The sequence below is a fragment of the Sebastes fasciatus genome, chromosome 22 (assembly GCF_043250625.1).
Source record: "Sebastes fasciatus isolate fSebFas1 chromosome 22, fSebFas1.pri, whole genome shotgun sequence".
Taxonomy (NCBI): Eukaryota; Metazoa; Chordata; class Actinopteri; order Perciformes; family Sebastidae; genus Sebastes; species Sebastes fasciatus.
Window position 1 is genome coordinate 1,246,801 of NC_133816.1, and position 105,700 is coordinate 1,352,500.

The following is a 105,700-nucleotide window of genomic DNA, read 5'->3' on the forward strand; positions in this document are numbered from 1 at the left end:
TGCCACGACTCCAGGACTATCCACCTTGTGTTCTGGCTACACTGTTTGCTGCTGCTGTTCTGGCTACATTCCCTGCGGCTGCTGCGGTCCGAGGCTGGGAGCCTCCTCCACGGATTGCGGCTCCAGGATTTAGCCGGCGCTCCACTGCTGCAAACATGGTGTTCATCAAATACTCAACAACGCAACTCCTGGACCTCTTCTGTCACTTCATTCCAAACTGCATCGCTGACATTAAATCCCTCGGACTCCTACGCCGCCCCCGTTATGTCCATAGAGCCTCCAGGTACAAGTTTGTTTACGCTGGTCATGGTATTCCCTCAGTACTGTCTGACAGGCGCTCCAACACGCAGCTACGACGTCATCACAACAAACCACACGTGTGCACCCTGAACAATCTGAGGTCCCTGGTCTGTGTTGACAGTGTCGTTTCCTCCACACCGCCTGCCCCAGCATTCACAAACAACAGTGCAACATTTATGCTGCAGAATGCTCGCTCAATCAACAATAAAGCTCTACTCATCCATGATATTATCACTGACAGGAAAATTGACTTTCTCTGTCTAACTGTGACTTGGCAAAATCAGCAGAATTTCATGGCACTTAATCAAGCCACTCCCCCTGGATATGTCTACATACAAAAGCCTCGCTCCATGGGTCGTGGTGGCGGGCTGGCTGTTATACATCGAGCTGACATCCTGGTCAAAGACCTTCCAGTACCCAATGTCACCTCGTTTGAGTGTGTCATTTTCTCCCTGGTTGGGTCTACACAGCTCCAGGTTGTCCTCATCTACCGCCCCCCTAAAACCTCCACCACCTTCATGTCTGAGCTGTCTGAGCTTCTCACCTCTGTCTGCTCCATGTCTCCATCTACACTCCTGCTCGGTGACTTCAATATTCATGTGGACTCCACCAGCTGCTCGTTTGCCACTGAATTCCTGTCACTGTTGGACTGTTTCAACTTTACACAGCACGTTAAAAGTCCCACCCACACTAAAGGCCACACGCTGGATCTGGTGTGCTCCACTGGCACAACTCCCTCCCATCTGCAGTGCCTGGACCTCGCGGTCTCAGACCATCTCGCTGTTCTCTGCACTGTTCCTGTCACCCTGCCCAGGCAGCGCACAAAACGTACCATCCAATACAGGATCATCAAGACAGTGAGTACACCAGCTCTGAACGACCTGATAGCGACCCATCTGGCCTCAGATCCACACGACAGCTCTGCTGATGGGCTGGTTGCCCACTACAACGCCACTTTATCCGGCAGCCTTGACTCCCTTGCCCCCCTCAAAACCCGGACTGTCTCCTATACCCGTCCCGCCCCCTGGTTCACCACTGAACTCCGCACCCAGAAGTCCACCGGCCGTCAACTGGAGAGGCGCTGCAAAAGATCTGGCCTCACTGTCCACCTTGAGGCTTATAAAGAGCATGTGAGGGCCTACAAAGTAGCTCTCTCCCAGGCCAAAACACAGTACTACTCCACCCTCATTACCAACCAACAAAACCACCCCAGACTGCTGTTCTCCACCATCAACCGGCTCCTTCGCCCCCTCGACCCCCCCCTCCCCTCAGGTGCCCCCGACCTCTGCACTAAGTTCCTGGACTTTTTCCAGGACAAAGTCGAGTCCATCCATCAGCAGCTCCTGGTGCCTGCCCACCTCCCTCCACACACACCTCAGCCACTGGGCGTGGCTCCCTTGGATGTTCGCCTGCCTCAGTGCTCCCTCTCCTTCTTCTCCCCTGTATGTGCTCCTCAGGTTGCAAAGTTGGTCACTAAGGCCAAAGCCTCCACCTGTTCTCTGGACCCCATGCCCACAGCCTTGGTCAAGGCGTGCCTACCTGCCCTGTGCCCCATTATGGTGAACATCATCAACTCCTCCTTGGCATCTGGTCTTGTACCCGACAGCCTCAAGATGGCATCAGTCACTCCCATCCTCAAAAAGCCAGGTCTGGACCGGGATGACAGCAACAACTACCGACCGATCTCCAACCTTCCTTTCCTGAGCAAAATTCTGGAAAGAGCAGTGGCCGCCCAACTCCATCAACATATGGCCAACCATGAGCTCTACGAAACGTTTCAATCTGGCTTCAGACCACACCACAGCACAGAGACCACCCTCATCAAAATCACAAATGACCTCCTCATCGCTGCAGATTCTGGTCACATCAGCATCCTCATCCTCCTGGACCTCTCAGCTGCCTTCGACACAGTCTCCCACACCATCCTCCTCACCCGCCTATCTGACTACCTTGGCCTCACCGGTTCAGCTCTCTCTCGGTTTCAGTCCTACCTCACAAACAGAAAACAGTTTGTCACCATCAGAGACTCCAGTTCCACCCCGGCCCCAGTCAACCATGGCGTACCTCAAGGCTCTGTGCTGGGACCCCTCCTCTTCACCATCTACATGCTCCCCCTTGGTCAGATCATCCGCCACCACGGTCTCAGCTTTCATTCATATGCTGACGACACACAACTATATCTCAGCACCAAACCATCCACCCAGCTACCCCCACAGTCACTTGTAAACTGCCTACATGCAATAAAAATCTGGATGTCATCCAACTTCTTAAAACTCAACAGCAACAAAACCGAGCTCATGGTTGTGGCTCCCAAAGCCCTGCTCCGGAAGGTTGGAGATCTCCACCTGGATGTTGATGGCTGTTCCTTCTCCCCATCCTCGGAAGTCCGCAACCTGGGTGTCATCCTGGACCCAACACTATCATTCCAATCTCATATCAGGTTCATCACCAAATCCGCCTTCTTCCACCTCAAAAACATCTCACGTCTCCGGCAATCACTCTCTGACTCTGTGGCAGAAACCCTCATCCACGCTTTCGTCACCTCCCGTTTGGACTACTGCAATGGAGTTCTGTCCGGGGTTCCCAGCAAAGCCCTGGACAGGCTCCAGTATGTGCAAAACTCGGCTGCCAGGGTTCTCACCCGCACCAAGCCCTGGCAGCACATCACCCCCACCCTCATCCACCTCCACTGGCTCCCGGTCAAGTCCCGCATCACCTACAAAATCCTCCTCCTCACCTACAAATCCCTCAACGCCCTGGCTCCTCAGTACCTATCTGACCTCCTCCACCCTTACACACAGCCCCGGAACCTTAGATCCTCAGGCACGGGTCAGCTCTCCGTCCCTCACACAAGAATGAGAACTTTTGGGGACAGAGCCTTCAGTGTGACAGCCCCCACACTTTGGAACTCTCTCCCCATAGAGCTCCGCAACGCACCATCTCTGGACACCTTCAAAAGACTCCTCAAAACCCACCTCTTCACCAAGGCCTATGGCCTCTAGCTACTGTTACATTTGTTGTATTTATTTATGTCTTTGTTAAGCGTCCTTGGGTTTCATGAAAGGCGCTATATAAATCCAAGATATTATTATTATTATTATTATTAATAATCAATACTTATATTGTCAATACAATGAATAAAGACTATATTTTTTAATATTAAATGCAATGAAACCTAACAGCCATCACATATTTTTTGAGTATCACTGTCAAGAAATAACTTTTATAAATACAACTCTGACAAAGGATGAAATTGCATTGTAAATGTTGCCCTATACCGCTTTCTAACCGAGTATGATTCTGGGAAGTTATTGGGTTATTTCCCCTTGTAACAGTCCTAAAACTCTTTATAGATCCAGTGATTCATTCGTCCCCTGGACTGAGCTCAATAGTGCCATTTGGGATGAAGTCTGGCTCCAAAGATACAAGTTTTCATACTCACTTACTTACTGAGATCAGATCCAAGAGAAGAGGGAGCGGGTGCTTGACCAAATGTGATGTGATCCTGCAGAAGAAGACAGAAAAAAACTTGTTTTTCTTCTCTCACTTTTCTTCTTTTATTAAATAAAGTTTGCCACTGAAATAAAACAGTCGGAAAATGCCAAATTCAATGAAAGACAAGCTTAAGTGAACCTTGAAAGTCTGGAATAAAGACTTTTATTGTTCTTAGTAATCCATTATTGCACACACACACACACACACACACACACACACACACACACACACACACACACACACACACACACACTTCTTAGACTGAAGAGAATGGGTTTACAATCCAAGTCTACACAGAGCATTTACAGTACATGCAAACACAAAAGCACCTTTCTCTCTCTCTCCAACACAGATGGGATGAGTGGGAGAAAAAACAAAGTCAGATGTTCATTAATAGGAGTGCTTGTTATCGGTGACAACTTAATCTGGGTGGGACACAAATGGAGTTTCAGCACAAACTAACATATATAAAGGCTCCCATACTTTGACTTACAACTCAATACCTGTAAAACCAACAGCATTCCCATCAGCCTCAGCTGTATTTTGTGTTTGGTATTAATTAGCAAATGTTAGCATTAGGGCTGCCGATTGTGATTAATCACAAATTAATCACACATTTTTCTATCTGTTCAAAATGAACCTTAAAGGGAGATTTGTATATATCTATATATATATTTGTATATAGTATTTAATCCTCTTATCAACATGGGAGTGGACAAATACGCTGCTTTATGCAAATGTATGCATGTATTTATTATAGGTACTAGTGAGACAATGAAATACGTTCCAGGAAGTTCAGTGAGGATCCATGAATCTCAAGGCTTCTTAGACCCCAAAACACTGCACAGTGGTTTATAATACTCAGAGACTGGATTTTACAACTCTGGAAACTCATCATGTTGGCAGTTGTGATTGCAAGCTAAACAGTAGAAATGCCTTTGCATTGATTCAACCTTAATCATTGGCACCCTGCTGCACCCCTGGACTGGTCTCATTGAAATTAATTTTCATGCAGAGCTTAAGTCGGTCTGAACTTGGCCTAAGTTGATGGACATGGTAAACACAGTGGGCTACCTCCAGGTCTGAGAAGTAAAGCCAATGCTTAAGTACCTTAAAGGTCCCATATTGTAAAAAGTGAGATTTTCATGTCTTTTATATTATAAAGCAGATTTAAGTGCTTTATAAATACTGTTAAACTATCTACACGCTCAATATACGGAGAAACACGCACAGCCCGTATTCAGAAATTGTGCATTTGAAACAAGCCATCAGGATTTCTGTCCATGTGTGATGTCACAAATATACAATATTTTACAATATTACACGGTTTTAAACGTAAACATTCTAAATGTGTCCCAGTTTTTTTCCTGTTGCAGTGTATGTAAATAACATCAGCTGACAGGAAGTAAACATGGACCCAAACTGTAAACATGGACCCAAACATGGACCCAAATTCCATTGCAATTCCATTGCAATTCCATTGCAATTCCATTAAAATGCACTAAAACGGAGCGTTTCAGACAGAGGGTGAATACAGGTATATTCAGGCATATGAGGAAAAACTTTTTTTTTCTTGAACATCAAAGCATGTAAACATGTTCTAGTCGAAACCTAAAATACAAGTATGAACCTGAAAATGAGCAGGATATGGGACCTTTAAACCTGCATTATCTCTACCAGCCAGCAGGGGGCGACTCCTCTGGTTGTATAGAAATCTATGAGAAAATGAGTCTACTTCTCTCTTGATTTATTACCTCAGTAAACATTGTAAACATGAGTTTATGGTCTCAATCTCTAGTTTCAAGTCTTCTTCAATACAGCATGATGTTCATTTAGTAAATGATGGTCCCATTTAGAGTCAGATAGACCATAAAGCAGGGGATGCTTTAGGGCGGGGCTACCTTGTGATTGACAGGTCGCTACCACGGCGTTGTCCGGTCTGGGAGTTGTTAGCGTGGCTATTGACTCTTAGCCTGGTTAATATTTAGGCTGAAATCAAAAAAAGTCTTTTACAGGTAAAAATAGCAATAGAGAAATCTTACAAATTTCCCTCTAAATCTAAAACTGCTGTTTTTTTTTACAGATTTTTGGAGCTAAATGCCACAAAAAAGCAGTTAATTTGAACCACATAAGCACACAAACACAACACATACACACACACACACACACACACTGACCTGGCAGCAGTGTGTCCCTGGGCTCTGATACATAATATGTCATGGAATGCTTAGTCTGAACTTTTAACTCCCACCGCTGATCACCATTATGTTTTCTCACCACGGGACGCTAACCGACTGACACGCTCACGCACATAGTCACACACGTGCACACAGATAAGCTGTAGGGCTGGGTGGACAGCTGTGGCGTCAGAGGGGACACACACACACACACACACACACACACACACACACACAAACACACATCTGGAGAAATGCTTGTTGTGTTGTCAGGTGGTTGGCTGCCAGAAAGAGAGGGAGACCGAGGGAGGAGGCATGATGACACACAGAGGATGTATAGCAGGAGGGTTTCTATATATATATATATATATGTATATATATATATATATATATACTTTAATGGGAAATAAATGGCAGATGTACTTCATCTCTTTGTCTGCTCTAGTGGAGGGTAAACACTTAAATTCAATGTATTCACATGAAGTGAAGTAGTGCTTATCCACCAGATGTAAAGAGTATATCTAAATTAACACCATACATCCACCATTACATCACCACAATAAATATTTCTCATGGAGTTGGGGAGAACTTAAAGGATAACTTTGGTATTCTCCAACCTGGACCCCATTTTCTAATGTTCTTGTGTCTAAGTGACTAATGGGGACAACACTTTTTAAATTGGTTCAGTATTGAGGGAGAACGCTGCAGACGGCTGATCAAAATTTTTGCACATCCTGCACAAAACTGTACTGCTCTCCCATTCTAAAACAGTAAGACTGTACATATTTGTTATACTATCTTTATCATGTTTTTATTAGGGCTGTCAATCGATTAAAATATTTAATCTCGATTAATCACGATTATCCATAGTTAATTGCGATTACTCGCAAATTAATCACATATTTTTTATCTGTTCAAAATGTACCTTAAAGGGAGATTTGTCAAGTATTTAATCCTCTTGTCAACATGGGAGTGGACAAATATGCTGCTTTATGCGAATATATGTATATATTTATGATTGGAAATCAATCAACAACACAAAACAATGACAGATATTGTCCAGAAACCCTCACAGGTACTGCATTTAGCATAAAACAATATGCTCCAATCATAACATGACAAACTGCAGCCCAACAGGCAACAACAGCTGTCAGTGTGTTAGTGTGTTGACTTGACTATGACTTGCCCCAAACTGCATGTGATTATCATAAAGTGGGCATGTCTGTAAAGGGGAGACTCGTGGGTACCCATAGAACCCATTTACATTCACTGATCTGGAGGTCAGAGGTCAAGGAACCCTTTTGAAAATGGCCATGACAGTTTTTCCTCTCCAAAATTAAACACAAATTTGGAGCGTTATTTAGCCTCCTTCATGACAAGCTAGTATGACATGGTTGGTACCGATGGATTCTTTAGGCTTTCTACCTCCGAAAGATTTATTGCGTTAACGCATTGAAGAAATTAGTGGCGCTAAAACAAATTTGCGTTAACACGTTATCACGTTAACTTTGACAGCCCTAGGTTTTTTTTTTATTTTTTATTCTTTACTCATGTTTTTGACTTTTGCAGTAGGCCCTCAAAAAAAAACAAAAAAACTTGGCAATAAACCTTATTCTGATTCAGGATGTGGTCTTGGAGTAGCAGTAGTCTTAAGGTTAAAGTAATCTCGAAGATTTTCCTTTCGATAAATGTCAGCTACTATCTATTGCCGAATAAGGTAACACAATAAAGGCCCTTGCTTTTACAGTAATACGAACTGGGTGTCTGTGGCGACATTCCCGTGAAAAATCTGTGATCTCTTGAAAGTGAGATCCAAAAACACAACTGTAATTAACGTTTAGCGCCATAGAGAGAACGAAACAGAGATCTTCGAGAAAGAAATTGGCCTGTAACCACAGGACTGCTAGTTGCAGTGCTTTGAGTGTCTGGGAAAGTGGTGCCCTCCTTTCAACTTGCACTGAGTGATGTGCCCTCCAGCACTGTGTTTCACCAACAAATGATCTATTGCAGCTTCCAGTTTTGAATGTGAAGGGGAGTCATTGCCAGAAAAGAACCCTGTGTGCTTGCCCTACATAATAAAACAGCCAGAGGAACTGACAGACAAAAATCTGGAAATACTATTTGACCCAGGTCAAATACAGCATTTCAAGGCAGCTGAGTGCACCTATCAGTCTGTTCTATGAGGGTACCGTTGGCTACTGGCTCTAAATTCATAAATCTTAGTGAGTTGAGATTAGCAAACCCGCAGAGTGAAGAATGCTGCTTCAACCTTCTTGTTGAAGGAATGAGTCACAGGAGGCTGTGTTGTATTTTTCTACCTTGGTCTCAGATTACAGAAGAAAGATGACAAGTTGTTCTACTTCTACAGAATGTGCAGCCCTGGTTAGCCTGCTCACAATGACGACATCTACCATTTTCAACATCTCAATTTAGCACGTTAGCATGCTAGCATTTGCTAATTAGCACTAAACACGAAGTATAGCAGAGGCTGATGGGAATGTCATTCATTTGCAGGTATTCCGTCCTAAACTGAAGTAGTTTACAAATAATTTTTTTGATGTGATGACGGCGCTAGATGAGAATCAGGGGCTCACCAAAGTTATTACGGCTCACTTTTTCATAGTTCTAAGAACCCCCCTTTTTATTGTGTTTGCACCGCGAGAACTAAGAACAATTGTAGTTCTTAGAACGCCATTTTTAAGGGACTTTTTAGCTCCTATTTCAGAGTGGGTACTCTCCCAGCACAAGAGGAACTGTGAGTGACACAAGTGTAGCTACGGTGATTGGTCGAACATGTGAGCCAACGCAGCACCTGCAAACACCATTTTTAGAAACCCATTAGCTGTGTAAACAACAGACAACATAAAACACAGACAACAGCTTTACGAGCAGTTGTCTGTAAAAAAATGTATAAATAAATGGAAGAAAACATGGACAAATGGACCAATAGTAAAGTCCAGAAGTTAACTCGTTCATGAGCACACACCCACTGAGCCAAAGAGCAAGTGAGAACCGTTGCTCAGCGAGCTAACACAGTAACACAAAGGCTAACCCAGTAGCGTTAGCACAAAGGCTAACTCAGAAATGTTAGCACAAAGGCTAATCCAGTAGCGTTAGCACAAAGGCTAACTCAGCTATGTTAGCACAAAGGCTAACCCAGTAGCGTTAGCACAAAGGCTAACTCAGAAATGTTAGCACAAAGGCTAACTCAGCTATGTTAGCACAAAGGCTAACCCAGTAGCGTTAGCACAAAGGCTAACCCAGTAGCGTTAGCACAAAGGCTAACCCAGTAGCACAAAGAACACCCACTGAGTCGAAGAACAAGTGAGAACCTTTGCTCAGCGAGCTAACGCAGTAACACAAAGGCTAACCCAGTAGCGTTAGCACAAAGGCTAACTCAGAAATGTACACTCACTGAGCCAAAGAAAGATAGTCTGTTCGAACATAAATCCCAAACAGTACTTTCGTGATGGCTATTTTGCCGGACTTTATATGATTATGGCATGTAACAGAGTTGTTTATTTATTCTTATATTTATAAAAAACCTAACTATCTGCTCGCCAATCTCCCAGCTGGAGATGTGTGCAAGCAGCTTTGAATTTGGATCTTCAGGGGAATTGATTCCCTGCACCACAAAGGAGACAAAGCATGTGGTGCATGCATGCCTTCTACCAATCTATGGAATAGTTGTCGTGAACTGTCACTAAAAGCTACCTCATGGTGGCGCTAGAGGTCAGGTCAGAGTCTGGGGGTGCCGTTCGTCCATCATATAAACTAGTCATATTTTCACCAGGAGAGGTGAAAACCTGTCACTTCTGGAATCCATTGTAACCGCTGTGGTCCATACAGACCACAGACTTTGTGTTTCACACAGATTTGATCGCATTGAATCAGCGAAACATCCCTTCTGGCTTCGGCGTCTCTGTTTTGGAGGTCTTCCCGGAGGATGTTGTCTGTGCTGAACTTCTTCCTGACGAGACAGTTTCTTCTCAGACTGAAAAACCCTTCAAGTGGTTTGATGTTAACCTGGGAAAAACATCAAACAAATTCTACAGCAAGTCAGCCACAGTATTACCAAATAAGATTATTTGCATATTTGCAAATCTCACTGGGACGCTTGTACTGTACATGCAAGGATTTGGCTAGAGGCGTCAGTGCAGGTGATAGGTATCATCCTCTTGCAAACGTTGTTGGAGATTTGGCTGGTTGTGTTTAAATATCATCCAGACAAAGACCGTGCACAGTTGCAGCAGAATCTGCCCTCAAGGAGTCGACTTCAAACCCAAGACTATGTCAATTCCTTCATAACAACTGTTTTTGTAGACGTGGAAAATATTTGACTCTTCTTTCACCTGCTGTGGATTTAACCAGCTGTTTTTTATATTTATTTCAGTCCGAATTTCATTCCGAAGAATTTTGGGCATTTCAAGTCCCAGTTGGTGGAGCAGATGGCTTTCACATCTGGTGCAGGCCCCTGGTGGATTTCACTTTTTTGCTTGAGGAGAACTTGACTTGGGACCATAGTTCTGGACCACACCGGCTTACATGGATCAAAAAGGGTTTGAGATTCTCAGGGCAAGTGGGCTCGGGGTTTGGAAAAAGCTCTTGGGCGACGAGGCTGAGGAGTTTTACACCAGAAAAAGTGTCACTTGTTCTAAATAGTTTGGTGATGAATTGGACTTGATTTTCTCACGTCTCACAAGCCGTGTTTCCATTCACATATTTTTATTCGCATTTTGAAGTATTTCATTAGGAAAGCTGTATGGAAACGGCAAAATTCGATAAAACGTCCTCAATTGTGAAAAAAAAATTTTTTTACGCTCGCTTGAGGTTGTTTTCGCCTTTATCGAAGGAGTTGAAGCAATAAATGGATTATGGAAATGCCGAATAAATGTATGACTGATCAGCTGTTACTGCTGTCTTACTGGCGTCTTCTCGGATATTCCCATAACGTGCGAATGCTTGTCTTCGTCTCCAGACAGAATGAAACAAGGCTAATAGAGTGCTGTGGCAATGAGTCCTAAAACCAGGAAATGAGTTAGCATTTTAGCACTTCCTGTTCCCTCGTCTGGAAGTCAATGGGTTTTTAGTTAGGTGTCTGAAATCAGGTCTGTGGTTAACACAAGCTGAAGAGATTTTAACATTTTGTTCTACGACATAAAATATGTCAATAAATATCCCACTCGTGAATTTTGAAGCCTTTATATGTCTTAAAAAAGACAGTTGCTAACAAGTGGCTAAATGAAACTAAACGTCATCACGCCGACTCGTCCTCCTTTACAGTCTCGTTGTGTATACTCACGCTCATCTGACCGTGGTGTAGTTCGTTTATAGCCTAATGTCACCAGATTACTGCTGGTGATTGCATTCACACAAAAATCATAAAGTGGTGTTCATTCATGAAGATTATTTTACGGAAGTATCATAAACGTAAGCATCTGTAAGTATCATAAACGTAAGTATCTGTAAGTATCATAAACGTAAGTATCTGTAAGTATCATAAACGTTTGTTTACCACCGAGCTTATTTTCTGCAATAATCCAAAACCCAATGGAACAATCCAATTGGCTGTTAGTGGAGGGAACCAGGGCGATGCTAACTTCCTGGTTGGCCTACAAAAATACATTATCCCTGGAGCACTCTATTCTACATGTAGCTGACATGAACAAATAATTGAAACTTGCCCAACTGAAACAAATTCCTGAAGACCTCTCTCCATTTTTCTCTCGTAGATGGTAAGACGGCCAAGCCGACTTGTTTTGTCTCCAGTTTGCAACCTCTTCTTCTTCTTCTTCTTCTTCTACTCTGTTTAATGGCGTATTACAGTCATGCATAGCCTAAAGCGCCAACTTCTGACCAAACTATGCTGTAGCAGAGTTTATTCGCTCTTAAACCAGTTGATGGAAACAAGCCTTATTACCATTTCCTTTTTGCAACATTTCAAAAACTCATTTAAAATTATTTTGACAATAGAATGGAAATGGTTTCAACCTCCTTTGAACCGGGTCCTTTCTAATCAAAGTCTAAGCAGTTAAAAAGTCCCGTGGCCCCCTGATGGTTCATAGCTGTCTTACTGGAAGTGACCCAAGCTCATCTGCCTCCCATCCTTAATAAACAGCTCTGACTGCTGGGCACTCACAGACTGCTCTCCAGCTGTTTGTGGTGATGTAAAGGAAACAAAGGAAATGCTGTTGTTTAGACCAGTGGTTCCCAAAGTGGGTGCCTTGGGGAAAGGGCCAAGGGTGACAAAAGATAACTGTTTAGTCATTGTCTGTTTTTCACAATGTGAACCTACCAACAAAACTAAAGACAGACTGAACACTACTCGGCTAAAGGATTACCATTAACTGTTACATGCGCGGGCTGCACGGTGGTGCAGTGGTTAGCACTGTCGCCTGACAGCAAGAGAGTCGCAGGGTCGAATCCGGCTTGTGGCCCTTCAGTTAGCATGTTCTCCCCGGCGTGCAGGTTAGGTTTATTGTTGACTCTAAATGTCCCGTGGGTGTGAATGTGTCAGCCCTGTGATAGTCTGGATACCTGTCCAGGGTGTACCCCGCCTTACGAACCGTTACAGATAATGGATGGTATATGTGTGATGTTTCTGTCTCATCCCTGGTATACATGAAAACACAGCCTGGTCTCACTCTCAGGGCATCAAATGTTGACACTTGGGCAGTCTTGATACCGACTCACAAGGTAGCCTTAAGCCTCGGACACACCAGGAATGTCCGGAGCGCGTGGCGGCTGCGTTACCTGTTCTTTTTTATTTCGCCGACCGTGTTAACAGGTTAGAGCAGCCACACTGCCCGCGTGAGACACGCATCTCACAACAGACAGTGAAAGTGTCTGTTGACTGTATATTGACATCATATCAGCAACATTACTACAGTTTACATGTCTAGACATCTGTAGAATATGTCACTGACAGTGAAAGTGATCTATTGACTGTATATTTACATCATACCAGCAAGATTACTACAGTTTTGATGTCTATCTTTAGAATATGTTACGGAGATGACAAAGACGTAAAGACTTATTTTCAAATCAACACTTCCTGCTTTCATTTCAAAATAAAAGCCCTCAAGCGTTTTTCTGTGCACAGAATTCCTTCATTTGTTAACACAAGGCTTTTATTCTGAAATATGAGCAGTCAGTGCTGTGGAACATGCAGTGACTTAGAGAGCTCCATGAATTGATAAAGTATGGGGTTTAAATCAACACTTCCTGCTTTCATTTCAAAATAAAAGCCCTTAAGCATTTTTTTCTGTAGACAGAATTCCTTCATTTGTTAACACAAGGCTTTTATTCTGAAATATGTGCCGGACAGTGTTCTAGAACATGCAGTGACTTGGAGAGCTCCATGAATGAATATAGTATGGAGTATGGATTATTACTATTATTATTACTATGTAATTACCACACGTTTCTTTACCTTTCTATGTCTAAAATAAATATAAATGATATTTATAATGAAATTAAATGGCCATTAAAAGGCAAACTCTATGTAGAAAGACAGGGCTGACGGCAGCAGCTGCAGCAGCAAAAACGCAGCAGATACGCAGCTGAAATGCAGCTGGTGTGAACGCCCGATGCGTGAATCATGCAGCCACCACGCCACGCAGCCGCCACGCGCTCCTGACGTTCCTGGTGTGTCTGTATGAGACGCACCAGGCTTTTAACTAAATCCCATGTAAACCCATCCATGTCATTATTAGACAGTCAGAGCAGCTGATGTGTAAAAAGCGAGAGAGTCCGCTAAGTGTGGGAGGGGCGGCGAATGGTTCAAACAAACGCAGGACTTTCACTCAGGGGACCGGCGTTCGGGTCCCGTGTGAAACCAAACATTGTGATTTCTTTAGTGACGCTATGTCACTGAGTCACATGACGTTATGTCTTTAGCTTAAGTTACCTTGCAAGCATACTTATTAAGCCAAACCTAGATTTTTTTTCTAACCCTAACCAAGTAGTTTGACAACATTAACCACGTGCCAACTTTCTGTGTGAAGATACTACGCAAAAGGCAAAATATGACTAGTAGGGATGAGATCACGTCGGGAAACAAGACAAGAAACCGCCTACCAGAGCTCACATTAAATATTAAAATGCCTTCAACCTTTTTTTGTTTTTTCTTTGTTCTTGTACACCTTAAATAACCTAACCATTATTTTCATTTAGAAGAAAATTAAAGATATAATTGATATCTTAAGTGAAATATTCATCTGTAAATCAGCAGTGGTTAGACCACACCAGAATAAAACAGAGAGGCACTCGTCTTCTACGGCCTACTGGCGATGGGAAAGCAGTCAATCGCCTGATTTTAGCTGGTTTTCCTGTATTTAAAGGTCCCACATTGTGCTCATTTTCAGGTTCATACTTGTATTTTGTGTTTCTACTAGAACATGTTTACATGCTGTAATGTTCAAAAAACACATTATTTTCCTCATACTGTCTGCCTGAATCAGGCTGTCAGCTGATGACATTCACATACACTGCAACAGGAAATAAACTGGGACACATTTAGAATGTTTACGTTTAAAATTGTGTAAAGAAAAGACAGAAATCCAAACGGCTCGTTTCAAACGCAGAGTTTCTGAATACAAGCTGTGTGTATTTCCCTGTGGATTGAGTGTTTCGATACTTTCACAGTATTTATATAGGACTTAAGCCTGCTTTATAATAAAAAAACATGAAAATCTCACTTTTTTATAATAATAAAAAAAACTGTACATAAGTGCTCATTTTTGTGGAGAAGGGGCATGTGTCAGTCCTGGGATAGTCTGGCGACCTGTCCAGGTTGTACCCCGCCCTCACCAAATGTCAGCTGGGATCGAGTCCAACCTCCCCCCCCCCCCCTTCCCCTCTGCAACCCTGAATAGGATAAGTGGTTACAGATCATGGATGGATGGAAATCCACCTGTTGACTTTTACTCTGCGTGACTGAGAATGGGCCTATATAATTTAACTTAATATTAACATATCAATATATCACATCTATAGCTTGTGGTGCATTTGAAGGAGTGCCATGGTCTAAAACAGTTTGGGAACTTCTGGTTTAGAGTTGAACTGTAAACACAGCATCTGCCTGGGAAAGTATGATTGTGACTCACTGCTCTGTTTGATGGTGATTTAAGACAGGATGGAGGCTTTACGGAGCAATACAGCAATACGCTGTCTGCAGCAATAAAACGTAGATGTAGTCATCTCTCCATGAGGCCTCATCTCATCCAGCAGTAAAGTCAGCAGCCTGTGTACAGCTTTGTGATGTTTTTGGAAAGTGAAGTTAATATCACATATTTTTATTGTGGCTACACTTGTTTCACAGTGATAATCTGGAGGGCATTGGGCAAATGTTTGCTCTCCAACAGTGTAATACTGTAAAACAGACCACAGATATTCACACGCACACTGGAGGGAGCCGCTCACACAACAGAAAGAGTAAGAGAGAGGGTAAAAAGGAGGTTTGTCTTGCCATTATTTTTAATTATTAAGAAGTCAAATCAATTTAAAAAAGCAACAATCGGCTGTTTTATTGATTAATCTGACTATTATTTTACCTATTAGTAATTTATATAAAATGTCAGAAAACTGGGACAATTGCTTGTTTTGCTCGACCAACAGTCCACACCCCAAAGGTGTTCCCTTTATGATTATTGATGAGTAAGAAGATTAGCAATTATTCACATTTAAGAAGCTAAAAGGAATAAATTTGTGTCATTTTTGCTATAAAAAGATAACAAAAGACTTAAACAATTCATCAATTTCCAGAACTTTTAATTTTGTGTGGCTTCTCAGCTTTTACTTAAAATGTTTATTACATTTTATTTATTGACTCAATTAATCCAACATGTATCTTGTTCTCCAAGATACAAACTAATTTTATCCTACGGTATAAATAATAAGACAAAGAACCTGCCATTACATAATCATCATATGTAAATCCAAAAGCAGTATTTTTTATAAGAAATTCAAATGAATAAATTAATTAATAATAAATTTAACAATAAAATAAATTAAAATCATAAAAATCAAAATCAATAAAAAAGGTTTTGTCCAATGCTGCAACAAATGTCTGTTTTATTGATTAATCTAACTATTATTTAGACTATTAATAGTTTATATAAAATGTAAGAAAACTAGAAGCTAAAAGGAGTGAATAATGTCTTTTTTGCAAAAAGAAAAAAGAAAAAACAAAGGTAAAGAAAAATTTAATTTTTGGCAAAAATAAATTAAATTAAATACAAAAATGTACCTTTTTTATTAGTATTACTTAATTTTATTTATTTTTTCATTTTATTTTATTTATTTTTATTATTATTATTCTGTATGTTGGGTCGGTATGTTTGTGAGTCTGTCTGTAGATGTTACTTTTTGTTTGTGTTTTTTTGTCAGTTTGTGATCAAAATTAAAAAAATATATATATATATATATGTTTCACTGATACATTCTGTTAGAAGAGAGAAAAACATAAACAAATAAGATTGTAGAAAAAAGCATTTCATTTAACTCAGCAAAGTTTTTGCAATAATATATATAAATAAATAAAAAACAAAAAAATACAAAAATACAAAAATGTAAAATTAAATCAAAATAAAAACATAAAAAACTCAAATAATCAAATAAAAGCAAGGAGAAACAGACAAACAAAATAATAAAAAATAATATTATCTCAGCTTTTTTCAATCCACTCTTAACTAGAGAGAGAGACAGAGAGAGAGAGAGAGAGAGAGAGAGAGAGAGAGAGAGAGAGAGAGAGAGAGAGAGAGAGAGAGCGTGAGAGAGAGAGAGCGCCCTCTGCCAGCTCAAACTGAAACTGAGGCTCAGGACAAGAATCAATCCAGACTGTCTCAAAATTACAACAAATATCATCACATATATATATATGATTAAGAACTGATGAAGATTTCACCTTTCACACACAATACAAGAATATAAATTATGGGATATTAGCTGCAAATAAACTGACTTTAGTCACTTCCCAAAGGAGATGTGTGCATATTATGAACAAAACTGAGTGTAAATAATGCACCTTTAACATATCTGCTATTACTTTTCTTGCTTTGTTCTGCTTTGGCAATAATGTGCCCCCCCCCCCCCCATACCTAGAAAGCAGCGAGCGAGAGAGAGAGAGAGAGAGAGAGAGAGAGAGAGAGAGAGAGAGCATTCCTCCACAGCTCCAGGGTGATGAAAAGGTTAAGCCAGCCCCTTCTTCTGCTGCTGTCTCCCGGTTGCAGCCCATCAGTCCTCCGCTGCCTCCTCCAGCAGCTCCGGTCCCTCTTTACGCAGCAGCTCCAAACTTTATCTCCCAGCTCGTCTCTCTCTCCTCTCCTCTCCTCTCCTCTCCCGCCTCTCTCCTCCTCCTCCCCCTCGCTTCTCCCGCATGAACAGCTCCATTGGCAGCGGACGCATGGAGATCTAATTTTGCTCCAATTTTCGGAGAGTGTGTGGAGGTTGTTGTTGTTGTTGTTGTTCTGCTGTTCCCTTGGTTGTGTGGTGTGCTCATGCGTCGGGAATGCCATGGCCACTCCGAGCGCACAGCAGCAGCACCAGGATTACTTCCGATCGGTGAGCAGCGAGTCCACCACCTACATGATGGTCCCGGCCGGCGGGCCGACGGCGACGAGGCGCCGGGACGCGCCGTCCAAGATGTGGCTGGCCATGGTGGTGATCGTGGTGGTGGTGCTGCAGATCGCCTCCACCACCGGGCTCTTTCTCTACCTGAACATGTCCATATCACAGGTAAGAGCCGCTTTACACTCACTTTCATATGCGTTTTAACATGTAATCCTGCAGATCATTAATGCGCTTTTACGCACCGAATTAGCGAGAAAATAGCCCAGTTTAAATTTACAGCTCAATCCCACATATGAACTTTGTCTATTATAGTGAAAAGATGGTATATGTATTGCATGAAGTATATGTATTGCATGAAGTATTTGGGGTGTAATTCATTTCGGGAAGAGGTTTGGCGGAGTTCTCCCCCGCTTTTGGGAAGCAGCTGTGCCTTACTGAACTCGTTGAACAACGCAATCCGGCGTTTACAAGCATTAAGACAGAAGGAATCAGCGGTTCTGTCTGTCCGGCTGCGTTTATCCAACTAAACGGGTTAAACTGCGTGCGTAAAAAGAACATATTGGAGCCATTTGGTTGGGAAGCAGAAAGTAGCTGTCGTTTGCTTTTAAGTAGGTTACAGATGTTGTGCACAGAGGTGAAATATGCAGGTCAGTGATGGGGGTGGGATGGTCCCACTGAGGGGTTTCATTTAAGCCTTTTTTATCGCCTGAAATAAGATAATACTACTGCACTTGTGCCTGGAGTTACAAGGGGGTTTAATATTCCTACAGTCTTTAGAGCAAACATTTGCACAGCTGAGGTTTGGTTCCTCACTCTAGAAATCAATTAGCAGAGCTGCTGTCACCGCTAGAGTTAGTGAAAATTAGTCCTGCTGCAGATATACATGTACCAGAAACTCTAGTGTCCCAATGAGAGGTCAACAGCCAGAGGTGTTGCATTATGGTTCCTGACTCTTCACAGGAAGTGTAGCCTATACTTTGGTCTTTTGAAAAATCTGCTGGGATGAAGTTTGAAGTCGATGATGTCTGAATCCCAGCGAGAGGCTGGTTGAAACGGTAACGCTACTTACTCCTCTACCACTCAGAGAGAGGAAGCCGGCCTCGGTGGACAACTGTGCATCTCCACATGAGAGGGAAAACCTGAGCGTCTCTCAGATACGCTTTCTTGGATCGTGTGGTGACTGGAAAACACAATACTTCCTCTTGAGGAGAAGGAAGAAGAAGACAAATGTTGCTTTATTAATGCTTCATTCAAAGCAGCAGGTGTTGATTCACATTTGAAGCTGTTTAGCTGCTGCTATAGGAGGTGTTCAGTTAGTGAGCCATCAGTGTGACAGACACATCATTTGTATATTGAAAGGATCTAATATGAGACTTTTTGGCGAGCCAGCAAAGAGGAAATGTTTTTAATCCCCATCGTGTGTGGTTATCATGGGGTTGATGTAAGATAGATGCTTTTGTGTTAAACAGATGGGGAATCCCCAGGCAGGTTGGATATACTGTATAATACTATGACACACTGCCTTAAAGGTCCCATATTGTAAAAAGTGAGATTTTCATTTATATTATAAAACAGGTTTAAGTGATATATAAATACTGTGAAAGTATCGAAGCGCTAAATATACAGAGAAATACACACAGCCCGTATTCAGAAATCGTGTGTTTGAAACAAGCCGTTAGGCTTTCTGTCCATTTGTGATGTCACAAATATACAATATTTAGACCATTACACGGTTTTAAGTGTAAACATTCTAAATGTGTCCCAGTTTATTCCTGGTTGCAGTGTATGTGAGTGACATCAGCTGACAGGAAGTAAACATGGACCCAAACTGTTGCCAGGCAACGCAATTCTGTTTCAATTCCGTTGAAATGCACTAAAATGGAGCATTTCAGACAGAGGGTAAATACAGGTATATTGAGGCAGACAGTATGACGAAAAAAAAAGTTTTTTGAACATTACAGCATGTAAACATGTTCTAAAAGAAACACAAAATACAAGTATGAACCTGAAAATTAGCATGATATGGGACCTTTAAATAGCTAAATATAGTAGGGCTGCCTGCAATTAACCATTATGTTCATTACAGATTACTCTACCGAGTAACTCTACGGAGTTCTTTTTGTGCATACAGGAGTGACATAGGCTGTTAACCTGCTTATAATAAGGCTACCATACTGACCTTGATTATGAGACAAAAAAAGAATGAATTCTGACCAGAATGCAGCAGTAACAGTAAGATATTTAAAAAAACAAGGTAAGCTGATATTTATCTCTTAAATGAAATAGTCTTGTTTGAATAGGCCAAAATCTAAACTGCAGCCTATTGGTAGGCCTATTAACATGATTTAACCATCTTAATGAAACTCTGCCTGTCTCATTGATCACCATGATCTTAAAATTAGAATTATTCTCCTCAGTTCTTGGTCTACTTTTAACCCTCTGAGAATGGTGGATCATCTGACTGGCATTAACATTACTGTCATTTGAAGGCGGGTACTTGACATAAATATGAATCTTGAGATTGCGATGGATCTGTTGATACCAAACTTGTCGCGTTAGATTACGGGAAAAGGCGGTAAATATCGCTCCAAAGTTGAGCTGTCCTTACTGCGAGGTCCGCGACTCCTCAGTGGCAAACGGCAGTGTTTTAGCCTCTGGCACTTGGTGGGAGTGTGCCTAGCGGTGGCGGCGCTGCTATAATGTCAGAAAATAGTATAGAAAATGTCCATCCCATTTTCTTAAAGTCCAAATCGATGTCTTTAATGTCTTTTTTTTCGTCAGTCCCAAACCCAGAAAAGACATTCAGTTTAATATGATATAAAAGAGAGAAAAGCAGGAGATCTCCATATTTGAGAGGCTCAAAACATCATTTTTGTATGAAAATTACTGCGATTTATTGATTATCAAAATAGTTGGCGATTATTTTTCTTTTGATTGACTAATCGATTAGTCTACTGATCATTGCATTTCTGAAATATAGCAGATTTGCTAATGATTTGCTAATGAAATGATTTAGTTAGGGCTGCCCCCTCTTTTTTTTTTTAACAATGTCTTTATTGTTTTTTTGTTATACAAACATCAGCATTATTATGCAATATATTCAATACAGGATTTACTTTAACAAACATAACATCCCCCACACACCCACCCGTTCTCTCTCAACGTTTCCCTTTCTTACAAGGCCAAAATCAATATACAGCTTCAAAGTATCAATCATACAGTTAAACAGTTAAATGGCACTCCTATCTTAATTATTCCTCCTGTAGAAGCTCTCTATTATCACTACTTTTTATGAAATCATTAAATGATTCACATACTTCCTCATAAACACCCAGTTTGTTTTTCATGATATATGTTATGCTCTCCATTGACATACATTATGCCATATTTTTAATCCAAGCGCAAATTGTAGGTGCATCGGATTTCTTCCAGTTAAAAGGGCTGCACCCCCTCTTAGTCCATTAATTGACTAATCTGTCTTTTTGGTCTTTGGTCGGCTGAGATTTCCTTACTCGATTAGTCGTTTTTTATGCTTTTTTCATGCTGAATGACTTCAGAGTACATCTCTGGTAAACAGCAGATTTAAAGTGGTGCTATTGTGTGATTCTTTGTGGGGAAACTCAGTTTCCCTGATCTGTCGATAAAATCAATTAATCGATTAATCGTCAAAATCGTATGAGTGTTAGTCGACTAAGAGTTTCTTTGTTCTAGGACAGCCCTAGCGTAATAACTTTAACGATTAATCAATTATCAAAATAGTTGGCGATTGTTTTTCTGTCGCTCGAGTCCTCCAGTAGTCGACTTATCGTTGCAGCTCTAAAATCTAGCAGAAACACGTGTTTTTTTTTACTAATAAAAGGATTTATGTCTGCTAAAACTGTATTTCTTTGCTGCTTTTTGAAGTTGAGCGATAGGAAGGTAACGTTGGGGAAAACAGACACGTTCGTGGCACATGTGAACGTAAACAGATGGAAAGTGATTTTAAATCATGCATTAATATATCAACCTTTCGGGCCAGAAGTCCATGTACTTTCTCATTTTTGTACACGGCCTTCCTGCCATGAGAGGAACATGATATAAAGGCTAAAATATATCAGAGTTTGACTGTGCCTGCTTCCAGTTCACTTACTGGCATGAACGTAACAATCCTCTATCAGCAGAGTCTGCCGTAGAAATGTACTTTATAAACTTTAATGATTATATAATATACACATTATATTTGACACATTGGAGGTAGAATGAAATAAGGAATAGTTTGGAGATGACACTGGAGACCGAGATGAAAAACATGGAGCCATGTATCTGCATGTGGGTATTGGGAATCCCCTGGTTCTCATGCGAAGGCCGGCTATTTTTAATCTGGAAACAGGCCCTTCTTTGAATGGCAGTAGAGTTACACCCCGTGCCAGCCTGGTTAAGACAAAAGATGCTCTGAACAATGAACACAGCACAATGAGGAAGGCTCCAGTGTTGCCTCAGTGCTGCAGCATTCACACACACACACACACACACACACACACACACACACACACACACACACACACACACACACACACACACACACACAAACAAACACACAAACACACACACACATGTAAACACAGAAGCTCCTGGTGGATGTCCTCTACTGGTTCCTGTCTGTTGCTGCTGGATGAGGCACTTTGTTCAAACCGGTGATTCACTTCATACATACATATAATAATAATAATAATAATACATTTTATTTATATAGCGCTTTTCTGGTTGCTCAAAGACACTTTACACAGATAAAGTGTACTTTGTGTGTTTTGTGTACGTCAGTGAATGTCAGACGGATTGGAGTTTTAAACGTACAAACATTTGTCAGAGACCTTACCTTTCTGACGGGGAACGGAAGCCGCTGTGTCCATCTATCGCCAAAGCCACCAGACTCCATTGAAAAAAACAGTAATTTGTCCTCGCAGGACATGGGTTGCTGGTCTACCGCTGCCTCGATCGGTTAGTTGGTGACTATGGGTCGTCTCAATTCACAGATAATACTGATAATCTTACAACTCGTGCGATGGAGTAGTTTCATTTAAAATATCCATTCTCTTGTTTAGCATCACTGTTTTCGTTGCAATTGAACACGGGGAAGGAATAAATAAATACATATCTTAAAGAATAGAACTATCCAAGTTTGTCCCCACCTCTGCGAGGTAAAATTACTGTTTTTGTCAAAGGAGTCTGGTGGCTTTGAAGAAAACGGCCTCAGTTCCCCGTCGGACACATAGACTGTATAGCTGTCTGACGGCGAGGTAAACTGGCGAAAGTATTCTAAATATAACGTAAACTTAAACTGATATTGATACTGACATCTACTGTAGGTAATACACTGACTGTGGATAAGTACCTCATACAACCCCACTGAGAAACACCAAGACTATCCCTTTAAAGAGATAAAATGTTGAGTTTAACGGTCATTTTCAGGTTCACACTTGTATTTTGTGTTTCTATTAGAACATGTTTACATGATTTAATATTTTAAAAAAAACTTTATTTTCCTCATACTGTCTGCCTGATTATGCTTGTTTTTACCCTTTGTCTGAAACGCTTCGTTTTAGCGCAATTTAACGGAATTGCGTTGCTACTTCCTGTGAGCTGATGTCATTTACATTCACTGCAACAGGAAATAAACTGGGACACATTTAGGATGTTTATGTTTAAAACCGTGTAATAATCTATTTATTGTATATTAGTGACATCACAAATGGACATATATCCCAACGGCTTGTTTCAAACGCACAATTTCTGAATACGGGCTGTGTGTATTTCTCCGTATATTGATAGTATAGTATATAGTATAACAGTATTTATAAAGCACTTGAAGCTGCTTTATAATATAAAATACATGAAAATCTAACTTTTTTACAATATGTGACCTTTAAAAGAATAATAGGTGAGAGTAGGAAACTTAGTTATTGATAATTAACAGAAAAATAATTGGCAACTATTTTGATGATAAAGTCAACATTCACTGGTTCCAGCTTCTCAATTGTGAGGATTTGCTGTGTTTCTCTGTTTTTTAGTGATAATAAACTGAATATCTTTGGGTTTTGGACTGTTGGTCGGACAAAGCGAGACATTTGAAGACGTCACCAGGGCTGTCCTCGACCAAAGAAACACCTTGTCGACTAACACTCACACCATTTTGTTGACTAATCGATTCATTTAATCAACAGATCTGTAAAACTGAGTTTCTCCACAAAGAATCACACAAAAGCACCACTTTAAATGTAGTGTTTACCAGAGATGTGCTCAGAGGTTTCTTTGTAATTAGTCATTCAGCATGAAAACGACTAATCGACTAAAGAAATCTTGGTCGATTAGACCAAAACGACTGATTCTAGACATCACTTTGGGCTTCAGGAAGTTGTGATAGGTATTGTTTATCTTTTATTTCTGACATTTTATAGATCAAACAATGAATTAATCAATAAAATACTTTTCATTGATAATGAAAAGCACTTCTCTTATGTTTCTTATCGAGCTTCTTTACATCTGTTTCATCTCTGTGGATGAAACGCTATAGCCTGAAGGGATGAAACTATATTTGCAGTATGTTGCATCTTTTTATTATCTGCATTAAATCTGGATTAATTTCCACATGTTTTATGACTTCCTTGATCCGGGTCACATGAGATCTGTAACAGTTTATTTGATATTAAACTATAATCGCTGTAAAGTCTTTGAAGTTTGCTGCACATGACCACACATATTACAAAGACACTTGTGTGTGTGTGTGTGTGTGTTTTTAGGCACACGTTTCAGTGCACAATCAAATTTTTTTGAAATTGGGGGATTTTTTGTGTGTATGTGCGTGTGTGTGTGTGTGTGTGTGTGTGTGTGTGTGTGTGTGTGATTGGCATTCCATTCCTTACACTTCACTGGTCCACTTTATTATTGTTTGGGTTCACAGATAGGCTCTGACTCACCCTTTCATGCAACAATACACCCGGTCTGTGTGTGTCTGTGTGTGAGCGGGCCACACTCACAGCAATGTCTGGGTCCCTGAAAAGGTCCAGTAAAGGGGCCCTCCCCAAATCGACTTGGTACTGAAGTATCGGTTCTCGTGACATCCCTACCAGGGACATGGCGGTTAGATCTGGTACGTGTCTTAACCACCAGGCCACGTATTGCTTGAATTGTAGAGTTGGCGTTACATAACCTCGGCTGTTTTGGTTACTGCCTACGTGTTTCCTGTCGGCCACTGAATCCACTCGACACATCATCTCGTCACAGGAAGATGTGGCGCTTTACAAGAAAAGCTTCCTGCTAAACTAAACTACTTCCTGATTTCACACAGGCCAAGATACCTGGTAGGACATCGTGTTAGGAGTTATTTCCATCCATTCACACACACACACACACACACACACACACACACACACACACACACACACAGCCATTTCTCCGTCCAGCCTTCCTGTGTGGCCTCAGCTGTTGTTGCCAAGACATGTCTGACGCTACCTCCTATAGCGCAGTATAGAACAGTATGGCCCAGTTGTTCCATGCTGCATATTTATCCCAGAGGTTCAAACTGGATCAGGTTTTATTGGTGAAGGTGAAGGTCAACGTTACTATTAGACAATCAATGGACGTCCTATAGCAAGAATGGCAATGTGTGTGTGTGTTGAGGGGGAGATCATGCAACACGTGTGCTTAACGGGGGGGAGTGTAGGTGTCATCAGGTGGGCAAGAAGTGTGTGTTTCTGTAGAGAGATTCAAACTTTGACCTCTCCTCAACATAAAAACAAAACCACACACAGGTGTGCACACACACACACACATCCTCACAATCCAATTTAAAGTCAAATCAAATCCGTCACTGAAAATATTTACATTTAATTAAAAGCGACAAATATATTAATATAAACCTCCCACACCAGACTCCATTGCCAAAATACACTCTCAATCATACTCTCTCTCTATCACACCTTCCTTCTCTCTCTCTCTGTCTGTCTCCCCCCCCACCCCCCCGCTCCCCTGCAGTCTCAGTGTGTTATGGTTCAAGTCCACATCGGAGAATCGAGTTACAGTCAGTTTGAGGGCTCGAGGGGAGGGGGACGAATTTTTCAGGAGTGACACAAGCAGTTCTTTTTTCTTTTATGAGGTAGGAGTTGAGAAGTTAAGTGATTCTTTGGCAGTGTGTGTGTGTGTGTGTGTGTGTGTGTGTGTGTGTGTAAACAGGCCTGGGGCATGTCTCCAAAGTCACATGAGGTGTTTATATGGGTGTAACACACAAAAAGAACAATGTACGGTTAATGCAAGAAGGTGAAAGACGTATATTTGGCCTCGCTTTTCGTCTTCATGTCTCAGTGACGATGACGGGGCCAAAATGACGTCAACTCGGTAATTTGTGAGAAACAGACATGTTGGCTAGTGCACACACACACATTCTGAACCTCGTGGTTTCGGTCAAGAATTAAACGCTTTGCTCGCGCTGAAGACAATCTCCCTGGTTTGGTTGCTAAAACAGAGTGGAACCAATTATAGAGTTTTAGAAAACCTGCAGAGCAGAACCAACCGGAGTCTTTCGGGTGGCCCTTCTTGTCGGGGCGGTGACATGCAGAAGTTGTGTTTTTGTAAACAGTGTTGTAAACGCAGCAAGTTAGCAAAGCAGCTGTAGCAACAACAGTGGTGTGCATGTGTTTCTGCTTCGACCAACAGACACACAGACGGTTCACTTGCTGTTGCTGCTGTTCGTAGTTTAAAGATGCTAAATGAGAGACTGGGAGCGTTTCTATTGTCTCCGCACGGCTCTCAACATGGCGACGGCTGAACCAGCGGCTAACAGCGCTAACAGAGAAAACAACAGCAACAGTGCTGACAGAGCTAACAGTATTAACCTGGGGGAGAGGGAGGGACGGAGGGTGGGCGCTACGCTTCTGCAACGGCTCCACCGGTCTGGGCGGCGTTTTCAGCTGTAACCGCCGTATGAGAGCAGTGCAAAGCAAGTAGACATTTCTCCTCCATATCTTTACATAGTAAATAGTTGTTTGCTGCTACATTAATGCTCTGGATATCGTATAGAGCACCTTTCACAAAATAAAAACAATCTCGGAGGTCCCCTCTCACCAGTAGACGACTCCAGAGTATGACTCACGGCTCGCGTCCTAGACAACACCCACCAATAACAGCGCGTTATCCCCACGTGGCCGTTCTAGCACGACTTTTGGTGCTTTTCATTATGCTAACTAACGCTTCCTCGCATCCTCTCTCCTCCCGTAACCTTGAAGTCGTTCCCCCTCCACCATCACAGAGGATCGTCCAATCCCTTAAATGCACCTTGAGGAGACAAGGAGGCTTCTGGAGGAGCTTAGAGCGAGGAAACACAGGTGTATCCTACGCGGAGGTCTTTTATCAAGTGGCGTGACAAATAAATGCTGCACCTCCATATGCAGCACCCAGTTTGAAGCAACGAAAGCCGCCTAAGACTGACGCTATGGAACCAAGGATTTGACATTCGGTAGCTTCGGCTCCTCTTCCTCCCATCTCTCTCTCTTACATCTTTGCTGGGAAGAGCTGAGATACAAGGAAGAGATGCGAGTGAGAGAAGCGAGGAGAGACGTTAGCATGATGAAACGCACCCTTTGTGAGACTATGATCATACATGATACGTGTCAGCTTTAAACCGATATAAAAGAATCGTCCTGATTCCATTTCCTGCTAAAAAACAAAGCTCTCTCTTATCACATGTAGTGGGAAATGAGACACAGTGTTGTGTCTTTGCACAGACCTGCGTGCACGCTCAGTGTTTTCATGGTCAGGTCATTTGGACGAGGATGAAAAGGAAGGTAGGGATCAGAGGAAAGAGAGAGGGAAGAGATGATGATGATGATGATACGTGGAGATGAAGTTCTTTAATTTGATTTTTAATGCCTAAACTGGATCCGATATTTCTTTGTATTCTTTTCAAACATTGGAAAGCTGTTAGAGCCAAAGAAGACTTCATGCAAATGTTTTCACAAGCCGAGAAGTTCTCCTCGTGACGGGTAAACTGAAATTCATGTGTAAAGTGAGTGCAACAGAGGTGAGGCACATAAATAGGATACTTAACTCAGAAGGACTCTTCTTTGGCTCCTTCTTTACCAACTCATGTCACACTTCTATATTTCAAATCCTAGTCAATATCCTGAAGTCTCCAAAAACACTAAATATGTCAGCTTCAATTTAGGGAAACTGTGAAATCTGGTATATGTTCATTTGAATCAATGGTATAGCTGTTGGCATCCTGTGTTTAAATCATATTTGAACTGACGCAGAATATATATGATATATACGATGATGTGATATCGTCAAACACTGTTGAGTTTATTTTCTGGAAGATTAAAAAAACAAAGGGTGGTTTAAGGGGAATTTAAGAAGTTAAAGTTTAGCATAACATTTCTTTTATTCTAACAAAAAGTCCTTTTACACAACGATATATAGGATATATAGAGTGTTTATTAGTGAGCTTCAGAGGTGCTGGGAGTTGAGTTTCGTTGTCTTTGGAGAGAGACAGGATGTCTGTTTCCGCTAGTTGTGCTAAGCTAAGCTAACTGGCTGCTGGTGGTACTTTAATATTGTATAGTACAGACATGTGAGTGGTATCAATCTATTCATCTAAGTCTCGGCTAGAGGGTAAAAACGTGAACTCTTAGTAAGTTAAGTATATTTGCTAATTAATAGTCAAAATATCTCTTAACACTTAATATAACACCCAATCACCTGACAAGTAAGACTTCAGTGAGATATAGGGACTTGTTTTTAGCATCTTGAACATCTTGTTAAGTGAAACAATACTACTTCTGAGCATTACAGGTTTATTATGACACAACACTTCCTAACACTAGTGAAATATAACTCACAAAAATTGTTTGCTTTTTTTTTACTTATATTTGAAGTGGCCTTTTTTCCAGTGTATTCCTTTAACTCCGAGAAGACTAACAGTAATGTTGTAAAATGTCAGAATTATTTTCTACTTATTAGCAAAATATTCTCACATGTAATTTTAAATTAGAAGTCATTTTAAATGCAGCTGCACATAGGGCTGTATGATAATTCAATATGATAATTTATCGCCTTTCAATGGTATCATATCGTGATGAAATCATATATCGAGATATCGTGATGCACAATTACACCATTTAAATTGATAATAATATTCACATACAGAAAATCTGAATTGATAAGAATTGTGCTTATGGGAATACCCCAGTGTATTTAAATTAAATTATTGTCTTAATGTGATTACTCACATTCAATCAAACTCACATATAATTACAACTTAGTCAGTGTATAGCTGCAAATATTTATTAATTTTTTCTCATTTTTGAATTTTGCACTAAAGTTATTAATTAAATGAGGAAATACTCTTTTCATTTGTCAAGTATTTAATTCACACAGGAGTATACAAAAATATGCTTTACCTGACTATTTATTGAATTACCCAAAAACTTTCAATATCGTGATATGTATCATTATCGAGATTTGGAATGACCTATATTTTGTGGCCATATTGCCCAGCCCTAGCTGTAAGTAGAAGCAGTAATTATTAACTTCATATTTATTACTACAGACAACTCATTCAGAGGTTAAAAATAAATGAAATATTTTGGACAAGATGCATGAAATTGTGCTCTAAAAATTAAAAATGTGTTGTTTTTCTGCAGAACATTTTGCAGCTACAGTATCTGCAACCTTTGGCTCATCATCTTTGCTCCCAATCTTTCCTGTTTCTCTCCATACAGTTATTTCTCAACCCTTTGCTTCACTTCACTGCGCCATGTTACAAAAATGTTAAGGACCCCTGAGATAAGATTTCTAGCACAACAAATTAAGTACCAAATAAAAGCTATCAAACATCATGTTTCTTCACCACAATGTGTCTCAAAAGAGACATAAATCACTGGAGTGGAGCTGAAAGACGTGAAGTATGGAGAGTTGCATGCGTTACGTCATCTGATGGAGCGCAGAGATACAGATCCACCACACACAGACACACACACACGACCTTGGCTCAGCAGCCCGACACGTGAAAACAGGATATTTGTGTTCACACGTTGGAATGCTCATTAGGATGTGGCTACAGCTGTGGCGTTGTGTGTGTGTGTGTGTGTGTGTGTGTGTGTGTGTGTGTGTGCCAACAGCTGGTGCTGTGTGTTATCACTTTGTTTGCTCAGTCAACATGGTTATAAAGTGCTGATAAACGCTCTTCATATGATTTTAGGGCACTAATAGACCTCTGCTACATCTGCTGACTGATATCAGTGCTGCTCAACCTGCTGTACACCTGCAGCCTGATATCATGTCTTCACTTTAACAAGAACTATAGAAGAAAAAGTCATTTATTGGAATCTTAATTTCTAGAAGGTTACCAACATAAACGTTGGATAACTACAACTGTAACTTGAATTGAGGTGTAACAGAGTGTAGATGTTGAAGAACTGGTTGCCTATAGTTTCCTAGAAAGAACGCAATTATATCTGAGTTATTACTCGATTAATTGATTAGTTCTTTGGTAGGGATGCACCGATACCGATACCAGTATCGGGTATCGGGTCCGATACTGTGCTCATGTACTCGTACTCGCAAAACTGCTCTGATGCAACGGCACAGATACCACTTTATGTCAGCGTGACGTTAACCTCTCGTATCGCACGCGCTCACGCTGCACCTCCCCGATGGTGTGGGTGAGACGGGCCGGTGGTGCGCCCGACCCCGCGGGGCCTGGACCCAACCTCAGCCAGCGCGCGCTGGCCCTCACTTTCATTGCGCTACGGGGTTTTGCTGGCACCCTCTGACTCGCGCGTGCGTTAGACTCCCTGATCCGTGTTTCAAGACGGGTCGGGTGGGTTGCCGACATCGCCACAGACTCCTGGCGTCTTTTACGTGGGCCGAGCCCCGCCCTAGGGGCACGACGCAGCTGGGACGCACTGGGGACAGTCCGCCCCGGTGACACTTTGGCCATGGCTCCGGGAAGCACGTTCACCCCGAGCCTTTCCAAGCCGACCTAGAGCCGGTGGTGGCGCACCGCCTCGTATGCGGGACTCCCCAGCCTGCCGTGTGTCGCTCACACCCTCCAGCTGGATGTTAACGAGGGTCTTTAGGCACAGAGAAGTACTCCTATCGGTATCAGTATCGGAGAGTACCCAAATGTAAGTACTTGTACTCGGTCTGAAAAAAAGTGGTATCGGTGCATCACTAATGTTTGGTCTATAAAATGGCAAAAATGTGGATCAGTGTTTCCCAAAGCCCAAGATGACGTCCTCAAGTGTCTTGCTTTGTCCACAGCTCAAAGATATTCAGTTTACTGTCATAGAGGAGGAAAAAAAACAGAAAACATTCACATTTAAGAAGCTGCAATCAGAGAATTTAGACAAAAAAAAAGTACTGATTAATCGATTATCAGAATAGTTGACAACTAATTGATTAATTCATTGTTGCAGCTCTACAATAATATACCACTATGTATTTACCACGTACATACCTGGTAACTGGGGACTATAAAGGAAGGGTTACCAGTTTTTATATCTATAGAGCATGTTGACTGCAGGGCCAGATGAATTTCTGTGTTCTACATTTTCATATTGTTTTTTGTTAATCACTATCTCTGGCTGATAACACACAGTAGTGATTTAACGTGCTGTATATCCACTTTCTGTTTTGAATCTGTTGGCTTTTTCTTCTTCTGATATAAGAAGATGTTACACCTTTTCATAAACGGCTCATTCTAACATAACAAGAACACAAAGATTCTTATTTTCTGGTGATTATACAATAAAGAAAACATACTTACCAATATTATATTCATTGCTACACACTGTTCCTTTAACACATTGAAAATATGATGTAAAAACGACAGACGGCGCTAAAAACCAGCTGCTAAAATGTCAGGAAATAGTGAAAAAAGTTCTCATGGAGACGTTGTCAAATGTCTTTGTTTTGTACGAACAACAAAACAGAAAAATTATTCATTATCAGAGAAACAAAAAATGTGAACATTTGACAACTGGTTTAAGCTATAGCCAGTATATTGTTGCCATTTTTACATTCTATTGATTAACTTAACAGTCGACAACTCGTTTCAGCTCTAGAGAGAAAGTTCAGGTTCAAAAATCAATAGATCATATTTCAGTGAGACGAGGAGGAGGAATGGAAAATATGATGAAACTGTACATAAAACCACAGTAAGTAGAGATGGTTATAGTTCAGTAGTGCATTTAGCATGTATTGTATCAGCCTTACAATATATATCTGTATCAGTCCAGCAACGTCTCCAGAATCATGATGAAATGAATTCAAATTTACAGTCGCTAAAAATAAAAATACTTCCCCCAAAGTCAGAAACGACCAACACTGTGGTCTTTATGTACCTGAAACAGAGTTTGTTGGCACTGAATGAGAGTCCAGTATATTTTTATAAAGTGTTAAATGATATACTGTAGACAAGCTTTTACTCCCATATAAGGTCTGATAATCAAAAAGCGACGCCTGGACAGAATGGCTCAGTTTTGGAAAATAAAAAGGCTCCAGAAATGATTTCCTAGTGTACGGTGTTACGAGGAAACAGATGGTTAAAGATGTAATGTGTATAAACTAGAGAATGGAAGCTCACCCCCTACAACGAAACGTCCTTCCTCGCGTCCATCCATTTTCCCTCATGTCAGATCTCTACTGTAAGGGCCCCATATGGCTCCCATCATATGGAAACACAATCCTTTCCATATTTCTATATGTGTAACATATCAAAGGGGAGGCGGAAAAAGACGCTGCGTTGCCCTGTTGTCCAACGGAACCACAGATAGACTTTGAGTTTGGTGGGGGGGTGACAAGAGAAGAAAAAGATGTTTGAAAGGGCAAGTACAGAAAATGGCTGTTCTGGTTTTTCTATGTGGTCTTTACGTGTTTTGCCAGGGTTTTTGAAGCCCCAGAATTGTATTATTTCATAGAATATTGACATTACAAACTCTCCACCAAAATCTATCGTCAGATTTAGCAGCTCCAAGACAACACACCTCATGTACTAAACTAAATGCACCTCCAATACACATCCTGTAAAACCTGGAATCACTGAACGCTGAGTTTCAATGTGCAACAAAATTATAATCAGGTTATGTTATGTCTCAAACTCCCTGAAAACATTTTGAAATGATGAGGCGATCTACAGAAAAAGCATCTAATTTTGAGATGAAGTTAAGTTCCAGCCTCTCACTTCTCAGGATTTGCAGACTCTTCTGTCTTAAGTGACAGCAAATTTGGGATTTTGTACTGTTTTCTGGACTATATTTGACATTGTATAAACCATAGAATGTATATAAGAAGTGGACATAGTCACCGTGATGTCACCCCTTTGGGTTGCGGACTGCTGTTTTGAAGCCTTGAGTTCAGCATTTTGGCCGTCGCCATCTTGTTTTTTTTGCAACCAGAAGTGACACAAGAGGGCGGAGCTAAGTACAGCTAAATAAAACATTTTTCGCCGACCATATTGTTTCTTCCATGAAGTGAAAAACCACTGTGCAAGGGTCAAAGTTGTAAGACGAAAACACGGACAACTCCCAGACCGGACAACGCCGTGGTAGCGACCTGTCAATCACAAGGTAGCCCCGCCCTAAAGCATCCCCTGCGTTATGGTCTATCTGACTCTAAATGGGACCATCATTTACTAAATGAACATCATGCTGTATTGAAGAAGACTTGAAACTAGAGATTGAGACCATAAACTCATGTTTACAATGTTTACTGAGGTAATAAATCAAGTGAGAAGTAGGCTCATTTTCTCATAGACTTCTATACAATCACACTTCTTTTAGCAACCAGAGAAGTCGCCCCCTGCTGGCTGGTAGAGTGAATACAAGTTTAAGACACTTCTGCATGGACTTCACTTCTCAGACCCGGAGGTTGCCGCCTGGTATAAACCAAACAATGAATCGATTAATCAAGAACAAACAATTCTGCAGGTTGATCGATAATGAAAATACAGGAGGCAGTTGCATTTTGGACTCTGGATTTCTGACCTATGACCTTAGTTATGTTTTGCTCTTGAACGTGCTGCTTGTCTGTCTTTTTGCAGCCATGATGTATTGCATTTAAGTGAGTTATGTTGTCATGTTGTCATATACTGCTGTGTCCTAAAAAGAGGTGTGTGTATGCATGAATTTGTGTATGAGTGTTACCTTATTAGATGGAGGTTGATATGATGGAAAGTTCTCAGTTGGTGATCTAACCCTGGGAACAGGCCGACATCTCTGTCCTGGCAAAACGAAGGAGGGCTTGTTAGTGTCAGCTGAAGTCTGTCTACTCCAATGATTTACACACACACACACACACACACACACACACTTGTTCTCATTGTGATATCAGCATTTTGACTCTGTAACTCTCCGTAACGAGACCCTCCTGTCCTCCTGTCAGCTCTCATTTCTGTACCAATTAAACAACCTGTGAACTCTTTCTCTTCACTGTCATCTAATCTCTCCAAAATGATCTTTTCTATCTTTCCGCCCACTTCCACAACCTCCTCCATAAACCTTAGTGTTGGCCGTCCCTTTGTCTCGCTCATTGACTGTGAAGAACAAGTTTTTTGGCTTTTAAAGAAAGCACATCTGAACCTATCATTATTGTTTTCGTATATATATAAAAGAATCACAAAAACATCATCACTGATGTTCCGCTTCCTCGGCTCTCCACTGAACGCCAGACTGCAGCTAATTTCTGGCTGAGCATCTCACAACATAACACTTGTTAGTGGCTCGTAAGGTTCTTGTGCGATCGCAGTTCATCCGTGAATCAATGAATTAGCTGCTGAGCACGGACTTGGCTTTGTCTGCAACTGCTGAATGGAAAAGCTTAATAAGAAAAGCTCTGGAAAAAGAGGTGAAATCATGGACCTGTCAGGCAGGCGGTCAAAGCTCCCCTTCAGGCAGCGACTGTTCAATAATGTATGTTTTTGGTAAAAGTTTTGTCTGTTAAATGTTGGAGGCGAGCGAGTTTAAGAAAGCAGATGTTGGCTCCAATAAGGCGCCGTAACGTCGTCATTTTAGCTCTCTAGGAAATTAAACTTTGGACGAATGAATCATCGAATTGATTTTGTTCAGATCTGCATCAGGAAGAGTTATCGTTTTTGGCTTTTGTATGTCTCAATATCTTAGACGACTGGAATTCAACGTCTTAAAATTGAGTTGTTGTTGGCAAGGATCTAAATCCAATAGACTTTCCAGAGGCAGCAGATAAATATGAGCATACTGCACTTATTTGGAGAAAAGACAGAAGTCGTGTTTCCAGAAATAGCTACTGTTCTTGGATGTCTCTGCCTCTTGTAGAAGACATAAAGATCTCGCATGAAGGTTATGAAAACATGTGTCTGGTGTAGGATTGTTTCTCTGCTGACTGATAAAAAAAGATATCAGGACTTGCTGCTTCCAAAATATTATGAATAGGAAGGGACAGTAGAGAAACATCTAGATTGTGTCTGAGAAGTTTTAAAGGCTATTTTTAGACTGAAGTCACAAAGGCTTATTTTAGTGTTTCCCCTCGTGTTACTCCAGGGAGATCAGGACAGAAAAATCTGAAATTTCTTCGACGAACCATGCTGAAGTTAAATTATAATTCATCCTGAGGGGAACATGAATGTCTGTACCCAATTTCACGGTAATCCATCTGATCTTTTCATCTCATGCCGCCAACACGGCTAAAATCTTTAAAGAATCCCAGAGCAGATCTCCTCAGCTCAACCTTCTCATATGGAGGAAGGAGTTTAGTTTGATGTCAGCATCCTGCTCTAGATTCTCAGAAAAGGTGAAGGTATTTGCAAACAGCAGAATAGTAGCAAAGAATCCCATCGGTTTGGATCACAAACAGGTTCTCTGGCCTGTAAGAGTTGGCAAATGTGTGAGCTGGCAGCGAAGGCAGCATTGAACACTCCCCGTGAGACGTTCAAGATGTTGCTCAACACGCTGCACAAATGCCCGATGATGGCTTCAATTGAAAGCGTTTTCAACAAATGGCAGCCACAGAAAAGGCTTTTTAGCAATGGAACAATGCTGGTTGTGGCTTTGAGAAGCAATTCATGACATCAATCTGGTTTTACAGCTTGACTGATTCGAGTCACGACTCAAATGAGGAACACATTGCAAATGACATTTTAAATCCTGAGTAAAACGTATGGGACCAATCCTCCTGTCAGTTGTAATTCTAGTAACTGCTAAACCAACATGCCGTACACTTAATCACCCATTTACTGCTTTTGCTGTGCTATGAATTGTTGTTCTCCATAACGCAAGTAAACACATCAAAACTAATTCTATTTTTCTGTATCCCCGACCCGTCAGAATCATTAAACCTGTGTGTGTGCGGAGCTCATTTCTCAGTAAGCAATCTGAACCTTTAATCTGCCTATATTTAAGGATCTGGAGCCTCATGATCAGTCACAGCGGTTGTGACAGCCCATGATAACCTTTGACCTTGTTGTCAAGTCTTGTTAAGCTTTGCCTGATAACGTGTGGTCATTTTGATATAATACATGTTTAAACTGTTCGTTACAGTGGAGAGTTTACCTTGGTAGACTTTTTTCCAGTGTCAAAGCCTTATAAAAAAAAACGGCTGCTTCATAAGTCTACTATTATTTTTAAAGCAAGTTTGATAAAGAAAGATAGAAGTTATTTTTGTTTAGTTTGAGGAGGATGCAGGAAACTTCAATGAAAAGTATACAATGTGCATGAATAAGAGATCATAAATTCTCAGTATATTAAGTGTTTTGTATAGAAGAAGAAAATAGTTAGTTAGTTTTTGAGCAATGATTTGGCTTTGTTTTGGTACAGTGGCTGTAAATAATAAGGATGCACCTATACTGATATGGGATATCGGGCCGATACCAACTCAAATAAATGGATCTTGTATTGTGACAATGGGGCCGATCTATATGTTTATATACTATATACATTATATTCTGGAATTTTAATTCCTGTTTAAGTTTTTACCAGTTTGTTGCTGCATTAAAAAGGTTTACACTTGAATTGTAAATCCTGTACATTTTGAAGATTTTTTACCAAGTCCCTGGTGTACGATTTATTATTTTAATAATAAAGGATAATTCAATACATTTATATCTATGTATTTATTTGTTACATTTTGTTTTACAAAGTTAGGAAAGCAATGTTTAAGTCAAGCCTAATGTTGCCTTACACTTAACAGAATGATCCCAGTCACATAGCTTATTAATTAAACAGTGGTATTGGATCAGTACTCGGTATCAGCCGGTACCCAAAGCCCAGGTAATAAAATATATAAATGTATTACCCTGTTATTTGTACATTATATTACAGCTAAAGCTGAAGAGTTGTGCTCTGGGTGGAAAGAGTGTAGAGAGAATATTCCCAGAAGTCAACAGTTTGTTTATTGTGGTAGGTCATCTACTCATCTGCTACACAGGCGAGCACTCATCATGCATTACCACACAAATAAGTATATATTCATTAAAAAGGTCACACAGCTAATTAAAAATAGCTTTTATTCTCTTAACCTTGGGCTGCTTGTTCTCATAGAACCATGTGGAGCATTATCTGGTTAACGTTTTCCCTCACATTTCTAAGAATAACGCTAAAAACAATTTTGTCTTACAAATAGTTGGTGCCCACTTTCCTTTGTTTTCCCATTCTTGTGGGGACGTCTGGACCCAACCAGAGAAAACAGAGACAGCTATCTATGCGAGTACAATAACACTTCACTTGAGTCATTGTTGCTCACCAGCTCTGCACCCAATAAACACGTTTACAGACACTATTGCCCACCCGTGCTGCACCTGCCCCCCCACAGGCACCCGGAGGACCCCACAGCAGCATGCTGACCTGCACTGACACTTCATGGACTGTTCTTTGGTCGAGCATTGGCCTTCGTTTTATCATTTTATTCACTTTCATTTCCCCAAATCCATAACTATAGGTCTGTCCCAATAATTAAGTTATCGACTCATCGTATCATATATGGACTTGACATCGGGCATTTTTACATTAGCAACTCATCGTACCATATATGGACGTTTCTTCTTTCTGAATTTGGTCGACACAACGGATGTATCTTTTCTGGTCCTCGACATCCCATAATCCACCATGTGCCAGTCAGATTGTTAGGAGGATTAACAAGGATTCATGCCACCCTCATCACATTGTAGAGTCGGGAAATAGCATGCGACCGGTTAATATTTACCAGGTGTTTGTGCTCCAGTCATCAGTCACTGGTAAATATTTCACATGGACTACACAGAGATGTAAAAGCCAGGTGTAAACACCACAGTTTGCTCTTCATATTATTATGTGTTTAAGTTACACACCACGTCTTAGAAGACCCAGAAATTTTGCAAGCTATTTGGTAAACTTTGAAATGATTGACGCGCCAGGATGCACCATTAGTTTTGCTTTCTGTGAGGGAGACTTGACTCTTTTGTTTCTGGACTTTCTTCGCCCGCATAATGCAGAAGAAACAGACATAGCTCATTTATCTTCCTTTTAAATCTTTTCTGTGTCTTTCACGTCAACTCAGTTGCCTCGAGCGTTTCCGTCGGTATGTGTGCACAGGTGACTGAGGCAAACTGGAAAGTCCTGACCTCTCCTTGCTCTTGTCTTCTCTCTTTCTCTTCCCCGTTCTAAGCCAGATGACAAGAACCAGAAACTTAACCCTTGGAACGAGAGTGAAAGTTTATGGCGACTCTTAATTTCTCAATGCCACTGACTCAGATAATGCAGCTCACACTCCCATAAACAGTTTCCAATACACTCTGAGATAGCTCCGTTCTCCCTAAACAGTAACAGTAATTGTTTTAAGGGACAAGGAAGTTAAAAAGAAAGAAAGAAATTACCGGAATATCAGCAGGCAGGTCCACCCTGTCTTTAAACTTTATTTAAACTGGACGGAATCCAAAACAGCAAAACTGACAAAGAGAGGTCATAGCTCCACACGCCAAGGCTGGGAGTGGTATGCTGCTGTCTCGCTGTGGGGTTGTGTACACTATCATCAACACTCGCAAACGTGTGCATGAATGCATACACACGATCATGCAAACACAAGCAAGTTGCATGCATAGATTTGCATTGCAGCCATATACTCGTTAGATCACTCACAGCATTCCTCACCACAAAGGAAAGCAAACTAGTTTACACACACACACACACACACACACACACACATGCTGAACAGTACGCAAAGGAAGAAACTGCTCGCCAGTAATGCCATTAATGCCTCTAAGCAGAAGCAGACTATCTTCTGGACTGATTTTAAACTGGATTGGGTGAAAAAAGTATGTGCAGAGTATGTGGACCATATGTAAAGTCCATTCGGTGAAGAAGAATCACTACCTGAATCTCATTATCCAATACTTTCGTGACTTTGCGGAAAATCCTGCAGGGAAAGTTGCAACAACAACCGCCTGCACTGCAAAGCAACTCAAAAAAGGAAAACAGACTTATCAAAAAGAGTCTGATAATATTTGCGAAATGTTTCAGAGATGGAAAATGTTGCTTATAGTTTAGCCTTCGTCTCATGGCTATGGTTAGTGCCATGAGCTAGCCTCGTGGCTACGGTAGCTACGGCAGTAGCTCGGGGAAAGCATAATTTTTTTCTCCATCTCTCTAATAGTTTAGCCTTCTGCGGCTAACTCACAGCTATGGTTAGGCTAAGGCTATACAATCCTGATGCTGCTATACAACTTATCGGCAGTTGGATTCTCACGATGTCACAAGATCACACGAGAATTAAAAATCCATCTAGTCAGGCTTCAAGTAATGGGTTTTTGTCCGGCAGGCCAGACCATGGACCAATCACCACCCTGTGAGGAGCTACTGGCAGCTACTGGCGTGGCTTAGGTGTGTGAGGCGACACGGAGAGGCGACTGTTTGCTCTAAACAACAATAGCGGACACTATTACTGTATGAAGGATGATGTTAAATGAATGACCAGTACTAGGTACAGGTTACTGTATGAAGGATGATGTTAAATGAATGACCAGTACTAGTACAGGTTACTGTATGAAGGATGATGTTAAATGAATGACCAGTACTAGTACAGGTTACTGTATGAAGGATGATGTTAAATGAATGACCAGTACTAGTACAGGTTACTGTATGAAGGATGATGTTAAATGAATGACCAGTACTAGTACAGGTTACTGTATGAAGCACGTGCATATGCCCATGCTGGTCTGGTGGGAGGGGCTGCAGGATGAGGGCTATATTTCCAAATTCTGGAGCTTTTTTTTGTTTTGTTTTTCCTTTTCCAGAAAACTGTCTACCCTGGGGTATCACAAGAATTACAATATGCTCAAATATTGTTATAGAACTGCCTCCCCCAGCTTTAAAGTGCCCCAAATTGAAGCTTTGAAGAGTGAATTTTGAATACTTTAAGAGCCAGTAATCATAGCATGTCAAATTGTGCAATCTTCAGACTTCAGTGTAGTCTTGTTAGTGGTCCTGCTTCAGTTTGTCTGTATCTGTGCTTGGAAACAATTTACCCACAATGTCTGTCTGTCACACTAGAACTCACTTGGTCAAACAGGACATCTCAAGTTACTGCTTTTCTCTATAACCTTAACTTTTAATTAGCACCCAGCACTCGCCAAATGCAGGGTAAATTGTTGGCAGTGGCGAGTGAAATCATCAGGACATCCGCCACTTTGGCAGGCAGGGAAAACGCTAGTGATGGGAATAGAAAACAGTAGTTGTCTACTTCCTTGGCGTCTCATGCCTCCGTGACTATCGACTCCTCTTATTGATGCTTTCCCACAGTTACGCATGCCGTATCATGTTTCAGTTTGTTTGGGACCGGAGACATGGCAGAGAGAAAAAAAAGCTCTAAACAGCATTGGAGCTACTAAACCTGAGGGGGTGCACCCTATTATTTCCTGATAAAGTGACACTGTGAAAAACAAATCTGTGTTGAAATCATCAGGAGGAGAGTTAGTAACGTTAGCTGTTAGCAGCCGTTAGCAGCACAGTCCTGACTGGTTAAATAACGGAGCTACTAACGTTAACGGAGGTGCCATTTAGCTATTATTATGAGGCGTTCATGGTCTGCTCAGCAAAATGACCATTGGGTGAAGGTAAATTATAACGTTATCATGATGCGTTCAAATGTAATCTTGTGAAATTAAGTTTTTGTTGAGAAACTTGAATAAATCCAGTTGTTGTCAAAGCAAATATTTAAATAATCATAATCATTTGAATTGTGTGTTTTTATGCAAATAACCACTATAGATGGCAATAAGTACAGTACAGTATTGTGTGCAGTAACCTCCCCCCCAAAAAATAGGGCTCCCCCAGAAGCTGCGGTGTAATTCAAACACTGTAATTTACCGGGTATATAATGTTTTTTGTGGTAAATATATTGAACATTGAATGACATCAGATCTAAAATGTTATTCATTCATTTAGCGCAGAGCTTTCAAAGGTGGCAGATGTCTGAGTGGCAGACAAAAAAAAAAATACTCTACTGCCACAGTGGCAGGAAGTGAAAAAAGTATAATTTCAGACCCTGCCTTTAATGTAGGCTGATGAGATTTGGGTAAAGTTCTCTGAACATGTTGTCTTTGTTTTGATTTTGTTCGTACAAACCAGTTCCTAAGTGGTTATATTTTCAGCAAATAGGGAACATCTCTTTTTGTCTTTCCCAACACCGACAAGTTAAAACAACTCACCCAACAGGGGCTTCACCTCTGGCTACAGCTGCAACCGCTGCTCACTGCTTCCATGTGCAGCAATAACAACGCTGATAGTTTAAATGCAGAGAGACATTTGGATGCACTGTCTGCCTGCTGTGCATGTGAGGCTCTGTTATACTCGTATGTTATATATTTGCTTGTGTTTTTGAAGTTACAGAGTTGTGTCTGAGACAAATCATTGTTTTTTGATTGTGTCTGGGGATAAAAATACGTCTGCTGCTCATTTTAAAATGACTTTTAGAGCTGCAATCACAGCAGCTCTTTGAAGGTTAAGCTATCATCATCATAGAAGTCAAAAATCCAAGCTCAAAGGGACAGGATTTAGAGTGAGGTCATAGGGAGAGAAAGGCAGTCCTGAAGCGGTGAGTTTCTGGCAACGGTGTGATTGAAATTTAACGCCAATGATGTCTTAATCATCCCCTCATTTAGTTCTGTCCTCCAGCAGAAATCTGCTACACAGCGGCGGCTCTGTGGCCCGGTCACACGGACATTTAAGCAGGAAAGATGAAAGAAATTTGATAACTAAATCAGAAAGGAATGACGCACAAATCTTTTAAAACTGCTCGTTGTATTCATTCTCTCCTTCTTAATAAGGCTCTTTCACTGTTGCACTCTGGGAGCGAGGGTCGACTAAATGTCTCAAATGTGGTGTGAAATAGCAGAACTCCCCTATCATCGCACACGAGTCAGGAGCTTGTTGTTTCACTTTTTATTCAACTCATCACAGAAGTGTTTTTTGAAAGTCTTGACCTTGACTTTCAACTCATCTCAACATTTTAAGGCACCTGCTGCTGTTATCTAGGGAAACTTACAAAGACCAAACATACATTCCCAGATGACTGGCGTTTCAAGGAAACACAAGTGAGCCATTGAGAAGAGGAGGTCTGGGAGTTGAGGATCAGCTTTGGTGGTTTTTAATCACCTTCAGGCCGGAGCCGCGACGTTCTCGTGTTTCATGATGAACAGTGATTTGTGGATACATTTCCAAAGCTTGCGTCAATTTTGTATGCATCTATGTTAACTATAGTCCTGTCACAAGCAATCAATAATTAGGAGAATAAAGACTTTTTTTCATTTGATAATGTCTCTATCCTTGTCTACAATGTGGTTCCTTGAAGTAAACTGATGCTGGCATGTGAGGCCAGGCCAGGACGCATGTGGTTTCATGAACCCATGTTAAAAACAGTGGTTTCTGTTCCCCAATCCTCTAATGATTGTTCCTTTGGCTCTAAAAAATACTCCCCTGAAAGCTGCTCTGTATGTGTGCTGGGCTCTGGCAGGCCTTTTTGTGGGGGGGAGTGTCTCTTCACTGCAGACAAAAACTTGGCCTGAGCTGTGAAGTGAGGTAGAAACTCAGTTTATCCACCGTTCATAATCAAAATGGCCTTGTTTTTTTTCTAGTAAATACCTTTGTGTATGGTTGGCAATCAAAAAGCTCCCGGCCTGATCGCTGTTTAAAGTGATGGATTGCTGAGAAAGCTGTAGGTCATTAAAAGTGAAGCAGGGATGAATCAGGCAGCTTTATGTCGGCACCGCGCTGGATGTCTGCCAGATCCGCTGAAGCCCTGAAGGCCTGATAAACTGGGCAAGACACACGAGCATTTACATTATAACAAATCATGGATATAAACCCATGCACGCAAGTTTAAAAGCAAGTTCATAAACACACATGCGTCGTCAAATATAAACTTGACTTGACTGTTTCTCACATATACCGCACACAATTACCAGAAGCTTGTATGTACATGCAAATATACAAGTCTCCTGGTTTAGGTGAGAAATGACATGCAGTTTTGAACAGTTGCTTTTGGGCAGGTCTCACAAAGGAGTCAAGAGAGAGTAAATGTCTGAGTGCAGATGAACAGCTAACATCTTAACATTCAACAGTTGTAGCTTAAATGCAAAGGTCATAAATCACCAGCACACCCACTTCATAATAAATAAAATGTACCAGTGTTAACGGCTATATAAAACGTTCACTAAATGGGCTCAGTATTTCACCTCCACCTCATTACGTCCAATAAGATAACTGCTAATTGCTGCTCTGCAACAGGAAAGGCTGTTAGGGAACCTGCCGTTTTTAAAGTGGTGACATGTGGTGCATTTGTTTTTATCTTGCACGGTTTTGGGCTCTACATTTTTTGGGGGGTTGAGGTACAGTTGCATTCATTCACCCTGGCATCGTGCTCATGTGAACTGACTATTGTGTGGGAGAGGAGAGGACACTATTTTATGACTCGAAAGCTGCCGTATTGAATGCTTGAAGAAGTTAACTTTTGTCACAACCATCGAAGAAATATGTCAATTCAAGAGGTATTTCTGTGTGTTGACTTACAACAATCTGTACAGCTTCGTCTATCTCATCCGCTCCAGACGACATTTTTGTGGCCGCTTTTCTATCGCTACTTTCTATGTATGTGGATAGCTAACTATGTAAGATCCCCATTTTTTATCTAACTTACATTGCCAGACATTATTTACTAAGTTAAGAACTCCAAATTGTGAGTATGTAAGTTTTTGTCAAGACATTAAAACGTAGTCTTAGTGTATATTTTGGTTCCGTTGGTATGATACCCTTCTGTTACCGTACTGCTCTCCTGCTCCAGACACTGAAGGCTCGGGGCAGTGAGTTACACAGCAGCAGGGTGTAACTCAACATGATGAAGCTGGTTCCACCGTGCTGTACGCTCACTATGTTTGATTTCACTCCGGCTCTTGTGTATCTCCCTGCTTCTGTGTTTGGGTAAAGCGATTTATGTGCAGTGCCACTGCTCGCGAGGTCTCAGCTCTGCTCTCCTCTCCTGTCTTGTCTGTTTCATCACAAAGCAGAGAAAGTAAAGTGAAACAGCCAGCTCTCTCCCTCTCTGTGTTCGCTGTTCATCCCCCAACACACACACACACACACACACACACACACACACACACACACACACACACACACACACACACACACACACTCCTGGTCCAGACCTCTCTCTTGCTGGATTTGAGTTACGTGGCCAACTTCTCCTCTTCCTAATCCCTTCAAATGAGAGTTCTGGACTGCCAAGGAACTCCCCGACCAGCACACACACACACACACACACACACACACACACACACACACACACACACACACACACACACACACACACATACACACACATACAAAATTGTTTCCAAGTGGCCCTCTGAGATATTCTTTTCAGGGTTTGGTGTCCAGCGAGGGCCAGCCAAACACTCATACACACACACACACACTCTATTGCAGATACACACTGAGGGCAGGCCACACACACATGTAATACATATGTGCACGCACACACACACATCCAGTTATACAGGGGAGGGGAACAGTGAAGCATTGTTCAGTGCTTCCTGAGAGAGCTGGCATCAGGATCACAGGAGCTCTGTCAGCCTGGACCCTTCCTCTCTGTCTCTGTCTCTGGAGTCTAGTCATCTCATTCACTATAGACAGCCATGAGAGACCACGTCTCTCACGGCTGTCTTCTAAGGCTAAGAAGTGCATACATCACTCAGACATGTGTGTGTGCATGTGTGTGATTATTTTTCTAAAAGCAGACCAACAGGGACGATCCCAGTTTAGCTCTTGTATCTGGAGAACAGTAGTTATAAGTTATGAAGGATTAAAGTTCAGGTTCAAAGCCCAAAAATAATATTCTGACAGTCTGAGAAAGCCTTTTCTAATTGTTTTGCTCTTTTGGTTTCAACAGTTTCATCACAAAACTATCAAGAGAAACACATTTGTTCAATGTAAATCTGCTGTCTGTACAATGTATGACTACCAAAACTTTACTGTTTTCTCTATATTATGCTACTTTATATATATATATATATATATATACCCCTTTTTATCAATCTTCACATTGTCTAAATAAAAAACACATCTCAACTTTGCAAAGTTATTACTTAGATTAGGAAATATCTGATAAAAGAATACGTTAACAAGATCAAGAATCCAAAATTTGACGCCAAGTTTTGGTACTTGACACTCTAATACTCAATAATTTGAGTCAAATTTCAGTCTGCACTAAAACATGTTTGAGGTTCAATGTCCAGTCCGACTGATATCATCAGGAAGTCTCAGGTTTTATCATATAAACACCAATACACTTTCAGCACTCCTCTGTTATCAGTGATGAGATCCTCAATATCAGTGGTTCCCAACCCTTTATCCTTACGGCAGCCTTTTTCTATCATTGAGTAAACTGACAACCCCTGACTAAGTTACATATTTTATGGGTATTTCATATTATATTCAATGCATAACAATAACAGTACCAAACAACTAGCAAACTGTACAATTAACCCACATAGTGAACGCAATAACTGCAGGAAGTCAGTGTAAAACGAGCGATTTGGATTAATTCTGAGCAGATTATTTCCTGTGAATGTTGCATCAGAGATGAGTTTTCCTGTTATTTTTAGGAACTTTTAATCTGTCTGTATTTTGTGTTTTTATATTTTTAACAATCATATATACAGTAAAAAAAAATCTCCCTCACCCTCGTGGGGTGGTATCTGTGTCTTCCTCAAGCTCGGGTCCTCTACCAGAGGCCTGGGAGTCTGAGGGTTCAGTATCTTAGCTGTTCCTAGGACTGCTCTCATCTGGACTGAGGCTTCAGATGTCCTTCCTGGAATCTGCTGGAGCCACTCTCCCAGTTTGGGAGTCACAGCCCCGAGTGCTCCTACTACCACGGGGACCAGGTCAGCTTTGGCCTTCCACATTTGTTCCAATCTGAAGTCCCACAGGACCTTAGCCCTGTTGTTCTCAACCACCTTCAGTGGTATGTCACATTGGGATTTGGGTACTTCTAGTCCGTACTGGGTATAGATGTCCCTCTACACTATCCCAGTCACTTGGTTGTGCCTCTCCATGTACACTGATCCAGCTTGCATCTTACACCCTGCTACTATGTGCTGGACCGTCTCAGGAGCATCTTTGCACAGCCTGCACCTTGGGTCTGATCTACTATGGTAGATCCTGGTCTGATCTATGGTAGATCCTGGTCTGATCTACTATGGTAGAACCTGGTCTGATCTAATATGGTAGATCCTGGTCTGATCTACTGTGGTAGATCCTGGTCTGATTTATGGTAGATCCTGGTCTGATCTACTATGGTAGATCCTGGTCTGATCTACTGTGGTAGATCCTGGTCATGATCTACTGTGGTAGATCCTGGTCTGATCTACTATGGTAGATCCTGGTCTGATCTACTGTGGTAGATCCTGGTCTGATCTACTGTGGTAGATCCTGGTCTGATCAACTATGGTAGATCCTGGTCTGATCTACTATGGTAGATCCTGGTCTGATCTACTGTGGTAGATCCTGGTCTGATCAACTATGGTAGATCCTGGTCTGATCTACTATGGTAGATCCTGGTCTGATCTACTGTGGTAGATCCTGGTCTGATCTACTATGGTAGATCCTGGTCTGATCTACTGTGGTAGATCCTGGTCTGATCTACTATGGTCGATCCTGGTCTGATCTACTGTGGTAGATCCTGGTCTGATCTACTATGGGAGATCCTGGTCTGATCTACTATGGTAGATCCTGGTCTGATCTACAGTGGTAGATCCTGGTCTGATCTACTGTGGTAGATCCTGGTCTGATCTACTGTGGTAGATCCTGGTCTGATCTACTGTGGTAGATCCTGGTCTGATCTACTATGGTAGATCCTGGTCTGATCTACTGTGGTAGATCCTGGCCTCTATGGCCCTTGTGCTTAGGGCCTGGTCTTGTGCTGCCATGATTAGAGCTTCTGTGCTGTCTGTCAGTCCATCGTTTTCCAGCCATTGGTAGGTCTTCTTGACATCAGCCACTTCCTCTATCTGACGGTGGTACATGCCATGTAGGGGCTTGCCCTTCCATGTTGTCTGCTCCTCTTCCTCTTCACTATCATCAGGTTTCTTCTGTCTGAGGTATTCACTTAGCAGCTCATCATTTGGGGCCATCTTCTTGATGTACTCCTGGATTTTCGATGTTTCATCCTGGACAGTGGCTCTGACGCTCACTAGTCCTCGGCCTCCCTCTTTCCTCTTAGTGTATAGCCTTAGGGTGCTGGACTTGGGGTGAAACCCTCCATGCATGTTAAGGAGCTTTCTTGTCTTGATATCTGTGGTTTCTATCTCCTCCTTTGGCCATCTTATGATCCCAGCTGGGTATCTGATGACTGGCAGTGTGTACATGTTGATGGCTCGGACCTTGTTCTTACCATTCAGCTGACTTCTCAGGACTTGCCTTACTCTCTGGAGGTCTTTGGCTGTGGTTGACTTCCTTGCGGCCTCCTCGTGGTTTCCATTAGCCTGTGGGATCCCAAGGTACTTGTAGCTGTCCTGGATATCTCCTATGTTGCCCTCTGGTAGTTCAACCTCTTCAGTTCTGATAGAGATTGTGTCTATACAAAAATCAGCATTTAGTTTTTTCTATTTTTGTTTGTTCACACTGAAAAGTGACTACTTGTGGTCATTTGAATAATGACGCCTCTTATTATGAATGTAGCAGGATATGATTTCACTGAGGTTAGATATGGTTGGATGTGCTACAGTATGTGTGTGACTTCCCCAACGGAGACCACAGTTCACATCATGTCTGCTAACAAAAGTCAGGGCTGGTTTCTTTTAACCATGACAGCGATCCGTCCCCGACCTGAACAACAGCAGACCAGAACACATAGAATGTATATATGTAGTGTATAAGGTTTGGAAGGGCCATATGGTTGTTGTGGAAGACAATGAAAATCTATTTTGTTATTTAGCTACGAGGACAGATGTGGACCACTAAGACGTGCACTGTTTCACCTCAAAGACCACCAACATGGCCGACTAATAGTGCACGATATTAAATCCCCCGACAGCTCCTCGGTTCTGTCAGTGAATAAAAAGAAATGATCACAAACCAGATATTTTCTTCTTACATCCGAGTCCAAATCAAACGCTGGCTTTCCACCTAGTTTAACAACCCAACAGGGAGTTACATCAGATCTTGTGTGTTGCTGAATGTTTTTAGCATGTGTTAGCCTGCGTTGAGCCGCCGAACCGGCCCGACGGACTCATTGCTTAAGAGCCAAGGGAAGGACAAGTCGTCAATGTCAACACACTGAGAAAATACTACGCTCGGGGGACACGTTACAGAGACAAGAATTTAAGAGTTATTTGCCAAAATAGGATATATGCTTTTTTATGAAGAGAGAAGTATGTTATTTTAAAAGAAAAGCAGCACAACTGCTAAGCAGATTAAGGACTACTACTAAAATTAGGGTTCCTCTGAAGACATGTGCTAGGGAATTAATCAAGTGTTTGTCAGAGGTAAATTCTATTAAAACACAAAGGAGACGTGAGGCTGACCTGCTGTCAGCTCGTTGATTTGTTAACGTTGAATCATCGGGTTGTGACTTGTTCCTGAAATCATAGCTAATGGGGCCAGTTTTGCAATTTTGGGGAGTGGAGTCAGGACTTGGCAAACTGTCGAAGGAGCACTCAGAAGAGGGGGGAGGGGGGGTCCTCCTCAGAACCGGTCATGTTTAAAACCTGTGGAGCTGTTCCAGTTGCATGCTCCCAGGGCACAGAGTCCCCCCATCTCTGGAGGGCTGCATGTCTCTACTGGCCTGACTGAATCTCTCACATTTTCCTCTCTGCTCTCCAACAGTAAACCAGAAACACAATGAGCAAAAGGAAATAACTGACATAATCACGTAAATACCAGTTCCTTGACTTCAAAAGGGACAACTGGATATTGTTACGATGCAAATCAGCGACATGACGAGGTAACACAATAGTCGTGTGACGAGGCTGACTGCGCAGCACACATGCATGATTTGGCTTCAGGATCAGAAAGGTAGATTAAAAATGAAGGAGAAGATTGTGAGAAAGACACCAGGCTGTTGGGTGTGCATTACTATTGAAAACAGAAACAACTGGGAGAAGCTAAACTAATGCCTTTTGACATATAACATGCTTCTGTGAGCCCGAACTCTCTCAGGAATATATTCAGTTTGATAAACTAAAACAGGCCGCGTGGCTCCAGGGGTGTCAATCGGTCGCTCCACCACTGTGATCTCGACTTAAACATCTCAACAACTATGATGAATGGCATCAAATTTGGTGCACATGTCCATGGTGCCTAAAGGATGAATACAAATGAGTTTGGTAATTCATCCCATTTTCAGCTGGTTAGTGAGGGTAATATTTGTGGCTTTGAGCGAAATGTGTCAACAACTGTTGGATGGATTGCCATTCAATTTAGTGCCAACATTTATGTCCCCCTCAGGATGAATTCTAATAACTTTGGTGATTCTCTGATCGGTTGTCTCACTATAAAGCAAAGAATCTTTGTGTGTGTGTGTGTCCGTCGCATATCTCGAGAACCGTTTATCCGATCTGCCTCACACTTGGCGGGTGGATTGCCAGGGACCCGGGGGAGTGCAGTTGGTGTTGAAGTTGGTGCAAGTTGGATTTGGACACACGACAGGTTCAATATTAATCCTTTAAAAACAGACCTCGTTGTTTGCATGATATTGTTTAAATCGACGTAAGATAAAAAAAACATAATAGCTGGAGCATTCATTCTTTTTGCAGCGGAAAGCTAAAGCTTCCGTCTTTCACGTCATCACGTCATGTACGCTCGTGATGACATCATCACGTTACATGTGGAACATAACGAAACTATCAAAACAATCTGCTCAGAAAAATGAGCATATCTCAAAAACTAAAAAAATTACATAGTTCAAATAACTTATCTTATCTTTTCTTGTTTCTACATTTAGAAATTTTTTAGATTAATATGATTTCTGTGTTTATTTAGTAAAAATTTATGAAAAAACATGTCCGATTTTTTTTTTCAAATTTATGACACAATTTCAATACTTTTGTCAATTATTATGGTTTTCTGACTTAAATGACCTTATAGCTTTGGTTGTACAGATTTTAGGGATATGAAGCAAGAACTTCATATCCCTAATATATGAACTCCAAGAAATTACATCACAATAAGCACAACTACCAATGTAGGCACTGACGGACCATTTCTATTGCAGAGCTCAAAGGGTTGATGAACTTTGAATAAACAAGCGAACAGCACTCTGTGCAACCCTGCAAGCAGCAGGGGGCAAGCAATCGGCCTGCTCCGAATGATTACTGTACTTGTTTATGACCATATACATGAAAAATGAATGACATTCCCACCGGCCTCATTTGCGTTTAGTGTTAATAAGCAAATGCTAATATGCTAACATGCTAAACTAAGATGGCAATCATCATACCTGCTTAAAATCAGCATGCTGACGTTTACCTCAGAGCCATTAGTGTGATTATAGACTGTTAGTCTTGTTAACACGTAACTGCTAATTAAAGGGACTGTTTGTTACTTCTTACACATACAGTATAAATCTACCGGGGCCGGGATCCCATGCGCGCGCTCGCATATATGCGCGCTCGCGTGTGGCTGGAGTCTCTGCTCCGCTGCCTGCTTGCCTGCCTTCACTCAAACACCGCGCGCATTCTCGCTTTCTTGCTCCACCTCTACACGTGCATACGCGCTCACTACACACTGCAGAAGAGACCTTTGTCTGGTCAGCTAACATCACTGCCAAGCAGCTGAAAGAGTGATATTGTGCTTTTAGCTGACGTGTGTCGCCTCACTGTTTTGTCCGATGCTCGTTCATGTCTATGTGAGCGAGCAAGCGCGAGCAACAGGACGCTGACTTTAGTTGACTTAACGGCCACAGGTGTCGCTGTTAACAAGCATTTATGAAAGTTACAAATAGTCCCTTTAAATCAAAATTATATAATAAAACAATCATGTGGAGTTAGTTCAGGTATTCAGGAGTTCATTTATGCTTCTTTTCAGCAGTAATTTTCTCATGCCCGAACTGAAATGATGTAGATGTGTCTTATTTGTCATTTTTTGTCACTGGCTAGACAAAAAACTATTTTAAAAAACAAAACTGTCTCCTATCCAGCAACAAACCCAAAGAAAATTTCAACCTATCAGAAATTAAATGATCTCTCACTAACTGTACTCAGGGAGAAGTTAAAGCCTGAGAAAAGAAAGCGTATCAACGTGATGATAATGTTTCTCTGCATAGCTCGGTTTAGCCTCTGGCCTCGTCTCCATCTGCTAATGGAGCAGAAAGTTGCCTCCTAATCTTGTTTTCAGCTCAGAGCAGTGATGTGTACGGGCTTTATCTCCTCACTGACATGGACGAGACACTCCCTTAAACTTAATGGACACATACACATGAATGAAGTCTAAACTTTCATTCTCACATACAAAAGACACTCCTCAATAACAATTAATCCTTCAACCAGAACAACCAGAGCAGGGAGTGTGTTTTGGCAGAGGCGCCGAGAAGAAATGAAGCTACTTTCACTCCATTTGTTGATGTGAACGGGCTCACATCCACTCATCCATGTGTGAACCTCCCCAACACTTCTGCCAGTAGTGGCTGTCATCACAAGCAGCCTCAACAATAGACAAAGTGTCTCTGCCCAGACGCCACCGTCAGCACATTCTGTTGGGAAGTGTGCTGATTGTATGCAGATGATCTATTACGACCTACTGGGCTTCCTTTTCTCTCATCGCCACACTGAGAGACAATGCTGAGTGGATGGATGTTCAGATTTTAAACTGGTGGAAAGTAACTAAGCATACGTAAGCTAGTACTTTGAGGCACTGTGTGCTACTTTATACTTTCACTCCACTATATTTCATTACAATTTGCATCCAAAACAGGATTATCTTATAAAACATGATGCATTACGATAGATTAAACTACCTAACAGTACATAAAGTGGTGACTTAAAAGATGTGTCGGTAATAACAGTCCAATATTATATGTTAAAGGTCCATTATTGTAAAAAGGGAGATTTTCATGTCTTTTATATTATAAAGCAGGTTTAAGTTCTATATAAAAACTGTTAAACCACCAAAACGCTCAAATAACGGAGAAATACACACAGCCCGTATGCATAAATTGTGCGTTTGAAACAAGCCGTTTATTTCCTGTTGCAGTGGATGTAAATAACATCAGCTGACAGGAAGTAAACATAGACCCAAGCTGTTGCCTAGCAACGCAATTCCGTTGCAATTCCGTTGCAATTCCGTTGAAATGCGCTAAAACGGAGCGTTTCAGACAGAGGGTGAATACAGGTATATTCAGGCAGACAATACGTGGAAAATAACGTGTTTTTTTTAACATTACAGCATGTAAACATGTTCTAGTAGAAACACAAAATACAAGTATGAACCTGAAAATGAGCAGGATATGGGACCTTTATGATAATATAACACTCTGAAAGGGACTAATATCATAGACTGTATATATAGAAAGTGTGCATAGTCACCGTGACATCACCCATTGGTTTGTGGACTGCCGTTTTGAAGCCTCGAGTTCGGCATTTTGGCCGTCGCCATCTTGGTTTGTGACATAAGAGGGCGGAGCTAAGTACAACCGAATGCTAAATCTTTTTTTTTCTTTTTTAGGTGACCAAAAATGTTACAATTAATTTTAATGAAGTGAAAACACACTTTGAAAGGGTTAAAGTTCTACAATAAAAACACGGACAACTCCCATACCGGACAATGCCGTGGTAGCGACCTGTCAATCACAAGGTAGCCCCGCCCTAAAGCATTCCCGGCTTTATGGTCTATCTGACTCTAAATGGGACCATCATTTACTAAATGAACATCATGCTGTATTGAAGAAGACTTGAAACTAGTGATTGAGACCATAAACTCATGTTTACAATGTTTACTGAGGTAATAAATCAAGAGAGAAGTAGGCTCATTTTCTCATCGACTTCTATACAATCAGAGAGTCGCCCCCTGCTGGCTGGTAGAGAGAATGCAGGTTTAAGGTACTTCAGCCTTGGCTTCACTTCTCAGACCCGGAGGTTGCTCACTGACTAATATGCATAAAGAGTATTTTTGAGTGCGTTTTTGCTGATAATACTTCTGTACCTTTAATTGAGTAAACCTTTGAATGCAGGACTTTTGCTTGCACTGGAGTTTTTTTTATATATTGTTGTATTGGTACTATAACTTAAAGCTACTACCAGGAATTTTCTGTAGATTTTGCCAGTCCCTGTTGACAAAAGCGCTAGTGTTACTGAGCACCAGAGTCCCTTTAGAAAACCTCTCATTGTACTGCAGCCACGTCTGACAGTTTGCCCCGCTCAGTCCTGGTTCTGGCCTCTCTTTCCTCCAGTGGGTACAGGTTGTATTCCAGCAGCGTGGTGTCGGTGTTGGCTCCCAGCGGGGACCGGCAGAGCAGAGAGGCTCCGACTGCAGGTCGAAGGCGGCAGCGAAGTCGGATCTGGGTCTGTCCGCGACGGGCTGGTTGCTGCCGGAGGCCCCGCTGGAGTCTGAGCTGGAGGAGTTTCTGGTGAACCTGCATGGTTTCGTCTGATTTTGCGTGGAATCGGACCCAGTGGCACCGATGACGAGCATTAAGAATAACTTCATAGAAACAGCCAATCTTCTCTCTGATGGTTGGTTTGCTTCTGTAGGTCATTCAGAGGCATCAGTGTTAAATTGAGGCTGTTTCATAACCAGTTAAAGTTCCCAATAGCAACTTTAAGTAAAGTATCTACATACTTCTACACCACAAGCAAAGATAAACTTCATAATAATTTGGTATAAAAATACAGCTTCAAAACGGGGCTGTGATAGTGAAGATTGTTCCATCCACAGTAAAATTAAAAAAACGTTAGATGTGTAATGTTTGCCCAAAATAAATTTATGATCCCAGATGTAGACATTTCTCTGCCAACAGGAAGAAATAAATCAGAAACAAATAAAAGGCTTCGATGGACTTTCATCTCTCTCATCTATTTTGTTAGAAAGGGTAAAATACAGTTTTATAGACATGTTAAATTATATTTAGATTCTTGGAGCAAGGTAGGGAAGCCTCCTTCTCAGCTTTATGCACTTTGTTGATTTGACCTTAAATGACCTCACCCTGGAAAGAAGCTTGTAACCGGAATGTGCACCGACCGGAACGATTACATGTGCAATCAATTAGACTCATTATGATATTTTGTCCCTGACATTAAAGACATGAGTCATCCTTTTCAGGACTGGGCGACAAGTTGAGACTGTTGAGATGTGACACAGTTCTTCCCGTAAGCGCCCGCTTGGTTTGATCTAATCTAACGTAAACACAGCTATCTTCACTCAAGCATCAACATGAACAGTATCGCTGAGACAAAGACAGAAAGAAAAGAACCACAGAGAGAGAAGACAAAAGGAAGAGGTTTCATTAGAAGACGAGGGGGTCAAGTGGAAAGAAATTAATAAAAACAAAGAACAGGGGTGAAGGAGTGCAGCTCTGCAATCTCCCTCTCCTCATCAGTGCTTGTTATAGAGTCATTAGCAGAGCTTTCAGACCGTGACGCTCACAACCTCCCTGAAGGGTACACACACACACACACACGCACACACACACACACGCACACACACACACACACACACACTCTACATTTCAGCTCCCAAAGATGTCTTATTCGACCCGCGCTGCCCTAAAATTACATTAAAATGTATGTTTTATTTCAGATGGAAGTCGCTGCCAAACAGGAGGAGCAGCAAAAGGGGAAAGAAACAATTTGTCCCCCAGAGGAATTGTTGATATAATTGTCTCTTATTAGGCGTCTGGAAATGAATGCACTAAACAAGTGTACGTCCAGGAGAAACTCTTGACTAAGTGTTACATAAGGAGTTGTGTTACAGCTGCCTGAGCCAGCAGTCGCTGTGCCAAAACATTTCAGGTTCTTTCACTCCCAATTCCCCCCCAAGGATAGATACACTTCAGGAGTGAAAGCACGTTTTTTGGAAATGTGCACCAAACAAACAAATAAGTAGCGAAACGTGTACAGAAAAGGTAAACAGATGTAACTAAATGAAACAAGAGGAAACAGACTGTGAAATGAGATGATACACTGAAAGTGCAGCTTACTGCATCAGAGAGTGATGTCACACTATAGAAGACAACTAGTTGGTCTTAGCAGCAGGAAGAAATGACGTGCATGAATGTCCCGTGAACTAACAGGAGCAGGTGGATATCATCAAACAGCAAAATTACACTAAATATTCAGTTTTTTTCCCTTATTTAAGACAATATTACTACTTCCTAAGCTGTTTACATGGCTAATGCAAATGAATATTCTACTAATATTCCCGTTTACATGCAGCTGTGCATACTCTGATTAACGTAACCGGTGGTGAACTCAGCCTCCCTCTCTCATTCCTTCAACCTCCTTCTTGAAAAGGTCAGCGTTGTGATATTTGCTCATATCCAAAAATCTGTTGATATCCAAGTCTTTGATAATGTTTAAAAGTAGGTATGTTTCTCCTTCTTTTCTTTTGGGCATGAATCTCTGTAAATTGTCGGCTGGTTGGTTTGTGTTCAACGCACAAAGCTGGACGTAAACAGGGAAGCCAGAAAGCTCAGCGCTTGTTGAAATAATGAAGCCATGGACCAACAGCACTACAAACATCTCACAGCGATATGGTCAATATTTGCTACAGGGCAGTAAAAGTCTTTGTCTTCCTGTGTGTTTGTCCTGTAGGTGCGTAGCCAGGGTGTCACAGAGGAGCTGAAGTGCCTGAGTTTACTGAACGCTCTGGATAAGGACCAGGACATCCCCGACCAGCTGGCCCAGCTCTTCGGAGAGCCCTGCATCAAACTTGCCGAAGGCATCAAAGCATACATCTCCAAGGTACGGAAAGAAATGAATAACTACGTCACTGACGTTCAGAAGAAGTTCAGTACATGCAGAGTTTTTTACTTTATATTTCTGACCGCAGGGGATGGCAAGCAACCGCCACAACTGCTACGTTCACGTTTTTATTTTTAAAATTCTTTGCAATGGGAGAGCCGCGTATTTACATCATGCTAAAAAACGCCAGCAGCGTGAAAGGACGCTGAGTGTCTATTCTGCACTGAGCGCTCCACATATGGTGTTTTTTTTCTGGTCGCAGAGGGTTGAAAAAAGTTCAACTCTGGGTAAAATGCTTGTGCGCTCTTCACTGTCACTTTTTTACCATCCAATCACAACGGAGGAAGGGCAGGAAATCATCCAGAGCAAGTACTCTACTTTGCCAACATTTTTACTTCCGCAAATATTCCGTTGCATAACAACCAGATGCAACCAAAGTGTCTCAGCTGAAAACGCTTCTGTGTTCTGCATTTAACAATAAACAAGTAGTTTAGTTTTAAAAATGTCATCTTTGTCATTTAAAAAGCAACAATATACCTAATAATAGCCTAACAATAGAGCTATTAACCCAGGAGACTGCTGTTAATATCCTGTGTGAAACTTACGGTTAACATTATTTTTAGTAACGTAACCAATGTAGTCATTTAAACTAAGTAGTTTTGTTGTTTTGTTTTGTCTCAATTCACAATGTTAATTAACACTGTTTAAAACTGCTATGTAATCTGGGAGAAAATAAAAAATATCCCTCAAAACATAATTGATAATTCAGTTTAGTTGTATGGGAACGTGATTTTGTAGGAGATAAAGTAGGGTTGTTCTAACTGTAGTCTGGATTAAATCAATACAGTTGATGGTAAGACGGTTTTGTTGCAGGTGTTTTGTAAAAGAAAAGCAGCAAACAAAGCACAACCAATCAGAATCAGCTACTGTAAAATACGTGTCCGTTATAAAGGGAAGAAGGTCAATTAAAAGCTAATAGCACTGCTACATACTGAAATATCTACTTTATATCTCGAGAGTGCTAACTGATCAAATCCAGACTATAATTTTGAATCTAAATGATATATTTTGGATATTAAATGACGTCTGTGCAGCCGGATCCTATTGACCGCGGGTTAAAGAACAGATGGAGGTCTGTTTCAGCGTGAAGGAATCTGCTCAGTTCCAGTGAGCTGAGAAACATGTGTGTGTGGACTGATGCAGAACTGAACCGCTGGGGTGGGACTAATTGGGCGTATTTGTCATCGTAATGGAAGAACCTTCAGCTGTGAGGGAGTCACACTCGTCATAGAAATATACAGGGCTGCATGTGTGTTGAATTACACAAACTCAGATGGACAATTGAAAAGATATAGTCCTAAGTTCCATTTTTATTATTAAAAACAGCAGATGTACTGTTTTTAATAATACTAAAATGACATTCAATAACAGTAATAATGTTTCTCACTCGTCCAATAATAACGTTATGGCCTGTTTCAACTCATTTCTGGCCATAAGTGACTCCTTAAAACAATAATGAAACACTTACTTAGTAATAAGACAGTGAGTATTTATCATTCTAATGTATGCCTGTGTTGGAAACTGCAGTATATGATGGATTGAGTGGAAGAGAAACGTATTAGAAATGTGAGAGCTACAAGAAAGACACCTCATTTTTCTCAGTTTGTACCCGACACTGTTGACGCTATACCCAATCTTTACAGTTAACAGTCTAAGTCAGGGGTCAGCAACATGCGGCTTCGGAGCCACAAGGGGCTCTTTAGCTCCTCTCCAGTGACTCCCTGTGGATTTATTTTTTTAAATTAGTGGAAATTAATAACTGTTTTTTTGTTTACATTTTCATTTTATATTTATCATTATTGTAGGTCTATGGTACGACAGTACGACGGAGTATTAGGGCCACATTGAGGGAAATAAAATAAATCTGAGATTTCGAGAATAAAGTCATAATATTACGAGAATAAAGTCATAATATAAAGTAGTAATTTTCCGTGTTATTTTCTTTTTTTTCTCGTAAACTTCTGACTTTATTCTCATGAACTTCTGAGTTTTTTCTCATAATATTATGACTTTATTCTCGTAACATTACGACTTTTTTTCTCATAATATTCTGACTTTATTCTGTAAATCTCAGATGTTTTTTCCCTCAATGTGGCCCTAATACTCCGTAGTACATTTGCTCTTTGGCCCTCACTGCATTAGACTTATATACTATATACTTAGACTATAAACTGTGTTACCTTCATCACAATGATCAAATGTTTTGCGGCTCCAGACAGATTTTTTTAAATTATTTTTGCCTAAAATGGCTCTTTTGATAGTAAAGGTTGCTGACCCCTGGTCTAAGTAAAAGTGACTTACTTAAAACACAAGAAAAATATGAGTTATTTCTGTATTTTTAGTGTCTGAGGAGAGGTAGTTGGTGGCGGTAGTGATGGTGCAGCATTGAATCAAAGCGTTTATGGCTCTGTGGCCGAGCCTGACCTTTGACCCCGCTGCCTGTGAGGGCGTGTGCAAGTATAAACACGATTTTCTGCTTCAGGCCGTCGACAATATATCACAAAAAACAATCAATAAGTGAAGTAACTGGTGACCTCAAAACCGCTGAGCCTGTTTCACTACATGTTTACATTAATGTGCTCCAACTTGTTTGTTTCATGAGTCTGTGCTTGACACAGTGTTGTGCCGCTGGGTGTTTTGCTTATGTTCTTCCAGCTGTGTGTGTTCGCAGGCTGTTGATTAGAGACCAAGTGTTCAGGTTGAACACGCTCGACTTTTACCTGCTTTATATGTAAAACTGGTGCTTGATGAACCAGCCAGAAACAGTAACTCCCCTCCCCGTCTAGACCGCAAGCGTATCAGACATTTTCACTCGCAAGTCTCACGCAACAGATGCACTCCCATTTCAATCTGTCTGCACCAGCTCCGTCGCGGCACGTGTCTCACGGTTGTAACCAATAAAAAAAGTACTGAATAAATATATTTATCTACATTTTGCAACGTGGGCGAAGCAGAGCGTGCTGCTCTGCTCCACACTCTCGAGACGCAGGAACTTCTTGTGTAGTGAGGAGTATTTTTTGCAGTGTTTATTCATGCAACCTACTCTGTACATATACTGCCTCTAGACCGTCTCCTCCGCAGTCACCGTCTCTTTCCAGCTCAACCAGACACAACCGTTGAGCCACGATCATATGCATCGCTGTTTATGTGAAAATAGATCAGGAATACTACTGATGTTTGCGGCTTACCTAGGCGGGCAAATGTGACTGAAGCAGTAGTCGTTTGTATCAAACACACACGAAACGTGCAATACGCCCTCTCATTTGTCATGTCTGTGTGTTCAGAGTTATGACTCCAAGAAAGACTACGAATTATGCCGCAAATTGGAGGTGCTTAAGTACCTTAATTGGCTCCAACTGCTGACCGTGCTGGGCCAGATCAGCAGGCCAAACAACAATAACTGATTTCCCGTACACCAGCATGCACCTGTCCGTTGCCCTTTAAGTAGTATCTTTGCGTCACGTCTCTCCCTCAGCAACCCGCCTACAACCACAAACCTCTGGTCTAAAATTATAGATGTTCGCAACTTTAAGTGAACTGTTTTGGTGTAGCTGCAGCTCAGGTGGTTGACATGATTGATGGCTACACAAAGTCCTTGAGCAAGACTCTGATTGCTGACAGATTGCTCCTGATTGTGCACATTTGGGGGAAAAACGTGAGCCAACTTGAACAAAAGTGTGAATGTTATGTCTTTGTGCTGAAACACTTCAGCCTCAGGGCAACTCTCCATCTGTTCAGGTTTAAAAAAACACCTGGTATTACTTGGCATTGATGAGTGGGATCTGATCAGACAAGTGATTTGTTTTGTACCAAGACGGGTTTGTATCCCATAAAGATGTGTTTTTACACCCGATTCGACTGTTATCAATCCATGAAATAGACGTTATCAGTCACTATAAGCATCATAGATGTGGGTCAGTAGGAGCCTACTACATTGTAAAAGTGAAAGTGAAACTTAAAAGCAACACGTTCTAACATGTAAAACTGAATAAAACATCACCTTTTGAAGATAAAAAGGCTTCTTTAGGATTCGGCAACAGAACTACAACTTCTTTAGGTTTAGGCAACAAAACTACAACTTCTTTAGTTTTAGGCAAAACAACTACAACTTTTTTAGGTTTAGGTTTAGACAACACAACTACAACTTCTTTAGGTTTAGGCAACTAAACTACAACTTCTTTAGGTTTAGCCAACAAAACTACAACTTCTTTAGGTTTAGGCAAAACAACTACAACTTTTGTAGGTATAGGTTTGACAACACAACTTAAACTTCTTTAGGTTTAGGCAACTAAACTACAACTTCTTTAGGTTTAGGCAACAAAACTACAACTTCTTTAGGTTTAAGCAACAAAACTACAACTTCTTTAGGTTTAGGCAACAAAACTAAACTCCTTTAGGTTCAGGTTTAGACAACACAACTACAACTTTAGGTTTAGGCAACAAAACTACAACTTCTTTAGGTTTAGACAACACAACTACAACTTCTTTAGGTTTAGGCAACAAAACTACAACTTCTTGAGGTTGATGCAACAAAACTACAACTTCTTTAGGTTTAGCCTACAACTTCTTTAGGTTTAGGCAACAAAACTACAACTTCTTTAGGTTGATGCAACAAATCTACAACTCCTTCAGGTTTAGGCAACAAAACTACAACTTCTTTAGGTTTAGACAACACAACTAAAACATTTAATCGCAAATTAATTGCAAATTTTTTAGCTGTTCAAAATGCACCTTAATACTCTAATCAACATGGGAGTGGACAAATATGCTGCTTTATGTAAATGTATGTATATATTAATTATTGAAAATCAATTAACAACACAAAACAATGACAGATATTGTCCAGAAACCCTCATAGGTACTGCATTTAGCATAAAACAATATGCTCCAATCATAACATGGCAAACTGCAGCCCAACAGGCAACAACAGCTGTCAGTGTGTCAATGTGCTGACTTGACTATGACTTGCCCCAAACTGCATGTGATTATCATAAAGTGGGCATGTCTGTAAAGGGGAGACTCGTGGGTACCCATAGAACCCATTTACATTCACTGATCTGGAAGTCAAAGGTCAAGGGACCCTTTTCCTCTACAAAATTTTGCGTAAGTTTGGAGCATTATTTAACCTCCTTCACGACAAGCTAGTATGACACGGTTGGTACCGATGGATTCATCGGGTTTTTCTAGTTTATATGATGTGATATATCTTCCCTCTAGCTTTATAACTGAGCCAGCTAAAACTGAAAAAAGCACGTTGCATTAACGCGTTAAAGACATGAGCGCCGTTAAAATGAGTTTGTGTTAACGCGTTATTATTGTGTTAACTTTGACAGTGCTAGTTTTTACACACAAGAATCAATGGCTCAGAAGGTCGAAACTTGGGTGTCTCATGGCTAAAGAAATGCATACAAACACTAATTAAACACATCTCATTACTATTACCCATACATCTCCTGCAGTAGGTTAACAGTCACAGTGCATTTGTTGAATCAGCATGAACACACCAATGACTGAGGGAAGCTGTGGTTGGAGAATCCCCGCGTCGCTCTCTCACACACCCCCCCACACACATGCATAAGCTCACTGAGTCACTCCATCGACATAAGTCATCTTCCAGCAGACATAGCCAAGAGGACTTCTCCCGCTTAGTCTGGATGTCTGGACGCTTACAGCCGTATATCTTCAGCCCCCTCATTTCCTACAGCCCCCACACAATTACACACAAACCACCACCGTCTGTCTTTGTTTAAACCTCTCTTGTCCTTTTTCTTTAGGTCTTTCTCTCCCAATGTTTTTTTCCTTTACCTCTCACCTCTTCACCCTCCTCTCTTTCTCTGCTCTACTTGTACGATACAATCGGAGAGCGCAGCTGCATGCCCCGGTGGTCCTCAGTGGACGGGAACAGGAATGTCTAGTTTGGTGACACACCATCCAAACACATTTACATCCAATTACTTTTTTTCCTTCCAAACATCCACCACATGTGGTATTATCAAGCTAATCCAAATTCATTTGCATGTCAGCACTTTTGAGTGTTTTTATCCTATTTTTCCGACTGATGCTGCCCTACAGTAACCAGCTCCAGTAGTGCGTCTTCGTGGCTAACAACACGACATTGTGGTTCCACTTAAAGCTGATTTAGTACAACAAGACCGTGTTGTGTTCTTCGTCAGCTTGCGTCAGGGGATTAAGGTTTTTTTAAAAAAAAAGGAATTGTTGAGTCGAAAAGCCAATATGGTGGTAAGGTTGAGCTGGCAGACCAAGCAGGCGCCGTCTCTTTTCTTATAAAATCAGTGGAAGTACTGGAGAACTGTGGCACCAATCTTCTTTTTTCTTTTTTAACATTTTGTGCAGATGAATACTGAGGTTGCACAACAATTATACAGTTTGAATTGCACAAGTTCTACAATGTTTAACTGTGCATAACCTACGTAGCAATCAGGGCCTTAATTAACCACATTTTAGGGAAGAGGACATTTTTATTTTATGTCCATTTCCATTTATCAGAAAAATATGGAGGCGAATGCTTTCTCAAACTAAAACCAGGCGGCAACCTGGTCTGGGAGTTGTCCTAGTTTTCATCTTAGAACTTTAACCCTTTCACAGTGGTCGCCTAAAAAATGTCTTATTCAGCATCTGGTTGTACTTAGCTCCACCCTCTCGTCTCACTTCTGGCTGCAAAGATGGCGACGGACAAAAACCAACATGGCAACGGCCAAAATGCCAAACTCGAGGCTTCAAAACCGTCGGCCATAAACCGATGGGTGACGTCACGGTGACTACGTCCACTTCTAATATATACAGCCTATCACAAAAACCTAAACCAGAAGCAGGAAAGAAGTAGCAGAGAGGTCTGAAGGAGCTTAAGGTGTCATACTAAAAAAATCACACAGCCTACAGTAAGAGGCCGATGAGGCCTACTGTACGTCTTTATTGAAGCCGGCAACTGTGGCAGCCAGCCACTGATAAGATGGCTGCCGGTGGTACATTAGTGTTACCTCTCAGAGGGAGTTTTGTTAAACGATTTATTAAGGCCGAGCCTTGTAACTCACATTGACTGGTCCACTGGAGTTGCTCTTGACTTGGCTGTTAACTGGCATTCCTTGGCTGCTTTCCTGACTCTCCTTGTTTGGCATCTGACCATCGTAGGAGAATGAGTAACCTTGCTCAAAATTGAAGGATCCTGCCGCTACAAAACTCCCAGTAAACAGTCAATATGTATACTGTATAAAGAGCGCCTGAGTATATCTTCATGAATTGTATCATAAATGTTGTATTTTTGTGTATTTTCATCAAATTTACAGTCCCAGTTATAGTAAAGAGTAGTAAAATGCATTCAGTTGTATCATTGTCTATGGGATCTTTGTTATAATGGTGATTTTGCCTTTAAAATTAAGATTTTATATTAGGCGAGGATAAAAAATCTTATATTCTTCTAATATTTCTTCTAATCTTATATATATAATATATATGCATCTAAGCCTTATGGTTGGGGAGCTAGTCCTGATTCATTTTGGGTAGTTATTTTAGGCGTTTTTTTCCGAGGGATAAGGCTAGGGCTTAACAGGTCAATCACGTTGAACTGAGTGGTAATGTAAATTGTGATGTAAAACAAAACTAGGGATGTTACGATACCGTAAATCTAGTAGTCGATACCAATACCAGTGAATTTCCACAATTCTCGATACCCAATTCGATACCACGGTAAAAAAAACAACAACAACAATAAATCCCATGTAATTCAACACGTACTCTTTTATTAAAAACATTTGAACATTATGAAAAACAGAGGCATGTAGCCTTTAAGTAATAAATAAAAAGAATTGACCCATTTTGTTCATTTTGGCATATCAGCGGCATGTTATCAATCAATAGTCAGACGACGGACACTATATACTGACTGTGAATGCATCTGGTCCGTCAGCTCAGAGTAGCAGGAGCAGGAGTAGGAGGCAGAGGATTTACTGTCGAAACAAAAAGCAAACGCACCTATTTGGCAATATTTCACGTTTAATCTCAACGCTATAAGGGAACCATAACGTTAATGAGGTAATCGCCGCGATGGAGCCGTCACGGAGCAGCGGCGCCAGGTAGACCCCCTCAGCGGAGCCCCGCAGCAAAAGCTCTACCGGAGAGGCTAGACACACCGCCACCCGACAGTAAAGATCAGAGTCAGCGCTCTGCACATGTTGACCATCATCTTTTCTTGTAAAATGTCCGGTGTGATCGGTAACACCGGTATGTCACAAGTTTATTAACCGGTGAGAAATTTTCCTCACTGTCACATCCCTACCAATGACCATTACAGGCATCGTACGGTACCTTCAGTACTGTAGAAAAAGAGTACCGTCACTTTTTTAGAACTTGGGCATCGACTTGGTACCGAAGTATCGGTTCTCGTAACATCCCTAAACAAAACCGCTCTCTTCAAATGACATTTCCCTCAAAATGTTTTACATTACATTTTCTGAGAAATCAAAGTTAGTATGTGCTTGTTATTATCAATTTAGAATTGTGTATCATGATATCTCGATATATGATTTCATCATGATATGATTCCATTGAAAGACGATCAATTTTCATATTGAATTATCACCCAGCTATAACTCGTCGTTCTCATCGTCTTCTCTGTAACAGGTTAGAATCCTGTGATTTATTGGGAGAATGGCATTTAAAGGAACAGTTTGACATTTTGGGGAACACCCCAATCTGCTTTCTTGCCGAGAGGTAGACGAGAAGATCGATACCGCTCTCATTTCTGTCCATTCAGTATGAAGTTGGAGCCAGGAGACAGTTAGCTTAGCTTAGCATAAAAGCTGGGAGCAGGGGGGAAACAGCTAGCCTGGCTCTGTCCAAAGATACAAATGATCCGCCTACCATCGTAAACCTCTAAAAGTCACTAACATGTTATATCTTGTTTGGTTAATCTGTACAAAAATCCAGGTTTTGGTTTTACCTTTGGAAAGAGCCAGGCTGGCTGTTTCTCCCTGCTTCCAAGATGTTATCCTAAGCTAAGCTAACCATCTGCTAGCCCCCAATTTGTGCCTCTCATGTATTAGCTTACATTTGGGTCCCAGAGATAACCATTGGTTTCTCTAAAAGATAATCAATCAGCGTTGTTTGAAAACCCCCGAACGCAGTTTAGAGCGCCGCTGGGATGACAGAAGCAACATTCCTGAGGACAAATATAGGTCAAGTCTGACCAGAACCTACTTGTAAAGGCCTGTTGCTGCAGCTCCTTGGTGTCTATAAGACATCCCAGCTGCTGCAGCTAACAGGTGCTGGCTGGCAGGACGCGCTGATCACGGCTCCTTACTGCAAAGCTACTTAAAGCCATTTGATCCAACAATCTCCAACCTCTTTCCAACAAATGGAACTATTTTTGACTTATAGTACTTGCATGGAAATGCTGACGCCCCCAGAGTGCTGGCAGGATCATGAAACAGTGAAGCGTATCCGTTCAAGTAAAGAGGAAAAAGAAGCATAGTATGCAGGCTAATGGATGTAGCACTAGATTTGGATATGTGATGAATCCAATGTCAAATCTTTATTTTTTAAAGTTAAACTACCCACATAAATGCAATAAACCTATAAACCTTTCAGTAATACGTTTGAGAATTCACTCACACCCTCTGTGCATTTAAGCTCTGGCACAAAACAGACAGCTCATCAGGTCCCAAACAGATACTTGGGTTTGGTTTACTGGTAAACTTAAATTATGCGGTTTAGACGCTCTACACTGCATGGCAGCTGGATTCTCACGATATCACGAGATCACGCAAGAATCGCGTGATCACGATATCACGCAAAAAATCCATCTTGTCAGGCTTCAAGTAAAGGCCTCTACACACTGGGGGCGTGATGAATAAATGACACGAAAATGCAAAACACTCTCCTGCGAATATTATGCGTTTAGGGCTTTTATTGTGAAGGTAAGAACGGAAGGACTGGATCTGGTCTGCACTGCCTTTGTCAAGGAGTAATAAAGTAAAAGGAGTAATAAAGTTTGCCGTTCTGGTTCGGACTATGGAGCCTTCATGTTGTTGTTTTATAAATATAGGCGCAACTCAACCTGTTCTGCAGAATCGGTTGATGGTTTTATTCGTGGTGCGAAAGCTCAGAAAATGGCGGCTACTGAAGAGGTTGGCGTAGATGCTGCAATAGCATCGGTTCTATCAGAACTGGAGAGGAGTTCTTCGATGAAAGAAGAGCAAAGAGCGGCAATGAAGACTTTTCTCGATGGAAAACATGTTTTTGCTCTTCTCCCGACTGGTGTCGGCAAGAGTTTGATTGACAGATGGTTCATCCAATCAACTGCCATATTTTTTGAAAGTGCCTGCCCTTTTCCAAACAGTTTCCAATGACGGTTTCTCACATGGTTCTGTGTAACAAACCATCTGGCATGACGGTTCTATAAAAAACTGAGAATGACAAGTGGTGAGTGTGAGAGGGGCAGAGTATTCAGAATGAGGTGGAGAGGAAAGAATGGAAAACTATTAAACATAGAAGAAGAAAAAGTTTTTGACAGCAGTTTATCTCCTGGAAATTATTATCAAATGTATGTCGGCTCTGCATGTAGATTCCTCTGTGGGGCACACGTGCACACACACTGTACTTAATGGGATCAGTGAGTGAGTGATGACGATAATGATGTGACAAATATGTGTGTGAGAGGGCGATGGAGAAAGATGATGATGTTGATAGAGGTGTTGGCATGAGATGATGAGGATGCTGATGAAGATGTAGACTGGAGTGATCGATGGGGGTGGACTGAAATAATAATAGAAACAGTGTGCGGAAGAAAAAAGGAGGGAGGAAGAGGGAAGGAAAGAAGCCCAGCTGGACAGGAACAAATAAAAAAAAGAGATGAGCGACGTGGAGGCAGAAAGTAAAGGTGCTGCAGGAGAAGAAAGAAGGAGAGATATCAGTAAGAAAGAATATCACAATAAGGTTTTAATTGTACAACACTGTGTGGAGAACATAGAAGGGAAAGAAGAACAATGTACTGGCCGAGTTAAAACTCAGCGATGTTTGTTGAACGGACAAATAAAAATCAAAAAGCTCAGATTAAATTAACTGATGGTATTACATGTTTTAGCTTATTACTAATAAATCAGATATACTTAACCTACTGAATGTTTAAATGACTAACGGTCTCGCCTACTTTTGACGCGTGCTGCGCGCGTCTCACAGCAACAACAGACAGTGAAGGTGATCTATTGACTGTATATTAACATTAACATATCAGCTACATTACTACAGTTTTGATGTCTATTTGTAGAATATGTTACGGAGATGAAAAAAAAGTAAAGACTTATTTTTAAATCAACACTTCTTGCTTTCATTTCAAAATAAAAGCCCTCAAGCATTTTTTCTGTAGACAGAATTCCTTAATTTGTTAACACGAGGCTTTTACTTTGAAATATGTGCCAGACAGTGTTGTAGAACATGCAGTGACTTGGAGAGCTCAATGAATGAATATAGTACGGAGTTTTAATTGTGGATTATTACTATTATTTACAAATTACCACACGTTTCTTAATCTTTCTCAGTCTAAAATAAATATAAATGATATTTATAATGAAATGAAATGGCCATTAAAAGGCAAACTCTATGTAGAAAGAAAGGGCTGACAGCAGCAGCTGCAGCAGCAGAAACGCAGCTGAAATGCAGCTGGTGTGAACGCCCGACGCGTGAATCACGCAGCCACCACGCCACGCAACCGCCACGCGCTCCTGACGTGTGTCCGAGGCTTTAGATTGAGTTTGTTCCCCTTTAGGGAGCCATTAGTTTCACATCATTTTATTAACGTATGAAAATCATCTTGCTGACTCTTGCCTAGGGGATACTCAATCCATCACCGTGAGCAGTTAGTCTGCTTCTTTTTACAAACTACATCATTTTGAAGAATCTTCCTTGGATCACTTTATGGTTCTACTGTATGTCAAACCCAGCAAACAAACTCAGAGTAACTTCATGTGACTTTAATGAAAAAGATTACCGTTTGTTCGCCTATAAATAAAAATATAACTGGCATAAAAAGTCTGCAACTCCAGAAGATACGCCACACGATTTGGTCGACGCAGAGCGATCAAATCAAATCAAATCAAATCAATTTATTTTTGTATAGCGTCAAATCACAACAGAAGTTATCTCAAGACGCTTTATATATAGAGCAGGTCTATGACCGTACACCATAGTTTAGAGACCCAACAGGATCCACCAAGCGCACTGTGGCCAGGAAAAACTCCCCGATTACTGGGAAGAAACCTGGAGCAGAACCGGGCGCAGGGCGGGCGGCCATCTGCCGAGACCGGCTGGGGGGATAGATAGATAGAGTGAGAGAGTGAGAGAGAGAGAGAGAGAGAGAGAGAGAGAGAGAGAGAGAGAGAGAGAGAGAGAGAGAGAGAGATATAGAAGCAGCCACAATAGCAGTCTAGCAGCTGTAATAGCTAATACAAGTAGGGCTGATAACACAAAACCAATAGTGGTGGATGGAAAGAGTGATAATACAACTATCGGAAAGCCAGCACTGTCCAGCATCTCTCCTCAGTACGTCCATGTGTGTTGGTGTGGGACGTCCCTGCGATCGATGCCCGTGCGTTGGTTCCTGCAGCATCAGCATGCTTGCTGGGGGCTCTTGATGTCTTTGGCAGTGATTGAGAAGTGTTATTCTCCAGGCTGCCACATTGTCACTAGGTGTTGGAAATCCCTCGTTAGCATTGGTAGTCCCTCGTACAGACGTAGTTAATTAGGGATGGTAGCAGTTGGTGTCAAGCAGGCACCGACGCGGCAGCAGATGCAGCCACAATACCGGAGACCACCAAGATCCAGGTGAAACCCTGCTCCAAGTGTGCCCATGCTCCAGGTATAACCTCGCTCCCGGTGTGATCCCGCTCCAGGTATGACCTCACTCCAGGTGTGACCCCGCTCCACGGTTAGCTGCGAGACAAGGAGGCACAAGGACTCCCGGGAAGGAATGAAGTTAGTAACAACATGGACATGGGACATGAGTATATACAGAAGGAGAGGGGAGCTCAGTGTGTCATAGGAAGTTCCTTATGACAGTGTGTCATAGGAAGTCCCCCGGCAGTCTATGCCTATAGCAGCTTAAGTATAAGCGTTATCAAAGAGGAAAGTCTTTAGCCTACTCTTAAATGTAGAGACGGTGTCTGCCTCCCGGACTGAAACTGGGAGCTGGTTCCAGAGAAGAGGAGCTTGATAGCTGAAGGCTCTGGCTCCCATTCTACTTTTGGAGACTCTAGGAACCTCAAGTAACCCTGCATTCTGTGAGCGCAGTGCTCTAGTGGGGTAGTAGGGTTCTATGAGCTCTTTAAGATATGATGGGGCCTGACTGTTTAGCGCTTTGTAGGTGAGGAGGACGATTTTAAAATCTATTCTGGATTTTACAGGCAGCCAGTGCAGAGAAGCTAATACAGGCGTAATATGATCTCTTTTTCTAGTTCTAGTCAGTACATGTGCTGCAGCATTCTGGATCAACTGGAGAGTCTTAAGAGACTTATTGGAGCAGCCTGATAATAAGGAATTGCAGTAATCGAGTCTAGAGGTAACAAATGCATGGACTAATTTTTCTGCATCATTTTGACACAGGATGTGCCTGATCTTCGCAATGTTACGTAGATGAAAGAAGGCAGTCCGTGAGGTTTGTTTTATGTGAGAGTTAAAGGACATATCCTGGTCGAAGACAACTCCCAGATTCCTTACGGTGGTGCTGGAGGCCAGGGCAATGCCATCTAAAGTAACTATATCATTAGATAATTTGTTTCGGAGGTGCTCAGGGCCAAGTACAATAACTTCAGTTTTGTCTGAGTTTAACATCAGGAAATTGCAGGTCATCCAGGTTTTTATGTCCTTAAGGCATGCTTGAAGTTTAGTTAACTGGTTTGTTTCGTCTGGCTTGATTGATAGATATAATTGGGTATCATCTGCATAACAATGAAAGTTTATGGAGTGTTTTCTAATAACATTGCCTAAGGGAAGCATATATAAGGTAAATAGAATTGGTCCAAGTACAGAACCCTGTGGAACTCCGTGACTAACTTTGGCGTACATGGAGGACTCATCGTTGACATGTACAAACTGAGATCGATCTGATAAATAGGACTTAAACCAACTTAGTGCAGTTCCTTTAATGCCAATTAAATGTTCCAGTCTTTGTAATAGGATGTCATGGTCAATGGTGTCGAAAGCAGCACTGAGATCTAGCAAGACAAGTACAGAGACAAGTCCTTTGTCCGATGCCATTAGAAGGTCATTTGTAATTTTCACTAGTGCTGTCTCTGTGCTATGGTGCACTCTAAATCCTGACTGATAATCTTCGAATAAATGATTGTTCTGTAGAAAGTCACACAGCTGACTGGCAACTACTTTCTCGAGTATTTTGGAGGTAAAGGGAAGGTTAGATATAGGTCTATAGTTGGCTAGGACCTCTGGATCAAGAGTGGGCTTTTTAAGAAGAGGTTTAATTACAGCTACTTTAAAGGACTGTGGTACATAGCCTGTTAGTAAAGACACATTGATCATATCCAGTAAAGAGGTGCTAACTAGAGGTAAAACTTCTTTAAGCAGTTTAGTTGGGATGGGGTCTAGGAGACAGGTAGATGATTTAGATGAGGAGATCAGTGAGGTTAATTTGTGGAGATCGATAGGAGAAAAGCAGTCTAAATATATATCAGGTTGTACAGCTGTTTCTAGGGTTCCTAAGTTTGAGGATAAATTGGTACCAGTTGACGGTAGGAGGTGATTAATTTTGTCTCTAATAGTTATGATTTTATCATTAAAGAAACTCATGAAGTCACTACTACTGAGGGTTGTAGGAATACATGGCTCAATAGAGCTGTGACTTTCTGTCAGCCTGGCTACAGTGCTGAATAGAAACCTGGGGTTGTTCTTATTTTTCTCTATTAATGATGAGTAATGGGCTGCTCTGGCATCACAGAGAGCCTTCCTATATGTTTTAAGACTATCTTGCCAGACTAAATGAGATTCTTCCTGTTTGGTGGAACGCCATATCCTTTCCAGTTTCCTCGATGCTTGCTTTAGTTTGCGTGTTTGAGGGTTATACCATGGAGCTGACTTCCTTTGTTTTACTAACTTCTTTTTTAGAGGGGCAACAGAATCAAGTGTGACTCGCAGTGAGTCTGTAGCACTATCTACAAGATGATCAATTTGGGTAGGGCTAAAATTAACATACGAGTCCTCTGTTATATTGAGACATGGTATTGAATTTAATGCTGATGGAATCACTTCCTTAAATTTAGCTACAACACTATCGGATAGACATCTAGTGTATACACTTTTATCTAATGGTGTATAGTCTAGTAATAAGAATTCAAAAGTGATTAAATAATGGTCTGATAAAAGAGAGTTCTGTGGAAAAACAATTAAATGTTCAATTTCAACGCCATATGACATAACAAGGTCGAGGGTGTGGTTAAATCGGTGAGTGGGTTAATGCACGTTCTGCGAGAAACCAATTGAATCTAATAAAGAGATAAACGCAGTACTGAGGCTATCATTATCAACGTCCACATGAATATTAAAATCACCTACTATAATGACTTTATCTGTTTTCAGGACTAAGCTTGATAGAAACTCTGAGAATTCAGATAGAAATTCAGAATATGGGCCTGGAGCGCGGTACACTATAACAAATAAAATTGGCTGTAGTGCTTTCCAGGTTGGGTGTGAAAGACTAAGAACAAGGCTTTCAAATGAGTTATAATTTAGTTTAGTTTTAGGGTTTATTAATAGGCTTGAGTCGAAGATGGCTGCAACTCCACCTCCTCGGCCGGTGTCTCGAGGAATGTGAGTATTAATATGACTCGGGGGAGTGGATTCGTTTAGGCTGACATATTCTTCCTGACACAGCCAGGTTTCGGTAAGACAAAATAAATCAATGTGATTATCTGATATTAAATCATTTACTAGTAGAGCTTTAGATGACAGAGATCTGATATTTAAGAGTCCACATTTAATTCTCCTGTTTTGTTGCTTTATTGCAGTACTAGTGTTAGATTTTATTAGATTATTATGTTTAACTCCTCTTCTGTTTACTTTTGATTTAATTAATTTAGGTGGGGCAGACACAGTCTCAGTTAGGTTTGGGGTTAAGCTATGGGTGGGTAACTGCTCTAATGGAAGCGCAGAGAATGAGCGATGTGGCTTTGTATAAGCTTTGGCTAAAAAAAAAAGGGATATAAGACACATGGTAGAAAAGAGGGGAAGCAGAGAAGAAGTAGACAGATGAGAAAAGAAAAATAATTGGTAAGGTAGTGGCCACAAAAGAATAACATGTCTTACAATGAGGTTGTAATTATACTGAGTGGAGGCAAAACAGGGAAGAAAAATCCTTTTGGCTGAGTCAAAAAAAAGTCTCAAAAAACACTGCATGTCTGTGTGTTAACCGAATGTATTAAAGAAGTGGACGTAGTCACTGTGATGTCACCCATTGATTTGTGGACTGCCGTTTTGAAGCCTCAAGTTTGGCATTTTGGCCATCACCATCTTGTTTTTTTGCAACCAGAAGTGACACTAGAAGGTGGAGCTAAGTACAACCGAACGTTGAATAAGACATTTTTAGGTGACCAAAAGGTGATAATTAACTTTCATGAAGTGAAAACACACTGTGAAAGGGTTAAAGTTCTACGACGAAAACAGGGACAACGCCGTGGTAGCGACCTGTCAATCACAAGGTAGTCACGCCCTAAAGCATCCCCTGCTTTATGGTCTATCTGACTCTAAATGGGACCATCATTTACTAAATGAACATCATGCTGTATTGAAGAAGACTTGAAACTGGCAATTGAGACCATAAACTCATGTTTACAATCTATCGAAGTAATAATCAAGAGAGAAGTAGGCTCATTTTCTCAAAGATTACTATAGAACCAGAGGAGTCGCACCCTGCTGGCTGTTAGAGAAAATGCAGGTTTAAAGGTCCCATATTATAAAAAAGTGAGATTTTCATGTGTTTTTACTATAAAGCAGGCTTAAGTCCTATATAAATACTGTGAAAGTATCAAAACACTCAATCCACAGGGAAATACACACAGCCTCTATTTAGAAACTCTGCATTTGAAACAAGCTGTCAGGATTTCTGCCCATTTGTGATGTCACAAGTATACAATATTTAGACCATTGACACAATTTCAAACGTAAACATTCTAAATGTGTCCCAGTTTATTCCTGGTTGCAGTGTATGTGAATGTCATCAGCTGACAGGAAGTACACATGGACCCAAGCTGTTGCCTAGCAACGCAATTCTGTTGCAATTTTGTCGCAATTCCCTCAACATCTGCTAAAACGGAGCATTTCAGATAGAGGGTAAATACAGGCATATTCAGGCAGACAGTATGAGGAAAATAAAGTTTTTTTTTAACATTACAGGATGTTACCATGTTCTGGTAGAAACACAAAATACAAGTATGAACCTGAAAATGAGCATTATATGGGACCTTTAAGGCTCTTCAGCATTGACTTCACTTCTCAGAACCAGAGGTTGGACTGGAGTTATCTCAATTTTAAAGGATCACACTGATAATTTTGTACACTCAAAGCTCATTAACTTCAAATCATAAGCATTTAAATAGATTTGCCTATGAAGGTTTCAGTTTGTTTCATTATATTTTAGTATAAACATCAACTTGCAGACACCTGAAACTTGCTTGAGGCATAGTTAATCCGTCAAGGCAAACAATAAGTCTGCTTATTTTTACATTATCGTAGCGGAAACCATTTTAAAGACTTTCTTGCATCACATTCAGGATGTAAAGTACCGAAGTGCATAAAATCCAACCCAGTAGACAAGTCTGCTATTTGTGACCTCAGTAGATTCCTGCATGAAAACAATGTAAATATAAATATACATTTTTCATGCTGCACTTCATAATGACGTCCTATAGGGTTTGAAATTTAGACACACATAATGTGCTTTGTAAAATGGTCCTTAATAAAGTAAAGGATTTAAAGTTAATGGGGTAGACACACACAACCCCCCAGTGTGGTATTTAGGAGAAGAAAAGCTTCCTTCTCTTCTGCCGTCTGGAGGATTCAACTCCTTCGGCTTTTCATCTTCTACCAGCATGTTTGTGACATACATGAACACATGGAGCACATGTACAGTTGTGTTTTGCACGTACGCACTGATTTAACACGAGACAAGCAAAGCTACGAGGAAGGCTGGAAAGCAGCAGGGGAGAGGAAGGAAGACGGGATCGGGGGGGCTGGGAGATTTAGGATGGCATGTGTGTAACTAAGCTCAGGTATTCAAGTCTTAAGCTTTCAGCCCCTGTGGAGCGACCAAGTACCTTTCCTTCTTTTACCCCGCTGCCTTCGGTTTAAGAGACGGCACTGTAACATCTGCTCCCGCTGAGTCAATTTGCCAATACATCAGCTCTCAGCTTCCAGTAGCAGCGACGGAGAACGCTCCAGGACAGGGTCGGGGGGTTAACATGTCCGCGGCAGGACTTTGGTATTATCGCTCGATCAAATGTTCTCTCCTGGCTCTCAGCTGTGGTGTGAGTTTATTTATCACCAGCGTGGTAAATAATGGCTGCGTGTATTTGTCTGACTGAAAGGAGGTTTTGGCAGAGATTGCCGTCAGTCCGCTCTGATTGATTTCCAAGAATTTCTTGGATTTCTTTTATCCCGTTTCAGCACATGTACTGCAGACAACTGCCTGTGTGTAAATAGCTGTATGCAACAGTGACCAGCAGTTATTTGGTTTCTTACTTCCTCCAGTTTAGGTCCAAGGTTCGAAACCGGCTCCCCAGCACAAAAAAAGGGATTTACCTTTTGTTTTAGGGAGTCTAGGGTAAGAGGAGGATTTTCAACGCCCGCTTTAACATCCATGGATTTGTTAAAGCTTTCCTGCTTTGTAACAAAAAATAAATAAATCAGGATTTTGTCTGCTGAAATTTCTGTCTTTCACCAGCTGAATGTGATAAAATATAAAAGTGAAAACAACTGAGTTTTAAAGTTCATTCTCAGCTTTGGAAAAAAAACCTCACCATGAGGTTTATTTAGAAGCTGTTCAAATCTGTTGATGAAGATCATGTGTTAAGGCCCCGGCTACTCAATGGACCTCGCGGTGAAAGTTAATAATTTAATCAAGAAGAGAAGAATATTGTGATTTTCAGACATATCTGAGAAGAGTACAATCTCATCTCAAGGGCTGCGGTCAAATAGTCCAAAAATGACATCCTCGTTTCCTGAACACTTCTCCTTGACCTCCATGGAAAATATCATGAGGTCATGATGATTTTATATTTTTTTAAGTAACTTTATTTATAACACATAGAAAATGTGACAAACTCAATGCTGTACAATTCAATTAAGGATTCCTGTCCATAAAATGTCAGAAAATAGTGAAAAAAGTTTCTCAAAGTCCAAGGTGATGTCTTTAAATGTCTTGTTTTGTCAGTCCAAAACCCAAAGAGATTCACTTTATTATGATATAGAACAGAAATCTGCATATTTGAGAGGCTAAAACAGCATTTTCTGCCATTTTTGTATGAAAAATGACTTAAACGATGAATCGATTATCAAAATAGTTGCCGATTATTTTCAACTAATCGATTAGGTGACTCATCATTGCAGCTCTAAATTCTCACTCACTCACTCACTCCCCTTCATCCCCTATGGGACATAAGGCTTCAATGAGCTCTCTTCATTGCATTCGCTCTTTGGCAGCATGTTGGGACTCTCCACATGACAGGTTCATCTTGTCCAGCTCCTGTATCACAGTTTTGCGCCAGGTGGATTTGGGGTTTTCTTTTGCCTGGTGGTGTCCATCTTAAGGCAACTCTCAGGATCCGGTCCTGCACAGTTGGTGGTTGGAGATTTTGTTTGGCCAAAGATCTGGCGTATTCGTCTGAGGCATCCATTGTGAAAAACTTCCACTCTCCTCATATCGGTTTAGATCACTCGCCAACTCTCTGAACTGTCTCCAAAGCACTAAATTCAACCAGCTCTTATCATGGCTGCCGCTTCGACACTTTCTGGTCATTTCACTAAGTTGGGAAAGACTGTTCGACCGCATTCAAGGTCCACTTACTAGCTTTTTCCAGAGCTATCAACCGTATCACATTGTCTTCATTGGCATGAACTAGTATGTTCATGGTGGAGAATGATGCTTAACTTAATATAGAATAGAAGTCCTAAAGGTTCTATGTGTAAAAACACAACAGCTCACATGTTAAACGAAGACCTGTGATATGGCTGAAAGCTCCTAGATATAGTTAGCAAGTGGACTTTGAGTTGGGATTATTTTGTCAAATTTGCAAGTTCAAAACCAGATTTCTTATTTTCTTCTATGGTTTTTTAAAATATGATAATCATAATAATCTACCTACAATGAAGAAGAAGAAGAAGAAGCTGTTTTATCTGCTCTTTAGACTTTTGACCCGTCCTGCTCCAGTCAGTGATCTCTAATCAGAAGGTCGTGTTCTTTAAAGCTCCAGCGGCCTCTCTTTGTCTCACACAGATGCATTGTGGGTGCAATATCTCCAGATCTGCTCCGTGTCGAGGCTGTGATGTTACAGCAAATATTTGGCTTTGGACTGCTGATGCAAAACAGCTGTTTTGACATCACCGGTCAGGGTGTGGACAGACACACAGCAAGCTTTAAAGACAGCAGAGCGTCGGCGCAATTCACTGTTAGATTGCTCTTTGAGGCAAAATGCTGCACTCTGAGCTCTTTGAGGAAGAGGAGAGGCGTTTTGGATGTGTGAGGGTCTGTTCAAGGTTGTTTCTGTGTGAGAGATGAGTGGACTTTCTGTTCCAATCATCAGCTCTGTCTGTCTCTTGTTTGACATATGAAAGACCTTTGTGTTTTACAGATCAGTGCAAAACTGGCTCTTTGATTGAGGACCCACTTTACACATAGAAGTAAATGGATTGTACTGAAGAGAGCCACAGATAAAACACTGAACTGTACGTTATTAATTCACAAAGCTCTGATAGAAGTCGGAGACACGTGATTCTGCAATTTATCATCAAGCGCGATAAAAAAGTCATGAGTTGAGCAGGTGAGAGGTTGATAGTAAAATGATCCTTTAATAAGTTTAATCGATGAGATTCAGCATCAATAAGTGGAATCTTTTAGAATCAATGAACAACTGGCCGTGTGTATTATTACAATAGCTTTCATTGATGTAGTTGACCCAGTGTTATCTAAAAACCCTGACACTAATTAGACTGTGTGCAGCTCATAAAGATACTCCTCCATCTAACTACAGCAGAACGGCCCGCTGTCTGTGATGATTAACGTCTTTTGTTCCTTTGTGGCTGGTCGTACAGCTCTGGATCGGTTACGTGATCGGCCTCCGCAGCGTGACATTGGGCATGTTGGATCTGCTTCCATTCACGTACCCTAAAACTGTGGTTGCAACGCCGACACACCGTCCTCGTCTTATACACGACTCTCTCACCGGCAGGCGGGTCCTCCAGCTCCAGCTGATACCTTTGCGCGCATATTCTTATCATATGGGATGCTGTGAGATATTGATTCCATTAATGTGATCTGCTCTTAAGCAGGTGTTTTCGGGCTGCCGCCGTGTTGTGCAATCCGCAGCGCCACACACTCAGCTGCGTGACTCGGGAGCTCAGGGAAGCGGTGGCGGTTATGAACTGTAATGGGTTTTTTTCATACTTTATTTTTTCCCTCTTTTCAAGGTTGTTTTCATATATGCAATTTACAGTTCGTCATTACAGTAGTTTATATACCAATTTTTTAAGTAGTTGAGCTTAGAAACGAACACATTAAGTACACTAGGGAAAACAACTTCAGCATTCAAAATTGAAATAAAATTAAGAAAATTAAAAAAATTAAAAAGTAATAATAATAAAGATTATAATAAAAAGAAAGAAAAGAAACAAAAAATGTGATAATATTAATATAAAGAAAAGAAAGTAATAATAATAATAAATTAAATAAACAAATAAGTTAATTAAAAAGGGGAGCGCAGAGATATAGCAATATAATTTACTGTACATGGGCACGCACATGCGTCCGCCTTCACATGTCAGGTCACCTCCAGGCATATGTACTGTATATGTGCATGCCTGCTAACCCATGTAGCTATATTTTTCCTTCTGTTAGACTCCATCTCTTCTCAAAAACATCCTTCATTTTTCTTATTTTGAGTTCCCTTTTCCATAACTTTTACTTCTTGAATTAAACTTTTCCATTTTATAAAATCTGGGGGTTTAGTTTTTTTCCACCCTTTCGTTATTTGCTTCAGTGCCGTGATTCTGACTATTCTAAATAAGTAACGTTCATCTTTACCGAGACCAATTGGAAGTTTCCCGAGTATGATATGCTCTGCTTTTAAATATAGAGTCTTTTTGAAAAAATTTCTTCTATAAACTTAAATATTTCTAACCAAAAGAGACAGTACGAGGATAATAAAGTTTTTTTTTTAACATTAAAGTATGAAAACATGTTCTAGTAGAAACCCAAAATACAACCTGAAAATGAGCACAATATGGGACCTTTATGAAGAGAGGTGTTGTGTTTTCATTAAAGTTCGGTCACGGTCACGGTTTTATAGGCGGAAAGAGAAAAATGGAGGATGGAGGGCTGAGGGTGGAGGGTGGTGGGCGGAGGGTGGAGGATGGAGGGCTGAGGATGGAGGTCTGAGGGTGGGGGGTGGAGGGTGGAGGGCTGCAGTGTTAGTGATTTCCAGCTGATATACAAACATAAATCCGTCTGTGTCTGGCATCGACCCCCCCCCCCCTCTCCTCATTCGTCCCTCAGGCTGAGTTCCTGTCCATCAACCCCCCCCCTCTCCTCATTCGTCCCTCAGGCTGAGTTCCTGTCCAGCGACCCCCCCCCCCTCTTCCTTCACTATGATACTTCTTCAGCATCAGCTGTTTGTTTAATACAAAACACAAGAAGCTTCAGTGCTCTCACGATACATGTATTAAATACCAGACTCATATGATCTTTGGGGAATTTCCACAAAGAAGAAAACTCCCATCAGATGAGCAACTTATTTTTAAGTCGTACTTATAGACACGGCCCATTCCCAGGGTAGTTCAGAACCCATATAACAGTCAGCATTCCTATAGCACCTGCACAGCTATAACCTGCACTAACTCTCGCTTAAAGTACAATGTGACTTCTCCACATCAACACTCTTCCTGCTCCAGTAAATGTTCTGCTGGTTTGGAACAAGTACTGGAGAAATGGAAATGTACAGACGGAGGGCAGACGCTTGACCGATAGCCAGCGTGTTGGATTTATTACGTTCTCTCGTGTTCTCGTATTGGCATTCACACTTTCATCTTTATCTCATTTAAGTAAGTACTGCGAAGCGTTTGAAAGTCTTTCATTACACACTTGTACATGGATTGATGGGCGCAATATTGACAACAAAACTCACCAGCCTTGAATGATCTGGTGAGTTTTTTGGCTCATGAAAAAGGGTCGTTCAGGTTTATGAAAATGTCTAATATAGCCTGGATTACGTTTGTTTTTGACGTATCACAACGATGGTCCGCGTAGGGAGGAGGTCGGGGAGGATGGGTCAAACAAACACTGGACATTTACCCAGGAAGCCGCTGGTGGTGTCCCATCAACCTTCACTTACAAATAGTTTTGTTGCATTTTCTGTTTTTTTTTTATTGCAATTTATAACGTTAACCGTGTGTTGAAAACTGTTTAAACTGTTTAAAAGTTAGTTGTATAGGAACATTTTGTAGGAGACAATAATATATATAGAGTATCGGCGAGTACCCACATGTAAGAACTTGTACTCGGTCTGAAAAAAAGTGGTATCGGTGCATCCCTAGTTGTTACATTACGTAATTTAAAGTAAGTCGACGTTGGCTTTTGGTTTCACGCGGGACATGAACAGTCTCCTGAGTGAAAGTTCATCCATCCCAACATCCTCCCTACGCGGACGATGACTACAATGTATTTGTGATACGTCAAAAACAAACGTCATCCAGGAGAAAATATGTTTATAGTTGTATAAGAACGGAGAGCAGGCAGATAAAAAGGCAGTTTGCCTATCATTGACCACACATGTATAATTAGTTTCTTTATTTTTGTTGTAAGTAAGGATTTTGGAATTTTCATTAATAAATAAAAAAATTGAATAGTTTATGCAACTGTCGTCTTGTCTTAAAAATGTATTTTCCCTCAGCTGGTCAAGCGGCGGAGCATCACAAAACACATTTCATTCAAACTGTTTCAGTGGTCTTAATTCATTGAGTTAGATTTGATGTGGTGGCTCTACACACTGGTCTTCTGGGCGAACTTTGAAGACAAATGGAATAGTTCCCAGTGATTAACAAATAGAAGTTTTGCATGAAATGCCCATCCATAGCTGTAAGAGGAAACACAGCATCCTCTCCCTCCTGATACCCAGATGTTACACGTCCCTTTGGCTATTATCCTCATTTCATGACATTTGGTGAAACATGCCATCATGTACTATTCCTTCCCTTTATCTTCTACATCTCTGGCGGAAAGCCTCTCCTTTTCAATTTCCCCATGTTCCCCTCAAACCCTCGTAAAGTTGCTGTATTCACTAGATATGAAAAACTTAAGATGGGAATAGCTGGAAAAACAAATGCTGAAAAGAGAGCGGACGGAGCCAAGAAGTCCGAGATTGAGAGAGTGCGGGGGTTAGAGAGAGGGTGAAACCGTGACCAGAGCAGGGGAGGGAGAAGTGAGAATGGAAAACATGAGAGATAAAAGAGAATACGAGTTTTATTGCTCTTGATGAAACCTGATGAAACATGTGTGAGCAATAACAAACATTATTATGGATTGCAACACACTCAGCTGACACCTACTAAAGGAAAACAACACTCAATTCTGATGTTGTGATTCTTATGTAGTGGTTGATGAGTGTTTACTATAATTTCATATTTCACACAAATTTGTGCCGTTGACCAAGAGCAAAGTGTCTCGACAGCATTGATCTCTGAGGGGCCGAAGAGTCAAACATGGAGGAAGCTGTAGTTTATCAACACTGTTGCACCATCCACTGTTATCTAACGTCCTCTGTCGGCGTCAGAGACTGTATATAAGAAATGGACGTAGTCAGCGTGAGGTCATCCATTGGTTTGTGGACTGTTGTTTTCAAGCCTCGAGTTTTTGACCGTCGCCATCTTAGTTTTTTCCATCACCATTTTGTTTTTTGTCCGTCGCTATCTTAGTTTTTGGCCGTCCCCATCTTGGTTTTTGGCCGTCCCCATCTTGGTTTTTGGCCGTCCCCATCTTGGTTTTTGGTCGTCGTCATCTTGGTTTTTGGCCGTCTCCATCTTGGTTTTTGGTTTTCGCCATCTTTGTTTTTGGCCGCCGCCATCTTGGGTTTTGCCCATCACCATCTTGGTTTGTGGCCGTCACCATCTTGGTTTTTGGCCGTTGCCATCTTGGTTTCTGTCCGTCTTCTTCTTGGTTTTTGGCCGTCGCCATCTTGGTTTTTGGCCATCGCCATTTTGGTTTTTGGCCATGGCAATCTTGGTTTTTGCCCATTGCTATCTTGGTTTTTGGCCATCGCCACCTTTGTTATTTGCAACCAGAAGTGACACGAGAGGGTGGAGCTAAATACAACCAAATGCGACCAAAAATGTTACAAAAAAAGGTTACAATTAACTTTCGTGAACTGAAAAGACACTGTGGAAGGGTTAAAGTTCTAAGACGAAAACATGGACAACGTCGTGGTAGCGACCTGTCAATCACAAGGTAGCCCCGCCCTAAAGCATCCCCTGCTTTATGGTCTATCTGACTCTAAATGGGACCATCATTTACTAAATGAACATCATGCTGGTAATTAGAAAGAATGCAGGTTTAAGGCACCTCAGCATTGGCTTAACTTCTCAGACCTGGAGGTTGCCCACTAGTCATAGCATAAGAGTTGAAATTAGGTTAAAACAAGCAGCAGCGCTCTGATAAACCCTTATAAGGATGTAAAACACATGTCGCCAGCATCAGCATATTTGCACATGAGGTATTTACAGACTAAATATTGTTCTACTGGTACATTTGGCTTGGCTTCAGTGAGAAACTCAACAGTGGGTCTGTTGGGATAAACAGACCCAACATTGTCTAAAACAAGGCTTGTTTCTGCAACCTTGAAAATGTGACATTTTAGTTGCGTCTGATGAAGTCATGGTTCCATTACCACAATCAAGGATGTTTTTGTTGACGAGGGTTTTATTGAATTCTCTTGTGGGGAAAAAGTCCCTACAGTGCACCCCCCGGACGTAGGACGCTTCTGTGAATCCTTAGATTGTTGTGTTCATGTCTAATATCATCTCTTGGCCACACTGTCTCCGTGGCTCAGCTTTTTATCTCTTTTTGTATTTATAGCCATTAGATGTGCACCGACTTCCTGGACCACAGTTCTGCTGTCAGCATGGAAAATAAAATGGGGAAGTTGGCATAAACACGGCTGTGAGATAAAAGAATAAACACTATGAACTCCTATGAAATCATCGCCCTGTAAGCAGAAAGGCTGAGACCACGCTGTGCGTCTGATAAATGGCTCCGTTTTGACAGTCTAAACAATACGCGTTTGAGGCTTGCCATCTTGCTTTAGAAAGATGTGTTTTATATATAATGTATTTCTTCAGGGCTGCACTTTCTTTTTCTTTTTATACAATGTATTCAAAAGAAGCTGTGGTCTTTAGAGATGATTTAATATGAACCACAGAGACAGGGGATTCCGGGCCAAACTGAATCGTAGCGTTTGTTTCGACCTGCCAGATGCAGCAGATGAGACGAGTCATTGGATAAAACAGAGAGTTAAGACAAGTTCATGAGATCTACTTTGCAAGTAAATCAGTGTTTTTTTGTCGTTGTGAAACACTTTTATCTTGTTCATTTGCCAGAGTCCAACTGTAACTGTAAATCACATCAAGATGTGCAAAAACTGTAATCCAAAAGTAGTATTTTTATGTGAGGGGGGAAATAGAACAACTAAACCTAACCATCATGTGCAACACACACCGGCCACATCATGTAACACTGCCTCACTGGATGCCTGTCCACACACACACACACACACACACACACCTGACGTGACTATAATAAAATGTCTTCTGTTCTGGAGAGCTGACATGTGTTGATGCTTGTAAAAGTACTAATGGACTATTTTACCAAAGGCCACAAGGCTCCGTAGTTTTAACTTGTGCTCTTATTAGATTCAACTTTCCTGTGAACTAAGTGTACTCATGAGGCTGGGAGTACCAAATGTTACATCTCAGACTGCTCCATTACCAACTTTATGTTTTCTTGTGTATTGCATGCCATTAAAGGTCCCATATTGTGCTCATTTTCAGGTTCATACTTGTATTTTGGGTTTCTACTAGAACATGTTTACATCCTTTAATGTTCAAAAAACATAGTATTTTTCTCATCCTGTCTGTCTGAATATACCTGTATTCACTCTCTGAAACGCTCCGTTTTAGCGCCTGTCTCTTTAAAAGGTCCCATATTGTAAAAAGTAAGATTTTCATGTCTTTTATATTATGAAGCAGGTTTAAGTGCTTTGTGAAAGTATCAAAACGCTCAATATACGGAGAAATACACACAGCCCATATTCAGAAATTGTGTGTTTGAAACAAGCCGTTAGGATTTCTGTCCATTTGTGATGTTACAAATATACAATATTTAAACCATTACACGGTTTTAAACATAAACATTCTAAATGTGTACCAGTTTATTCCTGGTTGCAGTGTATGTTAATGACATCAGCTGACAGGAAGTAAACATAGACCCAAACTGTTGCCTAGCAACGCAATTATGTTGCAATTCCATTGAAATGCACTAAAACGAAGCGTTTCAGACAGAGGGTGAATACAGGCATATTCAGGCTGACAGTATGAGGAGAATAAAGTTTTTTTTAACATTACAGTATGTAAACATGTTCTAGTAGAAACACAAAATACAAGTATGAACCTGAAAATGAGCATGATATGGGACCTTTAAGAAAAGCCCAGTCTGCTCTGATTGGCTTGAGAGAAAAATATGGTGCACCTTTGTAAAGGTAGATCTCAAGCTGTGGGTGATATATTCTAATGAGCATGCATGTGACATAGGAAGGGGAGCCAGATCTGAATGGCTCGTTGAATCACATGTTTTCTGATGTAAACAGCCAACAAAAAACTGACACAGTCATCATATTATGCCTGGTCAAACGCTTGTTTTGATTTGATGCAGACTTCTCTACATCTTAGCTAAATAATAAAAAAATATATGTATACCTAAATATTAGCATTACTTTTGCATAATCCATATACATGAATCTAAACTGTATGTCACCTGCGGTAACATACACAACTAACTAAATAAACTAGCTCTTACAGTAGGCCCATATTTACTTTGCACAAAGCCAGGTCTCCTGTGAACCTGTGCTGATGCCCCTCATGTCGACATATTTACAAGGTGATCTGTGATGCAAAGCTTCTGTACTGTTTCATGTGCAGGAGGAGTACGTTATCCCTGCACTTTACAGGTAGGCCTATAAAAAGGTTTCACACATCATTCCCGTAACGGCTGTCTGTCTTGTGGTGCGTCAGCAGCAACCGACACGGTCAAAGTCCTTCCCCGAAACAATTAAAGAGATCGAGATGGGAGATAATGAGGATATCACGGAGGCCAATGATTGTGTTTACATGCACACATGCACGAATACTAGCTTGTTTTTATGCCATATGACATCGAAATCATATCTCATATCTCAATTACATCACATACTTCTTTGCAGGATTATCAACCTGCAGAACTTATTAGAGCAATTTAACCCAAATGTTGTAGTGCTAATTTGATGCAACTATCCATATCCAACATATCCTTTTTCAATTAATATCTTTGATTATTACTACATCAGAATTTGACTGGGAACATAGAAGTAGGAACAGAAAAAAACAGTAATATTCCCCCAAAAAAACTGTAATAGCTCCCCCTCTGTGTTTGCATTGTACCAGAGAACATCACTGACATAAAGGCATTACATGCCTATAGACTCCTTTGACGTTATTATGACGTACCCATACAGGTATTTGTATTGTTATTAGTATTTGCTCATGTGAAACGAAACTTAAAACACTGAGAGTCCAAGGAACAGAAGACTGAGGCTGTAAAACAACCCCCCCCCATGGCCTAGTTTCATGCTGTTTGTGTCCTTAGGAGTAAAAAGCATGTTGTGAAAGAGATGAAGGGTGACAGACAGAGAGACAGAGAGACATAAAGAGACACAGGGAGGGAGGAGGAAGAGAGAGAATGAATGCAATAGTCAGCTATGTAGAAAGTGCTTCCTAGCCTCTAGTTTTACAGTCTTCCTGCAGAGGAACCAGAGAGAACAATACAGAGAGAAACCCAAACAAACACATATAGGAAGGTGAATGTGAGAACCGGCTCGCCCTGTTTGTTGTGTTTTATCCTGTATGGTGAAATCGATAAAAGAGCGAGAGGAAGAGAGCCAAGCTAATAACTCAAAGTCTCATCTTAACTAAAGCAATAAAGGGTGATATCAATCTGTTCTTTCTGTGTGAAGCCAACTGCTTCCTTCGCTGTACACAACATTCGTCTGGCAGGAAACTCCCACAGCAAACAGGTCGGTTATCAGTGACTGGGATCGGGTCGGCCACTGGTGCGTTACCTGCTATAAAACCTCAAGATTCTCAACTATAAACCGCTAATGAGCAGAGTGAGTAAATCACAGTGACTGGTAGGATCCATATGCCTAAGAACTATGAAATACATCTTGCATTTTATATGTTGGGCAATTAGATTAAACTGGGCTTTTCAGAGTTGGTCACCCTGACACACTGGTGCTACAAATCTATTCTATCTATTCTAATCTATTCTTCTGCATTATAGAGTTTCATAGAAAACGTCAAGGTTTTCCACAGTTCAAGCATTTATGGTGATAATACTAATTTTTTAATAGGGATGCATCGATACCACTTTTTTTCAGACCGAATACAAGTACTTACATTTGGGTACTCGCCGATACTGAGTACCGATACGAGTACTTCTCTGTGCCAAAAGACCCTCGAAATGCACTAAAACGGAGCGTTTCAGACACAGGGTGAATACAGGTATATTCAGGCAGACAGTATGAGGAAAATAACGTTTTTTTTAACATTACAGCATGTAAACATGTTCTAGTAGAAACACAAAATACAAGTATCAACCTGAAAATGAGCACGATATGGGACCTTTAAAGGAGAGGTGTGTAGGATTTGACGGCATCTAGTGGTGAGGATTGCAGATTGCAACCAACTGAAACTTCTCCCGAACTACGGTTGCTGACGTGAAATCGTGAATGTCTCTCTCTAGAGCCAGATTTTAGAAAGGGAAAGAGATTATGAAAAAGAAAAACAAGACGGATTGTTGACTCAGAGGTGTTTGGTTTAAATTAAGCCAAACATGCAAGGAGCCCTTCAGAACACCCCGTTTTAATTTGTGGTGTTAGCGCTGGAGCTGTTGCCAGTTTCCCTCTTATTCTCTCACAGAGCTGTTCCCTTTTGACGAGGACTGACCAGGAAGAACTGCACAGCTAATAGTGCATTCCTTCTTCTCCAAATCTACACACCGATCTGGTTTTAAACAAAGTCTGAGTTACTTATTAATCATGGACCCAGTTCTGAGGAGCAACATTAGCCAGGAGGTATGTCGCCTCCATCTTCGGTACACAGCTAGTCGATTGGCCGCTGTGGTTTCTCTGCTCTACACTTCTCAAAAATCCCATTTGCATGCACACCAAATCTGGACAACACACACAGACACACAGTGAGGAATGAGTAGACCAGATTAGTGTTGATAAGTTTGTAGCTCAAAGAACTACACACACACACACGCGCACACACACACACACACACACACACACACACACACACACACACACACACACACTGCCAGTCCATGCCTGTCGGGGTCGAGCAGCATATTAAAGTATTGGGTTGCAGCTACTGCTAATCTGCAGAAGAAACGCTCCTTCATGTGCATACTTGTCCCTCTTTTCCTCTCTCAATCCTCTCTTTCAGTCCTCCTCCTGTTCTCTTTTTTTTCCATACTTGTCCACTCTGACTCTCCTCTGTGTTTCCCCCTACTTTTTTTATCCTCAGCCTCTTCTTCTCTTGTTTCCCATAATTGGCCGTCATCTTTCGCTCTCTCTTTTTTTTCCCACCAACTTCAGATTTTTGGCGCTGCAGTCTCACGTATACTCTGCATGCTGGGACTGCCACATCCGCAACATGTGCAGTCAAAACTCTTCTGTTAGATATTTTGAACGTCGAACTGGGACACAAAGGAAAACTAATAAGAACATTTTATCTACGGCTGTCCTCATACAACGTTTGTAGCTATTCCTACGAAAAGTAATAAACTCTAATTGGTATATATCCAACAAAATCAATTTGTATGTAATCCACGTAATCGTGAACCAGGAAGTATAAAGAGCGACAAACGCTGCATAGGGTGGAGGTCGGGGTGGATGGGTGGGTCAAAAAACACCAGACTTTTGACCAGGAGACCAGTGTTAGTATCCCATGTGATTCACATAACTTCCGTACATAAGTAACGTTTTTTAGCCTAAACCTAACTAAGTCGTTTCCTAGGAAGTCGGAGGATTATTTCAAAAGACTGTATGTATGTTACATGCAGAAATTGACACATGTTGCTGGATATTTGTAGGAAAATTGAGGAATAACTTTTTGTAAGATATCATACGAACCGTTGTATGAGGATAAGTTGTTTATCTTGATCCATCAATGGATGGTTGATGGCTGATGTATGATCCTTTGATTTCAATTATTCAAGGATTAAACCATTTGCAGTACCAAGCATAGAGGAAAGACACTATTGAGTTGCATTGTGGGAGTTGTGTGATCTAGCGTTTTGGAGCCAGCCTCTACTGCTTTCAACTTTTATAAATTTGTCCCTTTTAAGTCTCCTTACTTGGGAGCTTCTGGAGTGCAGCTTTAAAAGGTAAAACACCTGCTGTGACATCTGTATTTTGGAGTGGAGGCATGGAGAAGTGGATAATTATTCACACCATCTCGTCGTACTGTACTCTCTCTTCCCCCTTGTAATAAATAAGAGAAACTGTACTGTACGTCTTCTTTTTCTAGCTTTTGGCCAGACAAAGTGTGAGGTGATGAAATCAGACTGTTTCAGTCTCTCTGTCTGGTGTTGCTCTGAACAGGGTAAAGAGGAGAGTTCAGGGTTTATTGTTGTTGGTGTTATTGCAGCTGGAAAGGGTTTTAAGACTTGTGGTGTTACAGACTGCCATAAGCCCATAGAAACACACACTGACAGTGCCCTGGTGGCGGTTTAACCTACATGCACACTCATAAGGTCACGCTGGCAGTGAACTGAAACTTTGAGGCTTGCCACATCAGAGACTTCAGGCTGATATACTGGAAACAAAAGCAGCCCACTTAACGAGGGCAGGAGTGCAGTCTTCTATAATAAAACCACCATGTGACAGACGCTAAAACACTCGTTAAGGACAAAGCTGAAAAACACATAAATATGACTTACTTCCTGGTGGCAGAGAGCCCCCAGCATCAGAAGCCTTTCCTCCACATGGAGCACACTGGGATTAACCCTCTGGCTGGGTCAGATGGACAGTATTTATTGCTTTAAAAAGAGTTAATCACAAAGCATTTCACTGTAAAATCTGACTGTTGTTTATGGTTAGAGGGTTGAGGGTACGGTTTTTATTGTTGTGTTTTAAATCGTCCTCGTCCATTTATGAAGGCAACAATAATGATGTCCAAAAAGGAGACAGGGCGTCCATCAAACTGCAGCCAGGACAGGAAAGCTTGTCACATCGAATCTCAACCCAGTCGCCAGAAAAAATGTTGGCATTGTACGTTTCTGTGAACCACAGGATACGTTGAATGTCGACGTTTCTGAAAACAAAAACACGTTTCATAAAAATACGTTTTATATCAGCCTCGTATCACGATCGCAGAAATGCACAATAACACGTGGTTAACGTTGTGAAACGACTGGTTAGGTTGAAGCAACAAAACTACTTGATTAAGGTTAGAAAAAAGATCATTGCTTGTGTTAAAATAATAACGTAACAACCGTAACAACGTAACTAGCGCAACAACCTAACTAGCGTAACAACTGTAACAACGTTACTAGCGTAACAACCTAACTAGCGTAACAACCGTAACAACATAACAACCGTAACAACCGTAGCAACATAACTAGCATAACAACCTAACTAGCGTAACAACCTAACTAGCGTAATAACCGTAACAACTTAACAACCGTAACAACCGTAACAACTTAACTAGCGTAACAACACAACAACCGTAACAACGTAACTAGCGTAACAACCTAACTAGCGTAACAACCGTAACAACCGTAACAACCGTAACAATGTAACTAGCATAACAACGTTACTAGCGTAACAACGTAACTAGCATAACAACGTACCTAGCGTAAATATACAACAACCGCCCTTATTGGACTTTCTTACGTCCGGATTCGATACTATCACGATATTTGGGTGCCGATTCGATATGTCTTGTGATTTTTAAGTATTGACATTCAATATTACGATTTATTTACAACTTTTTTAACACTCGCCGACAGCTCCGTTGTCTTTATACATCCATGGTCACCTTGACGCTACAGTTGGAGCGTCAGCCGATTTGACCACGAAGATGTGAGTGACGGCTGGCTTGACCACTCGTCATGAGAAAGTCCAATATTTGTTTGACCCGTCCACCACTGCTCCCACCCTCCCGTAGTGGACTTTCTCGCTTGTTATACTCGTTATTACTTTCAATAACGATCGCTCGATATACTACGTCACTTGCTCTGAATGCAAAAACATCCACATTCAACGTATCCGTGGTTTACAGAATCGTACAGTGCCAACATTATTTCCTGGCGACTGGGCTGCAAAACTATGATGCTTCTGGATAGTTTGGTATGGAGTGTCCGAAGTGTTAAAGAAACACACACATTTCAGGGTGAAATAAAGCTGCAGTAGCACCTCAGTAAGGTTAGCAGAGGTCATCTCGGTGCCCCACAGGCATGCATGCCATGCGGTCCTGCTTGTGACCTTTACAGCCTCTTTGATCCCTCTTTAACGAGTAGAATTTAAGAGACATCCTTAAACAAGAAGTTGAACTAGAAGTGTGCTAATAATATGTATTTCCCTGACAGTGCTGGTTCTAATACAACCTTTGGAGTGAGATATCTGGCTCACTTGACAGAATATATGCCCAGGGAGCCCGTTGTGGGCCATCTGGGCTGTCCCAGAGGCCACGGCAGACTAAAGAAGACAGATTTACTACACTGAATACTGCTCACTGCCAGCCAAGAGAGAAATAATAACAACGTGGCTTCACAAAAACTCTCCAGTTGAACAAACATGGCCGTCAGCAGTTTGATAATTTTTTTGTTTAAATTATAAAATTGAATTTGATGAAGAAAAAGAAAAAACTTAGATTTAAGAAGACATCCAAACATGTAACATGAGAAAACCTAATTTTGAAGACATCTTCTAAGAAAGATGAAACATAAAAGGTAAAGAAAGTCTTAAAAAAACATGTTGGCATGTTATCTATGCAGCGTTCATTCACTCCAGCTCATTTGCTGGGAGCTATTTAAGTGGTGCTCGACTCATAACTGTCTCGACCTCCGACACACGGTAACTCTCTCCAGATTTCAGACTACAGACGCACTTAAAAGTTACTGTGAGGAACTTTTAACTGCTAATGAAACAGGGCCAATTTAATGCTGATGTCTCTATATGACGTACGTAAGTAAACAAGACTATCAGCAATCATTGGCTGTTTCTATATAGTTATTCTTAATACCCGTCATCGGTTTCGATTCCCCGCGAAATCACACAAAACAATTGTCCTGCAGCCTACGCTGCTGGAGGCCCAGACCGTATTACCAGGTCCGTTGGAGGGAAGGGAGGCACGGGAGAACCAGAACCAGGACTGAGGGGTCAGACTGTCAGACCCTGCCGCAGTAAAATGAGATGTTTTCTAAAGGGACTCTGGTGCTTGGAAACACTACCGCTTTTGTCAACAAGGACCTCCAAAATCAACCCAAAATGAAAGTTCCTCGTAGAGCTGTGGTGGAACTTGTCTTGTATTCACTTGGACTTTGTTATGTCTTCTACAATTATTCTATGAAGAAAGACTAAAATGCAGTTTAAAAAAAGTTACACTTTACCAAAATCTCTCTTTATTTTCGAGACAGACAGAATATTATAGATTTCTTTTTGTTTTCAATACAGAAATTTTGTTTCCTGTGCTTCCCGCGCCATATCAAGACCAACACGCAATGAGCACAGTCAGGAGGACTGTAACTAACTTAAAGGTCCCATATTGTAAAAAGTGAGATTTTCATGTCTTTTATATTATAAAGCAGGTTTAAGTGATATATAAATACTGTGAAAGTATCAAAACGCTCAATATACGGAGAAATACACACAGCCCGTATTCAGAAACTGTGCGTTTGAAACAAGCCGTCAGGATTTCTGTACATTTGTGATGTCACAAATCTACAATATTTAGACCATTTCACAGTTTTAAATGTAAACATTCTAAATGTGTCCCAGTTTATTTCCTGGTTTCAGTGTATGTGAATGACATCAGCTGACAGGAAGTAAACATGGACCCAACTGTTGCCTGGCAACGCAATTCTGTTGCCATGACAGAGGGTGAATATAGGTATATTCAGACAGACAATATGAGGAAAATAATGTGTTGTTTGAACATTAAGCATGTACACATGTTCTAGTAGAAACACAAAATACAAGTATGAACCTGAAGATGAGCACGATATGTCCCCTTTAAGTTAACAATGATGACAACAGCAGGGCTTAAGAGAAAGAAAAAAGGTGATATTTTGGATAGAGACTGACTGAAATGTTCAATATAATCTGATAACTAAATCCGTTTTCATTGACTTAAACTATACTAAAATAGTTACGGTTTACTTTGACTACAATGCCCAGACTTTTAGTCAACTAAAACTTGACTAAAAAAAAAACTAACAAGGACACGTGACACAGGATTAAGACTAAATATAAATACAAAAAGTAGCCCACAAACTTAACACTCGCTTCATTCAATGCATGCTGTTGACATTAACACACAGCCCCAACAAGTTACAAGCCAAAGCCCTCATTATCTGGGATCATCCCATGCTGTTAGCCGTAATTGACCTTTGATTTAGAGGGCAGAATAATGACTTCAAGCTGGGATCATGCAAACAAGGCAAGACGTTAAAAAGCACCATCAGGTTGACAAATGTATCCCACTGAAACCACCCGTAGAGCCGAGCGTCCACTGTTTGTACACCTGATGGAAACACTGCTGCTGACAAGATGTTTTAATGAAGATGTTTTAATCTTCTAACAGGCGTGTTTTTAGGCCATAAATTGTGTTTTGGATATCAGGACCCTTCAGAAGAGGCCGTTTGCAGCCATTTGTTCTTGATCAGCGTGAAGAACAGCAACAATTTATCAATGAAGACATAATTAAGCGCAGCCAGACTTTCTGTTTTATCTGAATGTCATTGTGCATATTTGAGGTTTTTCACATCTCCATGGAAGTCTCCTCCAGGAAATAATTCCTCAACATTGTCACAATCATTTTCTCTAATTCAGTGTGATTCATTTCAAGCACATTTTACACCTTTTATTCTAAATGTATTAATATCTAACTGTACTAAATACAAACCAGATGCCAACAAACACTGTAAATGGATTATACCTCAGCTGGTCAGACGTCTCTCAGGATGCCATAGAGAGAGCTTCCACTGCTGTGTGGAACATAAATTATACATGAAGCCTCCACAGCCGATTTCACTTGTAAGCCAATAGTTTCCCATGTGAGTGTTTAAGCATTAAAGACAGCGGACATGAACTTGTATATTAAAAACATGCTGTTCTGGAGTCACCCGGACAGAGGCCTGAAAGCTCACAGTGGGTCTAAACATCTGAAAAAGCAGCCCACACATCTTTTTTTTTTATACTTTTCTTGTTCAACTACAGCCACATGCAGGGTTTGAAAATCTGTTGGCAATTTCCTCTCTTTCTCTAAGTGTGTGTGTGCGTGTGGGTAATTTTCTGCTTTCAGGATTTGAGGAACGTGAGGCAGAGACAGGCACAACATGCCTAGCGAGACGAGCGAGCGCGGCCCGCTCCACGCTCTGTACTTTACTGGATCGGGTTCCCCCTTAGAGTATATAGGGTATACACCAGAGAGGGGGGGTGCTCGCATTCACGCAGACAAACACACACGCCAAACCCCAGAGCGATCGCGTCCAATTTGCACGCCGGGTTGAGGGTACGACTCAGGAGAAACAGGCCAAGAATAACAGCACGGTCAGAGCTGGACGGCCATTAAAAACACTGGTGGAATTCATCATATTCAGGATTTTGTGGCATTTCGGCAAATTAATGAGGGATATTTATACCACAGGGGGGTTCCAGCACCTTGCTTCAGGGACTTTAGACAGGCCACATGACTAGAAACAGGTGATTAAACCTGTGACCTTCTGCTTGAAAAGGTCAACGCGTATAGAGAAATAGAAAAGAAATTGCAGGAAAAAGAAGTTAGAAAAGGAGGAGATGAGACGGAGGAAGGTTGACATGTAGAGACTGTAAGTGTGTGAGTGAAAGGGTGATGAAGTGACAAATGTTAAACCCTGGAAATGGAAGGATGAGAAAAGAGAGAGCGGATGTCATAAAAGAAGAAAAGACGTAGAACTGGAAATATATTAAAAGGGGGAGACTGAAGCTTGATTTACAAAGTGAGAAAGACAAAAACAAGTCGGCAAAGAAACATGCGAGTGTGTGAGAGGAGAAATATTGAGTGTGTCAGTGAGATAATGCATCTGTGTGTGTGTGTGTGTGTGTGTACATCTATATTTCCTGGCTGTCTCTACATCTGGGGAAGATGAAACAGAGCGAGGGATGAAATGTGTGATGTACGATGGAAGTGAAACAGAGAGAGGACGGAGAGGAGAAAAGAGGGAACGTTTGTAGTTAATTAATGTGATGATGGAAAGAGGAGGGAGAGGAGGATGAGGAGGAGGAAGATGCGGCACATTTACACTGAAAAAAACTACACAAGGGACTTTAAAATACTTCCATATTGACTACAGTTACTGAGTGGTGTTCTTTCACATGTGTTTGTTGAATTGCATGTTTCCTCTCTTTCTCTCAGGTGACAGAGAACATCATCTCCAAACAAACCTTCATAGGTGAGTCTCTCTCTCTCTCTCTCTTTCTCTCTCTCTCTCTCTCTCTCTCTCTTTCTCTCTCTCTCTCTCTCTCACACACACACAATAATGCAACAAGCGTTGTTTCTGACACTTTCATGTCCTCTCCCCCTCAGAGGCGAGAACCATGCCTCGCTCTTTCAATGACTCGGGGTCAAAGTTCGTGACCTCGGTGGCCCAGAGGCCATCTGCCCACTTGACCCTCAGAGACACCAGCTCTCAAGGTGAGGCATGTTTTATGTCCGTCACAGTTCGGGTGTGATTATTACTTTGGGTCAAGAATAGAAAAGAAATAGAACTATGATTTGATTGTCTGCGTGTTGTTATAATGTCAAGGTTAGAGGTTTATTAGGTTAGGTTTATGATCGCTGGAATACAGCTTTTTTATTGTGCGCTAAGCAATAAAACCATAAATCAAAACAGTAAGAACAAAGACGCTAAACTTGCCTACGTATGTGTGTTTAAATGATGCCGACATCTGGAAGGCAGAGGAGCCCTGACAAATCACACGAGTGAGAAGGTTTAACATAACCTTTAACATAAACCCTGAACTCACTGAGTTATATCTCTTTAAAGGGATAGTTCAGGTGTTTCTCAGTGGGGTTGTATGAGGTACTTCTCCAGAGTCAGTGTATTACCTACAGTAGATGATGGTCAGCACGCCTCCAGTTTAGAGAAGCAGACAAGAGTACCAGCACAGGAGCAAAGCATTGTACTGCTTAAGTGTATAGTTTTTTCACTAGTTCACCTCGACATCAGACAGCCCCTTCCGGCGGGGAACTGAAGCCACTATCTCTGCTATTGACAATCAACCAGTAAAAAAACCAAGTAATTTGACCACGTAGACCACGGGAGTTGCTGGTCTACCGCTGCCTCGATCGGTTAGTGTTGGTAAAGTTGTGTGACTTTGGTTAGTTTGGATTCACCAAAGTCACACAATGACACAAACAAACTAACCGATGGAGGCAGCGGTAGACCAGCAACTCCCGTGGTCTACGTGGTCAAATTACAGGTGTTTTTAATGGAGTCTGGTGGCTTGACAGGAGCATAGATGGATACAATGACTTCAGTTCCCCGTCAGAAAGGGCTGTCTGACAGCGAGGTAAACTGACGATTCTAAATATAGCTGCCCCCCCCCCATCCACAGCAGTACTCCTGTCTGCTTCTCCAAGCTGGGGGGGCGTCCCAACCGCCATACAACCCCACTTCAAAACACCCAAACTATCCCTTTAATCGTCCCTAAGGGAACAGGCTGCTTAAATATACCTTAAATTAATTGGGGAAATCCCTTTATCATTAATATAAGGGCAGGCTGAGGAGCATAGGCCACACAAGGATATGTACTTGTTGTATTAAGGATCAAATTCAGTTGTTTTATCCATTAGAGTTACTTATCCTGCGCACATTCCACCTTAATCTCAAATATGAAAGTGTTTAGTTGAACATTAAAGGATTCAGATTCCTTATGTTTGACAAATTCCTCTTCCAATAAATGCCACTTCCTGCTTGCTAGAGGATATTTCTTCGAAGAAACGCTTTCACCAGCTTGCTTTCAGCAGAACCAGTGAGGTGTATCGTGTATACGGCTCGTAAAACAGATCTTTATTAGGACAGCGTCACATAAGGATAATGGAGCGTATGTGTGTGTTGTAAAACGAGGAATTTTAAAAAGTCGGAATGTGTTTTTCGTCTGCGTGGTTTCCAGACCTTTTTATCGTTTCATCTGAGGCTGGCGTGAGAGCTGCAGGGTGTTGACAATCTGGCAAAGGCCGACTGATGTTATTTCCATTGAGCTGACAAAAGGGCAAGGATGGTGTGTATATGTGTGTTTGTGTGTGTGTGTGTGTGTGTGTGTGTGTGTGTGTGTGTGTGTGTGTAGGGAAGAAGGAAGAGAGGGTGAGGTTCACACATTGAGCCTTGATTTCTCATAAGGAAGTATAACAAGTATAGCAAGATACTTTGAGGGTTGACCTTTGACACCGTTTGTAACAAACATTATCCTACGAATGTGAAGGAAACAATAGTGTGTTAGCATTACCACACACACACAACACACACAAATGCCACATATGGCCGAGGAGCATCTGTGATACAAGCGGTCACTGCAGCAGGAACATCAACAACTGTTCCCACTATTCACACAACTTCTCTGCAGGTTTTAGACAAAAGAAATCCATGCAAACAGGGAATGAAATGAGCACCTGCCAGATAACAGGGTAAATGTTGGCTGTGGCAGGGGAACATTTCAGGTCACCTGCCACCATGGCAGACAGGTTTTCCTTATGTTAAGAAATATTATTTTTAAAAAGCAATTCTAAAGCTTAAATTAAATATTTGGTAAATTATATATTCATGGTAATTAGGTGATAATCAGCAAGTAACCTATTTGAAATTTCTTTGGAATTACTGCCAAATTACCCTAATATTTACCTCAACATTTATTAAAAATTACTTTATTATAAACATTATTTAATAATTATATTCCACTATTTCTCAATAGCTGGTAATTAAAGAAAACAAAGTTAATTGATCTACTTTATTTCCATGTCTGCGGTGAGATCTGTGTCTGATCACAAGTGTTTTCTATTAGTTTTGGTTTTCCAGCTCCGATGAAGAGCAGTCGCTTCTCAAGCCTAAGGGCCTTATTTTAACTATTAGATGCTATTTTAGCATATAATTATTAAATAATGTTTAAAATAAAGTCATTTTTGATAAATGTTGAAGTAAATATAGGGGTAGTTTGGCAGTAATTCCAAAGAAATTTTAAATAGGTTACTTGCTAATTATCAGCTAATTACCATGAAATTTGCGGACCTGTAAAATGAAGCGTTACCAAATATAGTCATGGATTAAGGTTACATGATATATTCTATAATTCTACGGTCTGGTACCGCTGACTCAGTGTTTACAAGTTTCAAGCGTTCTACTTAGATTTCAGAAGTGGCAGATGAAAAACAAGAGTGGCTGGTAGAAATGTTCAGTGACCTGCTGCAGTGGCAGGTGAGGAAAAAGGTTCATTTCAGACCCTGCATGCAAACATGCACATGAATGCTGAAGGCATAAAGTAGGGAAACTGGAAGTGATGCGTGCACACACAGGAAAAGATGCTTGTTGAAGGAATGCCCCAGACTTGCTGACTCAGATGAGCCAGTGGCGTATACTCATCCTCATCCCTACTTCTCTTTTCTCCTCGCCCCCTACAGGGTTCCCCCCCTACCCGATCCCCACGCCAGGTCTCCACCAGTCCTGTCGCCATGTGGTCCGCACGTGGGCCAATCAGAGCTTCGGAGCTCACCTGCACAACATGACCCTGTCCAATGGGAAGCTGCGAGTGCCTCAGGATGGGCGGTACTACCTGTACTCACAGGTGATCATGCTGTACTCTCACTGCTATTTCATTCAGAGGATTTGTTTGGTTTCTTTTATGTAGATTGGGTGCAAACTCTTTCCACACAGGGATGTTGACCATAAAACAAACAGAAAATCATGTTGTTTATTATAGAAATGAGTTGCCTATAACTGTAGTGTTGTTTCTTTACATGGCTGCTGAAGTGATGGTAGCTATGGTGATGCATTTACACCTTGACATGACTGCTTCTAAGGGTAAAGTGGACCCACAGCACTTTGATTAATGCCATCTACTTGATTGACGAGAGAAATATTGCTCAAATATATTTTAAATGTATTCATTTTATCCCACCAGCGTGAATGCAGGCACATGGTACATTATTAATAATCCCAATCAATCAGTATATTTTTTTATCTCATCTTAATCAGTTAGCTTTGTAGGCTAATCAATTCATCTTTAGTCTAAGAGTTGTCAGAAAATGAGGATACATGCACAAGGAAAGTTCTCAGAGCTCAAGGTGTCAACTTATTAATATTGTAAACGTAAATTAATTTAGTTTATAATAATATCAGATAGAGAAAATCTTTATAACCTCGTAAATAAAAACGTGAGGCCACCGGACATTGTTGTTTGCATGATGATTTTTAAATTGATCTAAAATAAAAACCATAATAGCTAGAGGCAGAGCATTCATTGTTTTTACAGCAGAAAGCTGAGGCTTCTGTCTTTCGTCATCACGTTACGTTACGTGTGGTACAATTTGCATTGACAATCTCTGCCCCATAAGGGCCACGGGAGACCATTGTTTACATGATCCTGTTATAACAATCTAAAATAAAAACAGAATAGCTAGAGGCAGAGCATTCATTGTTTTTGCAGCAGAAAGGCAAGGCTTCTCTGTTGAACGCTCGTAATGATGTTGTTACGTTACTTTACTTTACGTGCAGAATGCAACAAAACTATCAAAACACTTTTGCTCAAAAACAAAAAAAATGTGCATAGTTCTTATGGAGTGTTAAGAAATATTTTGTTCATGTTTCTACATTTAGAAATCTTCCAGATTAATATGTTTTATGTGTTTATTCAGTAATATTTTTGTAACAATTTTTGTATTTATGACACAGTTTCAATACTTTTATCAATTATTATGGTTTATTGTGTTAGGGCTGTTGTTTAGGACCCAGAAGCAGACACAGACACAGACACAGCTGGGTGTTTGTGGAAAGTCAGGTGGATTTATTGTAATGAAAGGTGAAGGGATGAGGGCCGCTGGAGAAGCAGGCTGATGAGCAGGGGGGACTGGCTGGGGGAATGAGCTGAGGCTCGATGAGAGGCTGGCACTGGAACCCTGGAGCACAGGAGAATACAATGTTAGCACAGGAAGCACAAGGAAAAAGCACAAGAATCACTCTAGTAACTACTGGTAGAGAGCGGCCGAGAGGATAACACATAGCAGGTAGAACAACCTGGAGACGACTGGCAGGAAAACTGGTGTTCTTGAACTGTGGGTTGATTAGGTTGATTGTAGACAGGTGCAGAGTGCAGAGTGAGACCAGGCGCCTGCTGAGGGAGCCGTGCCCACGCCACACCTACACACACACACACACACACACACACACAGAGACAGACACAGACAGAAAGACAGGGGAAAAGAGAGAACACAGGAAAACACAGGGAATATCGACTTACATAACCTTTTAGCTTAGGTTGTACAGAATTTAGGGATATGAGGCATTTGAAGATACTCAAGGAAATGACATCACAATAAGCAAAAATACCAATAAAGTATTGGTATACTTTACTGCACTGGCGGACCATTTCTATGGCAGAGTTTAAAGGGTTAATCAATGTTTTGAATTTTCCATCGACTAAATGAATCAGATAATTGTTTAATTATTGATCCAAAGAGCCTCTCAGTGTTTTTCCTAATATGATGCTTCCTTTGATCGTCTCCCCCTCCTCTGCTCTCTCCTGCCTCCAGGTGTATTTCCGTTATCCGTCCCCAGCAGCCAGCGACGGAGACCAGCGCAGCGTCAGCCACCAGCTGGTGCAGTGTGTCTATAAGAAAACCTCCTACCCGAGCCCCATACAGGTACTTCATCCCTCTCCCACTTGAAATAACTCAGTCATGTTGACTGATGGAAAACACCTTCCTTACCTTAATGTTCCCTTGTGTGCAGCTTCTGAAGGGGGTGGGAACAAAGTGCTGGGCTCCAGACGCCGAGTACGCCCTCCACTCCGTCTACCAGGGCGGGCTGTTTGAGCTGAGGGCCGGCGACGAGCTCTTCGTCTCCGTCTCTTCCCCTACCATGGTCAACGCAGACGATTCCTCCAGCTACTTCGGCGCCTTCCGCCTGGACCTCTGAGAGGAAAAGGACGGAAGAAGGAAAAAAGGAACAGATGGATAAAACAATGAGTTAGGGGCCTTTTGGATATCCGTTGATTGGAGAAAAAAAAAGGATAATTTAGGCTGAGCTGTGGATCTTGGATCCTCAATGTTTGCTTGGACGGATACACTGAAGGATGGAAGGACTGGGGTTTGGAGGCTTCGCTCGAGTGAAAGGGAAAAGAAAAGAGTGGATTTGTCTTCCTTACGCTCCGTTAAGCATAAACCTAACCGTCGAGATCAAGATATACAAAGACACATGTGCAATCACGTGAGGATATCGATTTTCTGCTGATTCTTGGGGAAGGAAAATTGCCTTTTGGATGTCAAAAAGAGAATTAAACCACAATAAAAAAAAAATCGCCCCCTCCCCCTCCCCCTCCCCCCCCCCCCCCCCCAAAAAAAAAAATTAGCCCCCCCTGCTCCCAAAATAACACATGAATCTCAGTATATCTCGCACGGCAGCAGCCTTTTTTGTGGGAAGCAGTCGGACCCCTTTGGATTTGGATTCAAGACCGAAGAATGTACACACACTAAAAACTCAACCCTCTGCATCAAAGATGTGAGGAAGGATCAGCAGGAGAGAGTCAAATGATCAAACCAAAGCAAACTAATATGTGGAATAAACTTTTTTTTTAAAAAGCGTGCCATGAGAGTGCTGTACATATGAGATTTAGACAATGAACTGTGGTGGTTTTAAAAGTAATTCATGTGTATTTTACATTGACTGGACTTTAAACCACTTGGATTTTGCTGAGGACTATGTTCAACACTAGATCTGTGGATTTTATGCAAAGTCATTTTTGCTTCTTCTGGATGCAGTAATAAGACTGTGAGGAGCAACATAGAGTGCCTTTTTGAAGTCTGCAAGGAGAGGAGGAATGAAAACCAGGAGGAGGAAGAGGCAGAAATCTTGTAAAAGGCCAATAAGAATGAGCCCAGCAGAAGAAGAGAGAGAGTGAGAGAGAAAGAGAGAGAGAGAGAGAGAGAGAGAGAGAGAGAGAGAGAGAGAGAGAGACTGAGGGTGGTATGCAGCCCGACCAGTCTGTGTTGTTGATCTCTCTTCTCTCTCTTTCACTTTCCCCTCGCAATCTCTCTTTTTCTGTTCTGTTCTTGTAAAGAATGTTAAATATCTCGTCTTTCTTGTCCACCCTGTGAAGCTGCATTCACTTTTATTTTAAGGATCAGTTGAGCAACCAAACACAACACACACAGTACAGCATGGGAACAAGATGACAGACACACACGCAAACAGGCGAGTCGCACAAATACAGAACACAGGAGGGCATGTTCCGGGTGGTCCTCAGATCAAAGGTTACGAGCCACGTTTGAGCTCGTTGGTAGGAGCTGCTTCACATTAAAAAATATACCAATATGTACCATACTAATATGTTATTAACCCATTTGTGCCCAAAGATTATATTTAGTTTACGATTATTTGTTCTGATTGGTCTAAAGTCTTGAAATTTGACATACTTTGACATACAACTTTTAGATCACATGAAAAATCTGACTTTTATTAATAGTCAAATTCAGGATTTTTGAAAAATAAGGTAAAACATTGTGTTTATTAAATGTTTTCTATTAGAATTATTATTTTACACTGCATATGTATGTATACATATCATTGATATTCAACTTCTAGTCTTTGGGCACACGGGACTACCGCTTTTTCCTAAAATATAATGTCTATTGCAAAAACAGTAGTTCCATCATGTGCCCAAAGACTGGATATAATATGATGACTCACTTTTCAGGCAAACTGTTTGACCGATTTTGAAAATATTCTTCAGATTTGTGCTCAGGCAAGCCCAGAGAACACTTCCACCAAAACATGTAATTTCAGTAGAGGGCACAAATGGGTTAAAACACCTAGAGATGTCTAAAACAATTCTCACTTTTGCACCAAATGTTGCTGAGTTTTAACCGAGGCATCTTTTGTCTTGCAAATCACAAATTCATTAAAGTTGCCACTAATATTAAAATGGTCTGCTGGAAAATTGACTGCACAGCAAAAATACCAAAATAACATCTGGATCAAAACAGAGAGACGTGCATTACTTTAGCAGAGAAAAGATTAACAGTAAAGAAGTGGTTTAGCATTTTATTCGCTTTCTTGCCAAGAATTTGATGCCAAATTGATGCCCGGAGACAGTTAGCTTAGCTTAGCACAAAGACTGGAAGCAGAGGGGAACAGCTAGCCTGTAGGATCATTTTCGTCACTCACTTGTCAGGCTAGCTGTTTCCCCTTGTTTACACTCCTTGTGCTAAGCTAAGCCAGAGTCAGTTTCCTGTAAATACTCGTCTACGAATATTATATGTTCAAGGCTTTTATTGTGAAAGGAAAGAACTGAAAGAGTAGATCTAGTCTGCACTGCCTTTATCGAGGTTGAAAGGAGTAATAAAGTTTGCCGTCTTGGTTCGGACTACTGAACTCAACCCCTCCACACAATGGGATTGGTTGATGCCTTTATTTGCGGTGAAAAAAACGACACTTTTTCGCCGCGTAATATTTGCGTTCTGAGTGAAAGTACTCATGACAAAAACATAATTATATGGACCTGCGAATTAATAAATTAATTTAAAAAATGACCCCGGAGCGTGAAGGCCTTAATTTCTGGCAAATAAGCGTATTTTCCAAAATGTGAAACTATTCCTTTAATATTCAACCACCCGCCACTCATTCCGTGCCAGTCAGAAGTGTTTGAACGTCATAGTCATAGTTAGTTAACCTGATAAAAGTTGCTAACAAGAAAACAAAAGTAATTTGGGGACACACCAACGGATGGATATCTCCAATATGGCTACCAGACAGTACACAAAAACACGTGCAAACATTCTGGTATTATAAACACACCATACAAGTCCTTGAGTCTTAGGAAAAGACTAACAAGACGCAGATGCGCATAACGAAGGACTTGGAAGCAACGAGAGAGGATATTGACAGGGAGAAACCATGCCACCGACTAGCTACACGCCTTCGTCTCTAGCACGCACATCTACGCACACAATACACACATCACCTCACACCACAGCCAGGCAGACACACACATCATCCAGTGTCACATTGTAAAGACACAAATGTACTCATTTATCCTCCCTGTGCCGTCTGGTAGTTGTCAGTGGGAGAGGGAGTGTGTGTGTGTGTGTGTGTGTGTGTGTGTGTGTGTGTGTGTGTGTGTGTGTTTGTGCACTTGTGTTTGTTCAAAGAGCTCCGTTCACATGGACAGTTCATAAATCCAACACACACACATTTCTTTGTTTGTGTACCTTCGATGTGTTTTCCCTGAGAGGAAGGATTTTCTGCTTACACACCCGTTTAATAAGGTGACATCCAGGGTAAGCCCACTTGCTGGCTCTGTGGCTCACACACACCTGTATATATATACTCTACGAGAAGCTCTGGAAACACAACAACACATCCTGTATATTGTTCTGTGCAAAGCACAAAATTGAAGGCAAATTTAATTTAGTTTGATTGCTGTTTTAGCTGCTTTTTTTTTTGCCGGGTGGCATGCACCTGGTCACGTTTCTGTTGGGCTTTTCTCTTAACCCGCCGACGCTCCGTCTCATCACACATACCGAGCTCGCCTTCCTTCTGTAAACTTGAGCCTAAGTGGGTTTATTATCCAGGGTGACTTCAACAATCATACAGCCTTTTCTGTCTTGCACTCCACCAACACTAACAGACCATTGAAACAGGTCCAGTGATGGTGATAACGCAGCGTACACACACACTCCTGTTACAGCAGCGTTAATCCCTGGGCCAGCTGGGAAAACCTCTGCATTGAATGTGTCTGTTTGTACTGGACAGTTTTGTAGCTGTGAACATGTGTAGCACATTGTTGCTGAGAAAATAAACCAATATTTGAACTTTCCCTTGTGTATGTGGAGATTTACAGTGTGGCAATGTGGTGAGCAACTGCTCATCCCAGTGCAGGCTTCCCAGTAAGCATGGGTTTGATCATTTGAAGGTGAAAAGACGTCTACAGTAGATTTCATTTCATTTTTTCATTCATTTCATTTCAAAATTTATTTCGAACATGTAGAATACAAAAAAATAAAAAAGAAGGAAGTGAGAATGATCATACCAACAAGTGGACAGTCAGAAAGAAGTAGTATTTACATACAATGAAAAGCATAAGAAAAAGAAATTGTCAAACACTTGATGCTTTGATTTACATATTGATTTACATATTGATTTACATATTGATTTACATATTGGAAAAGGAGTGAGAAGTAGTACAAACTTATTTAATCCCACCCCTTCTCCATAAGTCATTCATTAATAATGAGCCAGCTTCATTATTGAGCCATACATATACTCTAATTACATTTTCCTAAATTTGTCAAACTATAATTATTATTATTTATAATTATTCTAACTATAATTATTACCTTTTATCTCTGTCATACAGAAATATAAATTAATTACTGATATAATTATCCTTATCAAACTACACATTTGTTATCAATCCAGAATACCAATTCAATACTTATAATATAACTTAATCACAATACCAATTCATTACTTACATATTTAATTTAATCATAATGACTAGTTGTTATCTTTTCTTATATGCACATATTATTATTTATAATGTACAATTTATAATATACAATATGCACATGCAATACACACATACACATACATACAAATTAAATTATCCCTTAACCCTTAAGTTAAGTTATGTCTTTCTATGACTTTCTATGATTTTTTTTCTATTCATTGTTTTATTTTCTGGCCTTGATGCCCTGGCATTTGGCCATTGGGTCCAAAGACACTAAAGGCTGGGTGGCCTTGCCCCTAAAATGATCAAGTGAAAGCACCCCACAGTTTCTGGCCTGCAGCTGACTCCTGACCTTTGACCTCCCTGCGTAGCAGCGGGCCAAGAAGACAAGAGAATACCTCCAGGGATCCGTAAAGTATCCCACTGTTGTGAATAATCAACCGTAATTTTGTTGGTATTCAGTCCAAGGATTATTAGGTTCGAGTCTCTTTGCAGGGAACACAACTCATGACTCCCGCTGCTTCGTTAATTAAGTGTTTAAATGTTTTTCATTTGCAGCGTCCCGCAGAGTGAGCTTCCTCATCTCTGTCACAACACTTCACTTTCAGTTAGAGAATAAATAAACCCACTTACACATGCTGCTTTAGTGCCACGCTCTGTTTGTGCTTAAACAATAAAACATGGGGCCATGTCATCCCAAATCATCTCAGTAATTGGAGACACGCATGAGACAATGCTGCAGAGAACAAAGTTCGTCACCTAGCCGATTGGGTCATTCAAGAAAAAGGACAGAATGGAACATTTTGTATTGTTTTGGCACCAGCACATTGGTTGGAGGAGGTTACGGCTGACTTTCAGTTTTGAATGTGTTGGACGGTGTTCACATCCATATTAGGTGATCAGTGTGGGAGTTTTTATGACCAAACTTGGATGATCTTGACTGGCCATCTGACCTCAATTCAGCTGACCATGTGTTCTACCGTACTTGTAAAAGACCAGAGTGAAGCTGGCTGCAGAGCAGGCCTGGCAGAGGAACGCCAACACCAGAGATTTCAGAGAGACACTGAAAGGATTTACCAACAAATATTTACTAGAATTACTTCTTTTGACTTTATATTAACTTGTTCCAGTCCCCCAAGATATGGAGACCCTGTCTAAAGGCTACAACA

General features: G+C 41.1%; 1 protein-coding gene across 4 annotated transcripts; it reads left to right on the top strand.

Annotated features, from left to right (window-relative positions):
- Positions 1-17,108: 17,108 nt before the first annotated feature.
- On the top strand, positions 17,109-103,897 carry tnfsf10l (TNF superfamily member 10, like). Of its 4 annotated transcripts, XR_012592550.1 has the most exons (9): positions 17,109-17,708; positions 55,813-55,962; positions 94,231-94,267; positions 94,402-94,509; positions 97,489-97,652; positions 99,616-99,726; positions 99,815-100,978; positions 101,020-101,784; positions 102,260-103,897. XR_012592550.1 is itself a non-coding variant. In XM_074624545.1 (7 exons), the coding sequence occupies exons 1-7, from the start codon at positions 17,154-17,156 to the stop codon at positions 99,998-100,000; spliced, it is 1,311 nt and encodes a 436-aa protein (XP_074480646.1). In that variant the 5' UTR covers positions 17,110-17,153; the 3' UTR covers positions 100,001-103,897. The 4 variants fall into 4 exon arrangements, 1 of the variants encoding a protein (XP_074480646.1); XR_012592549.1 differs by having other exon boundaries at positions 99,815-101,784; XR_012592548.1 differs by having other exon boundaries at positions 101,020-103,897.
- Positions 103,898-105,700: the final 1,803 nt, after the last annotated feature.

Bases quoted from the DNA above. Each gene is read 5' to 3' on its own strand.
- tnfsf10l (XM_074624545.1), top strand. From the start codon at position 17,154: ATGAAAAGGTTAAGCCAGCCCCTTCTTCTGCTGCTGTCTCCCGGTTGC. The intron at 17,709-55,812 runs GTAAGAGCCGCT...TTTGTCCTGTAG, and splicing joins TGAACATGTCCATATCACAG to GTGCGTAGCCAGGGTGTCAC. The intron at 94,268-94,401 runs GTGAGTCTCTCT...TCTCCCCCTCAG, and splicing joins CTCCAAACAAACCTTCATAG to AGGCGAGAACCATGCCTCGC.